The 139,822-nt window shown below is 56.8% G+C and overlaps 3 protein-coding genes across 4 annotated transcripts; 1 reads left to right on the top strand and 2 right to left on the bottom strand.

Moving 5' to 3' along the window:
- The first annotated feature begins 66,097 nt into the window (after window positions 1-66,097).
- On the top strand, window positions 66,098-69,778 carry LOC114010312 (U3 small nucleolar RNA-interacting protein 2). The gene is made up of 15 exons (XM_055806636.1): window positions 66,098-66,215; window positions 66,378-66,460; window positions 66,527-66,639; window positions 66,714-66,799; window positions 66,906-66,947; window positions 67,160-67,286; window positions 67,504-67,628; window positions 67,880-67,972; window positions 68,073-68,173; window positions 68,292-68,426; window positions 68,617-68,679; window positions 68,758-68,903; window positions 69,009-69,088; window positions 69,212-69,285; window positions 69,377-69,778. Exons 1-15 carry the CDS (start codon window positions 66,138-66,140, stop codon window positions 69,501-69,503), a joined length of 1,473 nt encoding a protein of 490 aa, XP_055662611.1. The 5' UTR covers window positions 66,098-66,137; the 3' UTR covers window positions 69,504-69,778.
- A 281-nt stretch (window positions 69,779-70,059) lies between these two features.
- GRM2 (glutamate metabotropic receptor 2) lies at window positions 70,060-77,467 on the bottom strand. The gene is made up of 5 exons (XM_013305480.3): window positions 76,988-77,467; window positions 74,044-74,881; window positions 72,256-73,319; window positions 71,242-71,416; window positions 70,060-70,666 (listed from the first exon to the last, which is right to left on the bottom strand). Exons 1-5 carry the CDS (start codon window positions 77,444-77,446, stop codon window positions 70,593-70,595), a joined length of 2,610 nt encoding a protein of 869 aa, XP_013160934.3. The 5' UTR covers window positions 77,447-77,467; the 3' UTR covers window positions 70,060-70,592.
- A 5,725-nt stretch (window positions 77,468-83,192) lies between these two features.
- On the bottom strand, window positions 83,193-124,012 carry TEX264 (testis expressed 264, ER-phagy receptor). 2 transcript variants are annotated; one of them, XM_055803779.1, is made up of 6 exons: window positions 123,872-124,012; window positions 122,823-122,889; window positions 121,348-121,639; window positions 115,132-115,353; window positions 91,159-91,330; window positions 83,193-84,039 (listed from the first exon to the last, which is right to left on the bottom strand). In XM_055803779.1, the coding sequence occupies exons 3-6, from the start codon at window positions 121,624-121,626 to the stop codon at window positions 83,726-83,728; spliced, it is 987 nt and encodes a 328-aa protein (XP_055659754.1). In that variant the 5' UTR covers window positions 121,627-121,639; window positions 122,823-122,889; window positions 123,872-124,012; the 3' UTR covers window positions 83,193-83,725. The 2 variants fall into 2 exon arrangements, with proteins under 2 accessions (XP_055659754.1, XP_055659755.1); XM_055803780.1 differs by lacking the exon at window positions 122,823-122,889 and having other exon boundaries at window positions 123,872-123,995.
- Window positions 124,013-139,822: the final 15,810 nt, after the last annotated feature.

Here is a 139,822-nt window from a genome sequence, read left to right as displayed (position 1 = left end):
GACTACAATGTGATAACGGGGATCGAATGCATAGCTAGACATCAGCGCTGTCTGTCCCTCTGTCCCCTCCTCGGCTGGCAGCAAGCAGACCAGAAGCTGAAGTTTCTGGCCTCCATCTGCACCGTCTGCGACACCGCCAGCATGGACTCCAGCGTGTGGGACGAGCTTAGCGACTTTCAGTGCGAGGTGGTGGACACCATCCAGGTGAGGGGACAAGCAGTCAGGCCTCAAGAGGCAGGCCCAGGGGCAGTGGGCAGTGGCACAGCCCTGGGGGCAGGAGAGGGCTTGGCCGGGTAGGGGGGTGCGAAGGAGCGCTGCTCCAGGTTTCTCTCCTTGGAGATGTTCTAAAGCCACTGGCGTGGCCCGACTGGAGCTGGGGGTTGGACCCAATGATGTTTGCAGGTCCCTTGGCCAGCCTGTGGCTCCGTGATGGGCACAGAACTTGCCACCACGGGGCCTGGGACCACTGAGTGCTGGGTTGGGAGGGGGTGCCAGGATGGGGGCAGCCGGGGCTCTGCCAGCCCCGCAGGCTCTTGCTGGGTGAAGGAGACTGCCCCATCCTGACGTGACTCACCCTGCTGTGCTCCCCAGGTGCTGCTGCAACAGGAGCCCACTGACGACCTGGGCACCACGGTGCGGCAGCAAGCCATGTTGGCCATCACCTCCATGAGGTACCTGCCCCGGCCCCCAGCTTGGCCTCCTCGGTGCCAGGTGGCCCCGACAGCACTCGTCCCATATGGGGGGCATCCCCAGTGCTGGGTCTGAGAGGGAGGGGCAGGGGGCGGTACAGGGTTTTCCCCCTCAACTTGAGTGTCAGTAGCGTGGGGCTTGACATGACCCCTGCGGCGTGGGAGCCGAGCCAGGTCTCCAGCCCCAGAGTCTGCCTCTCCCTGGCTGGGCCCCAAGAGCACCCCTTTGTCCCTGCAGCAGAGTGGGACTGCTTCTGGAGGAGAAGACAAGCAGCCTCCTCCAAGCCTGCTTCTGCAGCATCTTCTACCAGCACCCACAGGAGGACACCCAGGACCCCGAGGCTTCCCTCTACTCCATGGTATGCCACAGGGTGAACCACGGGGAGATCCCCTGCCCCAGGGTCCCTTCCTGGGCACCGCAGGGCCATGGCCGTCCCTCCCTGGCTTCCAGGGCTGCCCCCAAGACTCTGTCTCCCTCGCAGACCATGGCCGTGATGGACAGCATGCTGCAGGCGCTGGTATGCAGTGCTGGCACGCTTGGCATCCTGGAGCTGCAGAACATCTTGCAGGTCTGGCCTTGGCACAGGGTCCCTATGGGCAGTGACCCCCGGCTCCAGCGGTGACCCACCCAGCGCCTGGTGCAAGGAATGGGGCAGGCAATGTCCCTCCTTCCCCGCCATGCCCCTCCCACTAGCCCCTTGCCTCCTGGCTGCTGCCAGAGCCCCTTCTCCTGCCACAGCTCACCCCACCTCTGCAGCCGTGCTTGCTGCCCATCCTGCCCAACACTCCCGCCCAGACAGACCTGCCTGTCTGGCTTGGCAAGGGGAGCCCAGCCCTGGGGCTTTCCCCCTCCAGCTTTACCACGGCACATATCCCAGAGCCCCCACCACCCTTCCCCAGGGAGCTGGTCACCACAAAGCCTTGGGGTCCCTGGGTGGGGGGTGGAGGGACGTTGTTTGAGGGGGAAGGAGTGGAAGGCAGCAGAGGCAGCAGCAGGAGCGGGTTGCGGCGACCTGCCTGGCCGCAGCAGGTTGCTGCGAGAGGCAAGAAGGACACATGCCCCATCCCAGGCATTGCCCCGGAGCAAGCCTGCCTCTGCCGTGCTGCGCCATGCCACCTCCCTGGCACACCAGCAGCTTTTCTCCTCCCAGGTCCTGCTGCCCTTCACCAAGTCCCAGAGGGAAGCAGTGCAGGAGAGGGCCGTGGCGCGGATTGCCACGCTGATCAAATTCACCACCACCTGCTCCATGCCACAGGTACCGAGCTCCTGGTCTGGGCAGTCCCACTGCCCTGTCCCTGCAGCCCGGAACCCTGGCACCTCCTGGGGAAGTTGGGCACCCAGTCAGCAGGAGGCTGGGAGCAGGAGTCTTTGCCCTGTCCCTGCCCTGTCCACGCTCTCTCCCAGGGCAGGGCCGGGCAGGGCAGGGCTGCCGCAGGCACAGGCAGGAAATTGGCTTCCCTGCTCCGGCCTGGTGCCCGGCTGCTCTGGGAGCAGCTGCGGCTCACCTTGTGACCGGCCTCACCTTGTGCCTGCACTGCCTCTCTTCCCCCAGGTCTGCTCCTGCTTTGCACAAACTATAGTCCTCAGACACCAGTGCTCCAAGAGTCATCAGTTTGCCATACTGGGGCTGCTGGTGGGGCACCTCATTCTCTGCTGCACCTGCAAGCATGAGAGGACCCGCCACGAGGCTGCAGTCGCTCTCCATCACCTGCACACCTTCATCCTGCAGCAGAGAAGTAAGAGAGGCCGTGTCGGGCTTGGTCCCCCCCAGCATGGGCAGCCAGTGGCCACCCTCCTTGGCCAGAGAAAGCCGCATACAACCTGCCTGCCTGCCTGCAGTCTGAAGAGCCATTTCCTCTCAGCCCTGCTCACAATAGCCCTGGACCCTCCCTGCGTATCTGCTCCACAGACCTGTCAGGGCGTCCCAGTCCTTTGCCAGTGCCTTTTCTGCCCAGCACTCAGACTGCACCTCCAGCTCTGCACCCTCTCTCTGCGCACCCCGGGTTTTCTCCTCCCCAGGCAGGCAGCCCTGGCCGCGTGACAGAGGGCAGCTGGAGCACCAGGAGGTCTGGCAAGCGAGGCAGCCCCAGCAGCTTTTGCAAACCAGCAGTGCCAGAGAAATCTTCTTGGTAAGAAGGGCCTTCAGCTCCTGGCTGGCGGGATCAGCATGAGCGAAGGGACACCTGATGCATGGCGATAGCGGGGGCTTGCGCCGATCCTGAGCAGGGGCGAGGCAAAGGCCTCCAGTGAGCTCTGGTTCCCCATGGCACCCTGACCCCCACCGTCCATCTGCCCAGTGCAGCCTGGCTCTGCGTCCCACTCCCTGCACAGCCAAGATGCTCTGGGGGATGCTCTAGGTGACAAATCTCCCTTCCTCTCCTTCATGCCGCAGAAGTTCACGAAATACCTCCGTCCCTCTGACCGGGCAGACATCATCCTCCTAGCCATCAAGAACATGAGAGACCCAAGCACCTACAGCATCCGCGTGGCTGCCCACATGGTGGATGTCCTTGTGCTGGGCCCTGCCTTCCAGCTGGGGCAGGTGAGTTGCCCAGGGGTGGCACAGCTGATGCTCCAGCCCCCGGGGCACCGTTCCTCCCCCGGCTCTGCACCTGGCCAGCGCTGACACCATCTCCAGCTGGCATACCACAACGGGAACAGAAGCAGCTCCCAGTGGGAGCTGGGGAAACAGCCGCGCTCACCCGACTGACATCCCCACTCCCTCCTGTGTCTCCTCTCCAGGTCTTGAAGATCGTGCGCGCCATCTACACAAACCTGCCCTCCATCAGGATGCTGGTAGCCATCAACAGCCTGGACAGGGCCCTGCGCGTGCTGGCAGACAAACACCCCAGCGAGGTGGTGGCCGGCCTGCTGCAGTGCTCCCCAACATGCACCTAGTACGGGGCTCACCAGACTTTAGGGCTGCTCTCACACTGGCAGAGGGGCCCCAATACCCTCCCAAGGGACTTCAGGCCGGCCTTACTCCTGGGTGTCCCCACTGACAGAGCCCTGGTTCTCCACAGTGTCGCCATGACCATGTGGACGGTGATGCTCTTTGAGCCCCAGGCTGCGAAGAAGGTGCTGCAGGAGCTCATCAACGTGATGATGAACCAGTCGCTGCACAAGACCTCCGCCTCTACCAAGGACAACCCGCGCATCCTCTCCCTGGCTGTGAGTTGCTGGATGAGGCCTCACTGACCTCCGGGGCTGCTCTCAGCTCTCTGGGGCCACCCCTTCCCTTCCATGCCCGCCCCAAGCCTTGGCCTCCCCAGGGGTCAGGGAGATGTCCGTGTCTGGTGTCTTCTGCAGGCAGCCAGGACCATAAGCAAGATCCTCCTGCAGTCCAGCTGCCCACGGGACGCGGAAGCCATTTTCCCCCGGCTTTTCCTGGCACTGCTTTTCCAAGTGTCATTCACCACAGAGCTGGCGCCAAAGGAGGTGCAAATCTTCTGGAAGGGCCACCAACAGGGTCTGATTGCTCCTATCAGGTGCGCCATCCCTGTCCGCTCGTCCCTGCCAGCCACCTGGAGCCAAGCCAGGGGTCCCGGTGGGAGCTGAGCATTTCTCCTCGTGCAGGTCTGTGGTGCGGGCCATGACGGTGCTGCTCTGCAGGATGGGCCTTGAGAGCCACATGCTGGCCATCGAGGCGCAGGGTGGCTGGGACATGCTGCTCAGTGCCCAGACCCACCTCATGGGAGTGCGCATCGTGGCCAGGTGAGAGCCCCTTCTCCACACTCCTGGGGGACTGTGCACCCCACCCCACCCCCTCCCTTGGGGCTGATGGCAGGGGGTCCCCACTGCTTGCAGAAAGTGCTGCAGTCCAGTGATGACCACACTGGTGCGAACCCCAGAGATGTGCCCGCCTGGCTCAGGCCTGACAGTGCTTCCTTCCCCCTTCCAGGGAGATGATGAAGACCCCAAGATCCCTGCGCTCCACCATCTTCCGCCATCTGGCAGAGCTCCTCTATGTGGAGAACCCCTCCTGGGAGATGGTCGCCATGGTCTTCTTTGTTGAGGTGAGCCTGATGGCACTGCTCCAAGCTCCCTCCGATGCTCAGTTCTCCCATGCCCGCTGCTGCAGCGGCAGCTGGGGCAGCAGGTGGGCTCTGGCTGGTACCACGGAGGAGCAAGGCGAGCAACCAGTGTGGTGTGGGGCACGGGGGCTCTCCGCAGTCCCTGCTGCCTCCATTCAGGCTTGGCCTTGCCCTGCCTGAGCTGACGGCTGGAGCCAGCGCTGCACCTCTCCAGCTCCCGTTGCGTGTGTTTCAGATGGTGGGCTGCATTGGCCTCAGTGAAGAGCTGGACTGTGCCCTGGCAATCTTCCCCACGTATCTGCAGAGCCAGTGCCTGGGGATGCCCACCCTGGTGCTCAGGGCCATCCTCAGGCTCACCGAGAGGCCTGACACAGTGAGTAGGGGGCAGCTGGGGCAGCCAGGACAACAGCCCATGGCAGAGCTGTGGGTGGTAGGTAACGTGGCGGCTTGGGCTTTTCTGGGCATGGGGAGCTGAGCCAGCTGCAGCCAGCTCTCCCGCGTCCCTGGCCCACTGCCCCATGGCAAGGGGAGAGGCAGCAGTGCCGAGGGGAACAGCACGTCCCAGCAGGGATGATGGCAGCAGAGCCACCAGCCCGAGTGTGGGGTCTGCAGAGCGTGGCCGTGGGGTGATGAGCCCCGGGATGAAACGCAGGGCCTGCTGGCGGCTCGCGCAGCTTTCCAAGCAGCGCTGGTCACCCACCAGGCTGCTCAGGGGGTCTGCTGCAAAAGGGGGCAGCCGAGGGTCTGGCAAGGAGCCAGAGCTGTCTGTCCTCCCCCTGCGCACCCTGCTCTTCCCATGGCCGTGCCAGGGAGCCCTGTCTGCCAGGCGCTTGCCCTCCTAACCCATGCTGCCTGCTGAGAAGCCAGCGGGGAGGCCAGTGCTCATGGGGAGGGTTTTCAGCCCTGCGGTCACTTGCCGCTTTACAAAAATGAGGTGGCGTGTCTCACACAGGTATGGAAAACCCTTGCCCTGCTGCCGTACGTCATGGAGCGGCTGCAGGCTGATGACAGCGACGGCAGCGCCGTGGCCCTCTCCGTTCTTGACAACATGCTCCAGCTTCCGGCGGGGAAGTTGCCCAGCCTCATTGCCCCGGCGCTGGCTGACAAGCTCCAGCCACTCTTTGACAATGTAAGGCTGGCGGAGAGCCCCATGCTCCCCTCACTGAGCACCTCGCTCGCGTCTCCCACCGCAGCCCCCATGCTCTGCAGGAGGATGCTTTGCCCTGCAGCCCCCAGGCACTGTCGCTGCCCTCGGTGACTCCGTGCTGCACCCCAAACCCCCAGCGTGGACTCACCCTGGCTCGGCCTCCTTGCCGCAGGGCGGACGGGGGTGGCAGGACAGCAGCCGGTGTGCTGAGCAACACCAATGTGTACCCTGCCCTGGCAGCATCCCCCAGTCCTCCACAGGGTCTCCCTCTCCGGCCCCCAGCCCCTCTGCACAGACATTCTGCATGCCACGGCTCATGCACTCCCTTATGGAGCAGGGCTGCCTGCAGCCATCTGGGGGAAGTTCACCTCCACGTCAGCCCCTCGCCTGCCATGGGCTTGCGCTTGGGGCTGAGGTCCTCCTCCCCTCCTTCCCCAGCATTTGGACACTGTGCGGGAGCAATCCATCCACCTCTTCCAAAGCGTGATGAGGCTCGTGGTGGGCGCTGAAAAGAAGGAGATGAAGAAGAAGGTGTGGAGCAGCCTGCTGCCACTGCTCTTGCACCTGCACGATCAGAACAAAAGTGTGGCCAAGGTGGGATTCTTAGCCTGACCGGTCCTTTGGGCCCGGCAATGCTGACACTGGACCCTTCAAATGTGTGCCACTGGGAGGTCTAGCTTGCTGAGTCCCTAGGGCCAGGCAGAGCCCCCCTCCCTGCCCACTGCTGCCCTTCTCCTGCTGCTGCCCAGGTGGACGGGGAGGTGGGTCCCTTTCCCACCCAGCTTCCTCCGCACAGCCCCTGGCATGGGTCCTGCAGCCCCAGAGACTGAGCTACAGCTCCACAACAGCCTGGGGCCCCCAGGGCCAAAGCACTGAAGCCCTGACGGCCTTCCAGTCAGAGAAGGTGATTGTCCTTCTCTTCCCCGGGGTGCTGAACATGGTGACAGCACCAATTCCCAGCTGGAGCGTCTTCCTGGCATGGGGTAGAAGAGGTTCTGAGCCCCGCCAAGAGGGAGGACACAGGGTCCTGCGCCCTCGATGGTGGTGCTGGCATCTCTGTTGCTCACCAGGCCTCCCAGGAAGCCCTCCGCAGTGCTGGCCTGTTCCTGAAGTGGAGGCAGCTGGTGCACATGGCTGCGACCGGGCAGGCATGGAGGATCAGCGAGTGCCTGGTAAGCAGAGCCCCAACACCCCTGGGATCTTCCCCGGGCCAGCCCTGCCCTGTGCCCTGCGGGGGGGATGGAGGGCTGTGCCCCCTTGGCTGCACACACCCTCCTGGAGCAGGCTCTGCTCCGCATTGCCTTTGCCCCTGGGGTCCCCAAGGGGACCCTGCCACTAGGATGGCACCCCTGCATCCCTGGGAGCCTGATGCTTCCTCTGAACCCCGGTGCCACACAGTGGGGAGCTGGGGATGTCCTGCTGGGGGGAAGGGGGATGGCCCTGGGTGGAGGGATGGCCAAACGCGGGGGCAGCTCTGCGCCGACCCTGCACCCTTCTCCTCTCTCCAGCTGGCCAAGAAGAGGAGCAGGGCCATGGCCTACCTGCACCAGAGCCTGCATTACCTGCACAGCTCGCAGGAGCCCCTGCGATGCGAGGCTGTCAGGTTCATCGGTGAGCCATGACTCCCAGGGTCCCTGTGTCCCAGCACAGGACCTATGGGGCACCCCTTTACCCCCTCCTGCCCCTGCCTGCACAGGTGGGGCTGGCAGGAGGCTCATCCATCCCCTCCCTGATGCTGCACTCCGGGGTCAGCCCTCCCGGGGGGACCGTGCAGCCAGCTGGGCTGGCTGCAAGGGTCTCTGAGCGGCAGCAGCATCCTTGACACACTGTGTTGCTCCAGGGCTCGTTGGGCGGTGCGTGCGTGAGCAGTGGTACCTGGAGTACATCCGACATGGTGAGCGAGGGCAGTGGGGAGGAGGAAGGAGCTAGCACGGAGCTCCCCCCCGCAACCTGGGCAAGGGGGGATCTGCTCCCAGCGTGCCTAGGGGGGACAGGGTGTTTCTGCAGGGGGCTATTCCTGAGAAGCAGCTTCCAGCCGAGCCACCTGTCCCCTGGCTGCCTCCTGGCCCTGGCAATCACAGGGTGCAGTGTGTCCTGCCTGGAGGGGACACAGGGCTGTCACCTCACCTCTGCTGCTTTGTCCCCACAGTCCTTAAAGGCACAATGAAAGACACCAGCCCCCTGGTCTCCTCCCTGGCAACTCAGACATTCCTCATCCTTGGACGACGAAGGCTGTAAGGGGTGGTTTAACCTGTGATTACTGCGCTTATGGCTGCCAAGGACATGGGGGAGGTGGCACTCGACCCCCAGCGAGGGCTCTGCTCAGGCAGAGACGAAGCAGCAGCCCCAGCCCGAGGATGCTCTGCAGGCTTCTCTTCCTGAAGGCTAACAGGGAAGAAGACACCTCAGCCCCAGAGGAGCTGGCGTCCTCTGGAGAGCGGCAGGACAACTGCTCTTTCCAGTGGTCCAGGGCAAAGACGTGCCCTCATGCTTCGCCTTTGCCATAAAGTGCCAGCTGCTCCACTGGGCTGTGAAGCAGAGGGGAGAAGCCCAAGGTGGAGCCGAAGCAGAACTTGAAAGCAATGCCTTCCTTCCCCTCTCCAGGGCCACGCTGCCGGAATAAATGACTTTTTCTGCCACCCACTGTCTGAGCAGCCTGCACTGCCTGGGGCTGACGTGGCCGAGCCCAGGGGCTACCAAGCCGCCGATGCTCTGGCTCCAGCAGCACAGGCCCCTCCATGTCCCCAGCAGGATGGGCAGCTCTGCCTCCTGCCCGTGCCGCTTGTCCCCACCTGCCCTGCAGCCACTGCTGCCCAGCACGTCACGAGAGCAGCAGTAAGAGGGCACACTGCAAAACCAAGCCCTCTGTTGAGCCATCAACAAAGCCCAACAAACAAAGCCCAAGCCTTTGACCAGTCTCCAAAGGGGAGACCACCTGTGGGCAGCCAGCAGCCCCTCCACGATGCCCCGGGCATGCACGGCAACAGTCTTTGGCCACCTATGGCCAGGGCGGTGAGCCTGTGGCGGCACAGAGGCCGGCCGAAGGGCGCTCCCGCTGCCCGCCGGGCTGCCCGCTCCCGGCTGTCCCGCACACCGGCCCCTCAGAGCCCACGCCACCGCCTTCCCGACCCCGCTGCCCCTGCGGCCCCACCGCCCCTCAGCACCGCGGGCCGGCCCCGCGCCTCCGCACAGAGCAGCAGAATCAGACTGGCCAGGGCCGGCAGGGACCTCTGGAGGCCATCCAGCCCAAGGCCCTGCGAAAGCAGCTCCCCCAGGAGCCGGTCGCTCAGGGTCACGGCCAGGCGGGGTTTGAGAGCCTCCAGAGACTGCCCAGCCCCGGGGCAGCCCACCCCAGGCCGTGACACCCCCACAGCAAAGCCCATCTCTTCCTGCTCGGAAGGGAAGTAGCTCCCTGTGTGGCCGTTTGTGCCCGTTGCCCCTTGTCCCGTTGATAAGATCCCGTCGGGCCGAGGCCCAGGTGCGGTGCCCAGAGCCTAGGCAGCGCCCTGAGGGAAGGTGCCGGAGGCAGTGACAGGCACGGGGGCTGGTGGCCCTTCCCCTGGCCGCCTGGCCTCAGCCACTCCTGCAGCTGGGGCGAGAGAAGGCTCCAGGAGCCCAGGGACTGGGGCTCCCAACTAGGCACACGTAGAAGCCTCTGGGACTCTTTGTCCAACAGCCCTGCTGGCAGCTCCGGCGCTGGATCCAGGAGTGGTGATCTCCCTCTCTCTCTAGCTGTCTTGCCCGATGGCGCGCCCCTGCCGCCTCAGCTTTTTCTCCTAAAGTAATACAAGGCCTACCCCAGCTTCTCCTAAAGCCACATAGCTTGGTTGGATATAATTGTGAAAGGGTCAATGTTTACTGGGTGTTTGTTCCATTAAAGTTGATGTTTAGGTACGGACCTTGGGTGTTACCTCAGCGCAACCCACACCAAGGGCATTTGCGAGTCTGAGTCGCTCTCTCCCTCCTCATAGCTGGGATGTGACAGATCCCCCCTGAGTCTTCTCTCCTGCAGGCTGAACAGGCCCAGCCCCCTCAGCCTGTCCTCCTAAGGGAGATGCTCCAGTCCCCTCACCATCTTTGTAGCCCTCTGCTGGCCCCTCTCCAGTACTTCCTTGTCTCTCTTGAACTGGCGAGTACCTTCTGGAGCCCTCACCCATGGCATTCCTCCAAGGAGGTCCTTGAAGAAGCCAGCGTTAGCTCTCCTGAAGGCCAGGGCGGCAATCCTACTTGTCGGCTCGCTTCCTCAGCACAGGACCCTGAACTCCGCCATCTCATGGTCATTGCGGCCAAGGCTGCCTTCAACTTTCACATCCCCAACCAGCCCTCTGCTTGCGAAGACAGGCTCTAAGAGCACACCTTGCCTCGTTGGCTCCTCCACCACCTGCGTCAAAAAGTTGCCGTCGGTGCTCTGCAGGAACCTCCTGGACTGTGTGAGCCTAGCTGGGTTGTCTTTCCAGCAGGTATCAGGGAGGCTGAAGTCCCCCGTGAGAACCAGGGCCTGGCATCGTGAGGCTGCCTGCCATTGTCTGTAGAAGGCCTCACTGGCTTCCCCTCCCTCATCAGGTGGCCCGTAGCAAACACCTACAACGGCATCCCGCGTGTTGGCGGGCCCCTTCATCTTTACCCGTAACCTCTTGACTCGTCCTGCACCCACCCCAAGGGAGAGCTCGAGACCTCCCGTTGCTCCCTCACACAAAGAGCAACTCCACCACCTCTCCCTGCTGGCCTCTTTTCTAAAAAGTACACAGCCACCCACGACAGCATCCCAGCCGTGGAGGCTATCCCGCCATGTCTCCGTAACCGCAATGAGATCATGGCCCTGCGACCGCACACAGATCTTTCATTCTTCCTGGTGATTCCCTGTGCCGCGTGTGTGGGTGTATGGGCACTGCAGAGAGGCGATCGAGCACACAGGTTTCCCGGGAGGGGTGCAAGAGGATCCACCGCCGCCATGCACAGCCTGGAGGCGGTTGGCCTTCTGGGACTCATCTCGGGAGGCAGCTAAGGAACACATATCGCTGCTCTGCTTGGCCTGGCCTAGGCCCCAGGCGCAGGTGATGGCACGAGCATTGCCGCACTGCAGCCCTCCCCCTGCATCCTTCGCTTTAAAGCTCGCCTCGCCAGGTTGGCCCAGCAGGCCTGGGCTGGGCCCAGTGGGGCTGGGGTGAGGAGCAGGGGGACTCCCCCCGCCCCCGCCCGGCTTCCAGCCAAGGGATGATGGAACAGTGCCCTGCACCATGGCAACAGTGACCAGGGTAACCCGAGTGACCCCACCAGTGCCAGTCTGTGCGGCTGCGGCTGAGCGCACGGGAGGGCGTCTGTCGTCCCTGTGTGCCCACCAGCCTTGGAGCAAGGGGAGCCGCGCAGGCCTTGTCCCGAGCCCCAGGTGGAAGAGAGAAGAGCCTCGGCGTGCCTGACGGTGTGGGGGCTGAGCCCCAGCTCAGCCTGGCCACAAGCGGGTGCGGCCCCAGGAGCGAGGTGACAGAGGGGTCCCTACGACAAGTGGCATGCCCCCAGTCTAGATGAACCCCAGCCCCATAGAGGGAGAAGGAGGAAGAGGGAGTCAGTCCCAACCCCCTGGGGCAAGGAGCGGTCAGTGGGGCCCTGGGGCATCAGGAAGGGTCACAGTGGGGCACTTTGTGACGTGCCGTGTCACCCAGTGCTGCCCCCACAGTGTCTGGGAGGAAGGTGCTGGGGCAGGCTGGTGGCAAGGAGCCCCCTGAACAGAGCTACTTCTGCCCCACCGCCCCTGGCAGGGCAGCCCCGGGTGGTGCAGGCTTCCCTTCACCCCTTTCCTCTCTCCCTGCCGCAGGATGTCGAGGATACCCGCCAGCGACCCCAGGCAGTCCTGGCAGGAGAAGGACAGAGCTGCCCCAGCTCCCAGCTCGCGGCTGAAGCCCAACAATTGTAAGTTCCCGCTGCTGCATGCGCGTGAGTGTGAGGGCATCGTGGGCAGGGGGCTGCCCACTCTGCTCACCCTGCCCTGCCCTGCCCCAGACTCGCAGCCCCCGGCCAGGCTGGCAGCCAGGCTCCCATGGGGCAGCAGCCAAAGACCCGGCCCTGCCACAGCATCCCTGGGGCAGGGACCCTCCCTGCCCCTGGTACCAGTGCATCCTTCACCCAGGCACACCGGGCCCCCCTCCTGGTGCTGCCCTCCAGCATCGCACCCTCACCCCTGGGACGCGCAGGGGACACCAGTGTCCCAGCCTTGAGCTGGGGCTGGGGACATCCCCAGGAGCTGGGCAGAGGGCTCACGCTTTCCCCACGGCCTGACCCCAGCCCTGCCTGCTCTGTGCCCACCAGATTCCTGCCACTCGGACTTGGCTGCGCCCATGGAGGAAGAGAATACCCTGGACATCATCCGAGGCTTCCTCAGGATCAGACCAAAGGTATGCGTGGCCACTTCTACGAGGCTGTGCCCCTACCTCCCGGCCAGTCTTTCTGCCCACATGCCCTGCTCACAAGGTGCCGGGGACTATGCCCCCTCCCAGCTATCTCTCCCCACTGACACTGTTATCCAAAAAGTGTGCGCCTTCGCCCGTTGGGCAAGAGCCAGCCGACGCACAGAGGCCAGGCATTTCTTTATTACAGATTCGCGCAAAGCTGGGGCTTAGGTGATGATGCTCTACGAAGCAAGCCCAAAGCTCAGAAGAACAAGATTAACATTTATGCAGTCTAGTTATACATACGTATTTTCCAAACTCTGCCTAAAAGATGCTATTGGTAATTAGTACGCACGGTAGCTTTCCGTTGGTCTATATATCTCTCGCTTTGATTTCAAGTTACAGTGTGTTTTTCATTTACTGCATGTCTGAGGGAGGGGTGAGGGTGAGTCCTTTAGTCCTGAATGGAGTGGGTGGTTGCGATCCCCCCCCCCGCTGCCTTTACCTTGCCCCTAGTTACAGTCTCATTCCGCTGGCTTCTTGCCTTTGTTGCAAGTAACGGGCTGTTGGCACCTCCCGGGGTGAGGTGTTCCCCTTGTCAGGCTTGGAGTTCTCCTTCAAGGGCACTTGTCATTAGGACAAAGTTACAGACGTATGGCGACCCTAACTTCACAAGCAGAAGTGAATCACTTCATGTTGACTACAATGTGATAACGGGGATCGAATGCATAGCTAGACATCAGCGCTGTCTGTCCCTCTGTCCCCTCCTCGGCTGGCAGCAAGCAGACCAGAAGCTGAAGTTTCTGGCCTCCATCTGCACTGTCTGCGACACCGCCAGCATGGACTCCAGCGTGTGGGACGAGCTTAACGACTTTCAGTGCGAGGTGGTGGACACCATCCAGGTGAGGGGACAAGCAGTCAGGCCTCAAGAGGCAGGCCCAGGGGCAGTGGGCAGTGGCACAGCCCTGGGGGCAGGAGAGGGCTTGGCCGGGTAGGGGGGTGCGAAGGAGCGCTGCTCCAGGTTTCTCTCCTTGGAGATGTTCTAAAGCCACTGGCGTGGCCCGACTGGAGCTGGGGGTTGGACCCAATGATGTTTGCAGGTCCCTTGGCCAGCCTGTGGCTCCGTGATGGGCACAGAACTTGCCACCACGGGGCCTGGGACCACTGAGTGCTGGGTTGGGAGGGGGTGCCAGGATGGGGGCAGCCGGGGCTCTGCTAGCCCCGCAGGCTCTTGCTGGGTGAAGGAGACTGCCCCATCCTGACGTGACTCACCCTGCTGTGCTCCCCAGGTGCTGCTGCAACAGGAGCCCACTGACGACCTGGGCACCACGGTGCGGCAGCAAGCCATGTTGGCCATCACCTCCATGAGGTACCTGCCCCGGCCCCCAGCTTGGCCTCCTCGGTGCCAGGTGGCCCCGACAGCACTCGTCCCATATGGGGGGCATCCCCAGTGCTGGGTCTGAGAGGGAGGGGCAGGGGGCGGTACAGGGTTTTCCCCCTCAACTTGAGTGTCAGTAGCGTGGGGCTTGACATGACCCCTGCGGCGTGGGAGCCGAGCCAGGTCTCCAGCCCCAGAGTCTGCCTCTCCCTGGCTGGGCCCCAAGAGCACCCCTTTGTCCCTGCAGCAGAGTGGGACTGCTTCTGGAGGAGAAGACAAGCAGCCTCCTCCAAGCCTGCTTCTGCAGCATCTTCTACCAGCACCCACAGGAGGACACCCAGGACCCCGAGGCTTCCCTCTACTCCATGGTATGCCACAGGGTGAACCACGGGGAGATCCCCTGCCCCAGGGTCCCTTCCTGGGCACCGCAGGGCCATGGCCGACCCTCCCTGGCTTCCAGGGCTGCCCCCAAGACTCTGTCTCCCTCGCAGACCATGGCCGTGATGGACAGCATGCTGCAGGCGCTGGTATGCAGTGCTGGCACGCTTGGCATCCTGGAGCTGCAGAACATCTTGCAGGTCTGGCCTTGGCACAGGGTCCCTATGGGCAGTGACCCCCGGCTCCAGCGGTGACCCACCCAGCGCCTGGTGCAAGGAATGGGGCAGGCAATGTCCCTCCTTCCCCGCCATGCCCCTCCCACTAGCCCCTTGCCTCCTGGCTGCTGCCAGAGCCCCTTCTCCTGCCACAGCTCACCGCACCTCTGCAGCCGTGCTTGCTGCCCATCCTGCCCAACACTCCCGCCCAGACAGACCTGCCTGTCTGGCTTGGCAAGGGGAGCCCAGCCCTGGGGCTTTCCCCCTCCAGCTTTACCACGGCACATATCCCAGAGCCCCCACCACCCTTCCCCAGGGAGCTGGTCACCACAAAGCCTTGGGGTCCCTGGGTGGGGGGTGGAGGGACGTTGTTTGAGGGGGAAGGAGTGGAAGGCAGCAGAGGCAGCAGCAGGAGCGGGATGCGGCGACCTGCCTGGCCGCAGCAGGTTGCTGCGAGAGGCAAGAAGGACACATGCCCCATCCCAGGCATTGCCCCGGAGCAAGCCTGCCTCTGCCGTGCTGCGCCATGCCACCTCCCTGGCACACCAGCAGCTTTTCTCCTCCCAGGTCCTGCTGCCCTTCACCAAGTCCCAGAGGGAAGCAGTGCAGGAGAGGGCCGTGGCGCGGATTGCCACGCTGATCAAATTCACCACCACCTGCTCCATACCACAGGTACCGAGCTCCTGGTCTGGGCAGTCCCACTGCCCTGTCCCTGCAGCCCGGAGCCCTGGCACCTCCTGGGGAAGTTGGGCACCCAGTCAGCAGGAGGCTGGGAGCAGGAGTCTTTGCCCTGTCCCTGCCCTGTCCACGTTCTCTCCCAGGGCAGGGCAGGGCAGGGCTGCCGCAGGCACAGGCAGGAACTTGGCTTCCCTGCTCCGGCCTGGTGCCCGGCTGCTCTGGGAGCAGCTGCGGCTCACCTTGTGACCGGCCTCACCTTGTGCCTGCACTGCCTCTCTTCCCCCAGGTCTGCTCCTGCTTTGCACAAACTATAGTCCTCAGACACCAGTGCTCCAAGAGTCATCAGTTTGCCATACTGGGGCTGCTGGTGGGGCACCTCATTCTCTGCTGCACCTGCAAGCATGAGAGGACCCGCCACGAGGCTGCAGTTGCTCTCCATCACCTGCACACCTTCATCCTGCAGCAGAGAAGTAAGAGAGGCCGTGTCGGGCTTGGTCCCCCCCAGCATGGGCAGCCAGTGGCCACCCTCCTTGGCCAGAGAAAGCCGCATACAACCTGCCTGCCTGCCGTCTGTCTGAAGAGCCATTTCCTCTCAGCCCTGCTCACAATAGCCCTGGACCCTCCCTGCGTATCTGCTCCACAGACCTGTCAGGGCGTCCCAGTCCTTTGCCAGTGCCTTTTCTGCCCAGCACTCAGACTGCACCTCCAGCTCTGCACCCTCTCTCTCAGCACCCCGGGTTTTCTCCTCCCCAGGCAGGCAGCGCTGGCCGCATGACAGAGGGCAGCTGGAGCACCAGGAGGTCTGGCAAGCGAGGCAGCCCCAGCAGCTTTTGCAAACCAGCAGTGCCAGAGAAATCTTCTTGGTAAGAAGGGCCTTCAGCTCCTGGCTGGCGGGATCAGCATGAGCGAAGGGACACCTGATGCATGGCGATAGCGGGGGCTTGCGCCGATCCTGAGCAGGGGCGAGGCAAAGGCCTCCAGTGAGCTCTGGTTCCCCATGGCACCCTGACCCCCACCGTCCATCTGCCCAGTGCAGCCTGGCTCTGCGTCCCACTCCCTGCACAGCCAAGATGCTCTGGGGGATGCTCTAGGTGACAAATCTCCCTCTCCTTCATGCCGCAGAAGTTCACGAAATACCTCCGTCCCTCTGACCGGGCAGACATCATCCTCCTAGCCATCAAGAACATGAGAGACCCAAGCACCTACAGCATCCGCGTGGCTGCCCACATGGTGGATGTCCTTGTGCTGGGCCCTGCCTTCCAGCCGGGGCAGGTGAGTCGCCCAGGGGTGGCACAGCTGATGCTCCAGCCCCCGGGGCACCGTTCCTCCCCCGGCTCTGCACCTGGCCAGCGCTGACACCATCTCCAGCTGGCATACCACAACGGGAACAGAAGCAGCTCCCAGTGGGAGCTGGGGAAACAGCCGCGCTCACCCGACTGACATCCCCACTCCCTCCTGTGTCTCCTCTCCAGGTCTTGAAGATCGTGCGCGCCATCTACACAAACCTGCCCTCCATCAGGATGCTGGTAGCCATCAACAGCCTGGACAGGGCCCTGCGCGTGCTGGCAGACAAACACCCCAGCGAGGTGGTGGCCGGCCTGCTGCAGTGCTCCCCAGCATGCACCTAGTACGGGGCTCACCAGACTTTAGGGCTGCTCTCACACTGGCAGAGGGGCCCCAATACCCTCCCAAGGGACTTCAGGCCGGCCTTACTCCTGGGTGTCCCCACTGACAGAGCCCTGGTTCTCCACAGTGTCGCCATGACCATGTGGACGGTGATGCTCTTTGAGCCCCAGGCTGCGAAGAAGGTGCTGCAGGAGCTCATCAACGTGATGATGAACCAGTCGCTGCACAAGACCTCCGCCTCTACCAAGGACAACCCGCGCATCCTCTCCCTGGCTGTGAGTTGCTGGATGAGGCCTCACTGACCTCCGGGGCTGCTCTCAGCTCTCTGGGGCCACCCCTTCCCTTCCATGCCCGCCCCAAGCCTTGGCCTCCCCAGGGGTCAGGGAGATGTCCGTGTCTGGTGTCTTCTGCAGGCAGCCAGGACCATAAGCAAGATCCTCCTGCAGTCCAGCTGCCCACGGGACGCGGAAGCCATTTTCCCCCGGCTTTTCCTGGCACTGCTTTTCCAAGTGTCATTCACCACAGAGCTGGCGCCAAAGGAGGTGCAGATCTTCTGGAAGGGCCACCAACAGGGTCTGATTGCTCCTATCAGGTGCGCCATCCCTGTCCGCTCGTCCCTGCCAGCCACCTGGAGCCAAGCCAGGGGTCCCGGTGGGAGCTGAGCATTTCTCCTCGTGCAGGTCTGTGGTGCGGGCCATGACGGTGCTGCTCTGCAGGATGGGCCTTGAGAGCCACATGCTGGCCATCGAGGCGCAGGGTGGCTGGGACATGCTGCTCAGTGCCCAGACCCACCTCATGGGAGTGCGCATCGTGGCCAGGTGAGAGCCCCTTCTCCACACTCCTGGGGGACTGTGCACCCCACCCCACCCCCTCCCTTGGGGCTGATGGCAGGGGGTCCCCACTGCTTGCAGAAAGTGCTGCAGTCCAGTGATGACCACACTGGTGCGAACCCCAGAGATGTGCCCGCCTGGCTCAGGCCTGACAGTGCTTCCTTCCCCCTTCCAGGGAGATGATGAAGACCCCAAGATCCCTGCGCTCCACCATCTTCCGCCATCTGGCAGAGCTCCTCTATGTGGAGAACCCCTCCTGGGAGATGGTCGCCATGGTCTTCTTTGTTGAGGTGAGCCTGATGGCACTGCTCCAAGCTCCCTCCGATGCTCAGATCTCCCATGCCCGCTGCTGCAGCGGCAGCTGGGGCAGCAGGTGGGCTCTGGCTGGTACCACAGAGGAGCAAGGCGAGCAACCAGTGTGGTGTGGGGCACGGGGGCTCTCCGCAGTCCCTGCTGCCTCCATTCAGGCTTGGCCTTGCCCTGCCTGAGCTGACGGCTGGAGCCAGCGCTGCACCTCTCCAGCTCCCGTTGCGTGTGTTTCAGATGGTGGGCTGCATTGGCCTCAGTGAAGAGCTGGACTGTGCCCTGGCAATCTTCCCCACGTATCTGCAGAGCCAGTGCCTGGGGATGCCCACCCTGGTGCTCAGGGCCATCCTCAGGCTCACCGAGAGGCCTGACACAGTGAGTAGGGGGCAGCTGGGGCAGCCAGGACAACAGCCCATGGCAGAGCTGTGGGTGGTAGGTAACGTGGCGGCTTGGGCTTTTCTGGGCATGGGGAGCTGAGCCAGCTGCAGCCAGCTCTCCCGCGTCCCTGGCCCACTGCCCCATGGCAAGGGGAGAGGCAGCAGTGCCGAGGGGAACAGCACGTCCCAGCAGGGATGATGGCAGCAGAGCCACCAGCCCGAGTGTGGGGTCTGCAGAGCGAGGCCGTGGGGTGATGAGCCCCGGGATGAAACGCAGGGCCTGCTGGCGGCTCGCGCAGCTTTCCAAGCAGTGCTGGTCACCCACCAGGCTGCTCAGGGGGTCTGCTGCAAAAGGGGGCAGCCGAGGGTCTGGCAAGGAGCCAGAGCTGTCTGTCCTCCCCCTGCGCACCCTGCTCTTCCCATGGCCGTGCCAGGGAGCCCTGTCTGCCAGGCGCTTGCCCTCCTAACCCATGCTGCCTGCTGAGAAGCCAGCGGGGAGGCCAGTGCTCACGGGGTGGGTTTTCAGCCCTGCGGTCACTTGCCGCTTTACAAAAATGAGGTGGCGTGTCTCACACAGGCAAGGAAAACCCTTGTCCTGCTGCCGTATGTCATGGAGCGGCTGCAGGCTGATGACAGCGACGGCAGCGCCGTGGCCCTCTCCGTTCTTGACAACATGCTCCAGCTTCCGGCGGGGAAGAAGCCCAGCCTCATTGCCCCGGCGCTGGCTGACAAGCTCCAGCCACTCTTTGACAATGTAAGGCTGGCGGAGAGCCCCATGCTCCCCTCATTGAGCACCTCGCTCGCGTCTCCCACCGCAGCCCCCATGCTCTGCAGGAGGATGCTTTGCCCTGCAGCCCCCAGGCACTGTCGCTGCCCTCGGTGACTCCGTGCTGCACCCCAAACCCCCAGCGTGGACTCACCCTGGCTCGGCCTCCTTGCCGCAGGGCGGACAGGGGTGGCAGGACAGCAGCCGGTGTGCTGAGCAACACCAATGTGCACCCTGCCCTGGCAGCATCCCCCAGTCCTCCACAGGGTCTCCCTCTCCGGCCCCCAGCCCCTCTGCACAGACATTCTGCATGCCACGGCTCATGCACTCCCTTATGGAGCAGGGCTGCCTGCAGCCATCTGGGGGAAGTTCACCTCCACGTCAGCCCCTCGCCTGCCATGGGCTTGCGCTTGGGGCTGAGGTCCTCCTCCCCTCCTTCCCCAGCATTTGGACACTGTGCGGGAGCAATCCATCCACCTCTTCCGAAGCGTGATGTGGCTCGTGGTGGGCGCTGAAAAGAAGGAGATGAAGAAGAAGGTGTGGAGCAGCCTGCTGCCACTGCTCTTGCACCTGCACGATCAGAACAAAAGTGTGGCCAAGGTGGGATTCTTAGCCTGACCGGTCCTTTGGGCCCGGCAATGCTGACACTGGACCCTTCAAATGTGTGCCACTGGGAGGTCTAGCTTGCTGAGTCCCTAGGGCCAGGCAGAGCCCCCCTCCCTGCCCACTGCTGCCCTTCTCCTGCTGCTGCCCAGGTGGACGGGGAGGTGGGTCCCTTTCCCACCCAGCTCCCTCCGCACAGCCCCTGGCATGGGTCCTGCAGCCCCAGAGACTGAGCTACAGCTCCACAACAGCCTGGGGCCCCCAGGGCCAAAGCACTGAAGCCCTGACGGCCTTCCAGTCAGAGAGGGTGATTGTCCTTCTCTTCCCCGGGGTGCTGAACATGGTGACAGCACCAATTCCCAGCTGGAGCGTCTTGCTGGCATGGGGTAGAAGAGGTTCTGAGCCCTGCCAAGAGGGAGGACACAGGGTCCTGCGCCCTCGATGGTGGTGGTGGCATCTCTGTTGCTCACCAGGCCTCCCAGGAAGCCCTCCGCAGTGCTGGCCTGTTCCTGAAGTGGAGGCAGCTGGTGCACATGGCTGCGACCGGGCAGGCATGGAGGATCAGCGAGTGCCTGGTAAGCAGAGCCCCAACACCCCTGGGATCTTCCCCGGGCCAGCCCTGCCCTGTGCCCTGCGGGGGGGGTGGAGGGCTGTGCCCCCTTGGCTGCACACACCCTCCTGGAGCAGGCTCTGCTCCGCATTGCATTTGCCCCTGGGGTCCCCAAGGGGACCCTGCCACTAGGATGGCACCCCTGCATCCCTGGGAGCCTGATGCTCCCTCTGAACCCCGGTGCCACACAGTGGGGAGATGGGGATGTCCTGCTGGGGGGAAGGGGGATGGCCCTGGGTGGAGGGATGGCCAAACGCGGGGGGCAGCTCTGCGCCGACCCTGCACCCTTCTCCTCTCTCCAGCTGGCCAAGAAGAGGAGCAGGGCCATGGCCTACCTGCACCAGAGCCTGCATTACCTGCACAGCTCGCAGGAGCCCCTGCGATGCGAGGCTGTCAGGTTCATCGGTGAGCCATGACTCCCAGGGTCCCTGTGTCCCAGCACAGGACCTATGGGGCACCCCTTTACCCCCTCCTGCCCCTGCCTGCACAGGTGGGGCTGGCAGGAGGCTCATCCATCCCCTCCCTGATGCTGCACTCCGGGGTCAGCCCTCCCGGGGGGACCGTGCAGCCAGCTGGGCTGGCTGCAAGGGTCTCTGAGCGGCAGCAGCATCCTTGACACACTGTGTTGCTCCAGGGCTCGTTGGGCGGTGCGTGCGTGAGCAGTGGTACCTGGAGTACATCCGACATGGTGAGCGAGGGCAGTGGGGAGGAGGAAGGAGCTAGCACGGAGCTCCCCCCCGCAACCTGGGCAAGGGGGGATCTGCTCCCAGCGTGCCTAGGGGGGACGGGGTGTTTCTGCAGGGGGCTATTCCTGAGAAGCAGCTTCCAGCCGAGCCACCTGTCCCCTGGCTGCCTCCTGGCCCTGGCAATCACAGGGTGCAGTGTGCCCTGCCTGGAGGGGACACAGGGCTGTCACCTCACCTCTGCTGCTTTGTCCCCACAGTCCTTAAAGGCGCAATGAAAGACACCAGCCCCCTGGTCTCCTCCCTGGCAACTCAGACATTCCTCATCCTTGGACGACGAAGGCTGTAAGGGGTGGTTTAACCTGTGATTACTGCGCTTATGGCTGCCAAGGACATGGGGGAGGTGGCACTCGACCCCCAGCGAGGGCTCTGCTCAGGCAGAGACGAAGCAGCAGCCCCAGCCCGAGGATGCTCTGCAGGCTTCTCTTCCTGAAGGCTAACAGGGAAGAAGACACCTCAGCCCCAGAGGAGCTGGCGTCCTCTGGAGAGCAGCAGGAAAACTGCTCTTTCCAGTGGTCCAGGGCAAAGACGTGCCCTCATGCTTCGCCTTTGCCATAAAGTGCCAGCTGCTCCACTGGGCTGTGAAGCAGAGGGGAGAAGCCCAAGGTGGAGCCGAAGCAGAACTTGAAAGCAATGCCTTCCTTCCCCTCTCCAGGGCCACGCTGCCGGAATAAATGACTTTTTCTGCCACCCACTGTCTGAGCAGCCTGCACTGCCTGGGGCTGACGTGGCCGAGCCCAGGGGCTACCAAGCCGCCGATGCTCTGGCTCCAGCGGCACAGGCCCCTCCATGTCCCCAGCAGGATGGGCAGCTCTGCCTCCTGCCCGTGCCGCTTGTCCCCACCTGCCCTGCAGCCACTGCTGCCCAGCACGTCACGAGAGCAGCAGTAAGAGGGCACACTGCAAAACCAAGCCCTCTGTTGAGCCATCAACAAAGCCCAACAAACAAAGCCCAAGCCTTTGACCAGTCTCCAAAGGGGAGACCACCTGTGGGCAGCCAGCAGCCCCTCCACGATGCCCCGGGCATGCACGGCAACAGTCTTTGGCCACCTATGGCCGGGGCGCTGAGCCTGTGGCGGCACAGAGGCCGGCCGAAGGGCGCTCCCGCTGCCCGCCGGGCTGCCCGCTCCCGGCTGTCCCGCACACCGGCCCCTCAGAGCCCACGCCACCGCCTTCCCGACCCCGCTGCCCCTGCGGCCCCACCGCCCCTCAGCACCGCGGGCCGGCCCCGCGCCTCCGCACAGAGCGGCAGAATCAGACTGGTCCGGGCTGGCAGGGACCTCTGGAGGCCATCCAGCCCAAGGCCCTGCGAAAGCAGCTCCCCCAGGAGCCGGCCGCTCAGGGTCACGGCCAGGCGGGGTTTGAGAGCCTCCAGAGACTGCCCAGCCCCGGGGCAGCCCACCCCAGGCCGTGACACCCCCACAGCAAAGCCCATCTCCTCCTGCTCGGAAGGGAAGGAGCTCCCTGTGTGGCCGTTTGTGCCCGTTGCCCCTTGTCCCGTTGATAAGATCCCGTCGGGCCGAGGCCCAGGTGCGGTGCCCAGAGCCCAGGCAGCGCCCTGCGGGAAGGTGCTGGAGGCAGTGACAGGCACGGGGGCTGGTGGCCCTTCCCCTGGCTGCCTGGCTGTAGCTTATTGATGGACAGACTCCAAGAGCAGATCAAAGACACCTTGAAGACACTCGAAGACACTTAATAAAATCAAGGAAACCTTTTATATCTTTACAGCGGGTTGACGTATCAGCGTATAACTGTGCTTTAGTAATTTTCCACTCTTAGCTCTTTTTTCTATTGCAAGCACAGCAACTTAGCAACTCCCTTTATCCACACGGCCACAAGCTTTGCAGCCTACTCCGTATTTTAAAGTTTCTCTCCTTGGTTCCATGGCTTCCTTCCAACAAGCATAACCGTGTCTCTCTCCCAAGGCTGGTTTTTGCTCACTGACACCGTCGAGCGAGCTTGAGAAATACCCACATCTCCGTCTTCTTTATATATAAAAAAGGCTTGCTTCAATGCTCTATCTATTAGAGTTTGCACACATTTTAACATACATGGAATACAGATCAGAATACATATCAAAATGAATAAGCATCTTATGCCTATTTGTAATAAACTTTTTATCCATGCAGTTAAACCTAATCTACTAAAAATATTTCCAAAAATGTTAAAAGCATCACTTTGTTGTAGTTTCTGTACTCCTTGCAAATTTTCTATACTTTCGTGAATAGATTCAGAATGATCAGACAGATCAAAGTCCATCAAAATCCTGACAATCATGACCTTGCGCTAACAAAAAATCTATTGCAGCTCTATTCTGTAGCGTAGCATGTCTTATTGCATCAATGTCTAACAACAGTCCACCCAGGGCTAATGAAGTTGCATTAGTTTGTTTTGCAAGCCAACAGCCAAGCTTATTCAAGCTGGTTAGTGCTTGTGCTGTTCCTACTCCTGGAGCAAATATAGATGCTGCTATAATATCACCAGGGCTCCAAAATTCCATATTACCTTTACAATCCGTTTTAAAGGCATGTGTAGTGCGTTTGTGGCAGTGTAACTTATGAGTCATAATCATGGATGTATTGGGTGTTAACAAAGTTAACCTTCCAATGCTACATGGTCCTCCTTTCACATGGGAGGGAATGCCAGGCCATGCGCGATCTTCACAGATTAGAAATAATCCTGTGGACAGTTTAAGTGGACAATTGCTAGACTTTGATACTTTAGGAGAAGTATAATTACACCAAGTGCTAGCATTTCTATATGCAGGTATGGAAGCATTTAACAATTGAATTGTTTTTATATTAACTTTGCCTGTGTAGTTAAAGTATACACAATAATCCATTTTTACAGATCCTAGTAAGTCCAGTTCCTGTGGTCGATCCCACCATATGTTAAATATGGAACCCAACCATCCCAATTATTAACCACATCACCAAATCCCTGAATTATGATCCGTTTATCTGAGGGGACAGGCCAATCATCAACAGGTTGTCCAACCAGACAGGTTGTAAAAGGGTTTTCCAAAGAAGCAGTTGACAGACATAGTGTGTCCTGTCCAGTGCAACTGGCCAAGGTTACCCAGATGTTGGGTTTGGGTTGAGGTGGGATCCATATTGATGCAGCTGACGTCACGGCACAGGTGATGGCAATGACTGAGATAATGATGGCTTGATCCATTGAGCTGGTACCCATCTTGGGCCAGAACCTGTGGAAACCTAAGCATACCCTCTACCCCAAGTTATTAATGGAAAAGGACCTTCCCATTGATTTGTCTGCAAATTTTTTACTATAACTTGTGCTTTCTCATTAGATTTTGAAGCATTGTGTAAGCCAAAATGGTGGTGTATAGGAGGTCCATCCTCCATCCAACGATTTAAAAAATTCAAAACATAACAAGCTTTAGTTATACGCTCTTGTGGGGTTAACCTTAGACTCCCCCTTTTATTTTTTTTTGCAACATAGTTTTAAGAGTGCTACGTGTGCATTCGACAATGGATTGGCCTGTGGGAGAATGTGGAATGCCTGTAATATGCTGAACTGTTGAAAAGATGTCTGTCTTATGCGCTATATAGCCTGGGCCATTATCTGTTTTTATAGGTTTCGGAACAGGGTGGCGAAGGCCATAATAAAATGTCTGCAAACATCTTTTGCTTTTTCACCTGAGCGTACTGATGCATAAATGTAAGATGAAAAAGTGTCAATAGAGACATGTACATATTTGTACTTGCCAAACTGGGCTATATGAGTAACGTCTGTCTGCCACATTTCAAGTGACGAAACACCTTGAGGATTAGTTTAGATCGACAGTGCAGGCAAAACTTGTTGACAATCGGGACACGACTGTATAATTTGCCTTGCTTGGTCCAGAGTCAGTTGAAACGTGCGTTGCAGTGCTTTTGCATTTTGATGATAGAACTCATGAGATAAATGGGCCTGTGCAAAACTGTCAGGTAAGACCTGCATGATACCTGCAAGCCTGTCTGCTTGTGTGTTCCCCTCACTTATGGGACCGGGTAAGGAGGTATGTGAGCGTATGTGTTGTATAAAATATGGATGTGCCCATCGATCTGGGAGCCGCTTGAGCTCCCAGAGAAGAGCAAATAAGGCTTCGTGTGAGATTTCCTTCAAAAAGGAGCGTTCTAGCCTAGAAACAAGGCCTGCCATGTGGGCAGAATCTGATAACATTTATTGGGGTAGTCCATAATTTGAAAACACGGACTACTGCAGCGAGTTCTACTATGTGAGGCAATCCTGTGACAATACGTATGTTGCTTTTCCAGTTTCCTTCACCATCTCTCCAAACTATCGCTGCTCGGCCTGTTTTGCCAGATCCATCAGTGAATACTGCAGGGGTATCAACTATTGGCGTGATAGCTAATTGTGAAGCAGGTAAAAGAGAAAAAGTGCAGGGATTGTATAATTTTGTGTCCTGGGAAATGAATACTTATCTGTCCTGTAAAATCTGCTAGAGCACACTGAAAAACAAAAGAATGGTGAGTTAAAAAAGTTAGCTGTTTTGTATCAAGAGGCAAATAGATAATATTAGGTTCAACACCGTCTAAAGTTAATAAATGCTTTCTTCCTTTCTGAATTACCACAGGTATCACTTCAATAGCTGTGGTAACTGTTTTTTCCAAAATTATGTGTTAAAAATACCCATTCCAGAATAATCAAAGAAATCTTGCGGAACCCACTGTGCTAAGAGACCATAGGGTTGAAAAGTTGAATCAAAAATGAAAAGGCTAATAGGATAGTCCATTTTTCGCCTGTGAGTGACTTGACCGCGGGCCGGCCCCGCGCCTCCGCACAGAGCGGCAGAATCAGACTGGCCAGGGCTGGCAGGGACCTCTGGAGGCCATCCAGCCCAAGGCCCTGCGAAAGCAGCTCGCCCAGGAGCCGGCCGCTCAGGGTCACGGCCAGGCGGGGTTTGAGAGCCTCCAGAGACTGCCCAGCCCCGGGGCAGCCCACCCCAGGCCGTGACACCCCCACAGCAAAGCCCATCTCCTCCTGCTCGGAAGGGAAGGAGCTCCCTGTGTTACCGAAATCTCGGAATGAAGAACTTATCGACACCAATGTGATGTAGATAAGCAGACACTTCTTTATTGACGGCCGGGTGCGTGAGCGAGTCCTCTCACGATCAACGCACACCAAGTCTCAAAATTAGACGCCATATATAGAACTTATTCATACATATTCATTAAGTATTCATGCATAGCCATGATATTTCCCGTAAAGCGTTAACATATTCTCCTCCTATATCCGATTCTGCGCAGTAGAGCTTAGAAAGGTCTAGAAATGGCTCTGGGGTACGATTTGGGTAGGTGGTATATGAGTCGGTGGTCGCGATCTCCCCCTGCCGGAATTACCTTTTACTAAAGTTCACGGTTTCTTGGCAGGTAAGCACAAGCTGTTCCAGTCGACTCTCCCCAGTTTCCATTCATCTCATATTCTGACACTTCAATACACCTTCTACCTACAGAAGACTGGTCAAATACAAAGAAACCTTTCAAACCCTGAAGTTATTACCAAAGTTTTAACAGTGGTTGTAGCCCATTCTTCTAGCCCTGGTACGGGATGTACAGAGGATCTCATAGCAGCTTTTGCTGTGCAACTATAAGTTTCATTAAAATAGATTTCTTATCCTTCTATCTTTCTATTCTATAAAATAATTTTATAAAATCAAATAATCGATCAAATAAAGTCAATCAATCTTAACTTATTAGCAAATCTATAACATTTCCCCCCTTTGAAAGTGTTGAAAATCATTTTTCAGTACTTTCACGTTATTTACATATCATTTGTTTCAACATATTTTGGTGGTGGACTATGTCTTGATGGAATAGTTGGTACTTCTCTCATACGATTGACTGAAATTCTGTTGGTAAACTGTTTCTTCAAACTTGCATATACTAGCACGATCATCAGAATTACAATTAGTAACAGAAACAAAGTTTTGATTATGGATTGTATCCAAGAGCTCAAATTCCATCCCAGTTTGTTAAAAATTTTCCCCAACCAGTCTTCTGACATATCTTCTTGAATTGATTCTGTTTCTTTTTCAATTTTATCTAATAAATCCAAATCATGCTCCACATCTTGTGTGACATTTGAAATGTGGATACAACAGTGGTCCAGCTTATCCTTGAGATATCCACATACTCCGTGTTCTTTAAGTAGGAGCATATCTAATGCCATTCTATTTTGTAAAGTCATTCTGGAGGTCGCCTGTAATTGTATATTCAATTCCTTAAACCCCTTTTTGGTAACGTTTGCTAATTTTTCCACTTGACCAGTTAACTGATAGAGCCGTGCTCTGTTTCTATATGAAGCTATAGGATTTAAAAGTGATTCAAGTGCCCAGCCAATTTTCACTCCTGTAGATGGTTCATTCCAAATATCATCATTTATCTCAGATCTCTTTATTCGTTTCAATTCTAAATTCTCTAAAGATCCTCTAAAGGGTGATTTCTTGCAAACTGGACACAATGTTGGCATGCCTAAAGTAATTTCTTTCACCTTACCTTCTAATGGTAAATGTGATGTCCAGGTTCCATCACTTAATGCCCAAACTAAATGTCCTGGACTTCGAATAGTAGTTTTTCTGCAACTAAACAAAGTTCCTTTTCTAACTGTAAAAGTGCCGGTTAAATTGAAAATATTCTTAAGACCTCGACAGAAACAACCCTATTTCAAAGCAGCGGCCAACGGAGGAATTCTTTGGATTACTAAGTCTGCATTACTGCAATCATACACTTTTTCACATTTCCACCATGGCACTATTTTATTTTCCTTCTCCCGATGAAGTTGACCTATCATTGACCCAGGGTAATACTGAAAAAACTTTTCCATCCCAGGTCAAACACCAAGAAGTTCTTGCCATATACTGAAAATGGGAAAATATGGACATAGACCGTATAGAGTCCCATTGTTCTACTAATTGGGCACCTTGGCCCGTTTTGTTACACTTCCATTTCATGACACTTCTGCTCACATTGGTTTCAAGTTGTTCATCATAAGAACACCATCCTAACTGGGGATTTGGACCCCCAGGAAAGAGAACTCAAGCTATGGCACTAGGTCGGGATCCTGTTATAAAATCATAATTCAATAGTTTTTTACAATCTGTTTCTTTCCCTGGCGACTTCCACTGTTTTCTGATAACCTTTACTTGTTCATACCATTGAGTTACTGGCCTTTGTTCACAATAGGTGGTCTCATTTTTACATTCCAGATTGGTCAGATTCATGGTTAACATTCCCCATGGAATAGATTCACCTACTGCCCTCGGTATTGGCAAACAAGCAGTGATCTGCGTGACATTTTGTAAATTGGCAAATTCTTTAGTCAATCCTACCATCAAATTTTCCTCAGCCATTTGTTTGGGAATTTCAATCACTTGTTCTGTTTCTACTTGTCTTTTGTTCCTGTCCACCAAGCCAGCCCATGATGCCACCAACACTACCGACCAAAATAAAATCCAATATAAAAATTAGACATGTTTCAGTGTCAATTTTCAAGTCTCTGGGTCACGACTGACAATCTTCCATGGAGTAGGTGCTTTCTTCACTCGAGTATAGTGTATCCAAGCATCTGATTCTGCTATCTTGATAGCTGTAAAAGTGGTTAACAGTATCTGGAAAGGTCCTCTCCAGCGCTCCTGCAAAGGTTCGGAGGTCCAGGTCTTCACATAGACATAGTCTCCTGGTTGGAAATCATGCACTGAATTTTCCAGGGGTAAAGGTCTATTCCAAATTACTGCACTCCAAATCGCAGCCAAAGTTTTCCTTAGAAAAAGCAAATAGTTATAGGCATCTTGTTTTCCTTTTACATGTATGTTTAGATTTGGCTCTAGAGACTCATATGGTTTTCCATATAATAATTCATAAAGACTGACCGAGGTTCCACTCTTTGGCTGTACCCTGACTCATAATAATGCAAATGAAAGTGCCTGAGGCCACTTTAGACTGGTTTCTTGACAAATTTTACTTATTTGTCGTTTCAAAGTTTGCTTCATCCTCTCCACTTTTCCACTAGATTGTGGTCTCCAAGACGCATGCAAATCCCAATTACTACCCAATACTTTGCTAACACTTTGGACTACTTCAGCAACAAAGGGTGGACCTCTGTCAGAGGAAATTCCAATAGGAACTCCAAATCTCGGAATTATTTCTTGTAACAACCGCTTCACAACCTCTTTTTGCTTGTGTGCTGCGACAGGGAAGGGCTTCTGGCCATCCTGTAAAAGTATCAACCCTTACCAGGATGTACCGGTACCCATTTTGTCTAGGTAACTCTGAAAAATCTACTTGCCAATAATCTCCAGGTTCTGTACCAGATTTCAGTCTACCCATTTGAACCTTTTTCTTAATCACTGGATTATTTTTCAAACATACTTCACACTTTGCAGTTACCATTTTAGCTATTCCCAACATCTTAACTGATCTTACCTGCTTTCGTAAAGATGTTACTAAGGTTTCTGCCCCCCAGTGACATTCTTGATGCCTCGTTTGAATTATCTCTCTCATCACAAGAGGTGGAATTACTACCTGTCCATTAGGAGTTATCCACCACCCAGCTAAGTTTTTCTTAGCGTTTAATAACTGACCCAATTTGTCATCTTCCTCTGAATCTCTGTTTTTCCCTAGGAAGGGTTACTGTTTTAGAAGGAATTCTTGCCATTTGCAATGCTTGTTTCTTTGCTACCTTTTTTTTTCTTTTTTTTTTCTGTTTTATCAGCTAAATTATTCCCAGCTATTATTTTTGTATTCCCAATGTGATGTGCCTTACAGTGCATGATTGCTACTTGATCTGGCTTTTGAACTGCTTGCAATAATTGTATAATTTCCTTTTGATGCTTAATGTTTGATCCTTGAGAGGACAATAGCCCTCTTTCTTTCCACAAAGCCCCATGGACATGCACTACCCCAAAGGCATATTTTGAATCTGTCCAGATATTTACTTTCTTGTCTTTACTTAATTCTAGGGCTTGAATCAAGACAATACGTTCCGCTTTCTGGGCTGATGTAGTACTCGCCAATGCTCCTGCTTCTATAACTGTAGTCTCTGTTGTTACCGCATATCCAGCGTATCGGACTCCTTGTCCCATAAAGCTGCTTCCATCAGCATACAATTCCCAGTCTGATCGCTCCAATGGTACATCCTTCAAGTCTTCGCGACTGGAGTAAACATACTCGAGGGTAGCCAAGCAGTCATGTTCCAGTTGTCCTTCTTCCTGTATGGAACTTAAAAACACTGCAGGATTTACCAGGTTAGTTGTCTTTAAAATCACATCATCTTGTTCAGTCAGTACTACCTGGTACTTCATCATTTGGCTCGGAGACAGCCAGTGTCCCCCCTTTTGTTCTAAAACAGTTATCACCATGTGTGGGACATAGACTGTTATTGTTCTTCCCAAAGTCAATTTCCGAGCTTCTTGCATGAGCATCACTGTTGCTGTCACTGCTCGAAGGCAGTTTGGCCACCCTTTACTCACTGTGTCCAGTTGTTTAGAGAAATATCCGACTGGTCATTTCCAGCTTCCTATCTTCTGGGTTAACACTCCCAGTGCAAGGTGTTGCCTTTCGTGAACAAACAACTGAAAATCTTTGGTTAAATCCAAAAGTCCCAAAGCAGGTGCAGACATTAAGGCACGTTTTAACTCTACAAAAGCCTTTGCTGTGGTGGGCCCCATACAAAGGGAGAATTCTTTTGGGCCTCATACAGCGGTTTAGCTATTAGCCCATAGTTCATAATCCAAAGATGACACCACCCAGTCATTCCCAAAAATGCTCTGAGTTCAGGAATATTTCTCGGCTCAGGTATACCACAAATAGCTTCTTTGCGATCTTTTCCTAATTGTCGCTGTCCTTTTGAAATCTCAAAGCCCAGATATATCACAGTCTGGTAGGCTGTTTGGGCTTTCTTCCTGGATACCTTGTACCCATTTAGTCCCAGGAAATTAAAGAGGTCAATAGTCACCTGTATACAAGTAAATCTTTCTTCTGTAGCAATCAGTATGTCACCCACATATGGTAAGAGTAAATGCCCAGGTCTTGATTTATCCTGTTTCCAGATTTCAAGTTCCTTTGCTAACTGATTTCCAAAAATAGTTGGACTGTTTTTAAATCCTTGGGGTAATCTAGTCCATGTCAGCTGCATCCTTCGCCCCGTTTGAGGATTTTCCCATTCAAAAGCAAACAGTTTTCTACTTTCCTTTTCCAAAGGTATACAGTAGAAAGCATCTTTTAAATCAAGCACTGTAAACCACTGATAAGTCTCCCTTAACGCTGTTAACAGTGTATAAGGGTTTGCTACTACAGGATAAATATCCTGAACTATTTAGTTTACTGCTCTCAAGTCTTGCACCAGCCTATATTCACCCGAGGGTTTCTGACTGGTAAAATAGGAGTATTATACTCAGATTCACATTCTTCCAAAATTTTATACTCCAAAAATGTATCAATCAATTTCTTCAATTCCTGTCTCACTTCTGATTTGATTGGATCTTGTTTAATTCTCACTGTTCCTGCGCCTTCCTTCCAATCTATTTTAACAGGTTCTGCTAGTTTCGATTTACCAGGAATATTTGTTTCCCATACAGTAGGGATCACTGCCAAATCCACCTCCGGTGGAATTTCTTGTTCCTTTACTTTTTCTTGTATCATCAGGATTTCTCCCGGTTTTGACTCAGGTATTTTCAAGAAAAGTTCTCCTTCGTCAAAAACACTTTGTGCATTTAATTTGGATAACAAATCTCTTCCTAAGAAGGGTATCGGACATTCTGGCACATACAAAAATTCATGTGTAATTATCTTATTTCCAAATTTCAAATCCAGGGGTTGCAGGAATGGCCTGGTTTTGTTCCAATTTTTCCTTTACAGGTATTTAATAAAAAAAAATGTCGCTCCTGTATCCACTCCCAATCTCACAATTTGAACAGCATTTTTTTCCCCACTTTCTTATTATCAGAAGTTATAGCCATTACCAAATTATCTCTAATAGTTAGCTTACATTCATCCTGCCAATCCTTTCTTTGTCTTAAGTACAAGAACAAATCCACATTTGGCATTTTATTCCATTTCCCTTCTCTTTTACAATACAGCATTAACTGCAGAATAGCGTTATAATTCAGTGTCCCATTCATGGGCCACTTTTCCTGATCATCCAATATGTACAAAGGCCACCAATTATTACAATACTCAAATTATTACAATACTCAATCATCTGGCTCTTTTGCAGATCATCATGTAAATTTCCCCAATGTGCCAATAAACATCCCAGCAAAGAATTTTTCGGGATTTTGTCATTTACAGCAAGATTACCCATGCTTTTACTTTTAAACAAGCGAGTTAACTTAGATGCCCTGGTATAATCACTCACAGTACAATACACAATTATTCAACTCTGTCACTCTGATCCGCGGATCCACTCTCCACACTCGCTTTTGTGCTCAATTGCACGTCTCACCCTTACAGCCACACTCACACTTTCCCACAGTTACTTTAAACAAAGACATAAAGCACAATATTATACACTTCTTAATTTTCTCCTCAATACACAAACACAAGAAAACATTCCGTATCAAAAAAAACCCCACAAAACCCTTCTAACTTCTTGTTAGAGGCACTACTTTAGAGAACACTATAGCATATAGGTTCTCTTGTTTCCACTTTTGTCCAACCCTGCAATAGCTTTCGCTTATGTCTTACGGGCAGACTCCTAGTCCTACCCTGCGCAGCTTTCACCGCGTCTGACAGGCAGACTTACTCAGTGGGACTCAAACCCACCGGTGGGACTCTAACCCACTCCTTACCATACACTTATTATAGTGGGACTCCTACCCACTTCCTCTAGTGCACTTACTTTACTGGGACGCTAACCCACTAACTACAATTAGAAAAAGAAGCGTCTTACCAAAAATCCAGGGAACCTCGCAAAGAGCCTTATGGATCAGGGATCAATGGGTATCCCTGAGAAATCCTCGGTGCCGGCTGGAACCGATCAGGTCCCCGACTCCTCCGGTCTCCTTCAGCGAGGTCCCATCTGGGTCACCAAAACTGTTACCGAAATCTCAGAATGAAGAACTTATCGACACCGATGTGATGTAGATAAGCAGACACTTCTTTATTGACGGCCGGGTGCGTGAGCGAGTCCTCTCACGATCAACGCACACCAAGTCTCAAAATTAGACACCATATATAGAACTTATTCATACATATTCATTAAGTATTCATGCATAACCATGATATTTCCCGCAAAGCATTAACATATTCTCCTCCTATATCTGATTCTGCGCAGTAGAGCTTAGAAAGGTCTAGAAATGGCTCTGGGGTACGATTTGGGTAGGTGGTATATGAGTCGGTGGTCGTGATCTCCCCCTGCCGGAATTACCTTTTACTAAAGTTCACGGTTTCTTGGCAGGTAAGCACAAGCTGTTCCAGTCGACTCTCCTCGGTTTCCATTCATCTCATATTCTGACACTTCAATACACCTTCTACCTACAGAAGACTGGTCAAATACAAAGAAACCTTTCAAACCCTAAAGTTATTACCAAAGTTTTAACAGTGGTTGTAGCCCATTCTTCTAGCCGTGGTACGGGATGTACAGAGGATCTCATAGCAGCTTTTGCTGTGCAACTATAAGTTTCATTAAAATAGATTTCTTATCCCTCTATCTTTCTATTCTATAAAATAATTTTATAAAATCAAATAATCGATCAAATAAAGTCAATCAATCTTCACTTATTAGCAAATCTATAACACCTGTGTGGCCGTTTGTGCGGGTTGCCCCTTGTCCCGTTGATAAGATCCCGTCGGGCCGAGGCCCAGGTGCGGTGCCCAGAGCCCAGGCAGCGCCCTGAGGGAAGGTGCCGGAGGCAGTGACAGGCACGGGGGCTGGTGGCCCTTCCCCTGGCCGCCTGGCCTCAGCCACTCCTGCAGCTGGGGCGAGAGAAGGCTCCAGGAGCCCAGGGACTGGGGCTCCCAACTAGGCACACGTAGAAGCCTCTGGGACTCTTTGTCCAACAGCCCTGCTGGCAGCTCCGGCGCTGGATCCAGGAGTGGTGATCTCCCTCTCTCTCTAGCTGTCTTGCCCGATGTCGCGCCCCTGCCGCCTCAGCTTTTTCTCCTAAAGTAATACAAGGCCTACCCCAGCTTCTCCTAAAGCCACATAGCTTGGTTGGATATAATTGTGAAAGGGTCAATGTTTACTGGGTGTTTGTTCCATTAAAGTTGATGTTTAGGTACGGACCTTGGGTGTTACCTCAGCGCAACCCACACCAAGGGCATTTGCGAGTCTGAGTCGCTCTCTCCCTCCTCATAGCTGGGATGTGACAGATCCCCCCTGAGTCTTCTCTCCTGCAGGCTGAACAGGCCCAGCCCCCTCAGCCTGTCCTCCTAAGGGAGATGCTCCAGTCCCCTCACCATCTTTGTAGCCCTCTGCTGGCCCCTCTCCAGTACTTCCTTGTCTCTCTTGAACTGGGGAGTACCTTCTGGAGCCCTCACCCATGGCATTCCTCCAAGGAGGTCCTTGAAGAAGCCAGCGTTAGCTCTCCTGAAGGCCAGGGCGGCAATCCTACTTGTCGGCTCGCTTCCTCAGCACAGGACCCTGAACTCCGCCATCTCATGGTCATTGCGGCCAAGGCTGCCTTCAACTTTCACATCCCCAACCAGCCCTCTGCTTGCAAAGACAGGCTCTAAGAGCACACCTTGCCTCGTTGGCTCCTCCACCACCTGCGTCAAAAAGTTACCGTCGGTGCTCTGCAGGAACCTCCTGGACTGTGTGAGCCTAGCTGGGTTGTCTTTCCAGCAGGTATCAGGGAGGCTGAAGTCCCCCGTGAGAACCAGGGCCTGGCATCGTGAGGCTGCCTGCCATTGTCTGTAGAAGGCCTCACTGGCTTCCCCTCCCTCATCAGGTGGCCCGTAGCAAACACCTACAACGGCATCCCGCGTGTTGGCGGGCCCCTTCATCTTTACCCGTAACCTCTTGACTCGTCCTGCACCCACCCCAAGGGAGAGCTCGAGACCTCCCGTTGCTCCCTCACACAAAGAGCAACTCCACCACCTCTCCCTGCTGGCCTCTTTTCTAAAAAGTACACAGCCACCCACGACAGCATCCCAGCCGTGGAGGCTATCCCGCCATGTCTCCGTAACCGCAATGAGATCATGGCCCTGCGACCGCACACAGATCTTTCATTCTTCCTGGTGATTCCCTGTGCCGCGTGTGTGGGTGTATGGGCACTGCAGAGAGGCGATCGAGCACACAGGTTTCCCGGGAGGGGTGCAAGAGGATCCACCGCCGCCATGCACAGCCTGGAGGCGGTTGGCCTTCTGGGACTCATCTCGGGAGGCAGCTAAGGAACACATATCGCTGCTCTGCTTGGCCTGGCCTAGGCCCCAGGCGCAGGTGATGGCACGAGCATTGCCGCGCTGCAGCCCTCCCCCTGCATCCTTCGCTTTAAAGCTCGCCTCGCCAGGTTGGCCCAGCAGGCCTGGGCTGGGCCCAGTGGGGCTGGGGTGAGGAGCAGGGGGACTCCCCCCGCCCCCGCCCGGCTTCCAGCCAAGGGATGATGGAACAGTGCCCTGCACCATGGCAACAGTGACCAGGGTAACCCGAGTGACCCCACCAGTGCCAGTCTGTGCGGCTGCGGCTGAGCGCACGGGAGGGCGTCTGTCGTCCCTGTGTGCCCACCAGCCTTGGAGCAAGGGGAGCCGCGCAGGCCTTGTCCCGAGCCCCAGGTGGAAGAGAGAAGAGCCTCGGCGTGCCTGACGGTGTGGGGGCTGAGCCCCAGCTCAGCCTGGCCACAAGCGGGTGCGGCCCCAGGAGCGAGGTGACAGAGGGGTCCCTACGACAAGTGGCATGCCCCCAGTCTAGATGAACCCCAGCCCCATAGAGGGAGAAGGAGGAAGAGGGAGTCAGTCCCAACCCCCTGGGGCAAGGAGCGGTCAGTGGGGCCCTGGGGCATCAGGAAGGGTCACAGTGGGGCACTTTGTGACGTGCCGTGTCACCCAGTGCTGCCCCCACAGTGTCTGGGAGGAAGGTGCTGGGGCAGGCTGGTGGCAAGGAGCCCCCTGAACAGAGCTACTTCTGCCCCACCGCCCCTGGCAGGGCAGCCCCGGGTGGTGCAGGCTTCCCTTCACCCCTTTCCTCTCTCCCTGCCGCAGGATGTCGAGGATACCCGCCAGCGACCCCAGGCAGTCCTGGCAGGAGAAGGACAGAGCTGCCCCAGCTCCCAGATCACGGCTGAAGCCCAACAATCTGTGCAAGTTCCCGCTGCTGCATGCGCGTGAGTGTGAGGGCATCGTGGGCAGGGGGCTGCCCACGCTGCTCACCCTGCCCTGCCCTGCCCCAGACTCGCAGCCCCCGGCCAGGCTGGCAGCCAGGCTCCCATGGGGCAGCAGCCAAAGACCCGGCCCTGCCACAGCATCCCTGGGGCAGGGACCCTCCCTGCCCCTGGTACCAGTGCATCCTTCACCCAGGCACACCGGGCCCCCCTCCTGGTGCTGCCCTCCAGCATCGCACCCTCACCCCTGGGACGCGCAGGGGACACCAGTGTCCCAGCCTTGAGCTGGGGCTGGGGACATCCCCAGGAGCTGGGCAGAGGGCTCACGCTTTCCCCACGGCCTGACCCCAGCCCTGCCTGCTCTGTGCCCGCCAGATTCCTGCCACTCGGACTTGGCTGCGCCCATGGAGGAAGAGAATACCCTGGACATCATCCGAGGCTTCCTCAGGATCAGACCAAAGGTATGCGTGGCCACTTCTACGAGGCTGTGCCCCTACCTCCCGGCCAGTCTTTCTGCCCACATGCCCTGCTCACAAGGTGCCGGGGACTATGCCCCCTCCCAGCTATCTCTCCCCACTGACACTGTTATCCAAAAAGTGTGCGCCTTCGCCCGTTGGGCAAGAGCCAGCCGACGCACAGAGGCCAGGCATTTCTTTATTACAGATTCGCGCAAAGCTGGGGCTTAGGTGATGATGCTCTACGAAGCAAGCCCAAAGCTCAGAAGAACAAGATTAACATTTATGCAGTCTAGTTATACATACGTATTTTCCAAACTCTGCCTAAAAGATGCTATTGGTAATTAGTACGCACGGTAGCTTTCCGTTGGTCTATATATCTCTCGCTTTGATTTCAAGTTACAGTGTGTTTTTCATTTACTGCATGTCTGAGGGAGGGGTGAGGGTGAGTCCTTTAGTCCTGAATGGAGTGGGTGGTTGCGATCCCCCCCCCCGCTGCCTTTACCTTGCCCCTAGTTACAGTCTCGTTCCGCTGGCTTCTTGCCTTTGTTGCAAGTAACGGGCTGTTGGCACCTCCTGGGGTGAGGTGTTCCCGTTATCAGGCTTGGAGTTCTCCTTCAAGGGCACTTGTCATTAGGACAAAGTTACAGGCGTATGGCGACCCTAACTTCCCGAGCAGAAGTGAATCACTTCATGTTGACTACAATGTGATAACGGGGATCGAATGCATAGCTAGACATCAGCGCTGTCTGTCCCTCTGTCCCCTCCTCGGCTGGCAGCAAGCAGACCAGAAGCTGAAGTTTCTGGCCTCCATCTGCACCGTCTGCGACACCGCCAGCATGGACTCCAGCGTGTGGGACGAGCTTAACGACTTTCAGTGCGAGGTGGTGGACACCATCCAGGTGAGGGGACAAGCAGTCAGGCCTCAAGAGGCAGGCCCAGGGGCAGTGGGCAGTGGCACAGCCCTGGGGGCAGGAGAGGGCTTGGCCGGGTAGGGGGGTGCGAAGGAGCGCTGCTCCAGGTTTCTCTCCTTGGAGATGTTCTAAAGCCACTGGCGTGGCCCGACTGGAGCTGGGGGTTGGACCCAATGATGTTTGCAGGTCCCTTGGCCAGCCTGTGGCTCCGTGATGGGCACAGAACTTGCCACCACGGGGCCTGGGACCACTGAGTGCTGGGTTGGGAGGGGGTGCCAGGATGGGGGCAGCCGGGGCTCTGCCAGCCCCGCAGGCTCTTGCTGGGTGAAGGAGACTGCCCCATCCTGACGTGACTCACCCTGCTGTGCTCCCCAGGTGCTGCTGCAACAGGAGCCCACTGACGACCTGGGCACCACGGTGCGGCAGCAAGCCATGTTGGCCATCACCTCCATGAGGTACCTGCCCCGGCCCCCAGCTTGGCCTCCTCGGTGCCAGGTGGCCCCGACAGCACTCGTCCCATATGGGGGGCATCCCCCGTGCTGGGTCTGAGAGGGAGGGGCAGGGGGCGGTACAGGGTTTTCCCCCTCAACTTGAGTGTCAGTAGCGTGGGGCTTGACATGACCCCTGCGGCGTGGGAGCCGAGCCAGGTCTCCAGCCCCAGAGTCTGCCTCTCCCTGGCTGGGCCCCAAGAGCACCCCTTTGTCCCTGCAGCAGAGTGGGACTGCTTCTGGAGGAGAAGACAAGCAGCCTCCTCCAAGCCTGCTTCTGCAGCATCTTCTACCAGCACCCACAGGAGGACACCCAGGACCCCGAGGCTTCCCTCTACTCCATGGTATGCCACAGGGTGAACCACGGGGAGATCCCCTGCCCCAGGGTCCCTTCCTGGGCACCGCAGGGCCATGGCCGTCCCTCCCTGGCTTCCAGGGCTGCCCCCAAGACTCTGTCTCCCTCGCAGACCATGGCCGTGATGGACAGCATGCTGCAGGCGCTGGTATGCAGTGCTGGCACGCTTGGCATCCTGGAGCTGCAGAACATCTTGCAGGTCTGGCCTTGGCACAGGGTCCCTATGGGCAGTGACCCCCGGCTCCAGCGGTGACCCACCCAGCGCCTGGTGCAAGGAATGGGGCAGGCAATGTCCCTCCTTCCCCGCCATGCCCCTCCCACTAGCCCCTTGCCTCCTGGCTGCTGCCAGAGCCCCTTCTCCTGCCACAGCTCACCCCACCTCTGCAGCCGTGCTTGCTGCCCATCCTGCCCAACACTCCCGCCCAGACAGACCTGCCTGTCTGGCTTGGCAAGGGGAGCCCAGCCCTGGGGCTTTCCCCCTCCAGCTTTACCACGGCACATATCCCAGAGCCCCCACCACCCTTCCCCAGGGAGCTGGTCACCACAGAGCCTTGGGGTCCCTGGGTGGGGGGTGGAGGGACGTTGTTTGAGGGGGAAGGAGTGGAAGGCAGCAGAGGCAGCAGCAGGAGCGGGATGCGGCGACCTGCCTGGCCGCAGCAGGTTGCTGCGAGAGGCAAGAAGGACACATGCCCCATCCCAGGCATTGCCCCGGAGCAAGCCTGCCTCTGCCGTGCTGCGCCATGCCACCTCCCTGGCACACCAGCAGCTTTTCTCCTCCCAGGTCCTGCTGCCCTTCACCAAGTCCCAGAGGGAAGCAGTGCAGGAGAGGGCCATGGCGCGGATTGCCACGCTGATCAAATTCACCACCACCTGCTCCATGCCACAGGTACCGAGCTCCTGGTCTGGGCAGTCCCACTGCCCTGTCCCTGCAGCCCGGAGCCCTGGCACCTCCTGGGGAAGTTGGGCACCCAGTCAGCAGGAGGCTGGGAGCAGGAGTCTTTGCCCTGTCCCTGCCCTGTCCACGCTCTCTCCCAGGGCAGGGCCGGGCAGGGCAGGGCTGCCGCAGGCACAGGCAGGAACTTGGCTTCCCTGCTCCGGCCTGGTGCCCGGCTGCTCTGGGAGCAGCTGCGGCTCACCTTGTGACCGGCCTCACCTTGTGCCTGCACTGCCTCTCTTCCCCCAGGTCTGCTCCTGCTTTGCACAAACTATAGTCCTCAGACACCAGTGCTCCAAGAGTCATCAGTTTGCCATACTGGGGCTGCTGGTGGGGCACCTCATTCTCTGCTGCACCTGCAAGCATGAGAGGACCCGCCACGAGGCTGCAGTCGCTCTCCATCACCTGCACACCTTCATCCTGCAGCAGAGAAGTAAGAGAGGCCGTGTCGGGCTTGGTCCCCCCCAGCATGGGCAGCCAGTGGCCACCCTCCTTGGCCAGAGAAAGCCGCATACAACCTGCCTGCCTGCCTGCAGTCTGAAGAGCCATTTCCTCTCAGCCCTGCTCACAATAGCCCTGGACCCTCCCTGCGTATCTGCTCCACAGACCTGTCAGGGCGTCCCAGTCCTTTGCCAGTGCCTTTTCTGCCCAGCACTCAGACTGCACCTCCAGCTCTGCACCCTCTCTCTCAGCACCCCGGGTTTTCTCCTCCCCAGGCAGGCAGCGCTGGCCGCGTGACAGAGGGCAGCTGGAGCACCAGGAGGTCTGGCAAGCGAGGCAGCCCCAGCAGCTTTTGCAAACCAGCAGTGCCAGAGAAATCTTCTTGGTAAGAAGGGCCTTCAGCTCCTGGCTGGCGGGATCAGCATGAGCGAAGGGACACCCGATGCATGGCGATAGCGGGGGCTTGCGCCGATCCTGAGCAGGGGCGAGGCAAAGGCCTCCAGTGAGCTCTGGTTCCCCATGGCACCCTGACCCCCACCGTCCATCTGCCCAGTGCAGCCTGGCTCTGCGTCCCACTCCCTGCACAGCCAAGATGCTCTGGGGGATGCTCTAGGTGACAAATCTCCCTTCCTCTCCTTCATGCCGCAGAAGTTCACGAAATACCTCCGTCCCTCTGACCGGGCAGACATCATCCTCCTAGCCATCAAGAACATGAGAGACCCAAGCACCTACAGCATCCGCGTGGCTGCCCACATGGTGGATGTCCTTGTGCTGGGCCCTGCCTTCCAGCCGGGGCAGGTGAGTCGCCCAGGGGTGGCACAGCTGATGCTCCAGCCCCCGGGGCACCGTTCCTCCCCCGGCTCTGCACCTGGCCAGCGCTGACACCATCTCCAGCTGGCATACCACAACGGGAACAGAAGCAGCTCCCAGTGGGAGCTGGGGAAACAGCCGCGCTCACCCGACTGACATCCCCACTCCCTCCTGTGTCTCCTCTCCAGGTCTTGAAGATCGTGCGCGCCATCTACACAAACCTGCCCTCCATCAGGATGCTGGTAGCCATCAACAGCCTGGACAGGGCCCTGCGCGTGCTGGCAGACAAACACCCCAGCGAGGTGGTGGCCGGCCTGCTGCAGTGCTCCCCAGCATGCACCTAGTACGGGGCTCACCAGACTTTAGGGCTGCTCTCACACTGGCAGAGGGGCCCCAATACCCTCCCAAGGGACTTCAGGCCGGCCTTACTCCTGGGTGTCCCCACTGACAGAGCCCTGGTTCTCCACAGTGTCGCCATGACCATGTGGACGGTGATGCTCTTTGAGCCCCAGGCTGCGAAGAAGGTGCTGCAGGAGCTCATCAACGTGATGATGAACCAGTCGCTGCACAAGACCTCCGCCTCTACCAGGGACAACCCGCGCATCCTCTCCCTGGCTGTGAGTTGCTGGATGAGGCCTCACTGACCTCCGGGGCTGCTCTCAGATCTCTGGGGCCACCCCTTCCCTTCCATGCCCGCCCCAAGCCTTGGCCTCCCCAAGGGTCAGGGAGATGTCCGTGTCTGGTGTCTTCTGCAGGCAGCCAGGACCATAAGCAAGATCCTCCTGCAGTCCAGCTGCCCACGGGACGCGGAAGCCATTTTCCCCCGGCTTTTCCTGGCACTGCTTTTCCAAGTGTCATTCACCACAGAGCTGACGCCAGAGGAGGTGCTAAGCTTCTGGACGGGCCACCAACAGGGTCTGATTGCTCCTATCAGGTGCGCCATCCCTGTCCGCTCGTCCCTGCCAGCCACCTGGAGCCAAGCCAGGGGTCCCGGTGGGAGCTGAGCATTTCTCCTCGTGCAGGTCTGTGGTGCGGGCCATGACGGTGCTGCTCTGCAGGATGGGCCTTGAGAGCCACATGCTGGCCATCGAGGCGCAGGGTGGCTGGGACATGCTGCTCAGTGCCCAGACCCACCTCATGGGAGTGCGCATCGTGGCCAGGTGAGAGCCCCTTCTCCACACTCCTGGGGGACTGTGCACCCCACCCCACCCCCTCCCTTGGGGCTGATGGCAGGGGGTCCCCACTGCTTGCAGAAAGTGCTGCAGTCCAGTGATGACCACACTGGTGCGAACCCCAGAGATGTGCCCGCCTGGCTCAGGCCTGACAGTGCTTCCTTCCCCCTTCCAGGGAGATGATGAAGACCCCAAGATCCCTGCGCTCCACCATCTTCCGCCATCTGGCAGAGCTCCTCTATGTGGAGAACCCCTCCTGGGAGATGGTCGCCATGGTCTTCTTTGTTGAGGTGAGCCTGATGGCACTGCTCCAAGCTCCCTCCGATGCTCAGTTCTCCCATGCCCGCTGCTGCAGCAGCAGCTGGGGCAGCAGGTGGGCTCTGGCTGGTACCACAGAGGAGCAAGGCGAGCAGCCAGTGTGGTGTGGGGCACGGGGGCTCTCCGCAGTCCCTGCTGCCTCCATTCAGGCTTGGCCTTGCCCTGCCTGAGCTGACGGCTGGAGCCAGCGCTGCACCTCTCCAGCTCCCGTTGCGTGTGTTTCAGATGGTGGGCTGCATTGGCCTCAGTGAAGAGCTGGACTGTGCCCTGGCAATCTTCCCCACGTATCTGCAGAGCCAGTGCCTGGGGATGCCCACCCTGGTGCTCAGGGCCATCCTCAGGCTCACCGAGAGGCCTGACACAGTGAGTAGGGGGCAGCTGGGGCAGCCAGGACAACAGCCCATGGCAGAGCTGTGGGTGGTAGGTAACGTGGCGGCTTGGGCTTTTCTGGGCATGGGGAGCTGAGCCAGCTGCAGCCAGCTCTCCCGCGTCCCTGGCCCACTGCCCCATGGCAAGGGGAGAGGCAGCAGTGCCGAGGGGAACAGCACGTCCCAGCAGGGATGATGGCAGCAGAGCCACGTGCCCGAGTGTGGGGTCTGCAGAGCGAGGCCGTGGGGTGATGAGCCCCGGGATGAAACGCAGGGCCTGCTGGCAGCTCGCGCAGCTTTCCAAGCAGTGCTGGTCACCCACCAGGCTGCTCAGGGGGTCTGCTGCAAAAGGGGGCAGCCGAGGGTCTGGCAAGGAGCCAGAGCTGTCTGTCCTCCCCCTGCGCACCCTGCTCTTCCCATGGCCGTGCCAGGGAGCCCTGTCTGCCAGGCGCTTGCCCTCCTAACCCATGCTGCCTGCTGAGAAGCCAGCGGGGAGGCCAGTGCTCACGGGGAGGGTTTTCAGCCCTGCGGTCACTTGCCGCTTTACAAAAATGAGGTGGCGTGTCTCACACAGGCAAGGAAAACCCTTGTCCTGCTGCCGTACGTCATGGAGCGGCTGCAGGCTGATGACAGCGACGGCAGCGCCGTGGCCCTCTCCGTGCTTGACAACATGCTCCAGCTTCCGGCGGGGAAGAAGCCCAGCCTCATTGCCCCGGCGCTGGCTGACAAGCTCCAGACACTCTTTGACAATGTAAGGCTGGCGGAGAGCCCCATGCTCCCCTCATTGAGCACCTCGCTCGCGTCTCCCACCGCAGCCCCCATGCTCTGCAGGAGGATGCTTTGCCCTGCAGCCCCCAGGCACTGTCGCTGCCCTCGGTGACTCCGTGCTGCACCCCAAACCCCCAGCGTGGACTCACCCTGGCTCGGCCTCCTTGCCGCAGGGCGGACGGGGGTGGCAGGACAGCAGCCGGTGTGCTGAGCAACACCAATGTGCACCCTGCCCTGGCAGCATCCCCCAGTCCTCCACAGGGTCTCCCTCTCCGGCCCCCAGCCCCTCTGCACAGACATTCTGCATGCCACGGCTCATGCACTCCCTTATGGAGCAGGGCTGCCTGCAGCCATCTGGGGGAAGTTCACCTCCACGTCAGCCCCTCGCTTGCCATGGGCTTGAGCTTGGGGCTGAGGTCCTCCTCCCCTCCTTCCCCAGCATTTGGACACTGTGCGGGAGCAATCCATCCACCTCTTCCAAAGCGTGATGTGGCTCGTGGTGGGCGCTGAAAAGAAGGAGATGAAGAAGAAGGTGTGGAGCAGCCTGCTGCCACTGCTCTTGCACCTGCACGATCAGAACAAAAGTGTGGCCAAGGTGGGATTCTTAGCCTGACCGGTCCTTTGGGCCCGGCAATGCTGACACTGGACCCTTCAAATGTGTGCCACTGGGAGGTCTAGCTTGCTGAGTCCCTAGGGCCAGGCAGAGCCCCCCTCCCTGCCCACTGCTGCCCTTCTCCTGCTGCTGCCCAGGTGGACGGGGAGGTGGGTCCCTTTCCCACCCAGCTCCCTCCGCACAGCCCCTGGCATGGGTCCTGCAGCCCCAGAGACTGAGCTACAGCTCCACAACAGCCTGGGGCCCCCAGGGCCAAAGCACTGAAGCCCTGACGGCCTTCCAGTCAGAGAGGGTGATTGTCCTTCTCTTCCCCGGGGTGCTGAACATGGTGACAGCACCAATTCCCAGCTGGAGCGTCTTCCTGGCATGGGGTAGAAGAGGTTCTGAGCCCTGCCAAGAGGGAGGACACAGGGTCCTGCGCCCTCGATGGTGGTGGTGGCATCTCTGTTGCTCACCAGGCCTCCCAGGAAGCCCTCCGCAGTGCTGGCCTGTTCCTGAAGTGGAGGCAGCTGGTGCACATGGCTGCGACCGGGCAGGCATGGAGGATCAGCGAGTGCCTGGTAAGCAGAGCCCCAACACCCCTGGGATCTTCCCCGGGCAAGCCCTGCCCTGTGCCCTGCGGGGGGGGTGGAGGGCTGTGCCCCCTTGGCTGCACACACCCTCCTGGAGCAGGCTCTGCTCCGCATTGCCTTTGCCCCTGGGGTCCCCAAGGGGACCCTGCCACTAGGATGGCACCCCTGCATCCCTGGGAGCCTGATGCTCCCTCTGAACCCCGGTGCCACACAGTGGGGAGATGGGGATGTCCTGCTGGGGGGAAGGGGGATGGCCCTGGGTGGAGGGATGGCCAAACGCGGGGGCAGCTCTGCGCCGACCCTGCACCCTTCTCCTCTCTCCAGCTGGCCAAGAAGAGGAGCAGGGCCATGGCCTACCTGCACCAGAGCCTGCATTACCTGCACAGCTCGCAGGAGCCCCTGCGATGCGAGGCTGTCAGGTTCATCGGTGAGCCATGACTCCCAGGGTCCCTGTGTCCCAGCACAGGACCTATGGGGCACCCCTTTACCCCCTCCTGCCCCTGCCTGCACAGGTGGGGCTGGCAGGAGGCTCATCCATCCCCTCCCTGATGCTGCACTCCGGGGTCAGCCCTCCCGGGGGGACCGTGCAGCCAGCTGGGCTGGCTGCAAGGGTCTCTGAGCGGCAGCAGCATCCTTGACACACTGTGTTGCTCCAGGGCTCGTTGGGCGGTGCGTGCGTGAGCAGTGGTACCTGGAGTACATCCGACATGGTGAGCGAGGGCAGTGGGGAGGAGGAAGGAGCTAGCACGGAGCTCCCCCCCGCAACCTGGGCAAGGGGGGATCTGCTCCCAGCGTGCCTAGGGGGGACGGGGTGTTTCTGCAGGGGGCTATTCCTGAGAAGCAGCTTCCAGCCGAGCCACCTGTCCCCTGGCTGCCTCCTGGCCCTGGCAATCACAGGGTGCAGTGTGCCCTGCCTGGAGGGGACACAGGGCTGTCACCTCACCTCTGCTGCTTTGTCCCCACAGTCCTTAAAGGCGCAATGAAAGACACCAGCCCCCTGGTCTCCTCCCTGGCAACTCAGACATTCCTCATCCTTGGACGACGAAGGCTGTAAGGGGTGGTTTAACCTGTGATTACTGCGCTTATGGCTGCCAAGGACATGGGGGAGGTGGCACTCGACCCCCAGCGAGGGCTCTGCTCAGGCAGAGACGAAGCAGCAGCCCCAGCCCGAGGATGCTCTGCAGGCTTCTCTTCCTGAAGGCTAACAGGGAAGAAGACACCTCAGCCCCAGAGGAGCTGGCGTCCTCTGGAGAGCGGCAGGAAAACTGCTCTTTCCAGTGGTCCAGGGCAAAGACGTGCCCTCATGCTTCGCCTTTGCCATAAAGTGCCAGCTGCTCCACTGGGCTGTGAAGCAGAGGGGAGAAGCCCAAGGTGGAGCCGAAGCAGAACTTGAAAGCAATGCCTTCCTTCCCCTCTCCAGGGCCACGCTGCCGGAATAAATGACTTTTTCTGCCACCCACTGTCTGAGCAGCCTGCACTGCCTGGGGCTGACGTGGCCGAGCCCAGGGGTTACCAAGCCGCCGATGCTCTGGCTCCAGCAGCACAGGCCCCTCCATGTCCCCAGCAGGATGGGCAGCTCTGCCTCCTGCCCGTGCCGCTTGTCACCACCTGCCCTGCAGCCACTGCTGCCCAGCACGTCACGAGAGCAGCAGTAAGAGGGCACACTGCAAAACCAAGCCCTCTGTTGAGCCATCAACAAAGCCCAACAAACAAAGCCCAAGCCTTTGACCAGTCTCCAAAGGGGAGACCACCTGTGGGCAGCCAGCAGCCCCTCCACGATGCCCCGGGCATGCACGGCAACAGTCTTTGGCCACCTATGGCCGGGGCGGTGAGGCTGTGGCGGCACAGAGGCCGGCCGAAGGGCGCTCCCGCTGCCCGCCGGGCTGCCCGCTCCCGGCTGTCCTGCACACCGGCCCCTCAGAGCCCACGCCACCGCCTTCCCGACCCCGCTGCCCCTGCGGCCCCACCGCCCCTCAGCACCGCGGGCCGGCCCCGTGCCTCCGCACAGAGCGGCAGAATCAGACTGGTCCGGGCTGGCAGGGACCTCTGGAGACCATCCAGCCCAAGGCCCTGCGAAAGCAGCTCCCCCAGGAGCCGGCCGCTCAGGATCACGGCCAGGCGGGGTTTGAGAGCCTCCAGAGACTGCCCAGCCCCGGGGCAGCCCACCCCAGGCCGTGACACCCCCCACAGCAAAGCCCATCTCCTCCTGCTCGGAAGGGAAGGAGCTCCCTGTGTGGCCGTTTGTGCCCGTTGCCCCTTGTCCCGTTGATAAGATCCCGTCGGGCCGAGGCCCAGGTGCGGTGCCCAGAGCCCAGGCAGCGCCCTGAGGGAAGGTGCCGGAGGCAGTGACAGGCACGGGGGCTGGTGGCCCTTCCCCTGGCTGCCTGGCTGTAGCTTATTGATGGACAGACTCCAAGAGCAGATCAAAGACACCTTGAAGACACTCGAAGACACTTAATAAAATCAAGGAAACCTTTTATATCTTTACAGCGGGTTGACGTATCAGCGTATAACTGTGCTTTAGTAATTTTCCACTCTTAGCTCTTTTTTCTATTGCAAGCACAGCAACTTAGCAACTCCCTTTATCCACACGGCCACAAGCTTTGCAGCCTACTCCGTATTTTAAAGTTTCTCTCCTTGGTTCCATGGCTTCCTTCCAACAAGCATAACCGTGTCTCTCTCCCAAGGCTGGTTTTTGCTCACTGACACCGTCGAGCGAGCTTGAGAAATACCCACATCTCCGTCTTCTTTATATATAAAAAAGGCTTGCTTCAATGCTCTATCTATTAGAGTTTGCACACATTTTAACATACATGGAATACAGATCAGAATACATATCAAAATGAATAAGCATCTTATGCCTATTTGTAATAAACTTTTTATCCATGCAGTTAAACCTAATCTACTAAAAATATTTCCAAAAATGTTAAAAGCATCACTTTGTTGTAGTTTCTGTACTCCTTGCAAATTTTCTATACTTTCGTGAATAGATTCAGAATGATCAGACAGATCAAAGTCCATCAAAATCCTGACAATCATGACCTTGCGCTAACAAAAAATCTATTGCAGCTCTATTCTGTAGCGTAGCATGTCTTATTGCATCAATGTCTAACAATAGTCCACCCAGGGCTAATGAAGTTGCATTAGTTTCTTTTGCAAGCCAACAGCCAAGCTTATTCAAGCTGGTTAGTGCTTGTGCTGTTCCTACTCCTGGAGCAAATATAGATGCTGCTATAATATCACCAGGGCTCCAAAATTCCGTATTACCTTTACAATCCGTTTTAAAGGCATGTGTAGCGCGTTTGTGGCAGTGTAACTTATGAGTCATAATCATGGATGTATTGGGTGTTAACAAAGTTAACCTTCCAATGCTACATGGTCCTCCTTTCACATGGGAGGGAATGCCAGGCCATGCGCGATCTTCACAGATTAGAAATAATCCTGTGGACAGTTTAAGTGGACAATTGCTAGACTTTGATACTTTAGGAGAAGTATAATTACACCAAGTGCTAGCATTTCTATATGCAGGTATGGAAGCATTTAACAATTGAATTGTTTTTATATTAACTTTGCCTGTGTAGTTAAAGTATACACAATAATCCATTTTTACAGATCCTAGTAAGTCCAGTTCCTGTGGTCGATCCCACCATATGTTAAATATGGAACCCAACCATCCCAATTATTAACCACATCACCAAATCCCTGAATTATGATCCGTTTATCTGAGGGGACAGGCCAATCATCAACAGGTTGTCCAACCAGACAGGTTGTAAAAGGGTTTTCCAAAGAAGCAGTTGACAGACATAGTGTGTCCTGTCCAGTGCAACTGGCCAAGGTTACCCAGATGTTGGGTTTGGGTTGAGGTGGGATCCATATTGATGCAGCTGACGTCACGGCACAGGTGATGGCAATGACTGAGATAATGATGGCTTGATCCATTGAGCTGGTACCCATCTTGGGCCAGAACCTGTGGAAACCTAAGCATACCCTCTACCCCAAGTTATTAATGGAAAAGGACCTTCCCATTGATTTGTCTGCAAATTTTTTACTATAACTTGTGCTTTCTCATTAGATTTTGAAGCATTGTGTAAGCCAAAATGGTGGTGTATAGGAGGTCCATCCTCCATCCAACGATTTAAAAAATTCAAAACATAACAAGCTTTAGTTATACGCTCTTGTGGGGTTAACCTTAGACTCCCCCTTTTATTTTTTTTTGCAACATAGTTTTAAGAGTGCTACGTGTGCATTCGACAATGGATTGGCCTGTGGGAGAATGTGGAATGCCTGTAATATGCTGAATTGTTGAAAAGATGTCTGTCTTATGCGCTATATAGCCTGGGCCATTATCTGTTTTTATTGGTTTCGGAACAGGGTGGCGAAGGCCATAATAAAATGTCTGCAAACATCTTTTGCTTTTTCACCTGAGCGTACTGATGCATAAATATAAGATGAAAAAGTGTCAATAGAGACATGTACATATTTGTACTTGCCAAACTGGGCTATATGAGTAACGTCTGTCTGCCACATTTCAAGTGACGAAACACCTTGAGGATTAGTTTAGATCGACAGTGCAGGCAAAACTTGTTGACAATCGGGACACGACTGTATAATTTGCCTTGCTTGGTCCAGAGTCAGTTGAAACGTGCGTTGCAGTGCTTTTGCATTTTGATGATAGAACTCATGAGATAAATGGGCCTGTGCAAAACTGTCAGGTAAGACCTGCATGATACCTGCAAGCCTGTCTGCTTGTGTGTTCCCCTCACTTATGGGACCGGGTAAGGAGGTATGTGAGCGTATGTGTTGTATAAAATATGGATGTGCCCATCGATCTGGGAGCCGCTTGAGCTCCCAGAGAAGAGCAAATAAGGCTTCGTGTGAGATTTCCTTCAAAAAGGAGCGTTCTAGCCTAGAAACAAGGCCTGCCATGTGGGCAGAATCTGATAACATTTATTGGGGTAGTCCATAATTTGAAAACACGGACTACTGCAGCGAGTTCTACTATGTGAGGCAATCCTGTGACAATACGTATGTTGCTTTTCCAGTTTCCTTCACCATCTCTCCAAACTATCGCTGCTCGGCCTGTTTTGCCAGATCCATCAGTGAATACTGCAGGGGTATCAACTATTGGCGTGATAGCTAATTGTGAAGCAGGTAAAAGAGAAAAAGTGCAGGGATTGTATAATTTTGTGTCCTGGGAAATGAATACTTATCTGTCCTGTAAAATCTGCTAGAGCACACTGAAAAACAAAAGAATGGTGAGTTAAAAAAGTTAGCTGTTTTGTATCAAGAGGCAAATAGATAATATTAGGTTCAACACCGTCTAAAGTTAATAAATGCTTTCTTCCTTTCTGAATTACCACAGGTATCACTTCAATAGCTGTGGTAACTGTTTTTCCAAAATTATGTGTTAAAAATACCCATTCCAGAATAATCAAAGAAATCTTGCGGAACCCACTGTGCTAAGAGACCATAGGGTTGAAAAGTTGAATCAAAAATGAAAAGGCTAATAGGATAGTCCATTTTTCGCCTGTGAGTGACTTGACCGCGGGCCGGCCCCGCGCCTCCGCACAGAGCGGCAGAATCAGACTGGCCAGGGCTGGCAGGGACCTCTGGAGGCCATCCAGCCCAAGGCCCTGCGAAAGCAGCTCCCCCAGGAGCCAGCCGCTCAGGGTCACGGCCAGGCGGGGTTTGAGAGCCTCCAGAGACTGCCCAGCCCCGGGGCAGCCCACCCCAGGCCGTGACACCCCCACAGCAAAGCCCATCTCCTCCTGCTCGGAAGGGAAGGAGCTCCCTGTGTTACCGAAATCTCGGAATGAAGAACTTATCGACACCGATGTGATGTAGATAAGCAGACACTTCTTTATTGACGGCCGGGTGCGTGAGCGAGTCTTCTCACGATCAACGCACACCAAGTCTCAAAATTAGACGCCATATATAGAACTTATTCATACATATTCATTAAGTATTCATGCATAGCCATGATATTTCCCGCAAAGCGTTAACATATTCTCCTCCTATATCCGATTCTGCGCAGTAGAGCTTAGAAAGGTCTAGAAATGGCTCTGGGGTACGATTTGGGTAGGTGGTATATGAGTCGGTGGTCGTGATCTCCCCCTGCCGGAATTACCTTTTACTAAAGTTCACGGTTTCTTGGCAGGTAAGCACAAGCTGTTCCAGTCGACTCTCCTCGGTTTCCATTCATCTCATATTCTGACACTTCAATACACCTTCTACCTACAGAAGACTGGTCAAATACAAAGAAACCTTTCAAACCCTAAAGTTATTACCAAAGTTTTAACAGTGGTTGTAGCCCATTCTTCTAGCCCTGGTACGGGATGTACAGAGGATCTCATAGCAGCTTTTGCTGTGCAACTATAAGTTTCATTAAAATAGATTTCTTATCCCTCTATCTTTCTATTCTATAAAATAATTTTATAAAATCAAATAATCAATCAAATAAAGTCAATCAATCTTCACTTATTAGCAAATCTATAACACCTGTGTGGCCGTTTGTGCGGGTTGCCCCTTGTCCCGTTGATAAGATCCCGTCGGGCCGAGGCCCAGGTGCGGTGCCCAGAGCCCAGGCAGCGCCCTGAGGGAAGGTGCCGGAGGCAGTGACAGGCACGGGGGCTGGTGGCCCTTCCCCTGGCCGCCTGGCCTCAGCCACTCCTGCAGCTGGGGCGAGAGAAGGCTCCAGGAGCCCAGGGACTGGGGCTCCCAACTAGGCACACGTAGAAGCCTCTGGGACTCTTTGTCCAACAGCCCTGCTGGCAGCTCCGGCGCTGGATCCAGGAGTGGTGATCTCCCTCTCTCTCTAGCTGTCTTGCCCGATGGCGCGCCCCTGCCGCCTCAGCTTTTTCTCCTAAAGTAATACAAGGCCTACCCCAGCTTCTCCTAAAGCCACATAGCTTGGTTGGATATAATTGTGAAAGGGTCAATGTTTACTGGGTGTTTGTTCCATTAAAGTTGATGTTTAGGTACGGACCTTGGGTGTTACCTCAGCGCAACCCACACCAAGGGCATTTGCGAGTCTGAGTCGCTCTCTCCCTCCTCATAGCTGGGATGTGACAGATCCCCCCTGAGTCTTCTCTCCTGCAGGCTGAACAGGCCCAGCCCCCTCAGCCTGTCCTCCTAAGGGAGATGCTCCAGTCCCCTCACCATCTTTGTAGCCCTCTGCTGGCCCCTCTCCAGTACTTCCTTGTCTCTCTTGAACTGGGGAGTACCTTCTGGAGCCCTCACCCATGGCATTCCTCCAAGGAGGTCCTTGAAGAAGCCAGCGTTAGCTCTCCTGAAGGCCAGGGCGGCAATCCTACTTGTCGGCTCGCTTCCTCAGCACAGGACCCTGAACTCCGCCATCTCATGGTCATTGCGGCCAAGGCTGCCTTCAACTTTCACATCCCCAACCAGCCCTCTGCTTGCAAAGACAGGCTCTAAGAGCACGCCTTGCCTCGTTGGCTCCTCCACCACCTGCGTCAAAAAGTTGCCATCGGTGCTCTGCAGGAACCTCCTGGACTGTGTGAGCCTAGCTGGGTTGTCTTTCCAGCAGGTATCAGGGAGGCTGAAGTCCCCCGTGAGAACCAGGGCCTGGCATCGTGAGGCTGCCTGCCATTGTCTGTAGAAGGCCTCACTGGCTTCCCCTCCCTCATCAGGTGGCCCGTAGCAAACACCTACAACGGCATCCCGCGTGTTGGCGGGCCCCTTCATCTTTACCCGTAACCTCTTGACTCGTCCTGCACCCACCCCAAGGGAGAGCTCGAGACCTTCCCGTTGCTCCCTCACACAAAGAGCAACTCCACCACCTCTCCCTGCTGGCCTCTTTTCTAAAAAGTACACAGCCACCCACGACAGCATCCCAGCCGTGGAGGCTATCCCGCCATGTCTCCGTAACCGCAATGAGATCATGGCCCTGCGACCGCACACAGATCTTTCATTCTTCCTGGTGATTCCCTGTGCCGCGTGTGTGGGTGTATGGGCACTGCAGAGAGGCGATCGAGCACACAGGTTTCCCGGGAGGGGTGCAAGAGGATCCACCGCCGCCATGCACAGCCTGGAGGCGGTTGGCCTTCTGGGACTCATCTCGGGAGGCAGCTAAGGAACACATATCGCTGCTCTGCTTGGCCTGGCCTAGGCCCCAGGCGCAGGTGATGGCACGAGCATTGCCGCACTGCAGCCCTCCCCCTGCATCCTTCGCTTTAAAGCTCGCCTCGCCAGGTTGGCCCAGCAGGCCTGGGCTGGGCCCAGTGGGGCTGGGGTGAGGAGCAGGGGGACTCCCCCCGCCCCCGCCCGGCTTCCAGCCAAGGGATGATGGAACAGTGCCCTGCACCATGGCAACAGTGACCAGGGTAACCTGAGTGACCCCACCAGTGCCAGTCTGTGTGGCTGCGGCTGAGCGCACGGGAGGGCGTCTGTCGTCCCTGTGTGCCCACCAGCCTTGGAGCAAGGGGAGCCGCGCAGGCCTTGTCCCGAGCCCCAGGTGGAAGAGAGAAGAGCCTCGGCGTGCCTGACGGTGTGGGGGCTGAGCCCCAGCTCAGCCTGGCCACAAGCGGGTGCGGCCCCAGGAGCGAGGTGACAGAGGGGTCCCTACGACAAGTGGCATGCCCCCAGTCTAGATGAACCCCAGCCCCATAGAGGGAGAAGGAGGAAGAGGGAGTCAGTCCCAACCCCCTGGGGCAAGGAGCGGTCAGTGGGGCCCTGGGGCATCAGGAAGGGTCACAGTGGGGCACTTTGTGACGTGACGTGTCACCCAGTGCTGCCCCCACAGTGTCTGGGAGGAAGGTGCTGGGGCAGGCTGGTGGCAAGGAGCCCCCTGAACAGAGCTACTTCTGCCCCACCGCCCCTGGCAGGGCAGCCCCGGGTGGTGCAGGCTTCCCTTCACCCCTTTCCTCTCTCCCTGCCGCAGGATGTCGAGGATACCCGCCAGCGACCCCAGGCAGTCCTGGCAGGAGAAGGACAGAGCTGCCCCAGCTCCCAGCTCGCGGCTGAAGCCCAACAATCTGTGCAAGTTCCCGCTGCTGCATGCGCGTGAGTGTGAGGGCATCGTGGGCAGGGGGCTGCCCATGCTGCTCACCCTGCCCTGCCCTGCCCCAGACTTGCAGCCCCCGGCCAGGCTGGCAGCCAGGCTCCCATGGGGCAGCAGCCAAAGACCCGGCCCTGCCACAGCATCCCTGGGGCAGGGACCCTCCCTGCCCCTGGTACCAGTGCATCCTTCACCCAGGCACACCGGGGCCCCCTCCTGGTGCTGCCCTCCAGCATCGCACCCTCACCCCTGGGACGCGCAGGGGACACCAGTGTCCCAGCCTTGAGCTGGGGCTGGGGACATCCCCAGGAGCTGGGCAGAGGGCTCGCGCTTTCCCCACGGCCTGACCCCAGCCCTGCCTGCTCTGTGCCCGCCAGATTCCTGCCACTCTGACTTGGCTGCGCCCATGGAGGAAGAGAATACCCTGGACATCATCCGAGGCTTCCTCAGGATCAGACCAAAGGTATGCGTGGCCACTTCTACGAGGCTGTGCCCCTACCTCCCAGCCAGTCTTTCTGCCCACATGCCCTGCTCACAAGGTGCCAGGGGCTATGCCCCCTCCCAGCTATCTCTCCCCACTGACACTGTTATCCAAAAAGTGTGCGCCTTCGCCCGTTGGGCAAGAGCCAACCAACGCACAGAGTCCAGGCATTTCTTTATTACAGATTCGCGCAATAATTGGGCTTAGGTGATGATGCTCTACGAAGCAAGCGCAAAGCTCAGAAGAACAAGATTAACATTTATGCACTCTAGTTATACATACGTATTTTCCAAACTCTGCGTAAAAGATGCTATTGGTAATTAGTACGCGCGGTAGCTTTCCCTTGGTCTATATATCTCTTGCTTTGATTTCAAGTTACAGTGTGTTTTTCATTTACTGCATGTCTGAGGGAGGGGTGAGGGTGAGTCCTTTAGTCCTGAATGGAGTCGGTGGTTGCGATCCCCCCCCCCCCCCACTGCCTTTACCTTGCCCCTAGTTACAGTCTCGTTCCGCTGGCTTCTTGCCTTTGTTGCAAGTAACGGGCTGTTGGCACCTCCCGGGGTGAGGTGTTCCCCTTATCAGGCTTGGAGTTCTCCTTCAAGGGCACTTGTCATTAGGACAAAGTTACAGGCGTATGGCGACCCTAACTTCACGAGCAGAAGTGAATCACTTCATGTTGACTACAATGTGATAATGGGGATCGAATGCATAGCTAGACATCAGCGCTGTCTGTCCCTCTGTCCCCTCCTCGGCTGGCAGCAAGCAGACCAGAAGCTGAAGTTTCTGGCCTCCATCTGCACTGTCTGCGACACCGCCAGCATGGACTCCAGCGTGTGGGACGAGCTTAGCGACTTTCAGTGCGAGGTGGTGGACACCATCCAGGTGAGGGGACAAGCAGTCAGGCCTCAAGAGGCAGGCCCAGGGGCAGTGGGCAGTGGCACAGCCCTGGGGGCAGGAGAGGGCTTGGCCGGGTAGGGGGGTGCGAAGGAGCGCTGCTCCAGGTTTCTCTCCTTGGAGATGTTCTAAAGCCACTGGCGTGGCCCGACTGGAGCTGGGGGTTGGACCCAATGATGTTTGCAGGTCCCTTGGCCAGCCTGTGGCTCTGTGATGGGCACAGAACTTGCCACCACGGGGCCTGGGACCACTGAGTGCTGGGTTGGGAGGGGGTGCCAGGATGGGGGCAGCCGGGGCTCTGCCAGCCCCGCAGGCTCTTGCTGGGTGAAGGAGACTGCCCCATCCTGACGTGACTCACCCTGCTGTGCTCCCCAGGTGCTGCTGCAACAGGAGCCCACTGACGACCTGGGCACCACGGTGCGGCAGCAAGCCATGTTGGCCATCACCTCCATGAGGTACCTGCCCCGGCCCCCAGCTTGGCCTCCTCGGTGCCAGGTGGCCCCGACAGCACTCGTCCCATATGGGGGGCATCCCCCGTGCTGGGTCTGAGAGGGAGGGGCAGGGGGCGGTACAGGGTTTTCCCCCTCAACTTGAGTGTCAGTAGCGTGGGGCTTGACATGACCCCTGCGGCGTGGGAGCCGAGCCAGGTCTCCAGCCCCAGAGTCTGCCTCTCCCTGGCTGGGCCCCAAGAGCACCCCTTTGTCCCTGCAGCAGAGTGGGACTGCTTCTGGAGGAGAAGACAAGCAGCCTCCTCCAAGCCTGCTTCTGCAGCATCTTCTACCAGCACCCACAGGAGGACACCCAGGACCCCGAGGCTTCCCTCTACTCCATGGTATGCCACAGGGTGAACCACGGGGAGATCCCCTGCCCCAGGGTCCCTTCCTGGGCACCGCAGGGCCATGGCCGTCCCTCCCTGGCTTCCAGGGCTGCCCCCAAGACTCTGTCTCCCTCGCAGACCATGGCCGTGATGGACAGCATGCTGCAGGCGCTGGTATGCAGTGCTGGCACGCTTGGCATCCTGGAGCTGCAGAACATCTTGCAGGTCTGGCCTTGGCACAGGGTCCCTATGGGCAGTGACCCCCGGCTCCAGCGGTGACCCACCCAGCGCCTGGTGCAAGGAATGGGGCAGGCAATGTCCCTCCTTCCCCGCCATGCCCCTCCCACTAGCCCCTTGCCTCCTGGCTGCTGCCAGAGCCCCTTCTCCTGCCACAGCTCACCCCACCTCTGCAGCCGTGCTTGCTGCCCATCCTGCCCAACACTCCCGCCCAGACAGACCTGCCTGTCTGGCTTGGCAAGGGGAGCCCAGCCCTGGGGCTTTCCCCCTCCAGCTTTACCACGGCACATATCCCAGAGCCCCCACCACCCTTCCCCAGGGAGCTGGTCACCACAGAGCCTTGGGGTCCCTGGGTGGGGGGTGGAGGGACGTTGTTTGAGGGGGAAGGAGTGGAAGGCAGCAGAGGCAGCAGCAGGAGCGGGATGCGGCGACCTGCCTGGCCGCAGCAGGTTGCTGCGAGAGGCAAGAAGGACACATGCCCCATCCCAGGCATTGCCCCGGAGCAAGCCTGCCTCTGCCGTGCTGCGCCATGCCACCTCCCTGGCACACCAGCAGCTTTTCTCCTCCCAGGTCCTGCTGCCCTTCACCAAGTCCCAGAGGGAAGCAGTGCAGGAGAGGGCCGTGGCGCGGATTGCCACGCTGATCGAATTCACCACCACCTGCTCCATGCCACAGGTACCGAGCTCCTGGTCTGGGCAGTCCCACTGCCCTGTCCCTGCAGCCCGGAGCCCTGGCACCTCCTGGGGAAGTTGGGCACCCAGTCAGCAGGAGGCTGGGAGCAGGAGTCTTTGCCCTGTCCCTGCCCTGTCCACGCTCTCTCCCAGGGCAGGGCCGGGCAGGGCAGGGCTGCCGCAGGCACAGGCAGGAACTTGGCTTCCCTGCTCCGGCCTGGTGCCTGGCTGCTCTGGGAGCAGCTGGGGCTCACCTTGTGACCGGCCTCACCTTGTGCCTGCACTGCCTCTCTTCCCCCAGGTCTGCTCCTGCTTTGCACAAACTATAGTCCTCAGACACCAGTGCTCCAAGAGTCATCAGTTTGCCATACTGGGGCTGCTGGTGGGGCACCTCATTCTCTGCTGCACCTGCAAGCATGAGAGGACCCGCCACGAGGCTGCAGTCGCTCTCCATCACCTGCACACCTTCATCCTGCAGCAGAGAAGTAAGAGAGGCCGTGTCGGGCTTGGTCCCCCCCAGCATGGGCAGCCAGTGGCCACCCTCCTTGGCCAGAGAAAGCTGCATACAACCTGCCTGCCTGCCTGCAGTCTGAAGAGCCATTTCCTCTCAGCCCTGCTCACAATAGCCCTGGACCCTCCCTGCGTATCTGCTCCACAGACCTGTCAGGGCGTCCCAGTCCTTTGCCAGTGCCTTTTCTGCCCAGCACTCAGACTGCACCTCCAGCTCTGCACCCTCTCTCTCAGCACCCCGGGTTTTCTCCTCCCCAGGCAGGCAGCGCTGGCCACATGACAGAGGGCAGCTGGAGCACCAGGAGGTCTGGCAAGCGAGGCAGCCCCAGCAGCTTTTGCAAACCAGCAGTACCAGAGAAATCTTCTTGGTAAGAAGGGCCTTCAGCTCCTGGCTGGTGGGATCAGCATGAGCGAAGGGACACCCGATGCATGGCGATAGCGGGGGCTTGCGCCGATCCTGAGCAGGGGCGAGGCAAAGGCCTCCAGTGAGCTCTGGTTCCCCATGGCACCCTGACCCCCACCGTCCATCTGCCCAGTGCAGCCTGGCTCTGCGTCCCACTCCCTGCACAGCCAAGATGCTCTGGGGGATGCTCTAGGTGACAAATCTCCCTTCCTCTCCTTCATGCCGCAGAAGTTCACGAAATACCTCCGTCCCTCTGACCGGGCAGACATCATCCTCCTAGCCATCAAGAACATGAGAGACCCAAGCACCTACAGCATCCGCGTGGCTGCCCACATAGTGGGCATCCTTGTGGTGGGCCCTGCCTTCCAGCCGGGGCAGGTGAGTCGCCCAGGGGTGGTACAGCTGATGCTCCAGCCCCTGGGGCACCGTTCCTCCCCCGGCTCTGCACCTGGCCAGCGCTGACACCATCTCCAGCTGGCATACCACAACGGGAACAGAAGCAGCTCCCAGTGGGAGCTGGGGAAACAGCCGCGCTCACCCGACTGACATCCCCACTCCCTCCTGTGTCTCCTCTCCAGGTCTTGAAGATCGTGCGCGCCATCTACACAAACCTGCCCTCCATCAGGATGCTGGTAGCCATCAACAGCCTGGACAGGGCCCTGCGCGTGCTGGCAGACAAACACCTCAGCGAGGTGGTGGCCGGCCTGCTGCAGTGCTCCCCAACATGCACCTAGTACGGGGCTCACCAGACTTTAGGGCTGCTCTCACACTGGCAGAGGGGCCCCAATACCCTCCCAAGGGACTTCAGGCCGGCCTTACTCCTGGGTGTCCCCACTGACAGAGCCCTGGTTCTCCACAGTGTCGCCATGACCATGTGGACGGTGATGCTCTTTGAGCCCCAGGCTGCGAAGAAGGTGCTGCAGGAGCTCATCAACGTGATGATGAACCAGTCGCTGCACAAGACCTCCGCCTCTACCAACGACAACCCGCGCATCCTCTCCCTGGCTGTGAGTTGCTGGATGAGGCCTCACTGACCTCCGGGGCTGCTCTCAGCTCTCTGGGGCCACCCCTTCCCTTCCATGCCCGCCCCAAGCTTTGGCCTCCCCAGGGGTCAGGGAGATGTCCGTGTCTGGTGTCTTCTGCAGGCAGCCAGGACCATAAGCAAGATCCTCCTGCAGTCCAGCTGCCCACGGGACACGGAAGCCATTTTCCCCCGGCTTTTCCTGGCACTGCTTTTCCAAGTGTCATTCACCACAGAGCTGGCGCCAAAGGAGGTGCAAATCTTCTGGAAGGGCCACCAACAGGGTCTGATTGCTCCTATCAGGTGCGCCATCCCTGTCCGCTCGTCCCTGCCAGCCACCTGGAGCCAAGCCAGGGGTCCCGGTGGGAGCTGAGCATTTCTCCTCGTGCAGGTCTGTGGTGCGGGCCATGACGGTGCTGCTCTGCAGGATGGGCCTTGAGAGCCACATGCTGGCCATCGAGGCGCAGGGTGGCTGGGACATGCTGCTCAGTGCCCAGACCCACCTCATGGGAGTGCGCATCGTGGCCAGGTGAGAGCCCCTTCTCCACACTCCTGGGGGACTGTGCACCCCACCCCACCCCCTCCCTTGGGGCTGATGGCAGGGGGTCCCCACTGCTTGCAGAAAGTGCTGCAGTCCAGTGATGACCACACTGGTGCGAACCCCAGAGATGTGCCCGCCTGGCTCAGGCCTGACAGTGCTTCCTTCCCCCTTCCAGGGAGATGATGAAGACCCCAAGATCCCTGCGCTCCACCATCTTCTGCCATCTGGCAGAGCTCCTCTGTTTTGCAAACCCCACCTGGGAGATGGTCGCCATGGTCTTCTTTGTTGAGGTGAGCCTGATGGCACTGCTCCAAGCTCCCTCCGATGCTCAGTTCTCCCATGCCCGCTGCTGCAGCGGCAGCTGGGGCAGCAGGTGGGCTCTGGCTGGTACCATGGAGGAGCAAGGCGAGCAACCAGTGTGGTGTGGGGCACGGGGGCTCTCCGCAGTCCCTGCTGCCTCCATTCAGGCTTGGCCTTGCCCTGCCTGAGCTGACGGCTGGAGCCAGCGCTGCACCTCTCCAGCTCCCGTTGCGTGTGTTTCAGATGGTGGGCTGCATTGGCCTCAGTGAAGAGCTGGACTGTGCCCTGGCAATCTTCCCCACGTATCTGCAGAGCCAGTGCCTGGGGATGCCCACCCTGGTGCTCAGGGCCATCCTCAGGCTCACCGAGAGGCCTGACACAGTGAGTAGGGGGCAGCTGGGGCAGCCAGGACAACAGCCCATGGCAGAGCTGTGGGTGGTAGGTAACGTGGCGGCTTGGGCTTTTCTGGGCATGGGGAGCTGAGCCAGCTGCAGCCAGCTCTCCCGCGTCCCTGGCCCACTGCCCCATGGCAAGGGGAGAGGCAGCAGTGCCGAGGGGAACAGCACGTCCCAGCAGGGATGATGGCAGCAGAGCCACGTGCCCGAGTGTGGGGTCTGCAGAGCGAGGCCGTGGGGTGATGAGCCCCGGGATGAAACGCAGGGCCTGCTGGCGGCTCGCGCAGCTTTCCAAGCAGTGCTGGTCACCCACCAGGCTGCTCAGGGGGTCTGCTGCAAAAGGGGGCAGCCGAGGGTCTGGCAAGGAGCCAGAGCTGTCTGTCCTCCCCCTGCGCACCCTGCTCTTCCCATGGCCGTGCCAGGGAGCCCTGTCTGCCAGGCGCTTGCCCTCCTAACCCATGCTGCCTGCTGAGAAGCCAGCGGGGAGGCCAGTGCTCACGGGGAGGGTTTTCAGCCCTGCGGTCACTTGCTGCTTCACAAAAATGAGGTGGCGTGTCTCACACAGGTATGGAAAACCCTTGTCCTGCTGCCGTACATCATGGAGCGGCTGCAGGCTGATGACAGCGACGGCAGCGCCGTGGCCCTCTCCGTGCTTGACAACATGCTCCAGCTTCCGGCGGGGAAGTTGCCCAGCCTCATTGCCCCGGCGCTGGCTGACAAGCTCCAGCCACTCTTTGACAATGTAAGGCTGGCGGAGAGCCCCATGCTCCCCTCATTGAGCACCTCGCTCGCGTCTCCCACCGCAGCCCCCATGCTCTGCAGGAGGATGCTTTGCCCTGCAGCCCCCAGGCACTGTCGCTGCCCTCGGTGACTCCGTGCTGCACCCCAAACCCCCAGCGTGGACTCACCCTGGCTCGGCCTCCTTGCCGCAGGGCGGATGGGGGTGGCAGGACAGCAGCCGGTGTGCTGAGCAACACCAATGTGTACCCTGCCCTGGCAGCATCCCCCAGTCCTCCACAGGGTCTCCCTCTCCGGCCCCCAGCCCCTCTGCACAGACATTCTGCATGCCACGGCTCATGCACTCCCTTATGGAGCAGGGCTGCCTGCAGCCATCTGGGGGAAGTTCACCTCCACGTCAGCCCCTCACTTGCCATGGGCTTGCGCTTGGGGCTGAGGTCCTCCTCCCCTCCTTCCCCAGCATTTGGACACTGTGCGGGAGCAATCCATCCACCTCTTCCAAAGCGTGATGAGGCTCGTGGTGGGCGCTGAAAAGAAGAAGATGAAGAAGAAGGTGTGGAGCAGCCTGCTGCCACTGCTCTTGCACCTGCACGATCAGAACAAAAGTGTGGCCAAGGTGGGATTCTTAGCCTGACCGGTCCTTTGGGCCCGGCAATGCTGACACTGGACCCTTCAAATGTGTGCCACTGGGAGGTCTAGCTTGCTGAGTCCCTAGGGCCAGGCAGAGCCCCCCTCCCTGCCCACTGCTGCCCTTCTCCTGCTGCTGCCCAGGTGGACGGGGAGGTGGGTCCCTTTCCCACCCAGCTCCCTCCGCACAGCCCCTGGCATGGGTCCTGCAGCCCCAGAGACTGAGCTACAGCTCCACAACAGCCTGGGGCCCCCAGGGCCAAAGCACTGAAGCCCTGACGGCCTTCCAGTCAGAGAGGGTGATTGTCCTTCTCTTCCCCGGGGTGCTGAACATGGTGACAGCACCAATTCCCAGCTGGAGCGTCTTGCTGGCATGGGGTAGAAGAGGTTCTGAGCCCCGCCAAGAGGGAGGACACAGGGTCCTGCGCCCTCGATGGTGGTGCTGGCATCTCTGTTGCTCACCAGGCCTCCCAGGAAGCCCTCCGCAGTGCTGGCCTGTTCCTGAAGTGGAGGCAGCTGGTGCACATGGCTGCGACCGGGCAGGCATGGAGGATCAGCGAGTGCCTGGTAAGCAGAGCCCCAACACCCCTGGGATCTTCCCCGGGCCAGCCCTGCCCTGTGCCCTGCGGGGGGGGTGGAGGGCTGTGCCCCCTTGGCTGCACACACCCTCCTGGAGCAGGCTCTGCTCCGCATTGCCTTTGCCCCTGGGGTCCCCAAGGGGACCCTGCCACTAGGATGGCACCCCTGCATCCCTGGGAGCCTGATGCTCCCTCTGAACCCCGGTGCCACACAGTGGGGAGCTGGGGATGTCCTGCTGGGGGGAAGGGGGATGGCCCTGGGTGGAGGGATGGCCAAACGCGGGGGCAGCTCTGCGCCGACCCTGCACCCTTCTCCTCTCTCCAGCTGGCCAAGAAGGGGAGCAGGGCCATGGCCTACCTGCACCAGAGCCTGCATTACCTGCACAGCTCGCAGGAGCCCCTGCGATGCGAGGCTGTCAGGTTCATCGGTGAGCCATGACTCCCAGGGTCCCTGTGTCCCAGCACAGGACCTATGGGGCACCCCTTTACCCCCTCCTGCCCCTGCCTGCACAGGTGGGGCTGGCAGGAGGCTCATCCATCCCCTCCCTGATGCTGCACTCCGGGGTCAGCCCTCCCGGGGGGACCGTGCAGCCAGCTGGGCTGGCTGCAAGGGTCTCTGAGCGGCAGCAGCATCCTTGACACACTGTGTTGCTCCAGGGCTCGTTGGGCGGTGCGTGCGTGAGCAGTGGTACCTGGAGTACATCCGACATGGTGAGCGAGGGCAGTGGGGAGGAGGAAGGAGCTAGCACGGAGCTCCCCCCCGCAACCTGGGCAAGGGGGGATCTGCTCCCAGCGTGCCTAGGGGGGACGGGGTGTTTCTGCAGGGGGCTATTCCTGAGAAGCAGCTTCCAGCCAAGCCACCTGTCCCCTGGCTGCCTCCTGGCCCTGGCAATCACAGGGTGCAGTGTGCCCTGCCTGGAGGGGACACAGGGCTGTCACCTCACCTCTGCTGCTTTGTCCCCACAGTCCTTAAAGGCGCAATGAAAGACACCAGCCCCCTGGTCTCCTCCCTGGCAACTCAGACATTCCTCATCCTTGGACGACGAAGGCTGTAAGGGGTGGTTTAACCTGTGATTACTGCGCTTATGGCTGCCAAGGACATGGGGGAGGTGGCACTCGACCCCCAGCGAGGGCTCTGCTCAGGCAGAGACGAAGCAGCAGCCCCAGCCCGAGGATGCTCTGCAGGCTTCTCTTCCTGAAGGCTAACAGGGAAGAAGACACCTCAGCCCCAGAGGAGCTGGCGTCCTCTGGAGAGCGGCAGGACAACTGCTCTTTCCAGTGGTCCAGGGCAAAGACGTGCCCTCATGCTTCGCCTTTGCCATAAAGTGCCAGCTGCTCCACTGGGCTGTGAAGCAGAGGGGAGAAGCCCAAGGTGGAGCCGAAGCAGAACTTGAAAGCAATGCCTTCCTTCCCCTCTCCAGGGCCACGCTGCCGGAATAAATGACTTTTTCTGCCACCCACTGTCTGAGCAGCCTGCACTGCCTGGGGCTGACGTGGCCGAGCCCAGGGGCTACCAAGCCGCCGATGCTCTGGCTCCAGCAGCACAGGCCCCTCCATGTCCCCAGCAGGATGGGCAGCTCTGCCTCCTGCCCGTGCCGCTTGTCACCACCTGCCCTGCCGCCACTGCTGCCCAGCACGTCACGAGAGCAGCAGTAAGAGGGCACACTGCAAAACCAAGCCCTCTGTTGAGCCATTAACAAAGCCCAACAAACAAAGCCCAAGCCTTTGACCAGTCTCCAAAGGGGAGACCACCTGCGGGCAGCCAGCAGCCCCTCCACGATGCCCCGGGCATGCACGGCAACAGTCTTTGGCCACCTATGGCCGGGGCGGTGAGCCTGTGGCGGCACAGAGGCCGGCCGAAGGGCGCTCCCGCTGCCTGCCGGGCTGCCCACTCCCGGCTGTCCCGCACACCGGCCCCTCAGAGCCCACGCCACCGCCTTCCCGACCCCGCTGCCCCTGCGGCCCCACCGCCCCTCAGCACCGCGGGCCGGCCCCGCGCCTCCGCACAGAGCGGCAGAATCAGACTGGTCCGGGCTGGCAGGGACCTCTGGAGGCCATCCAGCCCAAGGCCCTGCGAAAGCAGCTCCCCCAGGAGCCGGCCGCTCAGGGTCACGGCCAGGCGGGGTTTGAGAGCCTCCAGAGACTGCCCAGCCCCGGGGCAGCCCACCCCAGGCCGTGACACCCCCACAGCAAAGCCCATCTCCTCCTGCTCGGAAGGGAAGGAGCTCCCTGTGTGGCCGTTTGTGCCCGTTGCCCCTTGTCCCGTTGATAAGATCCCGTCGGGCCGAGGCCCAGGTGCGGTGCCCAGAGCCCAGGCAGCGCCCTGAGGGAAGGTGCCGGAGGCAGTGACAGGCACGGGGGCTGGTGGCCCTTCCCCTGGCCGCCTGGCCTCAGCCACTCCTGCAGCTGGGGCGAGAGAAGGCTCCAGGAGCCCAGGGACTGGGGCTCCCAACTAGGCACACGTAGAAGCCTCTGGGACTCTTTGTCCAACAGCCCTGCTGGCAGCTCCGGCGCTGGATCCAGGAGTGGTGATCTCCCTCTCTCTCTAGCTGTCTTGCCCGATGGCGCGCCCCTGCCGCCTCAGCTTTTTCTCCTAAAGTAATACAAGGCCTACCCCAGCTTCTCCTAAAGCCACATAGCTTGGTTGGATATAATTGTGAAAGGGTCAATGTTTACTGGGTGTTTGTTCCATTAAAGTTGATGTTTAGGTACGGACCTTGGGTGTTACCTCAGCGCAACCCACACCAAGGGCATTTGCGAGTCTGAGTCGCTCTCTCCCTCCTCATAGCTGGGATGTGACAGATCCCCCCTGAGTCTTCTCTCCTGCAGGCTGAACAGGCCCAGCCCCCTCAGCCTGTCCTCCTAAGGGAGATGCTCCAGTCCCCTCACCATCTTTGTAGCCCTCTGCTGGCCCCTCTCCAGTACTTCCTTGTCTCTCTTGAACTGGGGAGTACCTTCTGGAGCCCTCACCCATGGCATTCCTCCAAGGAGGTCCTTGAAGAAGCCAGCGTTAGCTCTCCTGAAGGCCAGGGCGGCAATCCTACTTGTCGGCTCACTTCCTCAGCACAGGACCCTGAACTCCGCCATCTCATGGTCATTGCGGCCAAGGCTGCCTTCAACTTTCACATCCCCAACCAGCCCTCTGCTTGCAAAGACAGGCTCTAAGAGCACGCCTTGCCTCGTTGGCTCCTCCACCACCTGCGTCAAAAAGTTGCCATCGGTGCTCTGCAGGAACCTCCTGGACTGTGTGAGCCTAGCTGGGTTGTCTTTCCAGCAGGTATCAGGGAGGCTGAAGTCCCCCGTGAGAACCAGGGCCTGGCATCGTGAGGCTGCCTGCCATTGTCTGTAGAAGGCCTCACTGGCTTCCCCTCCCTCATCAGGTGGCCCGTAGCAAACACCTACAACGGCATCCCGCGTGTTGGCGGGCCCCTTCATCTTTACCCGTAACCTCTTGACTCGTCCTGCACCCACCCCAAGGGAGAGCTCGAGACCTCCCGTTGCTCCCTCACACAAAGAGCAACTCCACCACCTCTCCCTGCTGGCCTCTTTTCTAAAAAGTACACAGCCACCCACGACAGCATCCCAGCCGTGGAGGCTATCCCGCCATGTCTCCGTAACCGCAATGAGATCATGGCCCTGCGACCGCACACAGATCTTTCATTCTTCCTGGTGATTCCCTGTGCCGCGTGTGTGGGTGTATGGGCACTGCAGAGAGGCGATCGAGCACACAGGTTTCCCGGGAGGGGTGCAAGAGGATCCACCGCCGCCATGCACAGCCTGGAGGCGGTTGGCCTTCTGGGACTCATCTCGGGAGGCAGCTAAGGAACACATATCGCTGCTCTGCTTGGCCTGGCCTAGGCCCCAGGCGCAGGTGATGGCACCCTCTGCGGTGGCACAGTGGCCAGCTGAAGGGCACTCATGCTGTCCCTCTGGGTCTCCCCAGGTCCCCAGAAAAGGGCCTGATGGCACAAAGTGACTTTCTGCCACAAGAGCAGGAATTAGCTCTTCAGAGTGTCCCCAGGCAGGTGCGTCTGCCTGTGGCCGTACTGGCAGCTGCGGCCCGCGCCCACCCTGCCATTCAGCCCCTGTCCCCTGCAGGGCCAAGGACGGGTTCCTGGGACCCCCAGGGGCCGTGGGCCTGGACCCGGGGTCATGCCCCACTGGCGGCTGGCGCTGGCCGAGGGTCCCCGCGGGGCTGGGTGGAGCTGGTTGTGGGGGCCTTCCCCTGCCCCGCTCCTGCACCCGGCCGCGCTGCGGGCCCGGTGGCTCCGCCAGCTGGGCGGTGTCTCCAGGGGGGACGCAGGGGGTCGGGGGTGCGGATCCCCGGCAAGGGGTGGCCGGGGAGCCCCCGCCCCACACCCCTGGAGGGTCCCAGCGCGGGCACTGGCTGGAATGACGGGCGGGGGTCGCAGGCGCCCCACTGACGCGGCGGGGGCGGTGCCAGCGCGGGCCGGCGCCGGCGCACAGTGACTGACGCCGCCGCCGGAGTGACAGCGCGGGCCGCCACTAGGAAGCGGGGCGAGACAGGAGCACGGTTCCGGGGAACGGTCGTCAGGGCGGCAGCGGGAGGCGGGACTCGTCTGCCTGTAGCCAATAGGGGCGGGGGGGCGTGGCCCGGCCGCCGGCTGCAGGAAGGGCGGGCAGCACGTGGGGTGGCAGCATGGCGGCGGCGGCGGCGGGCGGCCGGAGGGGCAAGGCTCCGCGTGGGGCGGCGGGGCGGCGGCGGCTGCGGACGGTGGTGAGAGCCGGGCCGGGCGTGGAGGGAGGGGCGGGCTGCCCCGGTCGGGCGTCTTCGCGGAGGTGTCCCCGTCTCCGGTCCCGGTCCCCGTCTCCGGTCCCGGTCCCCGTCTCGGTCCCGTACCCGGTCCCGCCCCGTCGATCACCCCGGTTTATCCCGCAGGCGCCGGCCGCCGAGAGGAAGCCGCGGGTACCGGCCCGGCGGCCCGGCGACGAGGAGGTGTCCAGCGACTCCGAGCCAGAGAGGTAAGCGGTGCGCCAAGGGGGTGCCGGTCCCGGCGCCGGTGGCGGCGCTCACGCGTGTTCCCACAGTCCGTCGGTGCCGCGGCGGCGCAGGGAGGTGGCGGAGGAGGAGGTGGAGGAGACGCCGCAGGAGAAGAAGCTGCGTCTGGCCAAGCTGTACCTGGAGCAGCTCCGTCAGTACGGTGAGTCCCACCCGGCCCCCGGCGGAGCAGCCCCGGGCGCTGAGCCTGTCCTTCACGCTCCGTGTCTGCCGCAGAGGAGGAGCGGGCGGCAGAGGAGGAGGAGGAGGAGGAGGCGGCGCAGCCGGCAGATCTCATCGGCGACCGGCTGAAGGAGGACGTGGTGAGTGGGGGGACGGGCACGGCCCCTCGGTCCCGGTGTCGGCGGGCTCTGCCCCCCCACCGCGGGGCTGGGGCCGCCTCCACTGAGCCTCCCATTTCTCCCCCAGCTTGAGCAGAGGGGCCGGCTGCAGCGCCTGCTCGCCAAGGACGTAAGTGCCCGGTGCCGGGGGGTTGCTGGGCTCTAGGCACCAGTGCCGGCAGATGCTTCAACACAGGCAAAGTTGCAGTGCCAGCTGCGGGTCTTCTCCTGCCCTGGGTGCCGGTTGCTGACACCTGGAGAAGGGAGGGCACTGTGCTTGGGTATGCCTGTGCCTGGGGAAGGGGCCAGGGCAGCCCAGCTCACATCCTGCTCTCCCTGCAGGTGCAGCCTCCAGATCCAGCCAGCATCCGTGTGCTGCGGGGGCACCAGCTGCCCGTCACCTGCCTGGTCATCTCTCCAGATGACAGGTTCATCTTTTCTGCTTCCAAGGATGGCTCCCTCATCAAATGCAAGTGTTCCCTTGGGGCTGTGACTGGCTGTTCCCTGAGCCTGAACCCTCTGGGGACTCTGCAGCAGCAGAATTGGAGATGCCCACGGAACTGGCTTGGCCCTTGGCCTCTCCAGGGATGCGCCCATGCATTGTTTTGGGATCTGTGGGAGGCTTGTTGGCACTTTCTGGAGTGATGGGAGGCTCCCAGTGGGTAACGGTGATGCCTTTCCTGCAGGGGAGGTCGAGAGTGGGAAAAGGCTGTGTGTGGTGCCCGGGGGGAAGAAGGGCACCGAGGAGCAGCACATGGGGCATGCATCCCACATCCTCTGCATGGCCATCTCGTCGGATGGCAAGTACCTGGTATGGGGAGGGGACTGGCGCTGCTGCATGAGACAGAGAGGTGGTTGTGAGGAGTGCCTCTCCTCCCAGGGTCCTGCGGGGCAGTGTCTCATGCCCAGATATATCTTGCTGGATTAAGGCAGCCCCTACACCCATTGGAATCAAGAATGGGTCCCTAGGATACCCCAGAGCACACGGGGTGGGAGTGGGGGCTGGGGTGGGCTGTGAGTCTCCTGAGGGGCAGGCTTTGGGCATCCTCTGCTGTCTGCCAGGCCACGGGAGACCGGAACAAGCTCATCATGATCTGGGATGCAGCCACCTGCAAGCGCCTGCACATCTACACTGGGCACCATGATGCCATCTCGGTGAGTCAGAGGCATTAGTTGCGACGCCTGCAAGGCCAGGCAGCTGCGTCCTCTTCAGTGACCCTCATTGTGGTGCCCATGTCTGTCCATTTCTCTGCAGGGTTTGTCCTTCCGGAAGGGCACGCACCAGCTTTACAGCGCCTCCCACGACCGCTGCGTCAAGGTCTGGGATGTGGCAGAGAATGCATACGTGGAGACACTGTAAGACCTGGGGGGGATCCCACTGACCCTGCCACCATGGGATGCGCTGGTGGCTCCGGGGGAGGCAAGGCAGCAGAAGGCCATGCTTGCAGCAGCTCTTTGCCATCTCCTCCTGCAGCTTCGGGCACCAGGATGTCATCACAGGGCTGGACAGCCTGAGCCGGGAGTGCTGTGTGACGGCGGGGGGACGGGACGGCACTGTGCGGCTCTGGAAGATCCCCGAGGAGTCGCAGCTCGTGTTTTATGGGCACCAGTAGGTCCAGGGTGGGAGAGGGGGCTGCAGGCAGGTGCATCCAGCTGGGGCAGTGGCGTGCATGTGCCAAGCCTCACCAGGGAGCCTGCCAGCACCCTGGGGATTACTGATGCTCCAGTGACCTTTTGTCTCCTAAGTAGAACCCTGAAGCACACTCGTAACTGAAGGCAGTTCCTCCTTCTCTTCACAGGGGCTCCATTGACTGTATCCAGCTCATCAATGAGGAGCACATGGTGTCCGGCGCCGATGACGGGTGAGCACAGGCTCAGGGTGATGCCCAGGGTGGCAGGTGGTGTCCCCTCAGCCCCCTCACCCCTTCCCTCCCTGGCAGCTCTGTAGCCCTCTGGGGCATGACGAAGAAGAAGCCACTGGCACTGGCCCAGCAGGCACACGGCATGCAGGATGCCCAGGGCTTGCAGCAGCCTTACTGGATCTCAGCAGTGGCTGCCCTGCGCAACAGTGACCTCCTGGCTACAGGTGTGTGGCAGCCACTTCGGAGCAGGGGGTTTGGGAGTGCAGGGGGCTGTATCCGGCTCCATTTCCTGGTTTGGGGTGCATGGCAGTCTCCTCTCTCTGCCCCAGGCTCCCACAGCGACAGTGTGAAGCTCTGGAAGTGTGGTGAGGGATTTCGGAAGCTGGAGCCCCTCTTGGACATCCCCTTGGTATGGATAGGGAAGTTGGGGATGCTGGAGCTGGGCTGGTGAGGGGTGTCTTGGCAGGGATTCCCCTCTCTGGGTCGCAGGAAGCGGCTACGGGAGCCCCTCACCCTGCCCCGTTCCCTCCAGGTGGGTTTTGTCAACAGCCTGAAGTTCTCGGCAGCTGGTGACTTCCTGGTGGCCGGCCTCGGGCAGGAGCATCGGTACTGTACCCCCTCCCTGGTGCTGCCCAGGGGCACAGCCCCCTTCTTCCAGTGCTTGGCAGAGGGTGACCCCCATCTCTCTCATCTACAGGCTCGGCCGGTGGTGGAGAATCAAAGAAGCCAAAAACAGCATCTGCATCATCCCCCTGAAGCAGGGGGCTGCAGCCCCGCAGGCCCCACCAGCTCCTGGCCCCCTGGCCTCGGAGGCAGGTCATTAAACTGTCCCTGAAGCTGTGCCCCTCGTCCTCCATGCAGCCACCCTCCTGGGGCCAGTAGGACGTGGGCAGGGGATGTTGCATGGCCCCCTGACCCTGCTGGCCTCTGCCCTCTGCGAGGGTCTGTCCACTTCCCTCAGGTTTGGCTAGACCTGAGCTCTGGAAGAGTCAATTTTTTTAATTTTTTTTTTTTAAAAAAAAAACCACTTTATTTACATAAATTACAAAAAAAAATAATCACACTTGCTCACAGAAAAAAATCTACTCTTAAAAACTTGGTTGGGCTCAAATACCTGGATCCTGTTACTCGCCCCCTGCCCCTGCTGCACCCCCGGGCTCTGCAGGGCCAGGAGGGCAGTGAGCGTTTGCCCCTGCCCTGTCTCCCACAAAGGGGCAAGGAGTGCTGAGCTCAGCCAGGGGAGGGACGGAGGGGCTTGGGTCCAGCCCGGCAGTGCTCAGCGGCTTTCCTGGGGCTGAAAACAAGGAAGAGATGAAACTGCAAAACGCCAGGGGAGAGGGTGCCACAGGGCATGGCTGGGGGGGGGGGGGGGGGGGTCGTGCAGGGCTGGGGGGCAATGGGAAAGGCCCTGCACCAGGAAAGTGGGGTGGGCACTGGGGTGAGGGCAGCCTGTGCCAGCACGGTGGGAGCAGGAGGTGCAGCACAGCTCGCTGCAAGCAAAGCGTGAGTTGCAGATTGACTTGGCGAGAGGACAGTGGGTTGTGCACCAGGGACAAAGTGGGGGTCTTGCACTGTACAGTGCAGGGAATGGGGGACGTGCGATGTGCACTGCAGCTCAGTGCCAGTGACGGCGGCGGGGACGTTCAGCATGGTTTAGTGCAGGGGATGTGTGGGGTGCACTTAGAGGGACATGGACCGTGACTCAGTGCAAGGGAAGGATGGCAGTGACACGTACCATGACCCAACGTATGGGATGCGTAGCTTGCGCTGGGGCAGAGTATGAGCCTCTTGGCTGCCTCTGGCACCCGAGCAGTCCATGCCATGGGCACTGCAATCCCCAGGGAGGGAGCTGGGATGCAGTGTGGCCATGGGCTGGAGCGGCAGCACCTTGGCCTGACCCACCCCTCCATCCTTCACAAGGATGATGTCGTGGAGTCCACCACCTCGCGGCCGTTGCACACCGTGGGCACATACTGTGAGGCTGAGCCTGGCCGGGAAGGCAGCAGTCAGGAGTAGGTTCTGGTCCAGCAGCAGCATCCCCCACCCAGAGCATCCCACTGTGATGGGCAATGAGTGCTCAGGGAGCTGCATCCCCCAGGGCTGGGGTGGAGCGTGTCCAGGGTGGCCACATGCCCCACAGAGTGATTGCAGGTGCCCAGGGTGACCACATCCCCCAGGGCAGGGGTGGCCGTGTTCCCCCAGGGCCATGACAGGCACCTGGAGCAGCTGAATCCCCCAGGGTTAGGGTGGAGAGTGCCCAGAGCAGCCATGTCCCCCTGGGGCTGGGGTGGAGAGCACTGGGGTTGGCTGCGTCCCCTGGGGGCAATGACAGGCCCCTGGGAGCAGCACCCCCCTGGCAGGCCATGCTGCAGCCTTGGGGCTTGTGGCCATGGGACATGAAGGATTGGGACCGAGATGAGCCATAGGGGACACAGCATCCTTGATCTCCCCCATTTCCAGCTATGCCCTACCCTGTACCCCCCTTTCCTTCAGGGGGCTGTACTGGGTTGCTCCCACCCAGCCCCCCACACACCAGGAAGGGGGTGCTGCCCCCAGCCTCACCGTGGGACTGGCTGGAGCCAGCAGCTGCCACGCTGAACCGTGCGGTGCCCACGCGGTGGCTGGCCACGTTCTTCTGCGGCTGGAAGAGTATGATGTGGAGCTTGGGGGTGAAGAGGCAGCCAAGGACCACAGTGCCGCTGAGGCTCACCGAGATGCACATTGTGGTGGTCTGGACCTGGAGACAGGGGTGGGCATCAGGCACTCCTGCCACCAGCCCTCTGCCTTCACTGTGGCACCAGCCAGCCCCACTAGGCAGAGATTGCTGCCTGCACCCCACAAGCACATCCCACCCACCCTAGCTCCCTCTGTCAGGGTGGACCCACTGGAGACCCAAGGGTGGAGCGTGGGCAACGTGGGTACACCCCAAGCAACACCCCCAGCCTTGCCAACTTGCTGCTTTGGGGCAGTGCCCAGTCCAGAGCCCCCCACCCCTGTGCCCATTCCCAGAGGATGCTGGTCCTCTCTGGAAGCCCCCAAGAACTCGTGCCCCCACCAAGTCCTCTAGGCCCAGCAAGAATGTGTCTGGGCACCCTTGCCAGGTTCAGGGGGTTGAGGTATTGCAGGGTGCACCCCATGCTCCCCAGTCCCTGGCACTGCTTGGCTCCCCAGGGACCATGCTGGCCCTGGGGGTTGGCATTCATGGCCTGGTTGTGGCGGGTCAAGGTTGGAAGGGTCAAGGGCTGTCTCATGCCTTCACGTTCCGAGGCTGAAGGATGACAATCACTCCTCTGTGGTTGGGTCAGGGGGTCTCTGAAGGTGTCAGGGCTGTTTCCCGTCCTCACCCTAGCAAACAATCTGTCAGAGGGGGAGGGTCTTCTCACCAGGACTCATTTCCCCCTCAGCCACAGCCCTTCAGCCACCCTGCACCTTGTCCCAAATGCCCCAATGTGGAGGTGACCATCACCAGGTCCATTGGCCATGACCCTTTCCCAGGCCCATGCATTTCCTAGCCCCAAACCCTGCAGGGCCCAAATTTCCAGGACCAGCCCCCCCTTCCAAAATTCAGGCTCTTACACGGTAGTCACTGGAGGTCACATAGAAGATGGGCAGGAAGGCCAGCCAGATGATGCAGGTTGTGTACATGGTGAACCCGATGAACTTGGCCTCGTTGAAGTTTTCGGGGCATTTCCTTGTCTTGAAGGCATAGACCGTGCAGAGGACAATCAAGAGGACATTGTAGGTGAGTGAAATGAGCATGTTGGAGTCACGGTTGTTGCATTTGAGGGTGACGATGTACCTCTTGTCAGGCTCAGTCTCCTTGCCTGTGCCGGGGGTCTCCACTAGCAGCCAGATGATGACAATGATCAGCTGGCAAGAGATGAGGGCCATGCAGATGACCACCTGTGATGTGGGGCTTATAAACCGGGGGCGCTGGACCCCCTCTTTCACCCCGCTGAAGATCCTGGCGATGCGATTTGTCTTAGTCAAGAGGGCCGAATAGCAGACGGCGAAGGACGTGCCCAGCCCCAGGCGCCGAAGCGTGCACACCTCCGTGGAGGGCTTTGCGATGAAGATGAAGGTCATGCTGTAGCACATGAGGACTCCAGTCAGGAGAATGTAGCAGAGCTCCCGGCCAGAGGCCTTCACAATAGGAGTGTCATTATTCTTCATGAAGACTCCGAAAACGAAGAGGGTGGAGATAAAACCCAGGCAAGATATAGTGACAGGACCAATGGCCCAGACATCTTTCCAGCGGATGTATTCCTGGGGCAACTCATAGCAGCCATTCAGAGTCTCGTTGGGCCAGTAACCAAGACCACAGTCCATGCAGGTGAACTCATCCAGTAAGTACTCGTAGGGCTGGCAGGGAATGCAGATCCAACAGCATATGTCTCCGGGCTGCATGCTCTTTATCTCATTCTTCTTGCAGGGGTCGCTGCACTGGGACACAGGGATGGAGGTCTCAGCCCATGGAATGAGGCTGGTGTTGAGGATGAGCCCCTCAGCCCAGTAGCCCACCTTCTGATACCGATACCGCCCGTCCATGTGGTGATAATTGAAGATGTTGTAGCGCCCGATGCCATCGCCATAGCGGTCAAATCGAACAACGCTCTTGGTGTCTGCTGGCCTGAATGGAGCTGGAGGGAGAAGGGGAGATGGTCACTGCCATGGGGCAGAAGCACGCTTGCTCTGGGTGTGGAGGCGGAGCTCCTTCAAAAGGTCACATCCCACCATGGCCAACAGGGAAATGTCCAACCTGTTCCTTGCCTTCACTCTCACACTAGCTGCCTACACACACATTAAGAGTAGGAAAGCAAAGGTGGAGAACTACCTCCCCACGCGCCTAAGAGCTCGGCAGCCCCAGCCAGCTCTGCAGGGGCAAAGCTGGGGGTTTTGCAGCCTCCATGGCTCCCAGTAACACCTGTGGAGCCAGGCTCCACCCAAGTCTCAGAGGACACGCTTCTAATTCACCCCAAACTACACAGGTCCCCTAATTAAGGGCATCCCTCCAGTTTAATCCCTGAAATGTGAATAAATCATGATGCTCGCAAGTGAGGTCTCCAAGGACCCATGTTCTTGGAAGGTCCTTGGGGGCTGGTCCCACCCAGCTGTAGCAGAATGGAGGTGGTCACCAGCTTCTCCACACTGGGGACAGAAGGCCTGGGTTGCCTCCCAAGGGTGATGGTGGGCTGTTAGCATCTTGGGACAACCGCAGCCTAAAGCACAGGGGTCCCCAGGTGCAGGCAGACCAGAGGAACTGGAAGGTGTTGGGTCAAATTTGGATGTCCTGCCTGTTTTCTGCCCCTCCACCCATCCTTTTCCAGTTAGGCAGCCAAACCCCATCTCCATCTCTGGACTCACCATCAAAATTAACATTGAGCATAAAGTCCTTGTAGAACCTCTTGCCATTGACAGGCTTCATGGCGTCGCAGAGCTTGGTGGCATTGGGGCACAGTGCCTGGTGCATGTTGTGGAGAGAGTGAGCCATGGCATAGACGGCATTGACCACAAACGTGATCTTGGACTCCGGCTCAAACTTGCCTGTCTTGAGGGAGTACCAGCTACAGTCCTGCGTATGGAAGCTGCACTTGAACTTCTGCTCCCAAAATTCCCGAAACCAGGGATTTCGGCTGTTATTGTAGGGGTTGAGGTTACGGAAGTAGGCAGCAAACTCCTTAATGGGGTAGGCTGCCAGCTCGATGGTGATGGCTCCCTCTGCCACTGCTTCGCTCCCAGCCACCACGCTCTCCAGGGCTCCCCAGCCATCACTGGCCACCCACGTGAAGGACACATTGGCTCTCTGGGCAGCTGCAAGTAGCTCCCGGGCATCCTCGCTTCGAGTGAACAGCACAACCACTCTGGCATTGGGCTTCTGCAGCAGAGCCCGGACCACCCCATCATAGGTCTTCTTGTTCATGGAGCGCCCCACCTTCTCCGAGGTTGCGATGCAGATGTTACGCATGCGGGCTTCTTGCTCAAAGGCCTCGATCCCTGTCTCCCCGTAGTCACCCTCCGAGGCCACGGTGGAGACATAGGTCCAGTTGAAAAAGCGGAGGATCTCTGCCATGGCTTTGGCTTGGTAGAAGTCTGGTGGGACGGTGCGAGCAAAGTAGTCATAGCGGGACTTGTCGCTAAGCTTGGCACTGGTGGAGGCATAGCTGATCTGTGGGATCTGGAAGAGCCGCAGCAGGTTGGCCACCTGCATGGAAGAGGAGTGGTGAGCACCTGGAAACGTGGCACAGCAAGGGACATTCCCACCAGAGGACCCCTGCCCAACACCCAGTGTTGCATGGTGCTCTCAAGCATGACCATGGGGCAGATAAGCAATCCCCCCCACCTGGAGGGTCCTGGTTGGCAGACGGATGGGTGGATGGATGGATGGCACGTTCACCAGGTTGTCTGAGCCCTCAGACATGCTCGTTTCTTTGGGGTTTTTAGTATTTCATGTACTGCCCTCTGAAATTCAGGGATAAATGGATTCGTGGCAAAAGCAGAAACTCCCCTGCAGGTGACCTGTGGGAGATGCCCATGGGCAAGGAGAAAGCTGGGGCACCTGCCAGGCCCACAGCACAGGGGGAAAGGGCGCTGGGGGCTGGGAGCTGGGGCAGAGCCCCCCACCCATCCCAGTGGGGCTGCAGAGCTGGGCCTGGGGACCAGCGCCTGTGCATCTCACACTGGGAGCCCCAGCAGGACTGGCACCTTCCAGCCGCTCAGCAGAAGCCCTCGTTAGCTTCAAAGGGGAAAAAAGCCCTGCTAATGAGGCTGTTAAAAACCCAGGCTCTTGGAGCAGCAAGCGGGGGGTTGGGGCTCGGGTATGCCAGCGGGGACGGTGAGGCTGCCCAGATCTTGCTGCATCCCCAGGCGAGAGACATGGCTTAATTAACGTGGACAAACGATCTCGATGACAATGTCCCCTAACGGCAAGAAGGCTCCTCCTGAGCGCAGCAATGCTGCTGCCTGGCCTCACTGCACGGCAGGAGCTGCAGCCCGCTGTGCCGCCCCAGCGCTGCTCATGCTGCCCGAGGTCAGGGTGGTGCCGCCGGCTGTGGGGACACATCAGGTCCTCCAGCGAGAGAAAGGACAAGCACCTGCCTGGGCTAGACTGGGGTGCTGCCTCCATCACCTGGCCCTGGCTTTCTCTGTCCCATGGCTGGGGGTATGTGGGGACCCTGGGGACCAGCAGACATGGCTTGACATGCCCTGGGGACTCATTAAATCTTAGCAAGTGCGTGGTCAGCTGCCTGCATCCTCAGGGGATGCTTTTCCCCCTGCTGATGCTGGCTGCTGGGTCCACAGAGCCACAGTTTTGGGGTCTGAGCTGCACCCCACAGAGGGTAACAGCTGGGTCCGTGGCTCGGGGGTCACTGGGGATACGGGAGTGGTGGCTTCCTGCACCCCGCCCCTGGCCCAGGCAGGCAGCCCCATAGCTGAAGCCCTCAGAGGCCAATGCCCTGGCTGCCCACCCATCCCATGAGGGACAGGACCCACAGGGCTGGAGGTGAGCTGAACCCTGCTCCCACCCCACAGCAGCCCCTGGGGACAGGCACCCACTGAGTGCCAGGGCACTGCAGCAGCCACTCCCCCCAGCACTATGCCAGCCGGGGGGGCCAGGACAGCCATGGCACGGCCATGGACATCCAGGGCTGCTGGTGGGGACAGATGGAGGTGACCACCTGCAGCACCTGCTGCATCCACTCCTGGTGGCATTGCACTGTCACCCACTGGCAGCAGGAGCGGTGCCTGCAGGCGCTGGCAGCATATGTCAGGTGGGAGGGGGCCAGTGCCCTTTTCTGGGCCCATGCCATGACATGGCAGGCCAGGGACTGGGACTGGCGCTACTGGGAGACAGCTCACACCATCACACTCGCACTGGTGGCAGTGAGGGATGCAGCAGCATGGTGGCACCGAGGACAGTATGGATCTGAGCATTGAGGCTGTCCTGGGCTGAGGAGATGTGCTTGCTGCCATGACCCTAGGAGGGGAATAAGCCCCCCGTCCCCACGTGGGATGGATCCACTGACTTGGCTCCCATGGCTTATGGCAGGTGTGGGGGCTCCCCGCAGCCCCTGATGGGAGCCCAGCCACCATCAGGGCTGCAGCCTCCCCATGGTAGCGGAGAGATAGCTCTCTCAGGTGCCAGGACAGCATTCCAACCCCGCTGCAGAAAGTAGCACAGCATCACTGCAAGGGATGTGAGAGCTTCCCTGTGTGCACTGGCAGCAGCATCACTGAGCTGCTACTGGGGCTTTACCTCCCTCCCCACTGTTTCTGCTAATCCAAAGCCCCTTTTGTTTAGTGAGGGTACCTGGATGGAAACGTCGCTGTAGGAGCCCCCGATGACACCAGTGATGGCGGTGGGCACATCATCGTGGACAGCGTAGGAACCGTCAGGGCAGATGTGCTCAGAGCCATCCACCCTGGTGAGGGAGGCGCGGACAAAGTCGAGGGACTGCTCGAGGGCGTAGGTGTCCTTGGAGCAGGTGTCGAGGATGTGGGCACCCAGCCGCACCCCTGGCAGGATGCTCCCATCCTTGTTGATCTCATCCAGGGCGAAGAGCATGGCCTCCAGGCGCTGGATGCCCCGGTGCTCGTTGATCTTGCCGCAGTCTTCACTCCCCACTCCTTTCTCATGGACAGGGAAAAGGCCCCCAATCACCAGGTCCCCATCCATGCTGATCTCCTTCTTGCCAGCCACGCCATGCCCGGCGGCCAGACAGGTAGCCAGGCGCATCAGCCACAGCCAGGCGGCCAAGGGGACAGCCATGGGGTGTGGTGGCGCCAGCTGGGGGACCTGCACCACCCCGAGTCACCCACTGCCACTCGTCAAGGCGAGGGCAGGCAGTCCCCAGGCATTGGGGGCGGGGGGGATGGCGCAGCGTGGTGTCAGTGTAAGGGGGGTCGTGCCACCCTGGCAGAGCCCTTGGCACCTGCAAAAGCAAAAAGAAAAGCTGCTGGGTGGGTCTGTGAGCTGCAAGGAGAGACAGTGAGTGTCCACAGGGGCAGTGCCAGTGCTGCACAGGAGAGCAAGGGCATGAGCCTGCCAGTGCCCCCTACCCCAGCACCCCCCCACCCGGGATGCCCTTAGGAAGGAGCCCTCCACACAAGGGCAGGCTGAGGGGATGCAACAGCTCCCACAGTGACCCAGGACCCCCACAAGTGGCACAGACCCCAGGAGACAAGCAGGGGAACAGGGACTGGTACCCCCACAGCACCTCCCAGGATGCACCAGCATGGGCAGGGTGGGCACAGAGCTGGCTCCTGTGGCAGCACCGGGCAGAGCAGCCTGCCCAGGAGCAGTTTGTCGGCCCCTAAAACATCGAGGGGGGGGGAGAAGGAGCCAGGGAGGTGACCCGGGGCAGGGATGTCCCCTGGGGCAGGGACCCCAGGCTGGGCAGGCAAAGCCACCACTGGCTCTGAGCCGAGACCCCAACCCATGCAGCAGCATCGGGGGCACTTACAGCTCCCAGCCTCCAGCCAAGAGCGCTGCCAGAAGCAGCGGGCTGTGAGCCCACTGTGCCTGCAGCACCCGGCCACCACTGTATTTTAATCCCTATCCCACACCCCCGGAGCCCACCCGCCCTGCCACTGCCCCCAGTGCTGCCCATGGCACCGGGGCCTGGAGCAGGGACACAACACTGGCTTCATCCTCCTGCAGTGATGCACGGGGTGGCTCCGGCAGCCGCGGTGCTTTAGAGTCTGTTCTCTCACCACCGCCCCTTCCTTCCCCATATACTAAATTCAGAGATTTCAGTAAAAGTAAGAGCCAGGTTTGCTGACTCCCTCTGCAGAAAGCACGGAGGCGCGGGGGAATCAAAGGCTTTTGCAGCAGGCAGGCCTTTTTTTGGCAGGAGATGCAGTCCCCTCAGAGATCAGTTGCCTTTTCCCAAACCACAGGAGAGATTTGTTTCCCATTTAAGCCGACTGCTGAAATCCCGCAGGGCGGGTGTTTTGGTGTCTGTGGGAGAAAGAGACCCCCTGACAGCCCAGAAACCTCAGGCTGCTCCAGCATGGGAAGCTGCCGGTGCTGCAGCAGGTCCCGGGGCTCACCCGCAGCCTCATAGGGTGCTTATAGGGGCACATGGGGTGGGAGAGTGATACTGGAGAGTGCTGCCCCCCCTGCAGCCCCCCCCCCCCCCAGCTGAAAGCAAGGCTGATCTCCCCAGGCAGGAGCAGGGCACCCCCAATGCCCCCACGGTGCTCCTGGACAGGTGATGTCTGTGGCCAGAGGAGTCCCCTGGCAAGCAGCCAGTGATGCCCAGGGGGATGCGGGCAGCAGTGTGGCACAGGGCGCACTCGCGTGGGGTGGTGAGATGTATGTGGACCTCCCCCATGCCCCAAAGTGCCTGTCCCCAGGTGCTGCCTGCCTGTGACAACCCCCCAGCCACCTCAGGGCATCTCCTACCTGGCTCCCCAATTTGAAGGAGTTTGAGGAAGAGGCTGAAGAAGGGTCCCTGCCTTATTTCAGGCACTCAATGCTTTAGAGGGACCCAGGTTTTCCTCAAGCAAGAAAGAGGCCGCAGGCATATGGATTATTGATGGAGCCCATCGGTGACAGGCTGAGCCCAGCACAAGGGTCTGGCAGCACTGGGAGCCCTGCTCCTTGAGGTCCAGCTCTCCCAGGGCAGCTGGCAGGACCCGCCAGACAAAAGGCACCTTCAGGCAAAGCTCTCCTGAAAGGACAAACCATCACCCGCCCTGCAGTGAGCCCTGGGGGATGCTGTGAGCAGGGCTGCGGCCATTCCCACAGCTGCTCTGCTGGGTTGGCATGGTGCCGGGGGGAGAACAGCCCTGCAGGAACATCTGGAGAACATCTGGGGATGTGAAACACCTGGCAGAGCAGAGTCAAGTCCAGCCCGATGGCCACAGTGTGGCGGGAAGGCTCCTGCTGGCTGTTGGCAACATCCCTTCCTGAAAGCATCAGCGAGTAGGACTGGTGGGAAGGTGCCATTGCTCCTGTGAGCCCCCAGCACTTCCCACCCAGCCCCAGGACAACTGCACCCTCTGACACCAGCACCCTTAGGGGTGGCATGAAGCCTGTGGGAGAGCAGCGCTGCTGGGAGGGCACAGGGCGAGCCTGGCTCGCTCGAGCCACCATCGCCACCTCCCCCGGGGGTCCCTGGAGGTCCCACTGCCACTGAGCTCTGCCGGGACCCCCACACCTCCATTCTGCCCCATGGCCTGCGAGCCCCAGTGCCCTGTGGGGTCAAAGCGCCTTCCCTGGGGTGCTCGCCCAGTGCCCCCAGCCACTGTGGCCATTGGGCTGCTCTTGCCCAGCCCGGTGGGAGCGTGGGGGGGCCGGGGGGTCAAAGGGGAGAGGAGCTGGCGCAGCCTGGCCCGTGCGCCCCAGCAGTGAGGGGAGGGGGAGGCTGCCTGCCCCACCGCAGCCCCTGGGGGGCTGAGCTCACGGGCTCGGCTCATCCACCCCAGATCCCGTCCTGTCCCGTCCCGACCCGGGGTCCGGCTGCCCCAGCGGCTCCCCCCGCCCGAAGCCACTGCTCTCCTCGGCCGGGGGGCGGCGGCAGGGGCGAGGGGGGGCTGTCCCCGCCGTGGCGGGCGGTCACCCCCGCCTCGCGGCCCCGCGGACGGCGGGCAGCCCCTGCCCGGGGCCGGGGGCAGCGGCGGCGGGGTCTCGCAGGGTGCCCAGTGCGGGGGTCGGCGCTGCCGGGGTGCCGGGGGGATGGGGACCCCCCCCGAGCCGTTCTCCCGGAGCCCCGCGGCCCCGCGTTTCGTGCCGGGGGTAGCCGGTGGGACCGGCCCCGGTGCCCCCCCGCCCCGCCCGCACCCCCGGCCCAGCTGCTGCCGCTGCCGGTGCCCGGGCTCGGCTCCCCTTCCCGCAGCCCCGGCACCGGCTCCGCGCACCGGCCGCCGAGCCCCGCCGTGCCGCGGCCCCGACGGCTGCGGGGACCGCCGGTGGCCGTGCCACTCCGCCGCGGGGCAGCGGGGCTCTGGGGACGCCGGGGCACGGGGGCGGCAGCGCCGGGCGGGACCGCAGCCCTTACCTGGGCCCGGCGGCTGTGCCGGGAGCCGGTGCCGGTGCCGGTGCAGCCGCTGCCTCGGAGCTGCGGCTGCCGCCGCCTCCCGCCGCCGCCTCTGACACTCCGCCAGCCCCAGTCGAGCGGAGCCGCTCCGCCCCCAGCCCGGCCCGGCCCGGCCCGATCCCCGCCCCGGCACGGCCACGGCACGGCACGGCACGGCACGGCGGGCAGCGGCACCCCCGGGGCCGCCCCGCCCGCCCCCCGCCGCGCCGGGTCGGGGCTGGCAGGGCACGGGCAAAGCCGGGGGGGCACGGCCGGGTCGGGGCAGGGCACCACCAAATCCAGGGAAGACACGGCCTGATCCAAGCGGGACACCACCAGATCCAGGCAGGACGCGGGCAGGACGCGGGCAGATCCAGGCAAGGCACTGTCAGACCGAGCCGGGGCACAGGCAGGACACAGCCAGGTCCAGGTAGGGGATGGCCAGATCCAGGCTGGGCAGAGGCAGGACCTGCTCAGCACCCTGGAGACCTGACAGGGCACAGCTCAGTGCCTGCTCCCCCAGCCCCACAGCCCCCAGCTCCATCCCAGTCCAAAAAGAGGGGTCCCAGCCCCAGCTCCACAGCCCCAACCTAGTGCCCCTGGGGCTGTTCCCCCCGTGCCCAGCACAGCCCCCCCACCCACCTGCCCCCTGCTCCCCAAGCCCTTGGAGCGGCCCAGGGGCCCAGCATCACCCCCTCTCTGTCCCCTTGCACTCCACACAGCCCCCGGCCCTCACCATCAGCCCAAGCACCAAGCTGGGGGAAAGCTCTGGACCATCCGAAGACCAGACAGTGGCTGGATTTAGCCTCCCACATCTCCACCACTTGCCCAAATCCTTTCTGGAGCCATTTGGCTGCCAAGGATCCTGCCATGCTCATCCCCATCACGCTGGCAGCTCAGCTGTCCTGGAGACCTCCATGACTCAGGGACAAGAACGGGACAGGGAATGACACAGGACCCACAGGGATGGGCAGGGGCCAGGGGTGTCTCTGGGATACCACCCTGAGTAACCACCTCACTGACGCGTGCCTCAGTTTCCCCGCTGCCAGCTGCTGTGCTTTCAGGCTGTGGGTTAGGGCAGTGCGGCAAGAGTCAGACCCTCTCTGACCCGCTCTGTGTGTCTCCCCCCACCCAGCACTCCTGATTTGGTGGAGGGATAACCCGGGACTTCCATGGCAAGGTCCACCCTGGGGTCCCATGACACCAGGACCTCAGACCCCAGCAGCCTATCTCCTTTCAAGACTGTTACCACACACAGAGCAGGGCACTGGGGAGAGGGGGGTGCTTGGGCTAGGGCACCTTGCCACTGCTGGCCAGGGCAGGGACAGTGAGCCGGAGAGGGCTGGAGACACGCTGTGCCGAAGGATGCTGGCAACACCACAGTCCCACTTCCTCCTCTGGCAGACAGGACCTGGCACAAAACTTGCACGTGCCCCGGCACCGGCTGCATCCTCCTGGCTTCTGCTTTGGTGCTATTGGCAGCAGCAGGACGATGGCAAAGCCTCCCCAGCCCCCATCTTTGGTGGGGTTAGGGGACAAGCAGCATTAGGATCCACTGCCTGGCTCCACCCCCACTGGAGCCTCAGCCAGGCATAAATATTTCAGGGGGCTTGGCAGTTTTGTAATAACCAGCAACAAAGATAAACACCAGGAAGAGCAATATTTTTCCATGTGGGCTGGAGGAGTTTAATATTTTATCACTCAGAGCACAAAATATTTATGAACAATCTCATGTCAATCACTGGCTGAGGACTAATCATGACCTTTCCTAGCCATGGAGGACATGTCCCCACCACAGAGGAACAGCCAGGCCTCCCCTGCTACTTGCACCTCCACCCCAAGCTCCAGTTCTGGGTCACCACGTCTGACTGCTGGGGAACAAGCCCTTGGCTGCTGGGGGCACCAGGGCATCGCAGGGGTTGAGAGCTGACAGCTGGGTGAGGTGCTCAGGCACCTGGCATTGCCCCAGGGCACCGTGGCGGTGATGTCCAGGCTGTCCCCTCATCCCCAGCTGCAGGATAAGGAACTGGGACCAGCACGGAGAGCCCTCCCTGCCTGCACCCCACAGCTGCAGGACCAGGCAGACGGGATGCCGGGGAGGAACTGTGCAGGCAGGCTGGTCCCCCCGACACAGGAGGAGCACAGCAGTACCAGGCCCACCAGTAGCCCAGGGACCTGGCTTTACTGGTTTTACTTCATGCAGGTTCCCAAGATGCCGGACGCCACCTCCCTCCAGCCCAGCCCAGCCCAGCCCGGTGGCTGGGACCCTTCCCTGTCCCCTCGCAGCTGGCAGGAGCCAGGGACCGTCCCCATGGCCCTGCTGGGTTGCTCGGGCAGTGAGCAAGCATGAGCAGCGGGGATGCAGAGCCACTGAGCTCGGTCAGGGGGCACGGAGGGCACCCAGCAGCAGCCTCCACCCACAGCCCGTACCCCACCATGGGGCAGGACAGCACGATCGGCCCAGAGGCAGTCAGCAATGCCACCAGCCACCAGTGAGGAAAAGCATCCACTTTATTACAGACCCCAAAAGCACCTGTGGCAGTGCCAGGAGGACCAGGTTTACACGGGATCTTTCCATTTTTCAACAAGGGGAAGAGAAGAAGGGAACAAATCCAACACGGCTCTTTGGTGCTAGAAAACACGTGGTGGTGCGGTGGAGAGAAGCTGTGGGTCAGAGGGGCACTGGCAGAGCCGAGGGGGGACACCTCTGCTATCCACCACCACCCACCCCCCCGTTCCGCGACGCCTGCGAGGAATTTGCGACGCATCTAGAGACACACAAACGTCAACTGCATTTCGCTGCTCCCCCCAGCCTGCACCTACCCCACACCGCTGAGCGCTGCAGGAGACCCTCCTGCCTCCCAGCATGCCCGAAATGGTCAAACACCCTTTCTGCAGAGAGGGAGAGTGGGTCCCGGGGGCATCAGCAACTCGTATCTCTTGGCTGGAGAGGAAGGAGGTGGGAAAGGCAGCTGGTTCCCAGTAACTCAAGCCCTGGGAGGAGGTGAGGCAGCCAGGTCTCTGCTTCACTCTTCTCCTCTCTCAGCAGCAATGGGCTCCTTGGTCCACTTGTCTGTGACCTCCGGGTTGGCCGCGTAGCCCATGTCATGCAGCAGGCCTGGGGCTCCCTCCCCATCCCCAGTGACCTCCAGGTCCAGCTCCTCGAAGGAGGAGCCGCTGGCTCCCGACTCACTGTAGCTGTGCTCGCTGCGGTTGTCTGCCTCCTCCCGGCCACGGCTGGCTGGGAAGGGCAGCAGAATGGAGGTGGCCACCGAGGTGTCTCTGCTGTCGGTTGTGGCCTCCATGCTGATGGAGCTTGTCTCACTCATGGTGTCGGCCCCTGAGATGGAGAGAGAAGGAGAGGGAGTGAATGCTGTGGGAAGGAAGGCAATGGGGATGAGGTCCCAAACCTCAGAGATGTCAGGCCACAGCGGAGACCAGCTCCTACCTCTTGTCACCTCCTGTGCCTTTGAGAAGTGACTCGGCCAAGACAAGCATGAGCTGGACTGAAGTAGCTCCCTGAAATCAGCGCACTCTAAGCTATCACAGCCAACCCCTGGCTTTCTAGCCATGCCCTTTCCTCCTGGCTGTGCCCCGGCCCCACGGCACTCTCTGTGCACACACCAAGGACATAGCAAGCTCTTCCTTAGGGAGAATGCCTAGCCTGGGAGCTGGGGGACAAACCTGCCCACAGCATGGCACCAGGAACGAGGCAAGGAGTGGGAGGCCGTGCTGCAAGGATGATGGGGAGCTGCAGCATTGCCTGAGCACCCAAGGGGACAGCGGCACACAGGCAGGTCCTTGGATGCGCTGCCGTCAGAAGCAGGTGTACATCCACCCTCATGCCAGGGCATCCTAACGCTGCCTTCAGCACCCCCGGCAACCTGCTCCCGCTCCCCGCATGGCTCCCCTGCAGCCAGCAGCAGTGCAAAGGCAAAGGAGGGCAGCGGCAGACGGGACTCGGGGTGCCAGAGGATGGTGGGAGCCTTCCCAGCTCATTCATCACTTCTCCAAGTGAGCTGGCTGCCAGCCCACATCCTCTCTCACAGCCAAGCCCCACCAGGGGCTGCCCCTTCCTGCCCAGGCAGACCCCTCGGCCCACCGCCCCCTCCCTGGATCCCTGCCTCATTAGCTCGGTCGACAACACAATTAAGAGTCAACAACGAGCGGAACGTGTCAGATTGAGACCAGCAGCTCGGTGCTGTTGCCAGAGCAACCAGCCAGGAGACTAAAACCCTCCCGTAAAACATTAATCATTATTAATTATGACATCACAGATCCACAAGGTTAATTATGACATCACAGATCCACATCACCAATTATGACATCGCAGATCCACATTGTTAATTACAACACCAGCGGCCAACACTGAGCACGCTTCTCCATCACAGCCCTCCCCACTCCAGCCCCTTCCCACCTGCCTCGCACAGTGGGAAGCGCGTGCCAGCTTGGCCAATTCCCAGCACCTCCGCTCCCCCGCAGGCTCCATCCATGCCGGGCTGGATGCCCCTGCCAAGGATCATGCCCTGCACCAGGAGGGAGACCAAGAGGAGCCCTGCTTGGCAGCACCACGGGTGGAGGACCACAGCTCGCCCCCAGCGGGGCTGGGAAGCGGCAGAGAGAATGGTGGTGACCACAGAGGGGCTCCCAGGCAGGCGAGGAGAGCCCTCTCCTCCATGCTGGCTCCTGCTGGTGCAGCTCCATGCCCAGCGCGCAGCACAGGGCTGCCCCGGGCTCCTGCAGACATCTCCAGCCTATCTGGGCTCCTGCAGCCCGGGGTGCCCGGGGCTGGGCTGCTCACCCTGCTCCTGCTGCGTGGCAGCCACTGAGCTCCTGGAGGAGATCTGCCAGGGAAGGAACTTTCCTTCCCAACACACTTAAAATCCCTTTTTTTTGTTGTTTTTCTTCCTGGCCTGGGCAGCTGCCAGCAGAACTGCTTGTAAATGGCAGTCCTCTGCCTTTGAGCGGCACCATCCCACGGTCCTGCCGGCTGAGTGACGGCTGTTCAATGAGGACCGAGCAGCAGCAGCAGGATGAGGAGCAGCCGGGAAAGACCCACAGATACAGCATACTCACCGCTTCATCCCACCTGGATAGTGCATTGGCTTCATCCTGCCCAGCAGGCGCCTGGGGAGGAGCCTGAGCCTCCACCCTCCTGCCTCAGCCATAGCATGTAAACCCTTTGGCTGGCACTAGCCAAGCCCTGGGCCACCACCCAAGCAATGCCTGGTGACCCACCCATGAAAAGGAGAAAAGAACCATCGCCTGCTGACACGCATTGCCTTTGCCATAGCATCAGAGAGCACCTCGACATGGAAACTACATTTACTCTAAGTTAAAAAGGATGTTCTGCACACTGCCAGCAAGGCACTTGCTGAAGGGGACAGCAGCCACTGAGCGGGTGGCAGAAAAATGGGAGATACTGTCCTACCTGGGAGGACCTTGGCAGGGCAGTGGGTCAGCAGGGAGCCTCTGGGAAGATGGAGAACTGCGGGGGATGGAAGGGAGTGCACGGCCCCCAACCCCTGAAACCAGCTAAGGGTTTGCAAGGTCTCTAGCAAACATCTAAAAAAAAAAAAAAAAAATTCAATTTGGCCAAATTGTTAGCCTGAGGTGACATGACACGTTCCCACCATGGCTTCATGACAGCTCATATCATTCATGGTCACTCATGTCCCTCTGAAACCAAGACAAGAGTGGTGCTGACCCCCAACCCATGCCCTGCCCTGCAGCACCCCTCCTGTGTCACCCCAGGAACCATCACATAACCCCACGCCACAAAGCAAAGTGGCTCCTGAGGAGAGGAGCAGCAGCAGCTCAGGAAGGGAAGACAGGGATGAAGTTGACCTACACGCTGTTCTGAGCTGCCACAGTGGGAAAGCACCGCTGTCTCACCCCTGCAGCCACCCCCACCCCACCCCCTTGCTCCAAGGGCCACAATAGAGGCCCGTTTCCTTTCGGTCAGGCACTTTTTCACTGCTCTGTCACTTCTGATCGTGTTTGAGCAGCCACAGCTGGCAAATGTGCCCATTTCAGCAGCCTCACTCTCCTCCGCACAGGACAAGGCTGGCTCTGGTGTGGCCACCCAGCCAGACCAGGAAGGGACGAAGGTGGCTGCTGCTGGGGACAGTGCGGGGCCAGCTCTGGCAGGGTATGTGGCTGGAACCCCCAGCTGTCCCAGTACAGCCTGGAGAGGCCAGGCAGGGAGTGTGGCAGGAGTCCAAGAGGGTAACCAAAGCCTCATCGGAAGGTGCCTTGTGGGAGAGCAGGGGTTCAGCTCTCACCTTGTGGGCACAGAGGTTTCCAGCAGCCCTCACACCCACCTCTCCATCCTGCCCCAGGCACCTTGCTTGGTCCCCCAGCAAGCCGCTACCCATCCCCTGCATCCCACTTCCCTGCACCAGGAGCCAGCCCAGCACCTGGATCCAGCACGGCTTTTCTTCTGGCATGCAGCGAGGTGCCAGCCATCCTGTGGAGCCCCACCTCCCCCTCTGCTCCCCCAAGGATTGTGTAGCCATCCCACCGCACCTTCACTCAGCAGGAACACGGAACCCAGGAAGTTTTAATGGGAAAAAGAGGCACAGCTTGGGATGAAGCCCCACCAGGGTGTCAAGGTGCCCCCCAAAGGCCAGGGCCACCTAGGAAGAAGGGAAGCCAAGCAGCCAACACCAAGAGAGCAGCCGGGGATGGGTGCGACGGGAACCACTCGCCCCACACTGCTAATGAGCCTGGTGGGGAGCCAGCCCCCCCAGGGCAGCTCAGCCCTGTGCCACCCTGGGTGCTGGCACTCAGGCAGACCAGCAGGAAGGCATAGAGGATTCTCGGGATGTACAGACATGGCTCTTCAGAGGATGGAAACAAGTGGGGATGTGGCAGAGCACATCAGGGAAAGTGCACTGTGGCACTGGGGCTCAGCAGGGGATGCCATCAGTCGCACCCAGACGCTGCTGGACAGACTCAGCTCCAGGAAAATGAACACCTGAGACTCCAGGCAGGGCCACGTGCTTAGAAACCATCTGTGTTCATGCCAGTAAGCCCATGTCAAGAGGCTGCTTTTGTTTGCTTTCACCTTCCATGCGCCACAGCAGGGTCATGCTGGAGAGCACGCCACTGAGCGCAAGCCGGGAGCAAGGGCCTGCTGAGCACCGTGCTGATGCCAAAGCCCCGGAAAATAATTAAGTACAAAACAACTAATCGTGATTGACATTGGCCCCCTGGAGACCTGTCAGCTGCCTTCCAAAAATGTTTCCCGTCTTTCTGATGACCCTGATGATGGCGAAGAAAGGACAGAATTGGTGCGGAGGCAGCTGCAGCCCCCGGCCCCTTCCTTGCGTGCCAAGTGTGTCCGTCCTCAGCAGAGCTGCCAGTACCCTGCTCTGTGCAGAGCAGCAGCAGCAAGTAGAGACCCTGGACCATGTCCTGCAGCCTTTGTGGCCGCTGGCTTCATTTTGAGCTGCAGGCACCCAGCACCTTGCAGGGTGAGCTCAGGAGTAAGGACAGCAGATGACAGCCTAAATGGAGAGATGCACTCCAAGGTCAGGAGGCTCAAGAAAACAAATCCAGTCTTTTCTTACACATGCAAGTTGCTTGGCACTGCCTGGCACCAGCCACAACAACAGGCAAGGAGAAACGGCAGTGCCTTCCGCTGGGAACTCCTGAAGTCTTTAATTTGAGGAAAGCGTAATACAGCTGCTGGCAGGGAGTTTTGTGAGCTGTGACTGAAATGTTCTGCATCCACACAGAGCATTACTAAATATGATGCTCGCTCTGAAATCGCACGCTCAGTGCTGTTATTTCAGTATTTTGTGACGAGGGGGAAGAGCGGGCTTCATCTGCTGCCACATCAGGACTGACAGCCCAAGGCTGCCATGCGTACAACATCCTCAGCTGCCTCAGGGAGAGGAAATGTGGCTCAGCACCTCCCCAGTCCCCTGCTCACCTGGTGAGGCAGCAGCTCAGGCACAGCCAGAGGAGCCGAGCACCACTGGCAAGGACCACCACCTTCCCAGGAGCATCCCAGCACTACCTGAGCCTCCATCAAGGCAGGACCACTTGAAGCACTGGCAGAGCTGAGGTGGATCAAGAAACAACCCAAGAGGAGACTGCGCTTAAAAGCAAACGGGGACATTGTTGTGCCCACCCTCCAGCCAGCAGAGGAAAGCCTGAAAGTTGTCACAGAGACCCTGGGATCTGCTGGGTCATGAAGACCTTTTGGCCATCATGCTTGTTGAAGGGCCTGTGGCTAAGCTGAACTTGGTCTTTGAGTGGCTCCCCCAGGAATAAAGGAGTAAAAAAGATGGGAAAAGAGACTGGGGCTTTCTCATCCTCCAACTCAGAGGTGGTTGCACAGATCCCACGACAGAAAACACTTGGGAAGGGAGGACCAGTCTGAATCGATTAAGGTGTCTCTTTCAAGGCACCTCCAGTGAGCAGCTGGGCAGAGGCGAGATCTGCCAGCTGCCCCCACCCCAGTGGGATCTCCTCTCACACCAGCTCAGAAAAGCCACGCAGGACTTCAGCAAATGAGACCAGCTGCCCCCTCCCACCTTGCCTCCTGACTTTGACTCCACTGCTGAACGAGGGGCAGCCTGATGGCCACCCGGTGGCTGGGGCAGCACCACTGCCAACAAACAGCCCCCGAGTCCCTGGTGTCAGCAGGCCATCGGTGGTGTGACCAGGATGCTCACTGGGCACTGTTTTCCTCTGCACAAGCCCAGGACCTCGTCACGCGGTACCACCCTCCCCAGCTGACACAGCAGGTGTGCCAGCCCAAGACACTGCAACATCACAGGGACACAGGAGATCACAGGGACCTCCAAGACCCTCAGGCAGGAGCAGCACAAGGAACCTGAAGGCTCGCCACATTCTTGGTCCTCTCTGACAGCTGAAGCAAGAGTGCGACACCCCAGCAGACCTGGTTCTGCTCCTGTGCCCAGCAGTGACAGCGATCACAGCGCAACATCCAAACTCAACTCTCCAGTCTCCAAGGCAAGGCCAACCTCTTACAGCTATTATTATTTTAAGATGTGTTGTGCAGACTCAGCAGATGACACCACATCAGATTGTGCCAACAAAAGCTCATCTGTGTGACTGGGTGGGGAAGGATGGTGGAGGAGCTGGCCCAGAGCTGCTGCCAGGGAGCCAGGCCTGGGGTCTCCCACAAGAGAAAGTCTGAGTGCTGTTTAAAACTGGGAAGCCCTTCTTCCAGCAGGGCAGGGGACTTCCCCAGCTGGCAGTGGCATCGCAGGGAAGACGCTGAGACAGCCGGGGCACAGGGCAGCGGCTGCACTGAGCATCCCCTGGCTGTGCTATGGGACTGTGCACCCCCTGAGCGGTGCAGAAAGGAGCACACACAGCTGCTGAAGCCACTGACCTGAAGCAGCTTTCACTCACAGGGGTGCTGCTGTCCCTTTCTGAAACCAAGCAGCAACCACAGGAAGGTGCCAGAGCAAGAGGGCTGTGGGGTGCCTCTGGCCACCCTGGGCCAGTGCCCAAAGCAGCCACCCCACCACAAGGCAGACAAAAAGGCAAAAAGCTGAGTGAGCACTGTGAAGACACGGGACCTCAAAGCACTGGGAAACTGCCCCAATTAGACTCTTCATTGCAGCGCTAAATGGACAGAGCTCCCAGAAAGCAATTCCCAGGCTTGTTTTTACGCCACACACGATTAAGAATTAAAGCAACCCAAACCTGAAGACGTGTTAAAACAAATGACCAAGAACCCCAGGAGGTGAGGAGAGCCGTCATGGTTTTTTCATGCCCGTTACACAAGCATGGGCAACCCACAGGGCAGGAGAAGGCAGCTGCCCCGGCCAGCAGCTGCCTCGGGCACACCATCCAGTGCCCGGGAATGCTTGGCTAGCCGGCTCCCACATCTCACAGACATGTGAGCACGTGGGCCGGTGACAGCAACTAGCATTTTGGGTTACTATAGCACTGCTGTTCTGCGCCTACAGCCATTGTGGTCCTTTCCTGTATGAATACATCCAGGCTCCAACAGATCTTGCTGAGCAGATGCTATTGGGCAACTCCGCCACCAGCTACTGCAACCTGGTATTTAAGCTCTTTGCAATCCCAATATGTAACAGATGAAGATGAGATCAAGAAAGATGTATATGACAAGGAGAAAAACAAGCCCAGATGCAACCAAAAGCTGTGAGATTCAGCTCTGCTTTGACAACAGTGGACCAGTGACTCAGTGGCAGCTTGGCCCTTGCCCCGATGACACAGAGGTGTCCTGGTTCTCCCCAAGATGCAGCGTGACACCCCAGGGACAAGATTCTATCTTAGCCTGACATGAGAGGAAGAGGTGTGCTGATACTCAGTGGCTGAGCACCAGGTGGGCGCAGGTCAGCCCCCCTCTGCCTGCCCGGGTGGCAGCACTGGGGACACCAGGACCCCCACCTTTGGGAGGGCTGATGACAATCAAAGATGGAGCCCATGTGCAAGCCACGGATACCTGTGATGTCTGTCTGGGCATCCTCAGCCTCAGCTGCAGCAGCCCTGCTCTTCCTCTCCAATTCTTTCATTTCAGGCACGTAGAAGTCCCCTTGGCGGGCGAGAGGACACACAAAGTAGATGCGATCCTCCTTGTAGATCTCGATCCGGGGATGGGCACACAGCTTCCTTTCCTGAAAAGCAGTAGACGACCACAGGTCAGGGATATATGGCCTATAAGCCCCTGCCTCCCGCCCTGGCAGCGCACCCCGCCTCCACCCATGGACCTGCCAGCCTGACAGCATCACAGACCGACCCACTTTGCCCACAGACACAGTGGAGCGGGGGGTCCCATCCCGAAACCGCCGTGCTGCTTCCCCTGTCACAACAGCCCCCACATGCCAGGGCTGGCGGTTGCGGCCTCGGGGATCACAGCTGGCGGGGCTCAAGGAGAAGGTCCCGAAGTCCCAGGGAGGCTCAGCTACCCCAGCTCAGCCTTAGTTTTGGTGAGCTCATTTTGGGCTGGAGCAAGGGGCTGCAGGGAGCCCAGCAGCTGCTTTGAACACACTTGCCAAGTCTCCAGTCCCTCCTGGCAGCATGGCCCCACAAGCAGGCGTAGCACTTCTCTGCTAATTAATATAATCCAGAGCTGACAGCTCAAGCAGCTCCTTTCAGAATGGCAAGGGCAGGGGGAGTGGGAGATGAATCCCTGGCATTTCAGGCAACTCCTCCTCCTCCTCTTCCTCGCCTCACCTCCCCCCAGCAGCACACTTCAGGACCTCAGCCCTCAGCTGCCATGGGCCCATGATGGGGGTATGTCCCCCCCAAGCTGCATGGTCCACGCCAAGCCAGGGCTGCAGGGATCCTCGGGGTGTCAGGGGCCAGGCCGAGGAGCAGCTGGACCCCTCTTGCCACCCCCTCCTCGCCTGCCCACCAGCTGCTTGCTGGCAGAGGGGGCGGCTGATTACAATCTGGGTGAGAAGGGAGAGCGTCTCTTTAGCAGATTTTCTTTTTCTTTCTTTCCCCTTTTCAAATCACTGTCAGCTTTTATTTAATTCCACAACCACCCCAGTTATCCTCCTCCTCCTCCTTGCCCTGACTATTCTCCTCTTCCTCCCTGACCCACTGATCCTCCTTTTCCTCCCTGCCTCAACTATCCTCATCCTCCTCCCTGCCACATTGTTCTTGGCATGGCTTGCCTGGACATCCTCTGACAGGGTCCGTATTCCTCCAGGGCTCTCCAAAGCCAGGGCTGGCCCCTCTCCAAGGACAAGCTCTATGGACACATCAATTCTGACCTTACAAAATTCATTCCTGACCCCCTTCACCCCTGAGGATGGACCAAGCTGATTTCATATCATTTATTTCCCAGCGAAATGTCAGCACTGGGCAGAATCCACAACCGACAGGAGATAACACTGACCCTCTCCCTGGCGCTGGCAGCAAGGCCACCTGGAGAGCCACCTCCGTGCTGTCAGGATGCTGCGCAAGCAAGACAGAGAGAAAACCTCACGTAAGCTGTTTCCAGGTCTGTTTTCCTGGGGAAGCCTGCAGGAGCTGGTTCTGAGAGCCTCAATTTACCCAGTGGCACCACAGTGGCAGAAACACGAACCCCAGCTTTACCTGTCCCATCCCAACACCTTCAAGCCTGAATTTTGGCAGAGTCCCTCCTCCAGCTGAGAAGGAGCCACATTCATGAGCCCAGTGTCACATGGACATGCAGGGACGCAGGCGGGCTTCTAAGGCGCTTGGAGCCCGGAGTTCCCACTCACAGGCAGGTGAAACACTAACACACGCAGATCAAAACCGTATTAAATAAAAACAAGCCAGGCTGTTTTTAGCTGCAGAGCAGAGGCGGCTCATATCACTCCTGCTTTTTCAGCAACAGCACAGACAAGAACCCTCCCCACTGCTCTGCCCCTTGCTCTACCAACCACAAGCCTATCAGCCAATCTTCAGCTTGGTTTGTTATTTTAGGTTACTGCAACACATACCAGAGACGGGTATCTCCAAAATTCACAGTTTTTTTGGATGCATCCAGCTGGCCCTCCACCACTTAATGCAGATGGGGACAACTCAGAGGATCTTAAATCAAAGAGACCTTCACTAAATTTATACAAGGCATCTAAACAGTCTTAAAACATCAGGGCTCTGATCCGGTCTCCAAGACCTTCCAAGCTGACTTCCCAAAACTGACTCTGGGATTCATAAAGAGTGGATCGGAGATGTACCCTCTCCCTACAATTTATCTAGGTTGCTACAACTCCCCTTCCAGCTACACAGACATCATAGTGACTCCCCCAAAGTACAAACAACACCCCCTGCATGCACACAAAAAGGGTGAATTATGGCTTTTTAAGGAATAAACCCACACATTTGTATGAAGAACAAGGTCCAGGACTGTCTCATGAGCCACATGCTGCTTCAGACTCAAGGATCATCCTATAAGAGAGAGGAGGATGTTGCACCCTGCCAGGGTGGGAGGCAGTTTTGTCTCCCTGAAGCCAGGAGCACCCAGGTGCCCTGCAGTCAAAGCCCATGGCTGTGGACCAGGTTGGTGGGTCAGTGCTGAAGTGGCTGGACACTCACTGCCAACACCTGCCTCGCTATGGACAGCTACAAGGATGCTTAATACTTCCTTCCAATTCTTCCAGGGTTTTCCCCAAAAGCCAATGGAGGGAAACAGAGCCTGGTGGTCCTAATTTATGCCTGTACAAATCAAGGTGGGAGCTAGGCCTCTGCTTCTGTGCTTCTTCCTGGAGCAACCCAGCTCCTGGCAGGGCTGCTGCAGAGCTCAGCACCAGCAGCCAGGCTCAGGAGAGGACAACATCCCCAAGAAGGTGCAGGGAGGTGGCAGCTGGAAATTCTGTCCTATCCAGGCTGGGACCAAAGGGATGAGGCTGCATAGAGACTTGAGGAAAGGGCAGAGGCAATGAGGTGGGAAGCCACAACAACAGAAATGGATGAGGGGATCATCCAAAAAAAATGGATAAGGGGATCATCCAAAGGGATGCAAAGGAGATCGCCCTCGTAATCATCCCAAAGAAGATCAGGAGCCTGGCAGATGCCAGGCAAGCACAAGCAGAGGTGCAGCAAAGTGCAACCAAGAGGTGGGTTTCAGCACAGGACAGAGTGGCTTAGGATTATCACAGCAAAGAGGAAGGTTGTAACGCTGTTGCAAGGGAAAGAACCCGGAGAGATTGGAGAGCAGAGTCCAAATGCAAAGGCATAAGCAGAGAGCAGATTAGCAAAAGCTCAACAACATGGCAAAACAACAGAGACACTCAACAGGCAATAATACACTCTGCAGCTGAGGAGGAAGCCCCTTGCTAACTGCAGCTAAGCCAACAGATGGAGCAGCAAGGCGGACGTGGAGCTTGCAAGGCAGAGCCCTCCAGTCAAATCAAATGCAGTCTCACATGGGCGGAGGAGCTCAGCAAGAGGTGAACAGTGGGACGCTGACAGTGTCAGGGCCAGGCTTCTGGCTAGGACAGCAGGACCCAGTAACTAGGGCAGGGAAAGGGATTCATCCCTTCACAAGGTCATGCTGTGCCACCTCCCTTCTCAGCCTCTGCCAGGAGCTCGCCCTTCCTACAACCAGCAAAGATGGAGGCAGTAGCACAGCGTGCAAGGCTCTACTGGGCACCTGAAGTATGGGATCCATACAGCCAAGCTGCATATACACAGCAAAGACCGATGCATCCAGAGCCTTCCAGTTCAGTCCCGACATGCAAGGCAGCTCTGGCATGCTCCTCCTATGTCAAGACCCACTGCTTCCCATGAAGCCAACTCATCTGAGGGCCATGGTGGGGTGTTGCTCACCATCCTCCTGGGAACAAAGTTTTTTGTAGGGGAAGACTCTTGCACTCCTTTTTCCCAGGTGAAATAGCACCTCACCCAATCTTTACCCCTGGGCTGCTTCCAAATGACCCACCACCCTCTGACTCCCTGTAGGACCTTCTCCAGGTTGGCCTTGTCCCTCTAGGAATGGAGCATCCCCCAGCCTCATGCATCAGAAAAGACAGACAAGGATTATGCACCAAACCACATTCCAACCAGAGCATCAACACCACCCTCGCTGCCATCAGCTTCCCCTCACCCATGCTGCTGGTGACTGGGCCGCTCGTTAGTGCCAGTAGGTCAGCTAGCACCTGGCAGAGCGCAGGGGACCCCCAGGGGACCCACCAGCCCTGTCCCTGCATGCCAGCACCTCCTGCCTGCTCAGGCAACACAAGTCCCTCCCCCCATGTCTTGCTTCCATCCAGATGCATCCATCTTCTCCTCCTGGTGAAGCGATCGGACGCTTCGGTCCCAGGGATTTTAAAGAAACAACAAACAAAACCAAATGGAGCCAAAGGGCCCTAAAATCAGTTGCTAAAATTAAGAGCTGAAACTGAGCCACCAGCTAGGACTGAAGGGAGCGCACTGTGTGCCACATCCTCCTCACTTCCACACACGCTCCACACTCAGTGTGTCATCCCCGCTTATCTTAGACACCATGGGCACTAGGTAGTGCAGAAAGGCTTTGCAATTCAGTTTGCACAGCACCCAGCACCCTTTGGCGCTCTCCCAGTTCAGTCAGGGGGGACAGATTCCTTGCTGGGCCATGCCACTGTCCCAGACCCAGACTGGGAATATCCCTTGTTTCTGTTTCTCCTTGCCCAGACAGCAGCTTGAAGTTAAACACCACTTCAGTTCCAAGTCTAAGCTGACGAGAGCAAAAAGACCCCCAAAAGCACCCCTTCCTCCCTGGGCTTCAAACTTGACTTCAATGTACCGTTGCAGCCCAGAAAGCCAAGCATCTTCTGGACTGCACTACAAGCAGCGTGGCCACCAGGTTGTAGGAGGGGACACTGCACCTCTGCTCTGCTCTTGTGAGACCCCATCTGGAGCATTGCCTCCAGCTCTGGGGTCCCCAGCACAAGACAGTCATGGACCTGTCAGAGCGGGTCCAGAAAAGGCCATGGAAGCAGTGTAAGGGCTGGAACACCTCTGCTATGGAGAAAGGGTGAGAGATGGGGCTGTTCAGCCTGGAGAAGAAAAGGATCCAGGGAGACCTTATCACAGCCTCAATGTATAAAGGGGGCTTGTAAGAAAGATGGAGAAAGACTTTTTACCAGGGCCTGTAGTGACAGGACAAGGGACAATGGTTTTAAATTGAAAGCAGGCAGGTTTAGGTCAGGCATAAGGAAGAAACACCTTGTGATGAGGGTGGTGAGACACTGGCACAGGGTGCTCAGAGCAGCTGTGGATGCCCCATCCCTGGTCAGTCTGGATGGGGCTGGGAGTGACCTGGTCTAGGGGAAGGTGTCAGACTGTACGACCTTTGGAGCTCCCTTCCAACCCAAACCCTTCCATGATTCTGGTCCTCCCTAACCAAGCTGCAGTCTGACCACAAGAGACGGGGATGAAGCCTGGGTGCCTGGGGCTGCCTGCTGAGGGGCAGGCGTCAGGCAGGGGACTGGGGAGGAACCATTGGCCCAAGAGATGGTTTGGGCAGAAGGGAGGACAAGTTGCTGGAGGAAGAGGCAGCCAGACATACTTCACATCAGTAATACCTCAAGCATCAAGGAAACCCCAACATCTCGGCTTGCAGCTCCAGCAGGGTGCACATGGAGCCGGCAGGTCCTGCCTCCCAGCATGGCCAGCACCCAGAGCCAGCTCCAGCACACGGCACAGCTGCGAACACCAGGCTGCTGGGCTGCGAACCAGCTGCTGCTTCCCAGCCTGGAGAAACTCACATTTCAGAGGTGGTGAGACTGCTCCCACACACGTGCACTTTACTTTCAAATCCTCCGGGCTGCGAGGTGTTTCAGAAACAGAAGGTGATATTACTGCAATCAAGAAAAGGCCGTTTCCATCAGCCAGCAGGAAAAAAAAGAGCAGCATCAGCAGCGCTACAGTGGTGGAAAACAAAGTCTCACCAAAGGATGGCAAATCCTCCAGCTAGCAAAATACAGTACCTGGCAATCAGCACCTGCCGTGCCCACCAGCACCCCTCCCTGCCCTCCACACCAGCACGCTTCCCCCCACTTCCCACAGCAAGCCCCAGTCCTGCCCACCACCGGGATATGGCCCTGCCGGTACAGGCAGCGCACGGCTTCGGGACGGGTGGGTGAAAACCAGCCCCCGAGATCCTCTCCGCAGCAGCAAGAGGGAGAGCATTTGGACTGTGGGAGCTGCAAAACGCCAGGCTCGATAACTGGGAGAGTTTTTCATTTTCACCTTGCTGAAGGCAGCCCGCCATGCAATTTACACCTTGCCTGCCTGCCTGCCTGCGCTTCCCAGGGCCGAATCACCCGGCTGCTCCCACCTCAGCAGAGCCGCGGGAGCTGCAAAGCGGCAGCTGTCAGGCACAGCCAAGCTGAGAGGCGGGGGAACGAGCCTGGGTGGGTTGATGGGTACGGGAAGTCCCAGCACCCTGAGGGGGGCTGATGGGGACCAGGCACAGGCTCCTAGGTCACTGCAGGAGGCTGCTGCAAGTCACAAACGTGATTCTCCTCTCTGGGATGGAGATTCCCTCCCATCCCTCAGCAAAAGGGAGTAAGCTCCAGCCCTGCCTTGCTGCAAGTACAGGCACACTCCAGACCTCCTCCCCTTCCAGCACCCATTTGAGCTGCAAGAGAAATCCTGCAGCACATCCAGGCGCATCCCCCATCCTCAGAGATGAGCCGAGCAGCAAGTCCTAGTGAGATTTACTTTCAGAAAGCAGCCACTGGCAGCCAGAACCCCCAGTGTGGGGGAATAACAAGCCCTGGACACGGCTGCCAGCCTGGAGACACTCAGGTATGTTAATCCATGTGTTTCCAGGGACTTACTTTACTGCCCCAACTACAGGAACGTCACCTGCAAAATAAGGAGCAGATGGTGCAAACACACAATTCACGGGGCTTGGGTCCCCCCTGGTGTCACGGTTATTTGGTAGTAATTAGTCCTTGAGCAAAGAGTTTCAGAAGTGAAGCAAACTTTTGCATTAAAAAAAATTAATCTTCCTGAAAACTCAGTGCTTTCCAAGTTCCCAGGTTCTGCCTTGCTCCCGTACTCGCCATGGGTAAGAGAAGCCAGCTGGGGACACTGTTCTCACCAGCTTCCTAGAACTCCACTATATGTTATCACATCTTCCTCCTACCTGACCCCAACTGCACCCCTTCCTCTGCTCCTCCTTCCCCAACACCGCCCCACACAAGCTCTCTGAAGCAGACTTTGGCTTTAGCCACTCTGAAAGCTCAAACCCTGGATTTCCATTATAAGACAAGAAATCCACATAAATCCACATAATCTCTCCTCCCCTGAGGAACCAGTCACGGGTTCTTACTCCTGTCCCTAGGAACTCCATCACTATGGGAATATGTGGGTCAACAGCCACGCACAAAAGGAGGAAGACGAGACTGCGGGAGAGGAGGACCACAGCTGGAGAGGGCTGCCTCTGCTTCAGAGTGTGGGTCTCTGGGGACCAACGCTTTCCTTCCAGCCCTCAGAGGATGCTTCTTCAGCATTAATCACAAAGCTGAAGAGGTTGATGCAATGATCTCTGCCATCACGGATGACTGGAGTGATGCTAAATTGCTTTGCCTGCTCTGTTGCCTCGGCAAGGCTGCCAGGAGCAGCAGCTGTGGCAATTTCTCTGCCTCTTGTTAAGGTAGGGCCTTTCTTCTCCTGCCCATCCCGCCTTGGCCAGGCGGCCCACCACACTGCAGCCTCCCACCCTGCTTGGGGCATCATGCAGGTAAAAAGAGCCTTTTTGAAACACGGATATTTTTTAGGCTGCTCACAGGGAGAGTAAGCTCTAACCTACGGTACAACCCCCCTGCCCTGAGATACCCAACAACAGGTTGTTCCTTGTGGTGAGAGATCATCTTCCATGGCAAACTCATAGCTGAGAGACTGGAGGGCTCCTCATCCAGGTGGACATTCCCAACACACCTTGATGACTTTTATCTCCTGGGCCACCACTCGCTTCTGTACTTGCCCTTCTGCAACAGGGATGTCCAGTGGAGGCTTGTCATTCCCGGCCTTCCCACACATGTCCTCACCTGTAATAGGTCCCGTGATGAAAACCTTGCACAGCAAAACCAAAGCAACAGAGACGGAGCAGGAGTGCCTGGTGCCCACAGCACATGGGAGCTCTCGGTCTCCTAAGAGCACACCACCACCACCAAGTCTGAGTCCTTTCCTCTTGTTCCTTGGCTCCCCAAGCCATCTTCCTGGGATCACAGGCACCTCCAGCTGCTCTTCCACAGCTTGTTTTACCAGGACAAACTCAGGACATGTGTCACAGTAATGCCCCCAGGAAGAAAGTGGCGCAGTGGAATAAATGCCCCCCCATCACTTCCTACCTCCTTGAACAACCTTGTCTTTCTGCAACGCCCCCGGCTCCCAGGCTTCATGGAATGTATTTCATGATGAGCTAAGCTCAGCCTCACACCATCCCTTCACAGCTGAAAGCTGAAAAGGGAAGCTGAAGAACCTAACCTTGCTGAACTTGCACAGATAAAGCCACCAGCAGCCTGAAGCAAAATCCGGATGCAACCACCTGATTCCCCAGCAAAATAGTCCTTCCCTCCCCACTAACAGGGACTTAATGTCAGGCTCATCGGCCTCACACAGAAGGCAAAGAAGGCCACCAAAGTGGAAGATCAAGTGGGTTTCAGCCTGGTTCACTGATGAGGAATGGGTAAGATGATCACAACATCCATCAGCGTATCACCAGTACAGCACATTGGCAAATCTGATGGCAGAAAGTCAGTTTGCAGGACACTATGATCTTCCAAGCTATCAGCTAAGTGCAATCAACAGTGGAGAAATACTGTCTGACCTGCTCAGGGAGGCCCAGGCTTGCCTCCAGTGACAGAGATCCCTCTCGGGCTCTCCACTGCAGGACACTCACCCATGGGCCACAGCTCCCTGTTGGTTCACTGCTCCTCCTGTTCCTGCTTCTCCTTCCCTTGCGCTGGGGAAAGACATCCCCATGTTTTAAAAGCCAGTCGGAGTCCAGGACAAGCGCCTTTCTGATTTTTTAGAAGTGAACAAGAAACATTTCCCTGCAGGCTTCAAGGAAAGCCACCTTCAAACCTCCACGTCCAAGAGCTTGCACCTCTACCCCATAAAGCTGGCAATCCGGCGAGGCAAAGGGCAAAGAGCCAGCAATGCTGGCAAGCCCCAGTGTGATGACAGCTCCCACCAGTGAGCTCAGCTAACGAAGCCCCCAGAGCCTCCAGCCACCACACGCTGCCAGTGGTAATGATTCGCCTGAGGAAATCCCCAGTGCAAACAAACAGCGCTGGCGGGCAGAAAGCAAAAGGCAAAAAGCCGGCAGGCTGCCTGCAATGCAGGAGGAGGTAGAAACGCAGGCAGAGGCAAGGAGGGGGTAAGGGAGGCAAACAAGCGGCACCAGGCATATTCATCAGGGCCCTTAGGACAGCTCCCGACATCCTCGAGCCAGGACACGACGTTTTGGCAGCTGCATGTGCTGACCGACCTCTCCAGCTGCCCTGCTCAGAGTGGGCATGGGGAGGCCAGGTGGGTCTGGGTCCCTGCCTTTTCTCTGCAACTCTCACCTCCTCCTCGGCCCACCCCAGACCCTGGTGCAGGGTCCCAGGAGACTCATTACCTCAGTCTAGAGAGGAAAGCGCCTGCTGAGCACACTGCCGCAGTGTGCTGGGGTGTGCGGGGAGGCAATGGCTGGAAGTGCCAGCAGGGATGCAAGCTGAGCACCTCCAAAGCCAGGTTCTTCTGCTGGTAACAGAGGCAGCAGGAAAAGGGAGCAGCTGCTTTCAGTGACCTTTGCAGTCTGGCAACTGCTCCTCCACCAGCACAGGATTGTGAGTTTGACCACGCAGATCAATCACAAGATAAAATTGAAGCAAGTTAGGCGAGGACAGAGCCCAGCCTGCCTCTGCCCTTCCACGAGCCTGCAGCTTTCCAGGTCCTATACACTACCAGAAGTGCTGCATGAGCCAGGAACGCTCCAGATATGCGCCATGCCACTCAGCTTTCCAGGTCTTTCCCTGCCAGGGAGCCACCTCTCTGTCTTCACCACTGCTCTGCTCCCCTGGGTACCCCAAATCACAAACAGCCCTGCATAATGTTATCAACAGCAGCATATCAGCCAACACTGCAGCCACCAGAGCTGCCCCAGTGCCCCCTGAGACCCAGAGGACACTCTGCTTCTTCCCAGCACCGTGGTGTTCCTCCCTCAAGCTCTGGGTATGTGGAGGATGGGGAGGATTTCAGGGAAGCACCTCTGCACCTCCAACCCCACCTGCCCTTCCCAGGCAGCTGCAGCTCATCACGGGCAGGGAGCAGACTGCTCTGCACCACTGCAGCCCTGTCCCAGGAAGGCTGCTAGGCCTCGGTTAGCAAGAGAAGAGGGGCTGGGATGCTGGTCCTGTGCCCCATGGCACAGCATAAAGCCCGAGCTGAGCCGATGCTACGGGTGCCATAGTAGCTCCTGCCAGGAGACACAGGTTTGCAGGGGAACTGGTGGGAGAGGCAGGCAAGGGCCTCTCGGGAAGGCAGGAACTGAGCAAGGGAGGGACAAGTGAACACGGCACCTAGAGATGCATGTGAGAGGAGGAGGATGCAAGAACAGGAGCCGATGGCTGTGCTCCTCCACTGTGAGCCCACTGCATCAGGCAGCTCCTGCAGCCATCGCAGCAGCTTCTGCTTTGCTCATCCCCTGAACTGCTCAGCAGAGAAGTACCAGAGCAAGTCGTTCTCTGACACTGACCTCTCGATAAGCTTTTGCCAACTCATGGTCTGGTTGCTGTACCGCTGGGCGGACGTTACCCCAAGCTGTGAATCCGCACAGCGTGAAAAGAAAAGCAGCTGGCCACAGCAGATGATAGATATCTACCTTTCTGCATGTCAAGGAGCTGCCATCAGCTCCCGGCAGAAATAAAACTCAGAGGAGCATCTGAGATTACTGGCCATCCAGTAGCAGTGAGAAGACACCAGTGTCCACAGTGGGAACGAGGCCACAGTTTCCCTCCCTCCAGCCTTCCTGGGCTGCCTTACAACCCCATGGAGCGGGAACAGAGCCTGTCAGCAAAAGCATGAAGCTGGCAGGCAGCTGCGGACAGGCCCACTCTGTGAACAGCCACAGTGCATCCTCTTTGTCCCCACTGAGCCAGGACAACCCTTCAGGTTTCATCTGAAAGGCAACAGCCCTGAGCCGTGCTGGGACAGGGACTCCCAGACTGACTGCTCTCCCTGCTGCCTTAAAGGTCTGTCCTTGACCTTCAAACAGCACTCCTGCCTCAGAATCCACCCTGCAGAGCTGCAAAGGTAAGGGAAACGGACACTGTAACAGCTTTAAATACACCAGGAGATATTCTGGTTGGTAGTATGTGGAAGGGGGGAACAGCAGCAAAAGTTTCCAGGGGTCCTGCAACACGAACATGAGCGCATGCACAAGCTACCACTGTGAGAAGCAGCCAGAGTCACGGATGCAGAGCCGTTACTAACCTGCTCTCCCTGCTGCACTTAGTTCCCTCACCCCCCTTCATCCCTGCAGGGTTGTTATAATTCCTCATATTAGCAGAAGATGAACAGGTAAAGCAATCCATCTGTGGAGTGAACACCCAGCAGTCATCGGACAAGCAGCCAAAAAAAAAAACCCAAAAAAACACCCCAATTATTCCATAGTGCCAGAAACTCCCAGGCATCCTTCCACTCCCTCAGACACTTTGAAATGTAAAGCTGCACCACTCTATCATTTAATTTAGAGCTCAGCCTCAGACAGACAGAGCCTCGCTGAGCTTTAGGAGGAACGCAGCCATGCAAAATGCAGACGTGCAAAATCCAGATGTCAGTGGTCTGGAAGACAAGCACACTCCAAGCCCCACCAGTGACTCCATTTCGTGGCCCCAGCCTCTCTGTTTTGCCATCCCAGTGCCAGAGGTGGCTGGCTGCGAGTCCTTCCCCTCTCAGCGCTGGCTCAGGACTCCTGGCTCTCAGAGCAGCTAGCAGCCAGCACTCCTCACATGCTGCCTTGGTGCAAGCTGGAGTAGAGCTCAGGCTCTCTGCTGCAGCTGAGCTGCTTTCACAATCCTGAAAGCCTCTGAAAGCATTCCACAGTTCCCTCTCTGCACACAGGCTATGGGATCCATATTTTGAACCTCCCTACTAGGTAAGCTTTAGAGAAAGTGGACATGGTGGCCACAGGAATTTGATCCTGTCCCAAAAGCTGCACCTAGGCTCTGCTCCAAGTCAGCACAGAAACCTCTTCCTAGTTTCTCTCTGCTACCCAGGAGGAGAGGTGACTCTCCATCATCACCTCCCCTCTTAGGCAGGTTTGTTCCTCTCCTCTGTGCTGGAAGCACATCCTTTTTTGCATTACAGCCCCAGCCCTCCTACCAGCCCTGGCAGGGCAGAGGCACCCTATCTACGGGAGAAAAGATCTCAAACAAACGCAGCAGAAATGCATCAGCTCAAGGCAAGCATAAGCCTCCACCTCCTCACACTCACCAGGACATCAAGGATGCCAGGAAAGACAAATGTCGGGTGGACTGGGGACAAGGAAAGGGGATGCTGCCTCAGCACACCCACTGGTCCACCAGGCCCCGACCCACTCCTGATGGTAACAGGCACCTTCGGTCACTTACCAATGCCAGGCACTGCACCAGATCCTGGCAGAAGTCAGCTCAAGGGTGGCAGAGGACAAGTACTGACTCACCCTTGAGCCAGTCCCCAGGGAGCCGCTGCCTCCTCTGCCTGCTGTGGTCTGACAGCAGGGCAACGAACGCTTTTTCTTGCTCCTATGTGACTGGACAAAGAGGAGAGGTGCCAGATGAATACCCACTCAGCCCGCTGGCCACAAAGGTGAAGAGGCTCACCACAGCTTGCTGCTAGCCCAGGATGGAGCTGGAGGCAGCGGCGCAGGAAGCCTGGACATCCCTGCCAGGCTGCAAACCTCCATCAGCTGCCTTGGGGCAGTTTTAACCCGGAGTCATCCCTGCCAGCTCCAGGCACAGCTGCTGGAGTTACAAACTACCAATATTTCTATTGAAGGCTCCAATTTTCTCCCATTTGGCTGAAGCAGAGAGGCTCAAATAAGCTGCCACATGCTGGAAAAGGAATGAGACAAAAGGAACCCTGGAGCTGAGGGCTCCCAGATACTCTCAAAAGCCTGCAAGCCAAGAGTTAAGCACAGTTTGACCTTCCTCTTTCAAGGAGCTCACAGACCAGGCTGCAAGCTGCTCCGGAGCCCTGCCATGGCAGAGGCAGCTGGAGACCACAAAGATGAACTTGGTCCTTGCAAATCTGGAGGAGTTCAAAAGGGCCAGGATTTGGCAGCATGATTTTCCGCAGCCTTGTCAGGACAACCAGAATTCAGCACTGTGTGTTTGCTCATCAAAGCAGGACAGGATGTACTGGTCGTACATAGGTCTGCAACAAATCATTGCATCTCTCTGTACCCTGCACCCACCCCGCAAAGGCTGTGGGTCCCTGTGGATGCAGGCAGAGTGATGGCCACCAGGCAACAGCATAAACAGAGGAAAAGCACTTGATGAGCCTGTGAAAGACTCCCCAAGATGTGAGGGGCTCCGTAGACATCCATACCTACCATGGTCATGAGGACTAGCAGCTCAGGACACCCCCAGCCTGCTGCCTCTGCCCAAGGCCACCAGCGCTCAGCAGCATCAACTCAAATAGCATTTGAAGGGCAGTGGCTGCTGCAAGCAGGGACAACAGGGGGTTTGTGTACATATATCTCTCTATCTCTGTGTGTGTGTATATATATATCTCCCTGTCAAAAGACAAGACCCCGAGAGACTTTCAGCGTGACTCTCTGCTTTGGAGCAAACAGCTGGGTTTGGCTGCCTCGCCAGTGCTCCAGCCACAGATGCAGCCCCAAAGCCCATCCCTCGCCTATGGCACATAAGCTCTCAGCACAGGAAGGAGCAAGAACTGATTTTGTTGTTTCATCCCTGTGATCTGATCACCACCCAACCTTGCAACTCATCCATCCATGTTTTGATTCAGTGCAGAAGAGAAATGTTTTCATTCTCCTGCCCTCCCCAAAGCAGCACCTTTCCTACCATTTTATACCTAACTAGAATCAGAAAAGTGCAAGTTAGTCATAGCACAATGGTCCCTTTTCTGAAGGTAAAAATGCCACTGCTTTCAAATGTATTATCTCCCTGCTCTACAGGTTTCAAAGCGGGAGCTTCACAGCCAGGGAAACTGGGCCAACAGCGTTTGCTGGAAAAGAGCCGCATTTTTAAGAAGCTGTTTCGCATTTGATCAGGTTCATTTTCCCATTTCTCAAGCCTGGCACAGCTGGCAAGGTCTGGCTCGAAGGGCTACAGGGAAGAACAAGCCCGGAAAAAAAATCATTAGGACCCTGCTAAAATAACTGCAGAAAGGCAGATCAATCTTATCCTCAAATTAATTGACTAGCTGGCAAGGAGGGAAGACCCTAAGGTTTGGGACTGTGTCGCTGCTTGAGAGCTGGACCCATCTCCAATGCCTGACAAAGAAAACCTTTTGAACCAACTGCATCCTCTGGGATTCTCTATAAATATATCTGGGGAGAGCACATGTACAGATTGAGCCGATAAAGAGATGTGACAGAAAAGCACTGTAGTATTTAACTCTCCCTCCTTGCCCAAGGCAAACCATTTCAGTTCCTCTCTCCCTTGGACAGCCATATGAAATATCCCTGGCTTCCTCCATGATCATTAGTCGTTGCTGCAAAGGCAAGGGGAGAAGCAAATCTTTGTCTGAGCAGATGCATCCCCGTGACAATTCTGCAAGGCTGGGTAAATAGTTATGAGGCTGCGAGCCCCAGCTTTCCCAAGCAGTGCTGGCAGAGCAAGGTGACTTCCCGCTCCCCCCCAGGATGAAAATGCCCCCCAGCAGGACCACCAGCTGACAGGCAGCACTGGGCCAGGCTTTTGGCTGTCAGATAATCAGGGATGTCCACACAGTTTGGCATGCATGGCAAGGCAGGCACTTGAAGTTTGCTCTCCTCCCAGGAGCTGCCTTTAGAAATGCTCCTGGGAGAGGAGCTGGGACGGTAATAGGATCAAAATGCTGGATGTCACAGGAAAGCACCCATGGTGGCAGAGACCTGGAGCTGAGCTGTCAGCTGGAACAGTTTCCCTAGGGATGTGGTAGAGTCCCCGTTGGCAGAATCTTTGAAGATGCTATCAGGTGCTATATAACTCATCCAGGCTCCCTTTTCCATAAAAGACTGGATCAGACCACCTTTCCAGGACCCTTCCAAACTGGGCCGTTCCCATTCTGTAATCTATCAGAACTGGGAAGGCCACGGTGGCCAGGAGCCTGTGTCCCACGTCAGCTGCTTCCCTGAGACCAGGACTCCTCTGCCTGCTGCTGGGGCAGAAGCTTGTACAAAGTCAACAAGCAGCTGAGGAAAAACCAGGTGATTCCACACATGAGACAAGCTGCAGAGGCAGGGAAGGAGCCTTTGTAACTACTGAAGCTCAAAGCTGGTCAGAAAACCTCTTTTCTGCTCAAAGGAGTGGTGCTGCCAGAGCTGTGGTTTTACACCTGCCCCCATGCAACTGAAGAGCAGAGCTGAAATAGAAGCCAGGCACTTGCAAGAAGAATGGCACTTGCGAGCACAAAGCAGCAAAGCAGCAGGTATGGCATGAGCACGCGCTGAGCAATCAGCACACGCACCAACCGGCACACACTGGCGTGCCTGGCACAAGTTGGCACTGAACATGAAGCACGGCCAGTGCTAAGTCACTGCTCGCCTGCCTGCAAGGACCAGGGAAAAACTGACAGCAGATGAGTAGAGGCCTGGGGCTGCCAAATTCCTCTGGAGAAGTGGGAAAGCAGGGATGCCTGCTGCGAGTGGCAGGAGACGTGACGCAGAGCCCCGGATCCCCATATGTTCCATTATCGACACAGGAGGAGCACGTTTCCCTGCAGACACAGGTTAAACGAACCAGCTCCACTGCATGAGCTGACCCCAGTCCAAAGGTTCCTACAGTGTTAAATGACATTGCCCACCAAATATCCCTGCCACCTGGCTCAGCTCCCAGCCTGACCTCGTGGGCATCCCGCCCTCTCCTACCTGCTCCCCCACACAGAGCTGAAGGTTAGGTCACTTGCACTTGCAAGACTAAAACTTTTCCGGAGGGTTTTGTCACAAAAAATATTTAATAAAAAGTCACAGCGAACGCACAAACTGATGTGATGTGACATGCAGCTGGGGGTTGCCAACCAGCAACGAGCAGGCAGCCTTGCTGGAGAGAGACCACTGAAAACCAGCTGTCAGTGCAAGTCAGTGGGAGATGAATGTGCCCGTGCAGGCACCAAGCCTGTGCAGAGTCACTTCGGGGTCCCTCTCTGGTGCCTGCAGTTGCATGTGACTGCAGAATTGCAGTGCCCACCCCTCACCTGCTCCGCTTGCCCAGTCCAAGATCAAGAGCTTCACTGGCTCCTGGCACAGAGCACATATCAGCCAAGGGTGTCCTCCAGCACTCCTGGCCCAGCTGCTCCGGCACTCATCCTCAGCATCAGCTAGGCTGGTGGGGAACCAGGGATGGGTAGGGAGAGACTTGCAGCTCACCAGGACTCCCATCCTTAAACTGTCATCACCTAAAATAAGGCCAATATCTCATCTATACATCACCTCTTTTGCCAGCAGCAAACAGGGTGCATAATGCCTAGGTGAGAGGAGGGAACGTGATGGACTCATTGTGCACCACCACACGCCCCAATACCCAGCAGTCCCCAGGTAACCAGAAACACTCACCCAAAGCCATCTCTGACATTGCCCTCTTCTGCTTTCCCTTCTCCTTCTGTGGCCATGAGCAGTGGCAGAAGACCTTAGCAGCACGTGGTAGGTTGGATGCAACATCCCCCGTGTCTCTGTTTCCCTGGCTGCAGGGAGATGCTGCCAGCATCAGGCTGTGTTCCACTGCCCTTTGCGGGAGCAGACTGCAAACACCCAACACATCCCCAAGCCTAATGGGGTTCCTAAAGGAGAAGAGAGACTCAATCCACTATGTAGCACTTGTGGATATGAGTGACAGGCAATGAAGATAACACCATTGAGGGCTTCCTTAGTAATAGGATAAACCAAGCCAGAACAGCATTTGAGTTGGAGTTTGTTTCTAAGAGGGGAAAGTAAGTAGGATGGGTAGTTTCTTCCCCTCGTTTCCAAACCCCACTGCTGGCTGGCTATCATCACTGGGGCAAAACCAGGGAGGTGGCTTGTCAACAATCCCCCACTCTGAATCAGATCATTACACTGAGGTTAAAGAACAACAAAAGCAAAAAAAATCTGGAAAGGAAAAAAACTCCTACCTTCCACAGGAGCTTGTCTGCACCATCCACCCTGAGCATCCACACTTCCCTGGGGTTTCCCATCATGAGCCATCCCCCCACCCTAACCATGTACCACCCACTGGAGATGCACTGGTCTGCAGCTACACTCACACTGGAGGTATCTGAGCGACAACTGCTGGGGACAGCCCCAACCTGCTGCTGCAGCCCCGAGGTACACAACTGGTGGGCAGTGGTTGCTAGCGACACCTGTCTGCAGTGCACAAGCCACGTGTGACCTGACCTACAGCCCAGCCTGGGACTGATGCAGACACATGCAAGGGCTCCCAAAACACTTCCCCCAGACTCTGTATCCTTACTCCAAGCCTCTGCCAGCCCAGGGCCCAGCAGCCTGTCACACTGTCAGCTCTGGCCTCATCTCTGCCATCAATATGAGTATGACACGTCAAATCCTGTATGACTCTCAAGGATTTCTTTCCCCCCCTCACTTTTATTTGATGTGTGAGGATCGCTTAACAGCAGCATCAAATAACCTCCTGTCTTCCTGGGAACTCTACAGACCTATATTCAAGTGCATGTGGGCTTAAACTGAAGGTCATCCCACCTAGCCAGACGGCTGAGGCACCACCTCTCTCCCCAGCACCCCAAACCTCGCTCAAGGTATCTGCAAACTGATACCCACAGTCACCCTGGGCATGGGAAAAGGGAAGGAGGAGGATGGAGAGCTCCACCTCCCAGAAAGCCACAGGCATATTCTGCAGGGTGACCCACTGATGCAGGGATGCAGAAGGTTATCTGGAAGAGCCCTTCCAGACCCACATCATGAGACAGTGAGGGCAGCAAAGTCCTAGGTTGGTAGTGGTAAGTTCTGGATTAAAGGTATCCCACTCCTCATCCTCTTTGGGGAGATGGATATGCAACTTTGAGTGGCCTTGGCTCAGTAAGGGCTCCACCTTGGGCAGTGGTCTTCAGCCCATGGTCCCCAGAGCTCGCAGAAGACCAAAGGAGTTCATGAGGATAAGCAAAGCTATAGTTGAGGAACAGCACCGGCTGGGCACCTGCACTACTTCCTAGAGCCCCGGAGGAAAACCTTGGGTGGGAGCTGACCGACTGGAGCTGCTGCTGAGATCAGGTCTCACGTACACACAGACTGCAGCCCAGACCACTTGCACATAGCAAGCTGGTATTTAAAAAGGCTTCATTCACAGAGCCCAGACTAAACTAAATCAGCCAGGATCAGCCAACACCCCAATAATTAAGCCCCCTTTGCAAACATTTTACCAGCTGCCAACCCCTGACCCCAGGCCCCCGATACAGCCAAGCAAAAAGGTCACTCCATGGTTTCACCTTTAAAACACAAACCATCTGGGATGAGAAGACAGCTCCACAGACCTTCATTTATGACAACCGGGAGAAAACCAACATCAACAGATCTGAGTAAAGCCAGCAGCTATGGCAGTGTGGTCAGAGGAGCAGGAAAGGCAAGACAAGGTGCAGCCATACTCACAAGGGCAGTGGGTACCAAGACTTAGTTGCCACAAATGACCACGCGTAGGTTCCCAGTCCCGTACAGACAGAAAGCCACTCACATTAAGAAGCCATTTGGGGTGCTGTGTAGGGGAGAGGAGTCTGAAGGATAGCACGGATCCTGGACACGTCAGCTGGGGGAAACCTCAGTGGTGCCACAGAGAAGGGAGGAGCATTCAGCAAGTACTTCTGCAATGCATTTAGGACAAAGCCAAACAACATGGGCAGAGGATGAAGGTGAAATTACTTGCTCTTCCATGCGAAGATATAACACACAGCTCGCAGGTACAGATAACATACATCTAAACCCAGATAACATACATTTAAACCATGCTGAAGTCTCAGCTGGCAAGCTGTCCACATGTCAAAGGGTTATCTCTAGCCACCTGGACATGCTAGAAAGTCCCAGGAGAGACAACAGCCTGCACCTGCCAATATTCCAATGGGTAAATAGCTGACTCAGGCAAGCACAGGCTGGTCAGGCAAAGACTGAGCCAAGGCAAAAGAAAAAAAAAAAAAGTATGGCTGCAACTGGACCAGATCACCAGAAAGCAAAGGAAACCAGCATAATTAATGTCAACCAACACACATTCACAGCTGCTAGATCCTGTTGGCAAATGCGATTTATTTTTGTGGGGATTGTGGGCCTGACTGATAAATAAACCAGCACTCATGCCATTCATTCAAACTCTGAGAAGACGCAGGATTTGGTACCATTTCCCGTTTTTAATCAAGAAACTACAACTCCATCAAAGGACAGTGGCACATGTTTGAAGTCACGGTTAGCTGGCTCAGAATAAACCCATGACTGGGGGGTCTGTGGCAGGGGACAAGATCTCCACCAGAGATCTGTGCACCACAGCGATAAGACCATTGCTGAAATAAAGCATCCATTTGTGCTACTGGCAAGTCAGAGAACTTTCTAAGCTGAAAACAGGTCCAAAAAAACACCCCAAAAAGCACGCAGGAATCAAGATTGCAAAATACAGACACTATTGGAAAATATGCCAGTGGAAGACTTTACAAGCTCTGTATATTTAGCTTATCAAAAAGGAGCAAGAGGTGACTAAGGTACCATAGCCGAAACAAGGAGCAAAGCTCACTCCAAGCTACCAGCCAAAGGAATACTACGTTTCCTGGGCTGTAAACGGGAGCAAGCCATGTCTTTCTAGCACCTTATCAAGCACCCTGCCTCAGCTCCCTGTAGACATGCCAGGCGGGAGCCAACCTGATATCCTCCCAAATCCTTCCTGGTATCACAGAGCCCATGCCAGCCACTGCTGCTTGAGATGCACACTATAAAGCAGTGATTCACAAGCTCATGGAGGTGGGGAACATCCTAGTACAGAGCCCAGGGGAGGTGAAAGAGCTGGGTTTTTGCTGAAAGTTGGAGGATGCCTTTTCAAGACCAGCTAAAGGGATTAAATTCCAGTTTTCCAAGTTAGGCAGAGTCAGAATTTGGAGCCAGCCAGCCTGTGCTCAGGTTCAGAGCAGGGTGCAAGGCAGCCAGGACAATGCCAGCATCACTCTCCTCCTTCATCCCTCCACTTGCACATCATCCTTGGCTGAAGAGAGCACAAAACTGACCCAAAACCCCGTGGAAAGAGACCAAGTTGAGTCAATTGCTTCTAGGGCTGCAGTGGGAGACACCTGCCAGCTCTGCCTTGGATATATCTGCCAGAAGAGCCCAGGGGTTGGGAGATCCAAGCCCACCTGCCTGGCAGTGCCTGCTAGACACCAGCACGGATGCCCAGAGACGCAGGCACATGCAGCCCACTGTGGAAAGCTTGTTACACCCAAGCCAGAATAAATCCTCCTTGAAATGGCAGGAGGTTACAGGGGAATGACCTGCTCCCAGAGCTGTCAGAAAGGGTCTCCACCAGTGAAGAGCTTAGCAGAAGCTCTCCTTTGCACCCAGGAGTCAGGGCTGCTGCGTCTGGCCAGCAGCTGTGCCATGGGGCAGGAGCGTATGCCCCAGGAAAGTGGGACATACCTGCCTGGCAGCAGGGAAAGGCATTGGCAGGAGCTATTAGGGAAGAAACGCTTTTGAGGGACACTAAATAACTGCAGCCTATGCCTTAAATAACCTGTGCTCAGAGCAACAAGCCAGCAGGCTCTCCTGGGCTTCTCCAAAGGTGATTCTAGCCAGCAAGTCACTGCTGCTGCCAGCCTACCATCCCAGGGGAAGGATGTCCTCTTACCTGCCAGGGACAGCTGAAGCCATTTCTCCACAGTTCCCAAAAGCCATGGGCTACATCCAAAGAGTTACAGAAATTCCACATCCTGAGCCCCATGAGAGCCAGGGGGGTGAGAATAAACTCTGCGAAAGCAGCCTGACCGCAGGACCTCCTGCTCCATGCCAGCTCATCTCCCTTCTCTCCCTAACAAAAGGAGACTCTGCCATCCTTCTTTTTAATTATTATTATTTTAAATTTAAATTTTACTTTTAATATTCCCTGTCGCTCTGAAGGGGCAACAGGCTGGGACAGATGAAGCCCAAGCTGCTAAAAGCTGGCACCACTGCACTCACACTGCTCGAGAAACCTGACCCATGAGCATCCCTGGTAACTTCAGTGTGGCACCATCGAATCCAGAGGTAGTCATGCTCCCTCCCCATGTCCACCAGCCTTCAGCCTCAAGGGCCTGATGTCCCCAACAGTCAACCTCAGGGAATGCCGGGGGAAAGGGTACTGGAGGGCCAGCTCTGGTGGGTCTTCCTCCAGCTCTGTCCAAGACTTCCCCACCACCTCTCGCAGTCCCACTCCCTCAGCCAGTCCCCAAGCCCTCTGGCTCCTTTGCCCTACACACCCCCTCCAGTCCCCTTCTCCTCCCATTCCCTTCCCCTATTTTTCAGGGCCTCCAAAGCCTTCTCCACCCTCCCTCCCCACCTTCCACGCTTCTCCCTGCCTCCTTCACCTCTTTCTACATCCCCTGCTCCCCCACACCTCCCTCCTATGACTAGGCGGCTATGCCACCCTCTCTCCACTTCAGCCAATTCCCTCTCTCCATGGGAGCCGGTGTTTCATCTCCACCACTGAGCCCCCTTTCAAGCCTCCTGGCTTTTATTATCCCACCCCCTTCCTCCCCGCTGCTGCTGAGACAGGAGGGCAGTGGGGGATCCACGTGCTCAGCAGGCCTGACCCCCAGCTCTCATTAACAACACCCTTCTCAAAGCAGGCACAGCATGAGATAAATAAATAAATAAAGCAAATCTCTGTCTCACTGCTGTCTCGGGTTGCTTAAGGGAGCTGGGCGCCGCCGGGGGTGGGATGAAGGATGCTATTTGGAGAAGCTGTCGCCATGGCAACCCCCATTCCCACCACCAAACGGGCACAGGTCACCTGTTTCCATGAAAGTTTCCCCCCCTCCCTCCCCATCCCTCCACCCTGGGAAGTGCCAGCGCGGCCCCAGGGGCACAGGCAGTCCAGCTGGAGGGAGAAGCGGCAGAGATGCTGCTGGCATGGCTGCAAACAGCCTCCAAAGTCCCCCCACGCCATGTCGGAGGAAGCTGGGGCATCCCCACAGTGCAGCATGCAGGGACCAGCAGCACCCTCTGCCCCACACCAGCAAGGCAACCCCACCACCACCCTGCCTGCTTCCCCACAGTCACTCTAACACAGGCCCGGGGGCGTAATGCTCTGCCATGGGACTTGGGAATGGACGCAGGCATGCACCCTGACACACATGCTGTTGGAACTGGGGCAGAGATCAAAATCTGTCCCCTCCCTCTACACGTGGCCCTGGGTGCTGTGCTTCCGTAAGATTTCAGTTATTTATTTTAATTCAAAATGGGCCACTCCCATAGAACGCTGCCAGGTGCTCCCAGAACAACCCATGATTCCCTTTTTAGCTCTAACAACTCCCCCTCTCATGCGACAGATGCGCTTGCCAGGACCTTTCCTCAAGTAAGGCAGCATCAGCCCCATGTCGCCGAGTACTCCTGCAGCCAACCTGATGCTCCCACACACATCAGCCCCCTCCCCGCACACCCACACGTCCACCACAGGGCTGGCAGCAGTGCCCAATACCCCCTGCAACAAAACAGCTGGCAGAGCTCCAGGAAGAGACAGAGGATGAAGCGAGAAGAGGAGATGGGGTTCTACTCTTTACCAGTTCTCCAGCAAAGGCCAGGGGACAGATATGAGCAGTGGCAGTCTCACCCACTGCCAGCATCAACACATCTTCTGCCGGTACCACCAGGCAGCTCCCTAAGGCCGGGGCAGACAAGCGGGTCTGCAAAGAGTCCCCGGCTGAAGTTCTGGGGTTGCCATTCAGGCAGCCATCCTGCGGCACAGCGCAGGCTGGAGGGATTTGCATGGTTCCCCCACAGGGCTGGGAGTTTCGCCAGGAAAAGCAAGTTTATAAATAGTGCGTTTCAACACGAACAAACGAAAGTGGCAGAACTTGACAGTCAGATAAGCCAGGGGCTGAGCGCCGGCCTCTCCCCAGCATCCTCCCCCGCCATGAAGAACGGTCCCTTCCTTCCATCGCCCAGCTGGCCAGGACCATCCTCACTCTCCAGAAAGCCTGAATCTGGAGATGTCTGCGTCAAATGTGCTGCTTGGGAACACCCTTGCCACAGCTGGTCTGTCTGCCAGAGCCAGGCAGCAGAGCTGGCTTAAAAAAAGACCAGAAGCAGGGGGGATGGCCACCTGCTCTGCTCGGGGGCAAGGGTGAACACCCTACAGCAGCCAGCTGCCCAGCCAGGGCCAAGGGCCACAAATTTCAAATTAAGTTTTCATAAGCTCAGAGGTCAGAAAGTTTCTAACTTCTCCTCCCACCCCTGCAGAAGACAGTTACCCCACCGGTAAGGCTGGCACTTGAAAGAGAAGTTTCATGGCATGATGCGTTACACCAAAGGGGCACATATCCGCCAGATCCTAACAACAAGCAAGGCACTCAAGGGGAAAACCAGCTTTTATCTCTGTGTTAAGGAGAAAAGCAGTAAGTCATCAGATGAGAACTTGCTTCTTATAAACACAGAACAGCAGAAAAGACACCCCTGCGCCTACGGAGCGAATGGGAGGACATCCCTACTGGGAAACTACCTGTCAGATTGCAAAAGGAGGAGATCTTGATGGCAGTGCCCAAGGGAAGACATCAAGAGGTTACCCGTCAGAGCAGCCCCATCAGCTGTCAGCCAGATATGTCTCTGACAGTCCACTGAACACATGCGACACTTCATGACACACTTGCTTACCTTGATGTAGACGTCAAGGGCTGGGTGGACACGGTTCACTGCTAGATGGATGGACAATGGCGTAGTGAACGGGAAGGTTGCCATGACCACATGGCTGGGAGCAGGGAAGGAGAAGATCTTGAAGCCATACTTCTGGAACCGCTTGATCTGCTCTTCCGATGGCTTTGCATCTCCCTCACTCAAGATTCTGCCTATGGCAAAGCGGCACTTCTCTGGAGACACCTGATCGAGGGGGACAAACAGACGGCATCAAAAGAAGAGAGAGGCTTAAGAACGGCCAAAACCTCAATCTGAAGTGCATGGAGGCAGGAGGCCACCATGAACCAGGGTAAACACAATGGCCCAGCATGTTCGGGCACAGCAAACCAGGTGCCTGCTCCTAACCAGGGCCGATCGTGGCCCACACTGTCCATGCTCCTCCCAGCCCAAGCTCACAGTCCAGTGTGGAACGTACTGCTCCCCTCCTTGGAGGGCAGAGGGACTTGCAGCAGAGAAGAACCAAACCCCACCAGGCTGTTCACCCAAACCTACTCCAGGTAACAGCCACTGCAGAAAATGTCTCTCCTGCCCCCCCCAACAGAGACCCAACTATCGAGACATGCTCACTGCTGTCCCCCACTGCAGAACATCCCTGTGACTCCACAGGGGGTGAGGCAGGGCTAAAAAAAGATGTGACCACAACCTGCCCAGCTTGCATCCATCCCACACCCAAGGAGGCTGCCCTCAAGGGGCACCTGCCCCCAGCAGCCACCTGGACACATGACCCACCAGCAGTAAGCCAGAGAGAAATCCAGAGGCTGTTGGGTCCCTCCTAAGCAGGCACATTCAGCCTGGCATAGTTTTAAGGGTGGGGAAACTGAGGCATGCAAGACTTGCATGCAATCACCAAGCTGTGTGTAGTAACACAAAAAGAAACACATCCCCTTCCATCCTGGACCCAAACAACATGCAGAACATAAAACATTCTTTTTCCAGATTTGGGGTTGCCTCCCATTAAGACAGAGGCTGCAGGGCTCCCAGCCCAACAAGGGGGGCTCAAGGCTCTGCTCCTGGAGAGTGATGGCCTACAGGACTCTGGCTATCTCCATGCCAAAGGTGACCCAAGGCCACAGCTTTCATTTCCATTTTTTTAACAAAGTCACACCACTTAAGCTCACATTTAACCATGGCACTAAGCAGGAATGTGGCAGTGGGCAGGAAAGCCCTCAAACTCCTGATACCACCTAAGGCCACAGCGTGCCCTCCTACCGCTGAGATCCGAGCCCAGCTCCCTCCCTGAGCCCCAGCCTTTGCCTCCAGCAGCTCTGCTGTCCTTTCCACCCCAAAAGTAATGCCTGAAGAAGGAGCCAGCAGGCAGAGACAAGACTCCTTCCCCCAGGGCACATTACCCCACACTGCACCCCTTGGCACCCCCTTTCCCTTAAACACCCTTTCATGTTGCATGGCAGGACCATCCCAGAGGGGAAACACAAGCAGATGTGAACAGGAAGGAAGAAAAGACTGTCAGAAGCAGCAGCAGCCATCGGGCTGGGGACAGGCATGCCTGACGGCTCGCTCTTGCCCTCCTGTGCTGCAAGAGGGAGCTGCAGACAGAGCTGTGCCGAGCCTCGCTGCTTTGGGGCAGGGAAGAAGTAGATCCACCCCAAAGATAGCAAGAGGCAGCAGTAAAAGGCACCCATGGGGAAAGGCCCAGATGAAGCAAGGAGATAAGGGAAATTAAATAAAGTTCCTTTAAACATTCAATTTCCATTTACAGCCTGAGCAAAGACAGTTCACCCCTGGCCCCAGAGCAACTGACAGGACCCAAGCTGCTGGAGCAGGCAGCACCACTTGGGCCAGCTGTGTTTGCTTCCTCCCTTCCAACTTTCCTTTTCCACAGCGTGCAGCCTTGCAGGCACTTTCTCAAGGGCAGCAGCAAGGCAGATTTTGCCTGGCAAAGCCCATCGCAAGGAAAGGAAAGAAATACTCCAGTTAAAACCAGCCTTTCCCTAACAAATTTGTCCTTTTGGGTGGGCAGGTGCTGATCAAAGCTTCTGGCTCCCCAAAGTGCCCTGACAGAGAAGTTTTGGAAATTACTGCTTAACCTATTCAGCAGCTTTGCTGATTGGAACAAATCCCATTCCTGCATTCAGAGAATGTTTTGGCCTCATCCATCCAACGCTTGGGCACAGGCTGGTTGCTGAGCATGTGAACATGTGGACTGCAGGCAAAAGCCCCTAGCATGGGCCAACAGCTAAATGTGAGCAGAAGCACTTGGTTGGAGCTGAGCACAAACCCACCCGCCACATGGAGGCATTGCTGCGGAGTTATTTTTGCTCCTGCCAGAGGTGGAAGAAGGAGGGAGAAGTCCTCTGGGCTGCTAAATATTAAATAAAAAGAGAAAAAAAAAAGGTGTGAATTAATATTAATCTCGTCCATTAAAACACATAAAACATTGCTGGCAGGGGTTCGGCAGCACTCAGGGAGCATCCTTGTGTGAATGTCAGAGAGCCAGGAGCCTGCAGGGAGCCCCAGGGATGTCGGTGACAGCGGCTGCCCTGAGGCCTGGCATGACCCCGAGGCAGCCCACATGCTGCAGGCCATGGGGCTCCCCCTGGCCCCACTCCCAGCCACAGCCAGCACACAGCCACTGCTCTCCAGCTCTAGCATCGCCATCCTCTCTGCTAGTAATAGCTTCCTTTGCCCACAAGTCCACCAGCACAGCAAACACTGCTTGGACACCTGCTGGTCATCAACCTCTTCCTGCCACAGTGCCAGAGGCACCAAACCCCCAGGAGCCAGGCTCGAGGTGGCTGGCTGGCCAGAGCCCGACAGCACTCAGCCAGGGATGCTGACGGACACAATGGGCAGCAAGCATGTTTTGCTGCCTGATGACAAAAGGTCTATTTTTGGTGACAAGTCAACATCCGCAGTGGGTGGCCAGCTCTGGGTGGACCAACCTTTACCAGAGGGTGATTCACCGAGGAGAGCACTGAGAATGAGGAGGTCATCTCTTCCTCCCAGGGGAAAGGCAGCCTGGGTGGCCAACCCCACCCCGCTGGACCCCCAGGAACAAGATCATCATGTCCCATGCCATCATGGCTACAGTGGGTACGAGCACACAGGGACACCCCACAGGACACCCGAGTGCTCAACACCTGAGCCAGCACCTCAGGCACGTGCGCTGCAGCCCCCAGCCAAGTGACCCACCCAAAACCAGCCCCTTCCTGCCCAAGGACATCCTCATACTCAGCACCCTGCCTGGCCTGCACTGCCCATCAGTGAGATGCAGATGTCTGTGGGAACCAATTTAAGAGCCACAGATCAGCCCATGGAAGATGTCACTGGCACCCTGGCTGCTCCAGCAGACCCAGGTCTGATGTGTGCTCATGATGTCAGGCGAGAGGAGGCTCCTGCCCCGTGCACAGCTGCAGGCACCAGAGCTATGTCCTGCACAGCCCCGCTGTGCCCCAGACACCATAGTACCTACAGAGGCAGCAGGCTCGCGCTGATGTCACCTGCCCAATGCCATGAGCAAAGGCAGCTCTTCTGGAGAAGGGCAAGGGCTGCAGGGCTGCTGCCAAGCCTTTGAGGGCAGGTTAGGCTCCCATCGCAAGAGCCAACAGCATGGCCACCAGAGCTTGAGACGCCTGGTCGCAGAGATGCATTATAGGCTTTGCTGGTCCCCCAGAGCTTCCAGCAACCTCCAGGCTCACTCCACATGTGTGGCACCCAGAGCCTTTGTTGTGCCATCCTGAGCACCACCTGTCCAGCAGGCTTCAAGAGGAAGGCAATTCCCCTGCCCAGCGTCATCACCAGTCTCCCAGCCTGACCCATGGACTTGGTCCATGTACCCTCTAAAACATCTAGAGACCCACACAAACTCACTACCGTCCTTCGCAAAAGTTGCACCGTGGACTGTAGCTCCCCACAGTATCCTGCCCTGTGCAAGGAGCTCCTCTCAGCTTGCACACCAGCTGAAGGCACTCACAACCCATGCCAGATCAGTGGCCAGTCCATGAGCAAGCAAATACAGAACCCTCAGTGGGTGGGAAAGAAGGCCTTCAGATCTAGTAGCATGCTCCAGTACAGACTGGGCACTGGCTGGGCCACCAGCAGAGGTCCTGGTGTGCCCTGACCAAAGCAGGCCAAGTGCTTTCTCCACTGGCTGACCCCTGAATCCAGAGAAACCTCCAGTCATTGACACCATGATGGGCCTCCTTGGCTACCAGATGCCATTCAGCCATGCTGGCAGAGAACATCTTCCCCTCCTGAGACCCCCCAGCTACAAAAGTAGAAACAGCTGGCTTTCAAAACCTTGGGCGGCTACCAGAGACAAGTTCTGCAGGCCCACTGCCTGCTCCAACCACAGGGTGAGTAAAGATGCAGGAAGAGGAAAAAAAAAATAAAAAAAAAGGAGAGACGAGACAGGGCTAGAAATGGGAGGAAGCTTCATCCTGCACAGACGGCCCAACTTTCCAGGGTCATGCAAGAGTCATTCCCTCCCATCCTCACCTGGTGCTGCCAGGGAAAGCATTCCCCGTGCCAGATGTGGCAGGAGTCACCACAAATATCTTTATCAGTATCTGTGGGCCTCAGCAATACAAGCTTTCATTAGCCCACGCTTCGGCAAACAGAGGGGGAAGGCACAGTGCCCAAGCACAAGGTCTGCAGGGCAACCACAGGCATGTCTGCATCATGTCCCTGGAGCAGGGCAGCACCAGGCACGGATGTTGAGCCCTTCCAACATCAACTGGCCCACTCCACTCCCAGAGATGCGGGGGAAGCAGCAGCAGCACCAGGGTTCTCAACTCCAGACAAGGCCCCTGACACAAATACAAGGCCACATATTAGTGCTGGGGAAACTGGCCACTCTGATCACGTGGGCCCTAGCGCCCCAGGCACTCCCCAAGGCTCCCATCCCTCACCTGCTCCAAACATGACATTTCTTGCGCACAGAAGTGTCCAAGCACATCTAGTTGCACCTTGCCTCTGCCCGGCTCATCCTGGGGGTTGGGCGCAAGTTCCCCTCACCATCCTCCTTTCCAGGCCAGGAAAAGACACTGCAGAGTGTCTCTTTTCTGCCTCCCACGATCCAGAAGCAAAAACTGGGTAAGTCAGCTCATCACAGGATACAAAGTGGCTGAGCACACCAGGCTCCACCAAGCACAGTCAAGCTCAATGCTTTCTTGCCTCTGGTATCTTCCTGTCACAGTCCACTCAGAATCATGTTTTCATGGACAAGATCCCTCTAAGCAGGTCCAACCTTTGGGAGCACCCTCTTGCAAGCAATGAAATAGGGTTCCTAAAACATGACAGGCACCAGGCAAGAAGCAGAAGCACAGGCAAAAGCACCGGGCAAGAACTACCAGCTCATGTGCTGTGCCCCACGCCAGCCCACAGCACACACGCACAGCTGCTGGCCACTCTGCCATCCCTCCCCCCCCCAGCATTCCTCCACGGTCACACTAGCTACTGCAGAATTACGGAGGAGCCAAGCTGTCTGCCACAGACAAGTGCCCACATGCTGTTATTTGGAGACCCCAGTGCCACCTAGCATCAGCTGCCAGACTCTTCACCCCCCAGCAAGCTCTGATGCATTTTTGTTTGCTCCTTGTCCTGGACCGTACCCACTAGAGTAGCTAGCTCAGCCACCAGGCAGTACACTTTCTGCTCACCTCTCAGCTGAAGAGCATCATGGAGTAACTATTTCATCAGACAGGAGCCCTTAGTACACATCACCTGAGGTTTCAGTAGGAACTCTCAGGGGATGAAAGGGAAGCTCAGAAACACATGAGAGCACTAGAAACAAGAGAAGGAGTATGGGTGAGGACAGAGCAAGCTGAGCAGACCATCTGCTTTCAACCACATTGCTGCAAGCCCAGAAAGAGCCCCCTGCAGCCAGGGGATCTTCCAAGGAATGCTTCACCTCAGGGTCATGAAAATTGGCCTCTGCTCCATAACCAGATCCATTATCCTGCTGATAACTTGTTCAGCAGGAGCTATCAGAAGACAGCAAACTTCCCTCACCCAATGCTTTCTAATTAGGGTTATCCAAGAAACTATCTTCTTTCAGGTGCCCTTCCCCACAGAGCATCCTCTGCAGATCTGGGAGACCCTGTGAATCCCAGTGCTCATCTACGGAGCATAAGCTGCAAGTGCCTGAACCACAGTCAAAGAGCACCCTGAGCCAGAAACCTGGGTGCTGACCACGAGAGCTTGCTGGCCCCATCTTACCGTGTGAGGGTTGTCGTAGTAAACACCGATGGAGCAGAGCTTCGACGAGATGCTGCAGCCGTCTGTGAAGAGCTGCCCGGATTCACCATATGGGCCTACCCTGAACTTGTAGGCCAGCGTGATGTTGCCGACAGGTGGGGAGCCAGCACTCACAACAACCTCCGTGAAGAGCCCCGAGTAGACAACAAAACCAAAGATGGTCAGCAGCAGCAGCGCAACCACCACTGCAATCAGCCCAAGGAGCATCCAGTCGGATGTGATGGACACTTGGTGCTCCATGCTTCCTGATGCACTAGCAGCAAGAGGAGAGAAGAAAAAGGAGGGGAGTTATACTAGCACTCAGACAAGCAATCGCTCTCTAAAGCTATTTATTTGCAGCGGAACACATCCACTTCCAATTCCACTTACGTGTGAAGCTTAAAGACAGTGGAACCCCCCCAGAAGCCTCCTGTATATTAGTCCCGTGTTGCATCAGCCTGTTTCAATTGGTCACCAGGTACAAATTATACTGCTTCAGTGCCTCCTGGGAATGAGGTGGTTATGGAGAGGTACTTTCACCATCTCCCTAGAACCAGCCACATCACTCACATCCAGACTTGTATCCAGGAAAGACCGAAAACCAGCCAGGAGCCCACATCACCCAACAGATTAACAGATACACAGCTCTGGACTAAGGATCAGGGCACCATAATCAAATAATGTATCATGTATAGATACCAGATCTGACATTGTGACCAGGACAGGCCCTTTATCAAAAAGTCTAGAAGCCCAGGCCTTAAACGACCCAAATGAGGACCATGCCAGTTCAGAGCTGAGCCCTGCATTCAGATCCAAGCACCCAGAGAGGCTCAGAAGAAGCTGAAGACCCTGCTAGAAAAAGCATCCCCAACACACTGAGGTGCAATGAATTACCAGTACTCCTTTCAGATGTTTTTTTTCCTCTTTTTACCCTAAAAGTTTTTATAACCCCAACCAAATCTTCCTGTTTTGTTTGGCATCTTTTCTCTCTTGCACTGACTGCGGGACACAGCAGCCTGGTGAACGCCTCCTGCTTGTTTTCACCCACTGAGCATAACTGCTCTGGGGAGTTGCAACCCAAATTGCAGAGAGTTGTTTGTGTTTTATTCTCCCTTGAAACACAGCTCTGGTCACAAGGACCGGCTGCAAGGCTCCCCTAGGAATTTCACAAGAGCTAGGTTTGAAACGGAAGGTTGAAGTAAACAATTCACCTTTACCTCCATGTTATAAACACACTTTGTCCAAAAAGAGTCGTTCACAGTGGCTGCTGCTTGCTCAGCTTTATGGCAAGAGAAAAGCCACATCCTAGTAGGAACCGCAGGTGGCTCTGCTCTGCTCGACCCGGGTGAGTTGTGGTACAGCAAAACCAAGCCCTGCAGAGCCGGCACTGCCGGTTGCGCTCTCTGTGCCGTGCCAGTGCCAGGCTGGGCACTGTCTCACACCATGGCCCTGCTCACCTGAAAAACCAGCTCAGCCCAGAAACGGTTCAAGGCATCTGATGCACAGGGGTGTGGGATCGGTGCGCTGCAGCAGGAAAAAATAAGTATCATTGCTTCCTTTCAAAATGAAAAAAAAAAAAAAAAAACCACCAAGGCCAAAAGCAAAACAGTCACAGCAGAGCAGCTGCAAGGCGCCTGCTCCCCAAAGGAAGGGTGTCCTGGGGAGCGCCTTGTCCTGCAGGACCCTGCAGGCCGAGATTTCTTCCCAAAAGTCTGCGGCTGGACACACAGGCACCAAGAAACACGGAATCTGGAAAGGAGCGGCGAGGGAGGACGATGTCCTGCAACCGCCTCCGCTGGCGTGTCCCAGCGCGGGCCGTGCCCCTGCTCCCCGGGCTGCAGCCGGTGCCGCTCCCGGGCAACCCGGCAGCAGAGCTCTGGCAGCGGCACCCGTTGGCCCGGCCATAGGGTATACATCCTATACATCCGTGCCGCCAGCCAGCAGCACCGCGCCCCTACAGCCAGCACAGCTTTATTAGTTCAGATCACGGCTCTGGGGGCCCCCCGTGAGCTGCCAGTCCAACACCCTGCCCCAGGGCCCTGCCGACGGCTGGCCCTGGAGGAGAGGAGGGCATTTTTGGCTGTTTTACCGGTTCCCGGGGCTCGCTCCCCACCGGCGGCAGGCACGTGCGGTTCCCCAGGGCGGTGGGAGCCGGCCCTGCCGTGCCCAAGGCCGTGACCCCCCCCCCGGGTGCCCCTGCCGGGGCGAGGGGGCCGAGCCCGGCGGCCCCACTAGGCGCCCGCGGCGGGCGGCCCCCGGCCCTGGCCGGCCGCAGGCAGCGCTCACACCGGCGCGAGCTGCGACCGCCGCCGCCGCAGCGCTGAGGGACCCGCCGCCGCGCCCGGCCGGCGCCCCCCAGCTGCAAGCAGGCCGCGGCCCGGGGGGCCGGAGCGGAGCGGGGCGTGGGACTGGCCCGCCCGGCCCCGCCGCTCACCCCCCGTCCCGCAGAGACACCCCCAGCCCCGGTGACGGCCGGAGGGCTCCAGCGCCCCGCCGCTCTCCTCACCCGGGGCTCGCCGGTGACGGCCGGCCCGGAGCGATCCCGGCGCCTCGCTCGCCCCGCCCCGCTCGCGCGGGGCCGCGGGGCCCGCCCCGGCTCCAACAGGCGGCTGCGCGCGGGAGGAAGTGCGGGGCGCGCGCCCAAGAGGGGCGGGGCCGGCGGGCGGGGCGGGACGCGGGCCCGTGCCACAGACGGGGCGGGGGCGGAGCTTTCGGCGAGGACAGCCCCACCCCCCCAACCCCCGCGGCTCACTGTGCCGGCTGGGGCAGCGGGAGCGCCCTGCCGAGGGGAGCGCCCCCTGGCGGACGGGCAGCGGGGCCCATCCGCCCCGAGCCGAGCCGGGCCGGGCCCTGACGGTGCGGTGGGGCCCGGCCCCTCCTGGGGTCTCCCTGCCGCGCGGCACCCCCAGCCCTGCGCCCCTCAGCTCGGGAGCTCCTCACCGTGCCGCAGGCAGGGCCGCGGGGCCAGGGCCGGCAGGCCCCCGTGGCAGGCCCGGCTCTCCCCTCACAGACCGCCGAGATGCTGCTGGCCAGGAACGACGGCGGATGGCGTTGTGTCCTCCAGCTTGCCCGGTCCTGGGGCTGCGGCAGCTCGGTGCCTGTCCCAGCTGCACGATCCCCGAGTTTCAGGCTCCGTAACAGCCGGAGCCTCCCATTACTGGGCTCCTGCCCTCAGGTGCTGGATGAGCAGGCACCACCGTGCTAGAGGACGCACTGGCCGTGCGTCAGGGCCCACACCACAGGGCCTGGCCGGTTGGGGCAGTGGGCAGGGCTGGCCACCTCCTCAGCCCCGGTGCCCGTCACACCGAGCCCAGAGGGGGGTTGAGTGGCCGCTGACACGTTCCTGCAGGCCCATCGCTGGGGCTGTTGCAGCCCGGCTGCTGCCCGTGTTTGGGCTTTCCTGCTGCCCAGCGGGAAGGGAGACCAGCCAGACAGCTCGGACAGCACTAGCCAACAAGGGGCAGCACCAGGAAAGTTAGAGTTAGGCGTTTGTTTCATTCAAGGGTTCTGGGACATTGGCCAAATATTATCGGTTCATTTGTCCTTCCCTCAGCCTGGGGAAAGCATAGGGCACTACCCGCCAGCAGCCAGGAGGCCGGTTGCTTTCTCTTCCATCAGCCTGGCTTTATCAACCACAGGGAAACCACGCTAATGAGTTGCGGAAGACCCACAAAGCTTCAGCCAGCACAGGAGCTGGTCAGGAGCACCATCATCTTGCGTGCCCCTCACCGCCCCAAGCTCTGATGTGCCCCAACAACTTCTGTCACAAGGCAGCTTCACAGCCTGCTGCCACCTCATGATGCCTTTGGGAGCATGCCTCAGCCTGCAGCTCCCCACAGAGCACCAGTGCTCAGCCCTCTGCTGCTTCACAGACAACTCAGGTCCCTGTTTCTTTTCAAGGAATGGGACCAAGTACAGTACCTGAGAGGAGCAAGCAGTCTTCCCCACCTCCTGCTCCTCTGTCAGGAGAGACACGCTGGAAGGGCCCAGACATAATCTCCATCCTCTTCTCGCTATATAAAACCAACCCTCACACCTCTTTCATTCCACCAAGCTCTCTCCAGCCTCTTCAACCCTCTTAGCAGGGAAAGTTCGCTCTCCACTGGCACACACAACAACCCGCCCACCCAAGCCACCTCGAGATGCAGCAAGAAGCAGCAGTGGAGTCAACCGCCATCTCTCCTGCTGTGGTTTCACATCCATTTCCCATACGTCCCAACTCCCTCTGTCAGGGCTGTTTGCAGAGGGAGTTCCAGGCACTGTTTTTCACCAATGTGAAGCCAAAGAGCTCATTTATGAACAGTCATTTGAAATCCTGTAATACTTGCCTTTCTCCAGCACCTTCATAGTGAGGATCTCAAGGTTTTCTGTTAAACGGTAATTAGTTAAACCTCAGAGGCCCTCCTTCTATTTGGCATTACAGCTTTTTTTGCAGCTGGAAGAAAATATTTCAGCTTGGTTACGTGTCTTGCCTGAAGCCATGTAATGAATCACTGGCAGGAAGAGGAACAGAACTCAAAAGCCCTTTAACTGCCAGCTCTGGCCATCAGACACTTCTCTTTCTTCCAGTCTTGGAGTTATTTAACTCAGCACACATTTAATACTTAACACATATGTTTTCCCATTACAACAGCAAATGCTAAAATTCGGGTCTAATTTAACAGCATCATTCCTTCACTTTGAAACAGCACATCAAGAAGAGCCGAGGCAGAAGGATGTAAAACATGTGCTCTTTGGTGGGCTCCCCGGTTGTCCTCACCTGCTCCACCACATGGCACCCCATCGCTGGCCTCTGGCAGTGTCAGCCAGGCCCACGCTCCAGAGGGGGTCCGGGGTCCTGGGTGGCTGGTTATGGCAGACACTTGGTTTCAGCAGACTTGTTTGGGCTGTGCTGGGCCCCACACCTCTGATGGGATATGCAGATCAGCCTATTCTCATTTAAATTCTCTCTTAGTTGCAGACAGGAAGAGGTGGGCTGTGAGCAGTAGCAGATGTGGGCAAGCTGGCAACAATTCTCCACCCACCCGAGTCACTCTCTAGAGTGGCACTGGCTTCATCCCAGCAGTAGCAGTCAGCAATGATGCTCAGCAGGTCAGTCACCGCACCCCACTCCCCCAGTGCTCCACATCGTCTCGGCAGAGCATGTGGTACCTGTGCCAGGGCACTCAGCTCAGCCTGTGGCCCAGACCCTGGCTTCCCAGTTCTGCTCTCATCTGCTGGACCCTCCATCTCCTGCTCCCACAACCCAGCAAGATATGCCATTGTCCTTCCTCTCCCAGCTGCCCCGGGTGCCTTCATCTGCTGGAGAAGGTGAGCTGAGCTTCATGAAATTCACTTTGTATGCCCAGTAAGCAAATAGATGTGGTAAGGATGCTTATCACCTTGGGAACGTGGCAAAACATAAATAAGTCTGACTAACTCAGCATGGAAATACCCTCCCTAGAGGGGCAGGCAAGAGGCCAGAACAGAGTGTGCAGCTGTGGGGAATTTCCATCAGCATCACACAGATGTGCTGAGCTCTAAAGTCCTTCCTGGCTGCCCGTAACACGGTAGCTTCACATTGCCGTTGATGAACCAAGACCGGCACTTGGTCCCCTACAGACAAGGGAGACCAGCAGCTGTTGGAATAACTGGAAGGAAGGCAGCACAGGCACGTGGAAAATGATCAGCTGGTAGGCAGGAGGCTGCCTGCAGAGGCAGAGCCGGAGGCCAGGGGCTGTTTCTCAAAGAATCCCAAAGCTACTTTCCTCAGAGCAAGATGGATGACCAAATAGCACAGTGGTCCCATCCATCATGGTGTTCAGTTTGGCCACGTCTCAGGACCTGCGTGTCCCCGCTCCAGCTATCCCACTGCTGAAGGATCTCCTCCCACCACCTTGCCACCTGCCCACGCTGCTGGGACCCACTCCAAAACCTTCCCTGTTTTTATCGCCTGCCCAATCCACCCCACACTGGGAACTGGAGAAGTTCTCTCCAGAGGAAAGACACTGCGAAGGGCAGGGGCTGCCCCGGCAGAGCTCAGCAGGGCAGCAGGCAGCACTGGGCTCTGCGGTCAGGCATGAAGGGCTGTTTGGGGCTGTTGGGGTCCAGTGAGCAGGAGCAGGCTGTGGCTCAGCATTTACACCAGGAAGGTTTCAGCCGCTGGCCTCCTGAAGCGCAGGGTTAGTGTCACTGGTGGCATTAGTCAGGGTGCTGGGTGCAGGGTGCAGGAGGTTCTCTGGAAATCATCCCCAAAGGCTACACAGGACAGCACAGCCTTACCCCTCTGTATAACGGCTTCTGCTTCCTCGTCACCCACCAGCGGCAACATAAACTTAATATTTACCACTGTGGAGCTTCTTGTACCAATTGATCAATTTTCTAAAATACTGAAACCACAAAATTTCAACAAAATACTGTTGAAATGAAACTGCTTTTGATGGGAAAACTGTGGTAGAAGACTAGGAAAGGCTCACACCTGCACACGTGCCCCTGCGAGAGCCAGGCATGTGAAAGGCAAACTGTGCGGAGCCTGGCAGCACTTCAGCCCTTCACCTTTCGGTGCCTCCACTAACGCAAAAGAGGAGATACACTGGAGGATAAAGTATGGATCCATTGTTTCGCCTTCAGATTTAAATTCATTTCCCACTGCATTCTTCTGTATTTCTTTCTTGTGACAGGAATTCAAAATTCACAGTGTTGCAGAGTAAAAGAAAATGCATTTATGTCTTTTCAGACAAACTTAAAAGTGTTAAGAAATATGCAAATTAGTCTTATGGTTTACTGTCTATTTAGGCCACAAATTCTGAACAGCAAACTGTTTTCCTCTTGGATCTATTAGCAAGAATGGTCTTGTAATTAAATGCAAAGTTTTTAAGTTATGGAATGGACTTTTCAGGCAGGCATGTTAGCTTCCCTGCCTCCTGCCTTCTGAAACCACAAGGGTCAAGTTCAGAATCTCGTCATGTTCAGGTCCCAGCCCTGAGCCATACAAACCTGGATGGGGTAGGATCCACTCACTAAATCACAACTGAAGCTGCCAAACCAAACAGAACGGACTGCAGTGATGGACAAAACACTCAATAATGCCTGTACAGTGTCTTGAGCAGCAAAGACTTAGAGCAGTAAGAGAAGGAGGAATTTCCAGTTTGGAGACAAGTCCTTTCCAGTCTGACACATGGCATCCTATGATTTCTCGATAAATTTACCATGTGCTACCTTTAAGACAACCAGGCTCCTTGCTCCTGTAAACAGCTTTTTCAAACACTTCCTTTGGAGAGGTGGGAGTCACTAGAAGGTTCCAATCCACATCTATTTAGAACTTGTGTGTACCCATCTTTTCATGTGTGTGTGGATTGACTTCAGTCTTTGGTGAGTTTTATTTTTTAATTTTTTAGGGCGAAAACTTTTGGGGGAAACATCTCATTATGGCTTTCATTTTGCTGGGGTAAATAAATTTTTAAAAAGTTGTGTTCTTACAGATCACTCTCTGTTCCCTTTTTCTACGTCTATTTTAGAATAGGAATGCATAGAATTAGACAGATTACTCCAGGTATTTTGCCAGGCCCTTTGTCTTACTCCTGATTTCTGTCATGGGGAATTTTCATGGATACTACAAGCAAACTTTCATGAAGTTATAGAAGAAAAACTTTTGTACGTTGTAGCCTATGAGCTCCTCCTTTTGCTATCAAAGCACTGAACAGCAGTTTAGAATTCTGCACCTCTGATGATCAGCTATTTAGATCAGCAAGATACTAAGGTGGGGTTTATTTAACATATTGTGTTGGAGCTTTCATCTTTTCCTTTCAGATGTCACATCACCGCTGGTAGCTCCTGTGAATGACAAGCAGTCATTCAGACTCCCCTCCCCAAGGCCAGCAATCGCATTTGTACATCGCTTTGATTTTCTGTGAATAAAAGATCACTTACGAGTCTGAAGGGATGCATCATTCATCTTTGAACTCCCCTGAAAATAATTTTAAACCATTTATAGCTCCAGTTGTTTGGAACTAGGGTGTACAACTTTGACTCATGACCAAACAGGTCTGGCCAAATTCCTCTCATGATGCCAGGCACGGGCCAGTGCTCAGGCGGGATCTCTTCTCTGCACCCATGTTCTATTCTCCTCAACCAGTAGTGATGCTTCTCACTGGGGTTTGTGTTCCATCCAGAGAGGAGTATCTCTGCCTGCACTGTGAATATCGGTACCTCCTACTGCAGTGTATCACATGCACATGAGGAACCAGGAACATACAAATCTTTTCCTGGGGGAAAGTATTTTCTAGGGACATTTGCATTGAGATATTGTCTCAATTTCTCCTCCTGTGGCATGCCTTCAACTTTCATTGTCTTAGCGGCAATTGTGTACTTCCTTCTTCATCCCGAGGATGATATTGTATTGTCTTTGGGCTACAGAAGAATACACATCTATAAACCACGCTTTTCTGTCTCATTTTTTTCCAACCTCCTCTCTCGTACGTGAAGTCTAGATTAAGTTTAGATTTTTTTCTTGTCAAAAACATGAGATAGTTTACCCAGAGTATTCTTCTGGTTTCCATCCAGGCAGAAACAAGAAGGAAAGCATGAACACGCCATGCTCTGTGCCTCTGGATTTGCAAACGATGCTTGCAAAAAGTGCTGGTTTTGATGTGGTCTCATCAACAAGCTCATTTTCTACAGCAAGTGACACTTTAGACTGTCATCCAGCATTTTTAATGAGGGATCCCTTAACAGGCTTCAGGGATTTCAACAGGATTTTAAGAGCCTTACACAACTGCACGCTGGTAACCAGAGAGGAGTTGACGTTCCACAAAGCAAAGCAGCTCAGTGGTAATGATACCAACAGAGCTTTCATGCCAATGGTTCTCCTGTAGTTTTATAAGAGTGACTGCAGAAGCAACAACAAACATGAACATTTGTCCCAACCTTGATTGCTAGCTTCAAAACCAGAAAGCTAATTTGTTATAGCCATGTTGTGCTCCTGTTTTTAATGCACATGTGTAACTAGCACTTTTAAAAACCCCTCTGGCAGCTGTGTAAAGAATTACACTACAATGACAACTCCACATTTAAAGTTGAAAGATATTTTTGTTTTGAGATTTTCATCTCCTTCCTGGCAAAAAACTGTCTTGAAAAAATACTTCACAAGCCTCTTCCAAATAAAGCACAACTGTGGGGAGCTGCTGTAAATCTGAGGAGGTGGAGATCTTCCAAAAAGGACTTTCAGAAGCCCTGATTGTTTATACTCATATTTCCCTCACTTTTCCTACTACCTCATGTTGTAGTGGACACACCATTCATAATAAAAGCTATTAAACACAGATTATTTCTGACATTATTCCAGCTCAGCACGTCACTCCTTGCCTCCTACAAGCATCTCTGCCTAGGGGTGCACTGCCACCCACCAGGAGTGCATTTCCCCAAGATTACTGACTTGCAGAGGTGGTGGAAATGTTTCCCGCTGTACTGAAACTTCCAAGTTTTAAGCCCTGGCTGGTTCTCTCAGTTTACAACCAGGTCAGGTGAGGCCACCTGCAAACCAGAGTGGGGTGCAGCACTCCCACTGCACCGATGGCTTCGGTTCAAACCGGACTGCATCTAAGCCCACCACTGCAGCTTTGCTAGACAAGCATGTTTATGAGTGCCCCCATAGAAGAGCTTGTTTCAGCTGATCTGATTTCTTCAGGAGGCCTGAACTGTCTCCTGTGGCTGCTCTTCTCCTTCCCTTGACTACACAGCTTGAACTGCTAATGCTGACATAGGCTTAACTTCACAGCAACAGAGCACAGAAGCGTGAATCCCATCCCCTGTGACACCAAGTATGACATAGTGAGAAGAGAAACCATTTAAAGGGAGATCCAGGAATATTTTTAATCCTATATTTTATTCAGCTGTAATGCCAAATATGATCTGCATCTGAATTTTGAGTGCACAGTCCTACCACCAGCACGGGGGAGAAGACAGTAGAGAGTGTCACAACTAAGCATTGCAGTGTTCTTGTCTTTTTATTGCTGCTGTGGAAAAGAGGATAATGTGTGAGAAACCCTTGCACTGAACCAGAACAGCAATGGCCAGTAGAAATCGCATTGCCCTCCTCTGCATAATACAGCTTCACCTTCCTTCCCTCCTTGGCTCGGTCAGGGTCAGTGCCTTCATTTCCAAGTGGGTAAAAACAGATGCACACAGTTTCTCTGGCTTAAGCAACAGCCTGAGCCCCTCCAGATGCAGCTGATGTGGGTCCCAACTCTGCATTACCAGTGGGTCAAGGGAGGCAACGCTTCCCCTTGACTCAGCACTGGTAAGGCCACACCTGGACTGCTGGGTCCAGTCCTGGGCTCCCCATTACAGGAGAGACGTGGACATACTGGAGAGAGTCCAGCGAAGGGCCATGAAGGTCGTTAAGGTACTGGAGCATCTCTCCTATGAGGAGAGGCTGAGGGAGCTAGGGCTGTTCAGACTGGAGAAGGCTCAGGGAGATCTTACCAATGTATATAAATACGTGAAGGGAGGGTACAAAGAGGATGGAGCCAGGTTCTTTTCAGTGGTACTCAGCGACAGGACAAGGGGCAACAGGCACAAACTGAAACACAGGAGGTTCCCTCTGAACATCACGAAACACTTTTTTACTGTGAGGGTGACCAAGCACTGGCACAGATTGCCCAGGGAGATCGCGGAGTCTTCATCCTTGGAGATACTCAAAAACTGTCTGGACGTAGTCCTGGAAAATCAGCTCTGGGTGACCCTGTTGGAGCAGAGGGGTTGGAGAAGATGATCTCCAGAGGTCCCCTCCCACCTCAACCAGTCTGCAATTCTGGACTGGAGACCCCCATGCAAAAATACCTGCACTCTTCGGGGATGAAACTAGTAACAGCAGCGAGACTCAGACAAGCTACTTCCCATCTAGCTGCATGAGCTGGGACTGGCATCAACTCAATCAGTTGTAGGTAGACCATGGATGTTGGTTATGGAGCAGCTGCACTGGTTCCAGTTCAGTCACAAAGGCCCCTCCAGGCCAAAATCCTCCACAGGCACCTATTCCTGTTGTAGGCTAAGGTAAACCATGCCTGTTTCATCTCTGCCTTTCTACACTAGGGATTTAGACAACTAACCCAGGCACAGGTATCTAAGGAACATGGAGAAAAATCCACCTATTTTGGTGACTGCTGGAAAAAATCTACCTGGTTTGCAGATCACAGCTGAGAATTGCTGGGGTTTGTTGCAGTCTCAATAGACAAAGCCAGAAGAGGGTAAGGACTGAGATGCAGCACAGAGGAAACTGAGAGGAGCAATGGTGGACAAATGTGTCACAGGTTGTCACAAGTATTTTGTGACCCAAGTGCAAAAAAGCCCAAGCATAAGAGACCGGTCGAGCAGAAAGCACGTAAACTGCTAAAGCACATTTTCTGCTGAAAGTTGGCAGCTTTTCTGACCAAGCTACTTTTCAGAAACTGCTGCTCTCATCTGTGAAGTGAGAAATCGAGCCAAGGTGAATCTCCAAACAAAATGATATTTTGGCTCAACATTGCATATTTTATCTTAGCTTTTGCAGATAAATCATTTTCCTGAGATTTTAGAAGTTTATGAGGCAGTTCTGAGATTTAACTGGATCTTGCAGCCATTTAGGGGCCAGTCCAGCCACACCTGAGCTAACCTTATGGAGTCCCTCTGAAGTTTTGAGAGCAGGAGGGTCTCCAGCCCTGGGACACAGTCTTACTAAGCATATTGAAATGACAGAGGTACACAGTGGTAGCAGTTAACTCTAAGCCATTCACCACACACAACATCCAGTTTGCTCCCTCCCGCCCTGAGCACATCCCCTCTGTTTTTCTCTCTCTGCTCCCGAACCAGCAAAGGTTCTATTTTTGTGAAGAAATACAACACTGTGCAGAGGCTGGGGAGGCCACTGACACATGTCCCACAGGGACTTGTGCCAAAACTCAGAAGCCTAAAAGCAAACCTTTTTCCCATGCAACTCTGAAACCTTTGCTCCTCCCATACGAGAAGGAAAGTCTGATGCCTCTGCAGTATTTCCTCCCGCACCTTTTTTGCGTTCAGTCCATCACTGGGAAAAGACATTTTTTCCCAGATAGATACAGCTTTCCCTGAGCCACTGAAGCTAAAATATTCTTTAAAAAAAAAGACCCTCAGCATGAAATGGAGAGATTAAGACCCAGGTTTATGTCTCCATTTTTCTTAGGGAGGTTTTTGTGCAACTCTATGTTAGTGTGAGCTGAGCTGCCTAGAACAAATTGGTCCAAGTGATCAATTTTAAACTCTTCCCAAACTGAAGAGTCTATCAAGGCTCTTTGTACAATCCCCATGTTTCAACATGAACAATTTCAGACAAAAATGTCCAGAAATTGCCATTTGGAGTTGCAAAACCTTTGAATTCACAAATATCTCAGTGTGTCAGGGACAGTTCTCTAGCAAATTGGAGTGTTTTTTTGCCGGAATAAGTGATCAAGTGAGCTGATGTGAGTCAGTCACCACTGTACAAGACACACAAGATTTACCATTAATTCAGACCAGCTCAGAACCATTAGCACTAAGCTGATGCCAGTGCATCAACTGAGGTGGAGGAAAGGCTGCTGATTTCTAGCACTAGTACTTTGAGGAAAGATGAACAGGATTTGGAGGACTGACTGGGGCCGAAAAGAGATTCTGTTTCATATAGCTTTTGGTATTACCTTCTCATATAGCCTCCATCAAGTAATAATCCATCTTTATTGTGCACAAAGCAACAAAGCAAAATCAGAACCACCACACAGTACATGCTCCTAAATCATCAGGGTCTCACCACGATTTAAAATTAAGTCATCTGACATAGGGATTATCTCCATGGCTGGAGAACTAAAGCGTAACATCCTGGGTAGGAAGACAGGCAGCCTTGACTTTCAATCTTTGTCACCGAGCTGCTGTCAGAAGACAAGTGTGGTGGAAACCAGTCCACAAACATGTAATACGGCCACCACTTTTTCTTACTCGCCTTTTTCCAACAGCTAACAAATGAATGCGTGTGACTCGCAAGAACTGGGTCTGAGCCATGTTTCTGAGGGCAGAAAGACTGCATTAAGACAGCTCCAGTATAAAGTAGAAAAAGACCTTTGTGGCAAATTGAATTTAGCAACGTCACCAGGAGCTTCTGACTCAGAGCCCCATTCTGCCCAGCTGCGCACACAAACCACCACCCCATCACATACCTGCCAAACCAGCACGATTCAGCCCCCTTGGAGCTCTGCCATGAGCAGCTGGACAGAAGATGACTGATGCAGCTGTAAAGCAACATGTAATGAAGAAACTTTTTATTTCAGGGTTGTAATTAAAACCATACTTTGTTACACTGCTACTGGCTGAGGCAGAAAGGCTACTGATGAGTTGTGCCAGGAGAAACAGCAGATGGGACCAGGTTGTTATTTCACTCCAGACCAGTCCACGTTGTCTTGAGTCAACCTCAGACCAGTTTAACCTAGCTTTTTCCTTGCCTGTTTTGCTGCCTGGTAGGTATCCCAGATAAAAGGGCTGCTTGCATTGCACAGACAGAGGAGGGTGCTCTGTCTCTAGCCATCAGCCAGGAGGTGTTGCACAGGCTGCAGTGTTCTGGTGGCTCTTGGTGCAACGGGACTGGGTGGGAAGCATTGCCACAGCAATAAAAACTGCACGACCCCACTGCCAAACATTCCACCTCCAGCCAGCTTCTCAGGCCTGCCGCTCCCACTGTCCCTGCAGACTAATTATTGCGGTTTTCATTGTACAGGGACACAAAACACCCCATCCGTGCACTTAAAGCAAAAGATTTCAGCACTTTCAGGCCCACCTCCTGCAAGTCAGGCTTAATATCTTCCTTCGGTGGGCCACTCTGATAGCTTAACCAGCTCCCAGGTGGGCATCTCTGCTTGCAGAGCAGTTCAGTGGTGAGCTGACAGCTCCCTCCTCTGTCAGAAAGCACTAAAAGCAGCCTACAAATCTCTCCCAGTGTCGCCTGGAGCAGGGGGCTTGAATAATGGAGGCTACTACACATTTTCTCTCATTTTTTGCATGTAGGTACGGGGAGTCTCCAGAGCAGTTTCCTGGCGGTACAGGACTCTCCCCTCAGCCAAATGCACCGAGTGCTACTAACGCTTCGGTTCTCATCCTGCCCTGTTGCAGCTGATCTGGGTGAACCTGACAGCCAGCAGCAGACTACGGCCAGGATTTCCTTCCCCTCACAGCTGTATAAGCATATACCAGGTGCCCAGCTCTGGCCCTTCATGATTTGGCTTCTCCAGAGGAGCAGATGGCAGGAAGGGAGCGGAGCAGAGGCACTGTCCTGCTCAGGCAGCGCTGGACGTTCTCGTAGGCCACTGGCAGGTCTGTCCTTGCTGCTCAGCTGCAGCATATTTCACACTGAGGGAATATCCATTACTTCTGCCCTTCTGCATGTAAGAAAAACAGTGGATTTACTCAGCAGTTAATGGCATGCTGAAATCACATATGAAAATTTAGTCCCAGTAGGATGCTATCCCTGATGCGTTCCCTCTGCTGCAAAGCCAGTCTGGGATACAAGCGGATTGCTGCATGTGCTATATGTTTGTGCCTCATGCAGTTTAAGTCTCAGGGATTCTTTTGCTGGTTCTTGAACTAAAACCAGAATTTGGGCGAGAGGCAGAGGGGCACTTAACAGAAAAACAGATTTGGAAACACTAGTAAAACTGTGGGGAAAATTAATTATTTCAGGATCAAGTTGCATCAATATATTCGGTTCAGTTTACCCTCTAAAACTAAGAAGGGAAACTGGTTTTATTTTCACTGTCTCACAGCATAATTCACTAGAGCTCTTCCAAATATCTCTGAATTCAGAAAACAGAAAAAGAATAACCAGATTATCTCAAACTACATAAAACATTAGTATAAAAAAATACAATTAAAACTGGACAATTGAAATCTTCTGTTCCCTCTCTATTTTACAATAGAGTTTGTAAAACATTTACAAAAATGTTTTACAAAGCATTAAAATTTCTGTATAGTAGAGTTATTGCTGGGTCCTACTAAACAACTCTGAATTTTGTCTGTTCTGCTTCATATAAAAACTCAAAGTGCTGGATAAATTTGGTCTTTTTTTGAGCATAAACTGAACTTCGCTGGTCCTGCTTGCTCTCTGCTAGTCAAACCGTAGATTTTTCTGATAGGGTTTTTAATTCAATTATGTCTCTCCACAGATACCACAAGGTAAACTTACTTTCATTGCATTTTCTTGCAATAGCAGCTACTGTGCACTTAAAGCCAGCAGAATGCCACCTACAAGCTTAGAGCAAAGGTGCTACATTGGTGTGGAAGAAACCAAATTGTGAACTGAAATTCAAAATAGCTTTCAACTGAGATAAGTTAAAATAATTGCACAGAAAAATAAATGACTTGTAACAAAAATAAAATTATAGTGAAATATAGGTAAAGGTTTTCAGAACTGTATGAGAGGCTGCTTGTGCCCTATTTGTGGGGGGAAAGGAAGGTGGGTCACACTTGGACTAAGGGATGATCATGTAAAAGTCGCTGCTGCCCGGAGCTGCCATGGCCAAGAGCCAGCCAGGGTCTCTGAGACATAGAGACTTCTGGATACACATTTCCAGGTAGGGATGAGAGGTAAACTTTTGGCTTAGGTAATAAACCACCTTCACATGAGGAAACCAGGAGGATTCTGCAACTGGACAAGAAACACAAACCACAAAGATTTCTGGTTGCTTCGCTGTGGGATTTCAAGGAGTGCTTGTTGCATCTGGGGAGTCAGGGGATAAGCTTTGAGACCCAAACCGTTCTTGGAAGGTCTGTGTTCCTCTGAACTTGATGGTATCTCTACTAGGGTTTCTCTCTGTGGGAATAGAGAGCTGATTTCTCCTCCAGCAGTCCTGCAACAGAACTTGCTGCTCCTTGGGCCAGGGAAGCCTGACCAATGCCATCCAGGAAGTGCCTATGCCATAAGCAAACCTGTGTCAGTGTCATACACACCACCTGCATTGAGCTGGAGGTCACAGGCTTCATTCCTCCAGCTATGGCTAACAGCCCGTGTTTGATTAGAGGCCAGCAACTTTTTTGAGCTTCTGCTCCCCCTGTGCAAATCAGGCTTTGGGTTTCCCTCTCCCTGAGGAAGGGCAGTTCCCCGTTCTGTGAAAATCCCGTCCAGAACACTGGAGTTCTCCTTGTTAGGGCTACCATGACAGCAACACTGATCAACACAGTGCCCACCGGTCTATCTGCAAGCTGATGCGTGTGGAGAGACACAAGTGAGTTCATGGCTACAGCAACAGGGAAGGAGCATGCTAAAGGACTGGCTTTCGAGATGGCCTTTAGGACTTCAGACAGGCAACTTGCCCTTCAGGCTTCTTTATCTGAGAGACAGATGGCAATGTAAATAGATCTCCTTGCAATGCTGTCTGGGGTGTCAACCACACACCCACCCTGAATGGCAACTGCCTTCCTGTATGTCCCCTACTGTCCCTGCCAGCCCTGGCACCTCATGTAGCTCTGTGAGCCTGGATATGAACATGAAATTGAGTAATACCCTTAACTCTGTAGTCATTGTGGGGCTGAACACAACGCAAATGGCAACATAATGGAGATCTAGCACATACAGCAGAAGGAGGAGAGAGACTGAGCTCTCCCTTTGGCACCTGACAAATCATTCAGACCTCTGGAGGCCACCCTGAACAGAAAGAGGGACAGGTTCAGTTACCCTTATGTTCGGCATCAGCTGTCATTTCAATTGGCCAAGGGAAATTCCCAACAGCCTCAAAGAGGATGCCCGCAGATGTGGCCCGGTCTCTGTGGACTGCTCCAGGGGAGTTTGCAGCTGCCTTCACATATCTTAGGCCACCTCTGGCATCTCACATGCCACTAGACATTTGCATCTGAACACCTCAGTCCTGGCCTCTGTCTCCATTAATTAGCATGGTAGCTTAGAAAAGGAGCTCACATGCAGGTGTCCATTTAATGCACACCTGAAGTGAGACAAGACGAATCCCACCTCCTGGGGGTTTGTGGCAGATGGGGGTGGGGGTGTGTGTGGAGGTGAGTGAGTGGATGGAGCTGAATCCCCTTTGAGCCCCAGAAATACAAACGCAGGATGAGATGTCTCAATTGACTCAGATGAATTCCTTCCCTCAGCAGGGGTAAAGGAGATCCCTGCCTGTCCTGGTCTTCATCAAGGCCTGCACTTGGCCTAAATCCCACATAGACTGGGGAGAGAGGAAAAACAATGTCCTGAATGGAAGAAACAGATCTCCTTTAGGTTTGGACTCTGCTGTTTTTACTTTTTTATACATATACTGGCACCATTGGGAGAGTTCCCATTTGCTTAATTAGGCCACATATAAGGAACCTGGAAAGACACTCAACATGTCTGGAGTGGCTTGACCTGCTAATTTTCATCCTTTATGAATCTGAGAAGCCTGGGTTCAGATAAAAGTTACTGACTTTAAGAGGAACTATATAGCCAAATCAGCTTGGAAAGGTAAGTTGTTGAGGATTTTTGTTTTGTTTTTAAACACCACACACACACCCCATCATCATACAAACACATTTTTACTGGGGTAGACAGATGCTTCACACTGCTCAACTTGCAGTTCTAAAGCAAAGACAACACTGACATACCATCATATTATGTTGGTAAGCATGTTTGGGAACTAGGAATGCCATCTAAACTTTCAAAGCAAATTATGATACAATTAACCAACAGAAAACATTTGAGCTAGGCAAGTTATGGAAGGACTTTCACTAAATAATGCCATGTTGTAGTGCTCAAAGCTCTAAGGTTTCTGGCACAGAAACCACATTTACTCTTCAATCAAGTGTATACCTCGACTGAAAATGTAACTGATGTTACATTCCCTAAGGAAAAAAAAATATCTTTTCAGCTACTGCTTCCTATTATTTCCTCTCAGTTTTTGTTTTTTCTGATAGCTGTAAACACTTGAGAAACTGCCTGACTTAAGTGGAATTGATTGCAAAAGGTACTTCTGCAATGAAAATATCTGCAAAAGATATTCTGAGATGTTTCAGTGGTTCCTGGCTATCAGTTAAGAAACCTTTTTTCCCCCTGTATGGACTCTTATCTTGGCAAAAAATAAATTGGGGAGGAATGGGGAAGACTTAAATTTATGACCTAATTGTTTCATTAACTCATAAACAAAGTCTCCGTATGTCAGGTAAGAAGAGCTGCCTTTCTCTACTACCTTCTCATCCTTGAAGCTGATACCTAGTAGGGTCCTGGCCATAACATGAAAGTCAGGGTGAAGATTTTGTTTTGAACAACACACACAAGACAGAGAACACAGCAAGTTAAAACTATTGACACCTTCAAAAGCTGTGGTTTACAGAGAGTTAGACTGAGGATCCTCACAGCTGGTAATAGAGCTCGTTAGCTACCATCTTCATTAAAAATCAAAGCTCTTGATCCATTAAAAGCTATTTACCAAGCTGGAAAAAAGCAGCTCTGAAGCACTTCGATTAA

The sequence above is a fragment of the Falco peregrinus genome, chromosome 5 (genome assembly GCF_023634155.1).
Source record: "Falco peregrinus isolate bFalPer1 chromosome 5, bFalPer1.pri, whole genome shotgun sequence".
NCBI lineage: Eukaryota > Metazoa > Chordata > Aves > Falconiformes > Falconidae > Falco > Falco peregrinus.
The sequence above is the reverse complement of the archived record's forward strand: the minus strand, read 5'-3'. Positions and strand labels throughout refer to the sequence as shown.

What these genes read in the sequence shown, in the direction of transcription:
- LOC114010312 (XM_055806636.1), top strand. Translation starts at nt 66,138, where the DNA reads ATGGCGGCGGCGGCGGCGGGCGGCCGGAGGGGCAAGGCTCCGCGTGGG. An exon ending in CGTCGGATGGCAAGTACCTG is followed by an intron (nt 67,629 to 67,879) that starts GTATGGGGAGGG and finishes GCTGTCTGCCAG; the next exon opens with GCCACGGGAGACCGGAACAA. An exon ending in AATGCATACGTGGAGACACT is followed by an intron (nt 68,174 to 68,291) that starts GTAAGACCTGGG and finishes CTCCTCCTGCAG; the next exon opens with CTTCGGGCACCAGGATGTCA.
- GRM2 (XM_013305480.3), bottom strand. Translation starts at nt 77,446, where the DNA reads ATGGCTGTCCCCTTGGCCGCCTGGCTGTGGCTGATGCGCCTGGCTACC. An exon ending in TGACCTCCAGTGACTACCGT is followed by an intron (nt 71,417 to 72,255) that starts GTAAGAGCCTGA and finishes CCCTGTCTCCAG; the next exon opens with GTCCAGACCACCACAATGTG. An exon ending in TGGCTCCAGCCAGTCCCACG is followed by an intron (nt 70,667 to 71,241) that starts GTGAGGCTGGGG and finishes CTTCCCGGCCAG; the next exon opens with GCTCAGCCTCACAGTATGTG.
- TEX264 (XM_055803779.1), bottom strand. Translation starts at nt 121,626, where the DNA reads ATGGAGCACCAAGTGTCCATCACATCCGACTGGATGCTCCTTGGGCTG. An exon ending in ACTACGACAACCCTCACACG is followed by an intron (nt 115,354 to 121,347) that starts GTAAGATGGGGC and finishes CCCCTCGATCAG; the next exon opens with GTGTCTCCAGAGAAGTGCCG. An exon ending in CCCTTGACGTCTACATCAAG is followed by an intron (nt 91,331 to 115,131) that starts GTAAGCAAGTGT and finishes ACTGCTTTTCAG; the next exon opens with GAAAGGAAGCTGTGTGCCCA.